A 122299-nucleotide genomic window follows, 5' to 3' on the forward strand; every position below is an offset into this window, starting at 1 on the left:
CATTTTGAAATCCCCGATTTGGTTTTCCGACGCCACCGATAGAAACAAGATGTTTACTTAAATCTGGAATAGGTCGTTTTACGACTTTAACTATATATAATTTATCTTCATATGAATGACTTGAAAAATTCTGCTGATTGACTAAAAAATTTACGAGATCACAAGTATTACGAATATTTACATTTACCTGGGAAAGTTGTGACGAAGTGCTCGGTGCTAAATCCATTTTTCACTAAAACCGAAAATCCTGCAGACAAAAACAAACAACAAACCCACCAAAATTATTAAAAAAACTTAATTAGAATTGAACTTATTATATAACATGTAATCTTACTGTTTTTTTAATGAAAAACAACACGAGATCGAGATACGTCAAACGTGATCCTGCCGCACAAAGAGGTCAACAGGAAGTAATTTAACTACTACTTACTCTTACTACAACAATTTTGCAGAAATGTTCCAAAATGTACCAATGTTGCCAATCTGGTAAATGCATAGAAAAAAAATATTTTTTGTTAAATCGGAAAACAATAGAACAATATGTATAGTACCATCTACTAAAGGAAAATACTCTACTACAACATAACAATGTTGTTACAATTTTCAAATAAAAATCTATGTTTTATTTAAAATGTACTTTTATACCCCGAGGGAAAAAATGTAGCGAATTGGGTACCTTTGTACCCAAACGGCAACGCTGCTAAGAACTACACCAAACCAGAGCGGCATGCGGCATGCCTCTCTTGTTCGGTGAAATCGTGGGCAGAAAATAAATAAATCATGTTGAATTTCGCTAGATAATGTGATGTCTAATATGTCAGACAGAGCAATGCCGTGAGGCTTGCCTCGGCGGCTATAATTTTTAAAGAGAGAATGAGATGCACAGATGATATATTAGAAGCTGGCGCGGAAAATTGAGCCGTTGTTTATTTAATATTTTGTGGTTTAAGCTTGTCCCTTGTCCGGCCCGTAGATTATGAAGAAATATACAAAGATAAGACATCAGGGGTGTACATATTTTAATTTTTTATCATAATGAAAATAAAGTTATTTAGAAAATTCCAAAAAGTTAAATTGTAGTTAAAGAACGTAAATAGTCGATTGATACTGGTGAGGCACTGCCTCACCTGCCTCATAGGACCAGCCGCCCCTGACCATCATAGGCCGATTTAAAATCTACGAAAAGATGGTATGTGTCGATATTGAATTCACTGGTTTTTTCCAGTATTTGCCTTAGCACAAAGATCTGGTCTGTTGTTGATCGGCCAGACCTAAAACCACTTTGATATTCGCCAAGAAGCTCCTCTGAATATTCACTCAGGTGACCATATAAAATACTCGAAAATATTTTGTATGCTGTATTAAGGAGAGTTATTCCCCTATAGTTTCTACATTCTAATTCATCGCCCTTTTTGTGTAGCGGGCAAACGATCCCAATACACCACTCTTCTGGGATTTGTTCCTCATTCCAGGCTCTCAGTATGATTTTATATATATGATTAGTCAGAGTAGCACCTCCACATTTAATAAGTTCCGCGGGTATACCATCACTTCCTGGAGATTTATTATTTTTTAGGTGTTTTATTGCAACCCGTACTTCCTGAATTGATGGAGGCTCCAATGGTGTATTGTTGTTTGCTCCTGGGGGTGGTTGATTTGGATCTTCTACTTCGATAGTAAGCAGTTCTTTATAGTGTTCCACCCACCTTTTCAATACTTCTTCTTTTGTATTGAGTATATGCCCCTCCTTATCCTTACATAGTCCGATCCTTGGTTTAAATTCATTTCTTGCTTTATTTAGATTTTTATAGAATTTTCTTGTTTGATTTCCCTTTTTTAATGCCTCAAGTTCTTTCAATATTCTATTTTCATAAGTTCGCTTTTTTCTCCGATGGATGTACTTCTCTTCTCTTCTGAGATCTTTATATTTTTGTTCCTTTTCTTGGGTTCTTCTTTGCTGCATTAGTTTATATGCATTGTTCTTTCTTCTTGTAATGTCCTCGCACTCAGCATCGAACCACTCATTGCGTGGTGGTGGTCTTTGCGGCCCTAGAGTGTTATTTGCTGCGTCTTTAATGTAATTTTTACACGTTTCCCATTGTTCACTAATTGTTAGATTCTCTTTAGTTATGTATTTAGTTTCGATATAGTTTTGAAACCTTTCTACCGTTTGCGGGTTTTTGAGGAGTTCAATATTAAGGCGCCTTGTTTTGGTACTTCTCTCCTTCTTCGCATTTGAGATTCTAGCCCGAATTCTTGTGCCAACTAGAAAATAATCTGAATCAATATTGGCGCCTCGATATTTACGAACATCCATAAGGTTGGAGAAGTGTCTAGCATCTATGATCACATGATCAATTTGGTTGTTCGTTAATCCATCAGGCGAGGTCCAAGTCCCCATATGTATTTTTTTGTGTAGAAAACATGTGCTTCCTACGATCATGTTCTTTGAGGCTGCGAAGGTGACTGCTCGGTGTCCATTCGAATTAGTACTATTATGGAGACTATATTTACCAATGTGCGGTAGATATATTTCTTCCCTTCCGATTTTTGCGTTCAGATCACCGATTACTATTTTAATCTTATTTCTGGGACAATTGTCATATGTTCTTTCTAATTCATCATAGAAATTGTCTTTTTCTTCGTCTTGCTTGTCCTCTGTTGGGGCATGTACATTAATAAGGCTAATACTAAAAAACTTGCCCCTGATCCTTAAGCAGCTCATTCGCGGATTTATCGGCTTAAAATCTATAACCAAGTGCTTGACGTTATTATTGACTATAAAGGCTGTCCCAAATTCATGTCTGGTTGTATGGCAACTATAGTATATACTGTAGTTTGCTTTTTGGATTATGCCATGGCCTGTCCATCGTACTTCTTGTATTGCAGTAATATCAGCATTATATTGTGCTAATATGTCACACAGTTTGCGAATGTTTCCAGGTTCGTTAAGTGTGCGAACGTTCCAGGTAAATACATTAAGATCATTATTTCCATTATTCAGGTCCTTATTTCGTTGCATAGGTCGTCGTCGAGATTTCCGTCCGGCATTTTTGACTTTCGATTTCGTAACTATAGGGTTTTACCGGGTTGGGTAGTTAACCCAACGCCAAACCCCCTTTTCAGAGGGCCATTTCACCCACTCTCGTCAGTTCCCGACCCAACTTTCCACCCGGGTTGGATACCAGATCTCCAGCTGGGTTCCTCGGTTAACAGGGGACACCAGCGTGAAGGTGAGAGTCGGATTTGAGTAGAAGAGGCTAGTTGGAGTAAACGTGAATCAACTCCATGTATTCGCATTCTACCCCTTTATCCCCCCTCTATCCCATAAGAAATGTATACCACCTTGTCAAACGCCTCAAAAAATATGGGTCTGCAAGTAAATGAAAATAAAACTAAGATAATGGCATCAACACCCAACAATAGAGCCAGAAACATCGGCCACCAATTCACGGTTGATAATTCTACCTTTGAAGTGGTGGACAAAATTACATACTTAGGCTCCCTGATCACCAAGGAGAACGTCATGACAGAAGAAATCAAGCGAAGAATAATCCTAGCAAACAAATGCTATTTTGGACTGAGTAGACATATGAAAAACAGAAACTTAAGCCAAAAAAACAAAAATAACCATATACAAAACACTCATACAACCAGTGTTGACATATGGGTCGGAGACATGGACCATTTCCAAGGCAGATGAAAATCTCCTGCTTATATTTGAACGAAGGATCCTGAGAAGAATATTTGGTGGCATCTGTGAAAATGGTGTTTGGAGAAGGAGGTACAACTACGAGATATATCACAGATATAAACATTTATTTGGTGGTAAAGACGTAGTATCCTTTATAAAAATAGGAAGACTAAGATGGGCAGGACATCTGGCAAGATCACAGCAGAACAGCCCTCCTAGAAGAATCCTTATGTCACATTCTGTGGGAAGTAGAAATAGGGGTAGACCAAAACTCAGATGGAGGGATGGTGTAGATAAGGATGGTAGACAAATAGGCGCAGCAAACTGGCAACAGTTGGCAATCGATAGAACTGACTGGCGTAATAGACTTGGGAAGGCCGAGGCTCTTTTATAGGGCTGTAGCACCAATGATGATGATTATGATTATATTTATTGACAAAACTCAATATCCCAAAAAGCCCAATGTTCAAGTTTTGAAAATTAGGCTCTAAAAATAAAAATTCCACAGCGTCCGATCCATGGAAGTGACACATTTTATTGATCTCTTAATAATCGAAAAAAATGGCAAGAATCGTGTAACGTTTATTTATTTAACAGCTTTATTGAAGACTCTAATCAATACAGGTCGTCAAATTTACGTCTATATTTTTTGATTTTAGTTAAAATATTGATTTCTCGCGCGAAACTGACATTTAAAATCACCGATCGCTTCAAACGTTGTTTCTGTTTTCTTCTGAAGAATCTTTCATTCTATATTTTTTGTTTAAAGTTTTTACATTAAAAATTAAGACACACAAGGTGATTGAATCAAACGAAAAAGTATAAAAAGTAGCTTTGAAGTAAACAGGAAATAAATAATAGGTAATTTTCGAATTCTACTTGTAAATTGCAGGTCTAGTCAAGGGAAAGTGGTAAACTGGCTGTAAGAAAAGTGACCAGAATTTTATTTATAAAAAAACTATTTTATTTTTAATACATTATTAAAATAATAAATAAATTAAGCTTAAATTACACAACAAATCATTTAAGACGAGATATGCGATATTAGTTGTTCTAGATACGGAAATATCAAAATTGGTAAGTACTTATCATGAAATTTTGATTAACATCAATTTCTCCGTGAGACATTTTTTAGGACGTCGAATTAACTTTGCACGTGCGCTACTCGAAAAATGGCAAACATCCGTAATAATTTTTACCTTATCCTTTTATTCTTAAATATATTAATTACTTTTTCAGTATTTACTAGGAAATTAATAGAGTATAATAAACCAGCATTTCTGTATCTAACTGAGTTAAAGAAAGCATTTTAAAGAGTAAGAATCAAAAGATATCAAAAAGTTTTACCAAAACAACAAAATTTAAATCAGAATGGACGGACAACTTACAGGACATACAGAAATAGGTAGTGGAATAAGATGGACTAATTAAGCACTATGCTCTTTAATTTAATCTTAAACTTGAACTTGAATGAGTTGATGTGTCCGCGTACTTTACTTTTAATTTCGTCGTCAAGTCTGTGGTGGTTTCCATGTTTCCCCTTTTATCACTTGGGGCGATCCCTGTTTTCTTCAGACTACTGACTAAATATTCAATTTTCTTCTTAGTTGTATCATGAATCGACATAAAAGCTTTCTTACATACGGTAACCTCTGTCGCCTGAGACTCTATCATAGCGAGCACCCTATACTCGTAGACAGCGTCATAATGGCGTGCATCTTCATTCTTCGACGGTCTTTGAACTGGCAAAACTGAGATCAAAACACTCAAATAGCTATTTTTTACATCATGAGATTTAAGAATATTGAAGTTTTGCTGTATAGTTTGTCGAGCTTGTTCTGGTATTTGCTCGAAACACTTCCTTTTACACTCACATGATATTCTTCGTTCATGACTCGCGAGTTTTATTTTTTAAAACGTCTGCCATCCGTCTGTGTGACTTTCTTTTCTTAGTTTTTGGCTCTACACACACTCCCATACTATCAATACTAGTTTCGTTACTCATTTTAATTCTTACGAACACTATTTTAGCTAAACAACACAGACATCAAAAACGTATAATCTCTCTTCAGAGAACGCATAAGAGTAAAGTATGACGCAACAATGAACAGTTGTTACTAAAAGTATGGCGAATTTCTCAAAAGGTCAGGTAATGGGCACGTTCTTTGGCTGAACAGACATAAACAGCCTCTTCTATCGCTTTTTAGCCTGCAATGTGCCCCTTATTTACTAGTTTCTATCGCAGTCAGCCCCTTTTATTCCTGTACGGGATTATAATTTCATGAAATATAAGCGAAATGATCCCCGCTTATCAACTTTTAAAAGCACTGGATGATTCGCCATAGAATTTGAAACAACTTAGCATAATAAGGTGTAAAACTCAAAGAATGTCGATGAGCCTCTTTTATTCCTGTACCGTTCATATGCCTCAGAAAAAAGACCCGATACAACCACAACGCAAAGGCTACTGGAAACGGCAGAGATGAGAGTACTGAGAAGAATTACAGGAAATACGCGGAGAGATCGAAAGAGAAGTGAAGACATTAGAAGAAAATGTATCGTACAGTTTATAAACGAATGGACACTAAATAGAAAAATAGAATGGAATAGAACGTCGAAATAGCAAGAGATAAAAGCTGGAGTGACCTTCCATAGAGGTAATAATCGGCTAATAAACAAGCAGAATTGCTTAGAAAGAGGAAGAAGAAGAAGAAGAAGAAGAGGAAGAAGAAGAAGAAGAAGACGAAGAAGAGGTAAGCGCATATACTCCCTGAATTGTAGCGTGATTATTTACAAACTGACAATAAGCTATATCCTACAGACTAACTTACTCAAATACTGTTATTTTCATCCGTGGTATTATAAAAACCGTAGCCCTTTACTCTTAAATAAAATTGATATTTTTTGACAAACCTCGTATATGGCTTAAAGAATTGATGTTAAATTAATATATTGATATATAATTATTAATATTATTATATCCCAGGTATGATTTAGTTTCTGTTTAATAATAAAAAGTAGCCAAATAATTTTTATTTGTGAATACTCTATCTCCATAGTGTTAGTTTTCTCGCGTCAAAAATTATCCGTATAGGACGTATAGCAGTTCAAGGTGATACGCATTGCACAATTTGACAAAATAATATACAATATAGTGCTGGCTTCGGATCGTTAGATAGAATATTATTATCTCGTATTTAATCAAAATAATATTAGTATATATGAGAGCGGATACTTTGAGTTTAATAGTAAGATTTTGTTACCGGTAAAAAATGATACCAAAAAGTATACGTGATTTGTTAGAAGAGTGTTTGCACGAAAAAATAGAAAATTTTGAAATACACGAACATGAAGGCAACGAAAAAGGTGAGGGTCATTTAGGTGAAATCGCATTCTTGTCCTTTAAAAACAAAAATACTAGCAAAGATCATCACTTAGTGGTTAAACAATGTCTAACAGGCGGTAAAGAAACTACTAAATTTATGTCCATGTGTTTCAACAACGAAATATATTTTTATACAAAAGTGATGCCAGCTTTACAAGAGTTTCAGAAGTCTTATCCTAAAGTCGAAATCTTTAACGATATTCCAAAATGTCTGGCAACCTGCTTAAAAAAAGGAGAAGAAAAATTGGTAATGGAAAATTTAAAGATTAAAGGCTACAAAGTCCATCCTAAGAAAATACCCCTAAACAGTAAGATGTACGAAACAATTTTCAAAAAGTATGGAAAGTTTCATGGAATTTCCTACGCTTTTAAACATTACCATCCTCAAAAGTTTAGCGAATTGGGCGCAGAGTATCATCAGAATATGAAAAGGCTTGTTGATCAAGGTATGTAATTTTTTTATTTACTGATTTGTCATTGTTCACTTCTCAAACAATTATTAAATCACTCGACACTAACTTCACTTGCGGTTAATGGTCTTAAAAATTTCGTGAACTTAACTCATTCATTTGGTGACGTCCGATATTACTGACAACAGTTAACATTTAAGTGTACTTGCATCTCGAGAACTTGAGTTTGCGTTGACACCCCTCACAATTTAGATTTACATCATTTGCTTTTGCGCATGTGCGGTTTTAAATTGAGTTATGAGTCAAGTAAAGTTGACAAACAGAATAAATTTGCAATTTTTTCTGTTTAAAAATGCGATTAATAATTTTTAAATACTTACCTGTCTACATATAAATTGTCCGACCAGTAACTAGCAGATAAATTTAAGTGACCACAAAAATTGAACTTGGAGAACAAACACTCTCCATTGGTTTTGGAATATTTATGAATATTTTAAAAATGATCGATCATTTTTGTGTCATGATGGTGAATGTTTAAGCGTTCAAGCATCTCTAATTATATATTTATATATATATATATATATATATATATATATATATATATATATATATATATATATATATATATATATATATATATATATATATATATATATATATATATATATATATATATGTTCGGATAAGTTTCCGCGGTCAGATAAATGAAAATTGCTGAGTTCTCGGGAAGAACCGCGTTGAGAATTTAAAACTCGACGTTTCGGCACCCATTTTGGAGCCATTATCAAGAGGGATACGGTTCGGTTCGAGTTCGGGGTCTCAATCTGCCTACTCCCCTCACTCGAGACTTACCAGTATCGTGTTCTATATTGCAAGAACTGTCTCTCGGCACTGAGGTCTCAGTAGAGGAGTAGGCAGATTGAGACCTCAGTGCCGAGAGACAGTTCTTGCAATATAGAACACGATACTGGTACGTCTCGAGTGAGGGGAGTAGGCAGATTGAGACCCCGAACTCGAACCGAACCGTATCCCTCTTGATAATGGCTCCAAAATGGGTGCCGAAACGTCGAGTTTTAAATTCTCAACGCGGTTCTTCCCGAGAACTCAGCAATTTTCATATATATATATATATATATATATATATATATATATATATATATATATATATATATATATATATTTTTCACTGCTTGGTTTTTTAACGACAAGTTGTCAACCAAATTTATGACATTCTTTGAATATACCGCCTTAATACATAGAGGTTGGTAGCTTGCCTTGCTGTTTATGTCATTGTGACTTCAAGGCCACTTCTACTCACGTTGTTGTGCGTGGGTGTCAAACCTTTAAATTCATTTACCAACGAGCCTCAGTAAGCTAAAGACTGGTAACTTCATTTTTTTCTTTATTACTATTAATCTTTAATAACTTATAATGTTACCTAAAGTTAAAATTAAAATATAATTTTTAAATAAATTTGTTGGAAGTGCAATCTAATGATCTTTCTAGTTCTTTACACTTTAAAATAAACCTTAATGTTTTTTACTAAGTTTTTATAAAATTTTTTTTATATATACATGTATTTTTATCACATGTTCTTTTGCTGTGCTAAATTTGTCAAATTGCAAACTTTACCTAGTTTCAATTTTATTGTTATATACAACGTTAACTCTGAATGTCCAGCTGTGTAAGCTTTTTCATATTTTTAACATCACTGACTGCTACATGTCTTTGTAAGGTAACACACTTTGGTTATAACTTCTCTATGGATGTTTGGTTTCATATTGTTCTTTTTAGATGAACTAATGATGCTTTCTGAGCAGAAAGCGAAACGTCTTCAATAAATAGATGAAGTAGCCATCGTCTTTGTCTTTTATTTCTCCACTTTGACCGAAAAACCCACCACTCTTCGAGTGTACCTTAGTTTATATATATATATATATATATATATATATATATATATATATATATATATATATATATATATATATATATATATATATATCGGTTTCAAAACGTCTTGCGTCGTTGTCCGATGCCTAATTTCCACGAATTTCTATCATTCCATTGTTCTTCGGTCAAGTCTCGGGAGCTCATTGCCTTTGTTATTCCCTCCTTCCATGTTCTTTTTGGTCTTCCTCGTTTCTTACGATTTGGTGGTATCCATTTCATGGCGATTTTTGGTAGTCTTGTTTCTGGCATTCTTTGAACATGGCCATACCATATAAGTTGTTTCCTTTCTATGTCTGTTGCCAGTGATCCATCTACCCCATCCGATTTCTTATTTCATCGTTTCTAATTCTGTCTGCTCTAGATATTCGAAGTGATCGTCTAAATACATCCATTTCTGTTGCTTCGAGTTTTCTTTTATTGCTTTCTGTTAGTCTCCATGTCTCTGTACCATAGGTTAAGCTGGTTTTTATGAGAGATTCATATATATTGTATTTTCGTCTTTTACCAATTTCTGAGCTCCAAAGAACTCCGTTAAGGCATCCAATTGTTCTACGGGCCTGGGTTATTCGTTTTCTAATTTCCCTATTGTCTGTGCCTGTGGTGTCGAAATCAATTCCTAGGTAGGTATATTCAGTGCAGAATGCAATTTCGGTTGTGTCCATCTGAATGTTGGATAGTTCTGCGCCTATTGGGAGATATTTTGTTTTTTGTGTATTGAGTTCTAAACCCCACTTCTTGTATTCTTCCTGTAGTTTTCTGGCCATATATGTCAGGTCTTCTTTATCGTTGGCTATAAGGACTTGATCGTCTGCAAACTGTAGGGTATATAGGCAAGTTTCTCCCAGGTCAATACCCATTCCTCTGCACTTTCTTTTCCACTGATACAGTGCTTTCGCCACGTAGATTTTAAACAATGTGGGGGATATGCAACACCCCTGCCGGAGTCCTTTGTTTACAGGAAATTTTTTTGAAAGTCTATTTCCAATTTTTATTCCCGACGTTGATCCTTCATACAGCTGTTTAAGGGCGTTAATTACTGTGTGGTTAATGTTTGTTTCCTGCAAAACTTTCCATAGCTTTTTAGCGGGTACAATATCATAGGCCTTCTGAAGGTCTATAAACATAAGGTGGGTTTCTTGATTGGTACTTGATCTTTTTTTTATTATTTGTTTCAAAACAAACACATTATCGGTGCAGCTCCTTCCCGCTCTAAAGCCAGATTGTTCCTCTTCTTCTTGTTCCTTATATTCTTGTTCGATAATGTCTCGAAGTATCCTTCCATATAGGCGACTTAAGGTACTGGTTACTGATATACCTCGATAGTTTGAGCAGTCCAGTTTACTTCCTTTCTTATGTATAGATGATATGAAGGATACTTTCCACTCATGCGGGACTGGTGCACCGTTTAGATATTGGTTTATACACCAGGTTAATCGTTCAAACAGTTTGTTAGTACCGCATTTGATTAGTTCTGCTGAAATTCCCTCCGGACCTGCAGCTCAACCATTTTTTAGTAGTTGTATCGTTTTTATGACAGTCCTCTCATCGATGTTTATCATTTCTCCCTGTATGTGTATTTCAGTTGGAGACATTTCTCTATATTCCTCTCTGTTTTCTGTTAATAGATTTTCGTAATGTCGGATCCAGTTCTCTGTTGTTATTAATTGTATGTTTGTTTCTCTTTTTTCATTTGATTTAACTTTTGTCAGGAATTTCCACGTCTCTGAGCATTTTCTACCTCCCATATATGTGTCTATCTCTTTGCATTTTTTGTCCCACATTTCTCGTTTAGCTGTGTTTACTAGTTGTCGTGTTCTTTTTTTAATATCTTTGTATTCTTCTCTATCCAACTCCTGTTTTGTATTTAGCCATTTGTGGTATGCTTTTTTCTTTCGAAGTACTAGTTCTTCAATTTCTTGATTCCACCAAAGTTTTTTACTAGCGGAATTAGTTTTTAGTCCAATGGCCTCCTCTGCTGCTTCTTTGATGCTACTCGTTATGTTTTCGTAAATTTGTTCTACTGACTAGTCTTCTATATTATGTAGCAACTTTTCGTCTAATCTGTGCTGGTATAGGTTTCTTGTGCTTTCGTTGATAAGGCTGTTTAAGTTATATCGTTTGTTCGTTATCACTTCTGTTTGTTGAGGTTCCTCATTAACGTTATTGTCCTTGTTAGATTTAAAAGGAAATACCATTTTTGTCCTAACTATATAGTGGTCGGAACCACACGTCGGTCCTCTAAGTACTCTTACTAATTTTATCTCTAATTTTATCTCTAATTTTATCCAAAATAATATTAAATGGTATTTTTTGGTTAGATCTGTGTCCCACAAATATGACCAAACTTGGCAATACAACTCTGTACAAAAATTAATTAATATTATAAACCTAAAAAACAAAAAAATATTTACCACTTATTTTTATTACTAAATTTATAGATGAAGGGCAAAATGCATTAATATTCTTACTGCCTTGGCCTTGAAGCTTTAAGTGCTTCTAAGCTTTTTTTTGACCACCTGGTTTATACATCCCAGGTCGACTACATTTATATATTTTATAACAACATGATGCTTGGTGGACTTTGTTTCTCCATTTTTGAAATTTTCCTACTGATGCAAGAGTGTATTCTTCTGTGTCTAACGGAGATGTAATGATCAAACTTCTAACGAAAATAAAATTTCAGATCCTTCTTTCAAAGGTGGGACTAATGAAGATGCGAAAAATCTTTTTAATAGGGAAAAGTTTTGAAATTTAGTGTTAATAAGGTTTTTTTCATTGTATTAAATTTATGTCATAGTTACATTAGTGTCACATAGTAATTTTAATAAAATCGTCACTATTTAAAGTTTACATTTGCCTATTATATCTTTAATAAATCCATAATTCACAAAAATTTACATCCATTACTTTATCACTACGTTTCGTAAAAAGAAATTTAACATAGATAATCCGTAAGATTCCAGTCTTCATGTTATCGGTTATTTCAAATTGGCTCTATTAACTAGTCACCTAATGACGTCATGCTCAGAACCGAACGAATTTGAAACACTTAGGTTTCATATGTTTAAGTTATACTATCATGCCCGAGACGCAAGTTTTAATCCATCCCACTCTTTGTGGTTTTATGAAGCAAATAACGCTTGGTTGGTTATAAAATTCCTCTAGCTACCTGTTTGTTCGTCGTAGTCGTCGCACCCAACCTTCCACCGTGGTTTTTCTTTCATATATAGCTCTGACCATTTTCCATTTCCATCTTTCCAATTTCTCCGTATTTGCTTTTTCCATTATCCAGACTTTATACTATATCATTGTATGTATAAATATATATGTCATTGTGGGCTTATTACTGTTTTATATATCCTTAAATTTGTTTTTGTCGATCTGGCATTCAACCTTCTATTCTGACGTTTCTCTTCTAAAATAACCCCCAGATAAGTAAAATAGACTAATTTCTCGAAATTATATTTCCTTGATTCATTAGACATGAAAGTAAATTGTCCCTCTCTTTTTGTGCTGTATTTCCGAGTATCATGTACTTTGACTTTTCCTGGTTTATTTCTAGGTCAAAATATTTTGCCCATTTTTTTAATGTTTGTATAACATTTTGTAATTATTTTCTTGGTTTTGTTAGAATAATAAGATCATCAGCGAAAGTCAGACATTGATGTTCATTGTTGTAGATGGTTCCAGTCGTTTTAACTCAGCTATTTCTGATTATTATTGTTTTTAATACCAAATGTCGATCGGATAGCCAAGCGGGCTGGGCGGCTGGCTTCTCCTTCGCTTCACTGCGAGAGATGTCAGTTCAATCCCCAGCTCGGTGTACAGAAAACAAAAAGGCTAACGCAGCAGTTTAAAATTCTAAAATGAATCTGCGGCTTAGTCTAGAATATGCTAGTATCTGATCGGCCTATGGTGGAGCAGTACGGCAAGAGATAAGGGCTTGCGGCTTGGTGATACTCCTCCATAGATCCCTACCGGAAGGGCGTGTGCCGCCTAAATACCGGGTATATATATATATATAATACCAAATTAAAAAGCACCGTGTCTTAGACCTTGTCTCCTAATGTCCTTGTCTAAGACCTCTATTCACTTCAAACTCATCCAATGATAATCCTCTCCATACTGCCTGGTTTCGTGTGCTATTTAGAGTCATTATTACTAACCTAACCAGTTTTGCAGGTATCCACAAGGAGCTCAGTGCTTTATACATTTAATTTCTTCTCATGCTATTATACGCTTATTTAAAATCTATGAAGAATGCCTGAATGCTACCTTATATTCGTAGCAGATAGTCTGGATATCTTTTAGTATAAAAATCTGATCTGTGAGTGATCTATTAACTCGAAAATCAGCCTGTTACTCACCCCCTTTATTACTATATTTACAAATGGTAATGGTACAAAAACTAATATGTACATAGAAATCTTTTTATTTGTATACAGGGTGTTTCAAAAAGGTACGTCATTAATTAAATCACGCATTTCCGGGACAAAAATAAATTGATTGAATTTAACTTACCTTAGTACAAAAGTTTGCACAAAAAAAGTTACAGCCCTTTGAAGTTACAAAATAAAAATTTTTTTTTTGCATTATCTCCTAAACTACTTGACATTTTGTAATAAAAATGGACACGTTACTTTTTTGTTCTGAAAACATTTTTCATATAAAAGAAACAACAAAATCTAAGCGCACAGAAAAATTTTAAGGTTGGTGTGAACCCCTTAATCCCTCCAAACTTTTGAGTACGTTTAAATCAAATGAATTTTGTGGCATCATTAGTTTAACACATTATTTTTAAAACTTTTTTGCCACTTATCACTTTTTCGAAAAACTATTTGTTTCCTAGTTGGCCATAAAATTACAATTAGTTTCGACGAATATAATAACTACAAACAGTTTCATCAATAATAGTAAATAATTTGAAGCTATTATTTATTGTGTGAATAAGATTAATATTAAAAATTTTGATGTTATAATGGCCTACATATTTCACGAAATGGCAGATATGCATTTAACTTTGAGTAAGTTGAATCAGATTAAATTATGATTTTAATAAACTATCGGGAATGTCGTAGATGAATGTCAAGGAAATAGTGCAGCAGCCGCAAGGCGTTATGCAGTAAAATACCCCAATCGAAATACACCCGATAGACGATTATTTCTGACCATGGATCGTCGTTTACGGGAAACGGGTACATTCCAACCGCAAGTTGCTGGCCATAGTGGTCGTCCAGTAATGGATGCAACTGATGAAGACATTTTAGAAATCATTGAAGAAGTCCCTAGAACAAGTATAAGGGTAATAGCTGCTCAGCTAAATGTTCCGCAAGTAAGGGTTTGGAGGCGTTTAAAGGATCAGCTGCTTAAACCCTATCACTTAACAACGGTTCAAGAGTTATTGGTTGAAGATTATCCTAAAAGGATTGGATTTTGCGATTGGTTGTTAATGGAAAACACTCGAAATGTTAATTTTATTAGAAATATTTTGTTTACCGACGAGGCTACCTTCAGTAGAAATGGATTAACAAACCATCACCTAAGGACTTTCAAAGTTAATGTTTGGGCAGGAATTGTGGATAACAATCTAATAGGCCCAGTATTTCTTCCCAACAATTCAAATGGTGATAATTATTTGCAGTTCTTGCCAAACGATTTACAAGAGTATTTGGAAGAAGTGAATATTGCAATAAGGAAAAATATGTGGTTTCTACAAGATGCCGCTCTACCGCATTATAGTAATGAAGTCCGGGAATACCTTTGCAGGCAGTATCCTCATCGGTGGATTGGAAGGGGTCGTGACGCACCTATTTCTTGGCCACCCAGAAGTCCAGGTCTTAACCCCATGGACTTCTGCTTTTGGGGGTTTATGAAAGAGAAAGTGTATTCTGTAACAATAGAGGACGAACAACAATTGAAGGTTAGAATAATAATTGAAGCAGCAAATCAATTTCGTCAGAAAAATATGATTTTTAAGCGCATTCGGTTTTCCTTATTAAAACGATACCGAATATGTATTGGAGAAAATGGGGGTCATTTTAAACATTTATTGTAATATCATCTTTATAGAGGTTACAGACATTTTTTGTACTTGAAAATTCATTTAAACCATTTATTTAGATGCACGTAATTTTTTAAAGGTTAATGAAAAGGGTCGTAACTCAATAAAAACTGTTTTTTGAAAAAAGTGATGAGGCAAAAATTTTTTAAAAATAATGTGTTAAACTAACGATACCACAAAATTCATTTGTTTTAAACGTACTCGCAAATTTGGGGGTATTTAGGGCTGCACACCCCCTTAACATGTTTCTGTGCTCTTAGATTTTGTTGTTTCTTCTGTATGAAAAATGCTTTGAGAAAAAGAAAGTAACGTGTCCATTTTTATTACAAAGTATCAAGTAGTTTAGGAGGTAATTTAAAAAAACTATTTTTATTTTTTAAATTCAAAGGGCTGTCACTATTTTTGTGTACACTTTTGTACCAAGGTAAGTTGAATTCAATCAATTTATTTTTGTCCCCGGAATGCGTGATTTATGACATACCTTTTTGAAAAACACTGTATAGACACATATAAACGATTTTACAATTTTTAAATTATAAATAATAAACCTTTGATTTAATGTTTTAATTTACGCAGTTTTATTTTGTGAATAAACTGCACGTGAATAGATGTTTGGTTACGAATAATATTACTATTTTTGTAGGTTTGATGAAATCAGTAATTAGCGGTTGTTGCAATAAGGTAAAAGAATTTTTAGAAGAGGAAAATGAAATTAAAATTATCGAGAGTTTTAAAAAATATTGTGATAACGGTGTTCAAATGTATCTTGATGCACTTGCATACAAAAGTCCGTATTCAGTTTTTATCCACGGTGACTGTTGGAGTAATAATATGATGTTCAAATACAATGTAAGTATATTATTTAGTAGACAGAATGATCAGCTTTTGCGACAAAGTCCGTTAAATAAGTTACAAAAAACAGAGATAGCAATAAGATTCATGTTTTAAAATTAATTACAAGTATATAAGATCTTACTATTAACTTATTAACCCTTATTCGGGCAACACATTTTACTTACGTAACCGGGCAACTTGGGTCCGTTGGGCCCACCACTCTTCTTGAATGCACTATTACTTCATATTTACCATATATTTCTAATATTCCTTTTTGATTTTTTATTAAAGCTAAATTTAAATTGTCTAGATTAAAAAAAAATGGTGCTACTATAGTACCTATGCGGTCTATCTCGAGGGTGAAATCTACCCGAAGGATTTGCACAAAATAATGAAATGCGAGAACTTTTGTAGAAAAAATATTTATTCACTAGTAATAAACATTTGGAGCCAAATAAGGACTTAATTAATAAATAAATAAAAACTTTTGTGAATCTACCAGGCCATTTTATTTGAAAAAAGGGGTCGATGTTTGCGCATACCCTGGAAAAAGATTACGGTGTTGTTGCCTTTCATTATTGTATGAAAACCCTTCTGAGAAAAGATTATGGTAATTAGCAGCGCATGTATAAAGTACCGATAAAAACAATCTTTACAAAATGAATAAAATGCATAAGTCGGAAGAATGTTATTATTTTACGTCTACAAATTAATATTTTGTCATATCAATTTACTATTTTAGTTGGGACCAAGCCACAAGATTAGCTTATTGTTAAATAGAATAGCAAATCAATATGACAAATTAAATTATTATTAACCCAGATATTACTGAAACTTTTATTGTTAACATTTTGAATTAATTTCGAATTTTCATGGAAATTATAGCATATGGAACCAAAAAACACAATCATATATTTTTTTATGTCGATACCTGTCAAGTTTTGACATGTTCTTTTAAAAGGACGGTAGTAATATACGGTACCAGATATCATATATATTTTATTAGTATCAATTTACAAAGAATGAAAGGATTTAAAACAAAATTTTGGATGTAAAGGTATTTTGCACTTTTCACACAAAAACTGGACTTTTTTGTGACAATATCCACATCGCGATTGCTTTTCTTGATAAAGAACCAAGTGGATAATACCGTCATATCTTGAATTGGCTACCGAATTCGAATTCCGCTTAGAAGGTCCGCGTTTTGTTTCTTTTTTAAAAGTTTCCAAAATATTAGTTGCAATAGATCTTCTAAATTCAAGTTGATCCAGTTTACCGTCTTGAGTTTTGTGAATCTGCCACGCATTTTGAATAGCCATATCAACGCAATGAGCAAAAAGTGGAAAATACCATTTCTTTCCTCTTATGGACACTCGATATAAACTGATGTTCTGGTCACTGCAATCAACGCCACCCATGAAGTTATTGTATATTCTAACAATATTTGGTTGAGGAACTTGAATATGTTTTTTCTCTGCTTGTGAAAATCTCTTTACAGAGAAGCAAGTCATTACTGGTACAAAATTGGAAGCAATAGAAACGATATTATTACCATGCCAGCGGCAAACCACTATTCCTGTATTTTTATCAAGACGATACTCGTATTTACCACGTTCAGTTTTTTTCATAATAGATGAACAGGGTAAAGGGTATTTCATGGTGCGATTTTCCCTTACAGTGCCTGTACCAAATATGCCTCTTTGTTTTAGCTCATGCAGTAAATGAATAGAAGTAAAATAATTATCAAAAATAAGATGGAATCGCCTTTGAGGCCATACTTCATTCAATCTCTCTGCATAGGATAGAACTACTGATGCACCCAATCCAAGGACTTTATATTGTTCAGGTATTGTAGTGGAATTACCTTGGTAAGGAGAAAACCAAACTATGTATCCCAGACGAAGGGCACATTTTGTACCCCCAACGGATTGGTTTTCCCCTGATGAATTGTTTTGTTTGATGGCGACCAAAATACGGAACCATTGCCTCATCTATGCTGTGATGTTGTTCTAAAGGGGAAAATTGTATAATTTTTTTGTTTATTACGTCTAACAGGGGTCGCATCTTGGCAAATCTATCAAATTTATCTAATGACAAGTTATTGCAAACATGCAAAACTTTCATTATGTGGGAAAATCTATCCCTAGATATAGCAGCTACCACCATTGCGTTGTGCGAATCGTCACGATTTTCCCAGTACATGTACCTTTTCGGCACAACCACATAACCACCCAATACAAGAACGCCTATAAAACATCGAATCTCATTTTGAGTAATGTCGTTCAAAAGATTTCTTTGTCCTGCGTAGATGTTAGTGTATTCGGTAACCAAATTGATGACTTCATCATCAAAAAACAAATTGAAAATTTCCATCGGCGACTGAGTCATTTTCGGTCCAAATTGAGTTTTCCAGTAAGTACAATCAGGGTGTTGATACAAGTCTCCTTGAATCCAGTGTGCAGATATTCTCTTCTCTAATTGATGGGGCAGCTTTTCCTTGGAAAGAAACAAAGCCAATGGTATATTGTCATCATCCGAATCTTCTTCTGGTAGGCTGGAATTCACAGAATCTTGTGGTAATTCAGTCGCGTTGTCAAAAACAAGTTCTACATCGTTTCTCAACTCACTACCCGGTAAATTATTTATTGTAGTTAGTTCTTCATCGCCGGAGTCGCAATCGGTGACATCATCATTGGCATTTTCTGGGGGAAATATGATCAAACCATCTGGAGGGACTGGGATTTCATCAGAATCAAGCTCTTCTAATAGCTCATGCAATTTGAGAGGCCTCCTGAAACAATACGCACGTTGGTAGTACTAATTACTACCGTCCTTTTAAAAGAACAAAATGAAATCCCAAGCGGCGAGCCTTTGAAACAACGTGACAACTATTCGAGCCAAGAATATACGTACATAAGTCCCTATTATACAATAATCCACATGCCAATGTCGTGAAATAACAGTTTTTTAATTCTAGACTTACCTCCAATTATAAGCATCCATTTTGTAGTCCAAAACCTGGCAATTTACACAGATAACCTCAAAATTACAGCATGTGCGCGCACTAAAATCGTTAAAACTTGTCGAATGCTGGCTCTTGAAAACATTCCATCTAGAGCCATCTATCAGTTGGTAGCTGTACTAACCTAAATTACGCATAATTTACACTGCCTTTTAAAAGGACGGTAGTAATATCTGGGTTAAGTATTAGGTTAAAAAAACAATAAAAATAAAAAAAACCGTAGATTAGTGATTTATTTTCTTTCATTGCCATACTTAACACACTTTTTTAATTATAAAGTAATCATTACACAAATTTCTATTTATTTCAAAAATTTGTCTTTGTTTTCAGTCCTTTTTTGTTGGGCAAATGTGACACCTTTTCCTTGTTAACTGGAGGTTTTTCTAGTTTTTGCTTTTTATTGTGTGGTTCAACTTCCTGTAAGCATTTTTCAATACACATTTTTGTTTCCCATTGTAGTGACCTTGATTTTCTTCTCAAAATTTGAGACAACACTAGTTGTTCTGCTGATGTTGTAAGAAACAGTCTTCGCTTTTCATTTTTATTTTATTTCAATTTTGGATGTAAATTTGTTTAAGTAATAAATGTTGCTTTTTGAGGCTTTTGCACATATATTTATAAACCATTTGGTCTAGCGTATCGACACCACATTTTGTACTACTATAATAGAGTATCATATCTGTTATTTTGTCAACATCATCTGCACAGTAAGCATTGTGAAGCATGGTAGACAGAACTAGGACACTTCTTTGTTTTTTCGGAACGTTAGTAACAAGAGATGCTTTTGGAGTGAATTTGAAAATTAAAGATTTCTCTAAACGGTTCTTGTTTGGTAGAAATTCCCGAGGAACAAATTTCTTATTTTTTTTTCACTGTGTCCACAAGAGTTAGTGAATTTGCCAATAATTCATGTACAGGAGCAAGATCAGTGAACTAGTTATCAAAAATCGCATTCCTCTTGGAATTATAATAGGACTCAACGAGTTGCTTTACAACTTAAGATGCAAGACCTTTGGCTACTGAAGTTTCCGTCTTTTGCTGTATACGGTATTCCAAAAATACCCCTAAAGGGTAATATGTTTCCGAGTCACAGACCCACCATATTTTTATGCCATACTTATTCCATAGCAGCATATACTGCTTGAAAGGACACCTACTTCTATACAGAACAAGTTGCTCAACTATCGTTATGTTTTTTCCTGGTAAATAGTATTTCTGAAAGTTTTGGTTGACTTGATTCCACACATCGCGTATTGCTGCTAATTTGTCGTTCCTTCTTCGCTCAGACCTTGGGTCTTTATAATCAAATTGGTAGCTTGTATCGTCAAATACCGTGGTAGCTTTTAATATAGTAGGTCCGTAAAACTTACTTCAAAGTATGTCTACATTATGGATGTTGGCACTCAGGTGCCCTGTAGTTAATAGTAGCACAATAAAGGCACATAGCTCTGTAGAGTCGCAATATTTCCAGTTCTCTATCCGCAGGACTTTTTCGGCTTTTTTATTTGTACACTTCACTATTTCGTTTACAATTTTTTCGTCTGCGAGGAAAAAAAATGAACCAACAGGATCATCTACACTTTGACCAGGGACTAACATTACTTTATGCACTTTTTTCTCTGTACTTGGTGATATATTCAGTGACAAAGATATTGGTAGTAAATTTCTTAATGTACAGTAGTAAACGCATATTCTTGGCTGATATGCGGTAACCTTTGGTAGTCCAGGGTTTGTGCTGTTTTGACTTAATTCTAATTAAAGGAAATGCCTTATTGAAAATACAGACAATCTTATCTAAAAAATCACAGAAATTATTGTCACATTGTCAGGCTCGTTAACATCAAGCCAGTGCTCGGTAACCGCAACTATCGGGGGAAATCCTAATTCTTGTAGAAACAAAAATAATTTATCTATTTTATCTTATAGAACGAATTTTAATCAGAACCATAACGAAGAAATTATGGCTATCAGAAAAATGTGCAGAAATAGAAAGATTACAAAAACAACATAATAACATAATTATTTTTATTTATAATTTATTTTCTACTATTCTATTTTACATTATCTGTTTATCTGATCAGTTAGTAGTGGTGCATTACATAACAGACCTATTAGTTAATAAGCTTATTCTAACATTTAAAACAAACTAATACAGATTTATTTTTTTAGAAATCGGGAGATATAGAAGATCTTAAATTATTTGACTTCCAACTGACTGCGGTAGGTTCACCTGTTTTGGATCTATCATATTGTTTCTACTCAGGAGCTGACGAAGACAGCATATCTAATTTAGATAATTTCCTTGACATATATTATAGAAGCCTTAGTGAGACATTAAAGGAGTATGGATGTAATGCAGAAACAGTTCTGCCATTTACAGAATTAAAAAAAGAATGGAAGCAACAAATCGCATATGGTATGTTTATGGGGTTAATGATATGGAGTAGTAAATTCTTGGATCCAAGTGAAGTAAGTTCTTTTGCAGGTTTTTATATTATGAAAATTGCTATAATGTTCTTCTCAATCTTTAAGCAGTCGCATAGATTTTTATGACCTGCATAGTTGCACCGGTCCAAGTGACCGCTATCTACTGAACATTGTTTTTGGAAAAAATATGATACCTTTTCATTAGTGGACAATAACTTGAGCTTTTAGGATTAATAATACACACATATAGTGCAATAAACATATAGTAATTTTAATTTAAATCAGGTAAACTAAAACTGGTATTATTCCTAATTAATTAATTACTTAATTAATCTCATATTTCTCTAATCCCTCTCAAATTCCTGGTAATTTGTTTTGTAGAGAGAAAAATGTTTATAATATTATGTGTTCTGTTTTTATAATCTTAGAGACTGATGAGCGCTTTATCCGGTGTGTTACCTCATTCTTTTTAATGCAGGATAATCTATTTGCCTTTTAGATTATCGTCTTCATTGGTATCAAAAATGTCTTATCCAAATTTACTTCCTTCCAGATCTACATCCTCACGGTCCGATTCTTTGGCATCGGACTGGTCATAGGCAGCTTCGTCACTATCTGTATCTCGAAGCTACTAGACTTTATAAAAAAGGTCAGGCTAGGGAATGTTATCTATAGATAGACCACTAGAGGACCACAATAGATCTGAAAAAGTCGCAGTGGAATAGGCCGAAAGGCCACCTCTCTTAATCCAATCTGATATCACCTCTTTCATAAATCTTTTTAACCTCTGCTGTTTTTCTTGATAAATTATAAATGAATATCTATATTAATAAAAATGAATCGCCAAAAAATGTTTGTACCGGAATGACTTCAGAATTAAATTACAGTGGTGTTAAAAAGTCCTGCATCACCTTACCAAATACATGAAAATAGAAGATAGAAGTTTAAACACAGCAAAAATTTTGATTAATAAAAAAAAATGTAGTTTGGAAATTTTTTTATTCAATATTACAAAAATTAGGCTGTTTACATCAAGACGATATTGTACATCACATTGAAGTAATTTAAACTAATTTTAATACTTAATTGGCCAGCCCTTGTTTTTAATAACTAGTTCACATCTTTTGGGCATGAAATTTATTAATTTTTGCAGTTCTTCCTTGGAAATACAGTGATGCCAAGCGTGGATTAGAGATTCGATTAATTTCGTTTTATTTGTGGGTTTGCTTTTGGAAATGATGTTTAATATCGTTTGTCACAAATTCTCGATGGGATTGAGGTCCAGGGATTGCGCTGGCCAGTCCATCCTACCAATTTTATTACTCTTAATCCAACCTTTAACCGATTTTGCTCTATGGCAAGGAGCATTATCATCCTGAAAAATAAATTTTTCTTCGCCAAACAGGTCTTTTTCACTACGCAGCATCTTATTCTGTAGTACCTCGATGAATTTGGTAGCATTCATCATTCCAGAGACAACGTGTAGGCGACCAACTCCTTGAGCGGACATGCAACCCCATATCATAACAGAGGTTGGATGTTTAATTGTGGGAATAACACATTTTGGAGAAGTGGATTCATTACTAAACAGCACACTCTGCCACTGCTCTGCTGTCCAGATTGATGTTCCTTGGCCCATTTCAAACGGTGCTTTTCTGAAGTGGTTCTTCCGTGCCTTACATCCTTTAAACCTAAGCAGTCATTTTCTTACAGTGGAAGTGCACACACAACACATGTGTAGATTCAGGCCACAGCTTCGTCAATTGGATGGAATTAAGGCTTCTGTCTGCCAGACTTGTTCTCCTTAACGCAGCGTCATCCCGAACAGAAGTTTTCTTTAGTCGGCCACTACGCGGTCTGACGTCGATATTTAATTGTCCAGCATACTTCTTAATGACTCTAATTACTGTAGATTGATTACAGTTTACTGCGGATGCGACTAGATTTGTCGTTTTTATGGTGAAAAACAATTTCAAAACGCTTATCGTCCGATAATTTAGTTTGTTTGGTCTGGGATGACATTTTGACATTTTTATCAAAAATCAAAGAGCGAATAAATGTGTTAGGGTAACTACAGTGTTTATATAGTCAAAATATGTGGGAAATTTGTCACTAAGATTCAATTTAAGAATACTGTAACGACTTAATAATCACCTCATAATTTTCTCGGATTATGGGAAATTCCTTCAATCAGATTACTTTAATCTTTTCTGTAAAATTTTGAGCTAGTAATTAAAAAAACATTGGTAAGTATACCGAAAATGCCAATTACAAGCATAAACTTAAAATGAATTAGCGAAAATATACAAAAAACTTGTGTTAAACCTCAAAAACTATAAGGCGCTTAGGTGATGCAGGACTTTTTAACACCACCGTAGATCATTCTTTTTGTTGCTGTGTTTGTTATTATCAGAAGAATGTTAGTGTAAAAGATATTTTTCAAAAAATTGTAAGAAAGACTTTAGAAACAATTTTTCCCTCATTTTAAATCGCAATATTTCTAATAGATGGTGCCATACTATGACTAACAAGGGAAGATAAAATTAACAAAATCAATGTCAGTATTGATAAACACTGACATTTCTCTTATACACGCCGCAGCCCGAGCGCCGTCCTGTCATAAGCGCTTCATTGACGACTAAAAAAATGTTTTAAAATGAAATAGACCAAAAATACGTGTTGGAAAATGATTGAACAAGGTTTGAAATTGAGTTTACGTTCTGCGTGAATTCAAAAATAATGTTTTCTACTTGTGTTTTTGAGCCTTAAAGATCGTAATTTTTCGTTTTTCTCAGATTTAAATTATTTGTAATTCTACAACGATTAAGTTTACCAAAAACTGCAATAAACTTATGTTGTTCAAGAAAAATTTGATTGTTACAATTTGTTTAAAAAAAATTCAAACAACTTTTCGCCTGGGCGACCCTTTGAACCTTGTTTTGGGTATCTCATGAAAGTGATTATGCAACAAACTCTCATGGGAATGTTTTTTCGAATAAACCCAAGCTATTTGCCTTGCCTAATATATTCTTGCGGTCAAAAAGATTATTAAAAAATTAGTGTCGAATTAATTACCAGCCAATTAATATATTTTTCATTTAAAGCAATTTTTTGTCCCACATGAATTTTTGGTATTAAAGAAATATTTACTTTAATGTGATGTAACGTACTTTAAAAGGTACTTAAAATCAATCACCGGTTAAGTGTACTCATAAATTATTTAGTAGACATTTTACCACAATAAAATAAAATTATCAATCATTCAATATTTAACTTAACTTTTAAAATATACGTTTTATACTTATAATATTTATCTAGATATCAAAAATTACAACGATTATAACTAATTGAAAAATACTTATATGTTTTTGTACACACTGTACACACTTCATTTTGTCAAATGAATGAATGGAAAATAATAGTATTTTTGAAGTGTGTAAAATATTTAATTCCTAGCTTTTGGCATAAAAAGCATTCTTCCACTAGTGAAAAATACAATATTTTTTCCTTAAACATTCAAAAACTTCTGGTGTGCGGCTTTAACTTCATCCAGATTGTCGGTTGCTTATAATACTGATACATACCCGTATCATGAACAAATTGTTTAATGCAAATGTTTGATAAATTTTTCATGAATATTTTTTTAATTTTTAAAGAATTTTATTGTATTTTTCACCCGTTGGATCCGTCTCTGGCTTTGTAGCTGAAAGCGCTCAGCTTGGAATTAAATATTTTAGTCACTTCAAAAATACTTTTTGCCTCCATTCATTCATTTAATAAATTATAAATAAAACTGTTTGAGTGTTTAAGCCTTGGTTTGATAAAAAACGATATGTACCGAATTTAAAAATTAGTAAATTAAAGTATCTTATGTCGTATAATGGCATGGAAAAAATAAATACCGATTTTTGAAATTAAAATACTATATTAAATAAATTAAAAAAGAATGAATAGCACAGACTATTACAAAAATATGTCAAAATATATTCTTCTAATTTTATGACCGTTGTCGATCCTTGGCTATCATGTGGGTCAACTAATGATAAAGTCATCTATCGTGACTGTATTGACAGCAGCTCTAAGTAATGATGTAGTCGATTTTCCGTTACCATTGTCTTAGATTTTTCAGTCATAATGTTTTTCTTGTATCACGACCACGTTTACCTTGGATCTTTCTGTGAATGATCAGATGTAAAAGTATATTTTTCAGGGTGTCTAATAATGTGACCTAATTATTGCAGCTTGAGTATCTTTATTAAATTAAGCAGTTGTGTTGTTTGGTCCAGTCGTCTAAGGCCTTCCTCATTTTTAGGACCGAAACCAGCTTATTCTTAGTAGTCTTCTAGATCTGTGTTAAAAACGAGTTTATATTTGCCAAAGTATAAAACATACAAGTTCAAAATAATGTTATTTAGAGTTATTAATTTCCAAATATTACATTATCGTCCACAGAGCTCTCTTGGTCCCACGATTAAAGACTAGTCTTTCGTTTATACTACGACTTGACTAAAAAATAAAAATTTTAAAATAGCTTGATAAAACCGGGTATCCGATTCTAAAACGTGCACAACTACCCGGTTTTCTATGATACCAAATAAGGTAGCAAGATGTACTGCCAAAATTTAAGGTTATGACACTGACTTAATGGTTGATATGGTGGAAAATGGCGTCCATATACTCGGTATAAGGACGCAAGTGCTGAAAATGAATCTCCCGTAGCTAAATATATTAAATTTACTAGCAGCTTAAATTTTTGTGAGATGGCTTGTCACATTACAATATCTTGTTTTTTTTTGAATAATTTGGAATATTCAACATTCTTTAATCATTTTTATATCCTAAACCTTTAGCGAGGTTAGTGATGCTCCCTAGAAGGTGAAACTTCTTGTTCATATTTACACGACTTGCCGAGCCTTGTAAATATTGCTGTATTAGCAAATCTAGTATTTATACACATTCACTCACAACGACATTCGACGTCATTTTATAACTTAAATGTTCGATCAATTTCTATTAAAATGTTTGAAATAAAACGTTTCCTTAAGGCGCGTTCTCATGAGTCAAGTATAGTTGATCAACAAAAGTTGAATGAAAAATCTAGTGAGAACTTAGTTGATCAAGAAAAGTTTGACCCAGTCAAGCTTTTATCGTTTAAGAGATGAATGACCATGAACTGTTTTCAAGTTGGAGCATGTCTTGAAGTGTGTGAACTGGACAATTAACGTTTTTCTTCACACTACAGACAAAAATGTAGATAGAATTCACAAGTAGCGCTCTAGCGAGTCTCATAGACAGAATAGACTCTTATATAACTAACTTTGGCTAAAAAAATTTAAACTTTAATAATTAATATTTATTGTTTCCATAAAATTTGAAACGGTATTTTTGGCGATTCGGTATGCGGAGCAAGCATTGCAAATTATTAAACAGTAGTTAAATATCTTGTAACTTGCAGCTTTAATTTTGGCGATGTTGCTGGTCGCAACACTGTATCTTCTTTTATGGCATCCTGCACTTTTGACAGCAGCTCGTTGAAGTTTTCTCCCAATCTATTAATTTTTAGAATCCAATCTTTCACCCAAAAACAACTTTTGACTTTTGACTTTGTTTATAATATTAACAATTCTAGTTAGGTAACCGTTTTTTTTTAACAAAACTTTAACAATTTTTACACATTCACGTATAGTGACGTTTGACGCCATAATAATTTATTCAGGTTGTTTTTAACTTTTCTTCATTAACTAAAATTGGTTAACTAAACATAACTCGTGAGAATGCGCCTTTCTTCCACTTTTGTCGATCAACTAAAACGGTTCAACTAAACTTAACTTATGAAAACGTGTCTTTAGGACGCCTTCTACGAAAACTCTAATGACAACCTATCTTTTAAGAGAATTGATCAACTTTTTAGTTGACCCAGTCAAACTTTTGTCGTTTAAGTGACGAATCATCACAAATTGTTTTACAGTTAAGGATTGTCCTTAAACTTGCAAATTAGGAAATCAATATTTGTTGACTCTGAAAGTTGTTGTGCTATACGTGCGTGTTTTGATTGTTATAAAAATCCAGCAGAAACCGGAACAGAAAATGTATTTCCTACACCATCGTCTACATCTGTAAGTACTGGAAATGATAAAACTGAGAAAGAACCGATAGATTTAGGAAATACAAAACTGCAAATCCGCCTAGTACAAAGCAATCCGAAACAAAAAATATCTTTCATGCTCGTCAGAATCGCAAACTAAAAACGGCAGAAAATGATTATATTTCAAATATAACCGCAGCAATTTGTAAATTTAATGAGAGCTTACTGTCTCAGTGAAAAATGACCTTTCGTGCGACTTTAGTTCATATTATTATCAACACTTCTTTAAAAAAAAACTGCAACAATGTGTCCACATTTACGCACAACGGCGTTAGACGCCATTTTTAGATTGACTCATTTATTCAATTTTAATTGAAATATGTGAACATTAATTATTAATTCAAGTTCTTTTCGACTTTTGTTGATCCACTAAAATTTGTCCAACTAAATTTAACTCGTTAGAACGCGTCTTAAAAAGATTTGAATGTGTTGATTACCACGATTCATTGTTTTACGAAAAATACTTTTTTATTTGTTAGAAAGGTTTTGGTTTTTATTTTGTGCTGATTGATTCGAAAATCAAATAAATTTTTTTCAGTATTTATTTTAAGAATTATATAAAGGGATAATATTCACCACACTTAAGAGGAAATAAAATACAGATATTGTTAAAAATACCTATGTACGTGACCAATGTTATAATATTATTATATTATAAATTATTATATTTATAAAAAACTGCATTTTTTTAGAATTTGATAACTCTTGTTAATCATGATACTTAGACAAAAAACATTAGTCATAATTGTATTGTTGGTTGCCTAATAGTGTTCGACTCGACTACGTAATTTTATACATATTATTTATTATTTGCCAACACTTGATATGTCAAATAGAACAAGTTTTCAGTAGAGCGAAATTAAAAATTTATAACATAATGGCAATTTATTTTTATTTTTTACTCGCTAAAATTTTCTTAGATTTGTTAAAATTTTCTTATATTTCTATATAAATAAACAAAATGCTGCTTAAACTGATAGTGTACATTATATTTGGAAACTCTATTGTGAAAACGGATTTTACTAACATAATATCATGTTTTGGCAAATATCTTAGATGCCATATATAGACATACCTTGTCAAAGTGAAGTAGGTATATAAAATACGTGAATATCATAATTACAAAATAAAAAATAAAGAAATTTATACTGAAATCAAAACTTTGATATTTAATAACGATGGTTAGTTTTAATCAATTTATAAATAATTTAAAATTCACCAATTTATGGAATTATTAAATTTAAACTGCAGTATAAAATCTCTTTGAAATGAGTAATAACAATTAGAAACATTATTTTTATTCACTGTTAACAATCTACATAAAAAAGTAGTGTTTATCATTTAAAAATAAAACTTTAAATTCCATCATTTATATTCTCACTACTCTTAAGTTCGTGGTAAAATGGATGGTACACTGGATCAAGGTATTTTAACAGGAAAAGCAAGTCTTTCTTTTTTTGATGTTTTATGGTTTTAGGTCCATTATAAACAGGTTCTAATGCAGGATCCATCTGCTGTCCTCAGCATTTAATATTAAGCTTATAACGTCAAGGTCCTTATGTGAATATTTAATGTCTATAACACCCAAGTTTTACTAAAACGTAGAACTTGTATATCATGCCTTTTCATATTTTTATTATCCACAACTTTAACACGCTTATATTTAAAGACAGAAAGCTACTTGATCTGATCCACGGTCTGAGAACCCCTCATGCTACATGAAACATGAAGTGGTATTTTCAGTGCAATTTCTAATGGTGAGGTTATATGTCCAGAGACATTTTTTATAGTAGACATTTGTGCTTAAATTGGGTGTTGGTAGGTTCTGTTACAAGTCAAATACTAAAACAACTAATTTACCGATACTATTTCTAGAGAACTCTATTTTTGCTTTTCTTTTCATTATAGGCAATCTTTGCCAGCTGAAGGTGTTTTTATTTTTCCCTTTATTCACGGCTGCACGTATGTCTTCACTATTAGAGGATTTTTTCTTGTTTTGTAGATAATTACAAGTCCTACATGATTCAATACTAGGATTTTTAAATTTATATCCCTTATAAAACTTATAAATATATTATATTTATAAATTTTTTAATCTCAGCATAAAACCTTCCAATTTTTGTAGTTGGATGGATCCCAATAGAATTTATTGCATTCGCTTTTTAAGAGCGTTAGGAAATGTATGGAACTAAAGTGATAATGCCGAAATAAAAATGCCATTATTGAGCATGGTAAATGCACTTTCCAAAGTACATTTAGACGTGATTAAAAATAATAAATTCGTAATTCGGAAATAAATAAGTTCAATATTACTACATACGATTTTGTGGGGTCGCTAAATACAAATATTTTGTCGGTTATGGTTTCCGAGGCACCTGGTACTCAGGACGGACCTCGTCTTCTAGATTTTTGTGCAAATTGGATACAAAATCAGTGCAAACTCGTTACTCAGGGGGTTTTTGGTGTCACTAAATTTAAAATTAATAACTGTGTAGATTTGTTTAGAATAGTATTTGTGAAACCAAATTCAAATATGATAATATTTTTAGACTCCAGGAATGCCTGAACTATTAGACGGAGACGATCAAAGCGGAAATATCAGCGAAGTAATGGAGAATACGGATTATACAGGATTTAAAAAAGCTAGTTTATTGGTAATGAGACATTTGTATAACAATAATTTCTTGTAACTAATGCATAATGTATCTTTAAGAAATTGTCTATTCTACTTTAATAAATTAATTTTGTCAATTTTATTTTATTATTAAAAAACTTGTCAGTAACCTATAAGTGCCTAGATTTTTCAATTAAAGATAGTTTCATTGAGATGTAATTAAAAAACCTAGAAGTATACGATATCTATAGTTGAGTGCAATATAATCTACTCAAAATTATTTTGCGAGAGTATGCCTCCGGTTTCAATCTAAAACGTATAAATTTAAAAATATTTAGTGTGCAATCATTAACCTCATTATTAATCAAAATAGTTGTGTTTTGGTTGAATCGTATGACGTATTAAAAATAAAGATTGCAACGCGAAGAGAGTGGGTCAGAATTTGACTCATTGAAATCGGCACACACCGACTTGTTTCAGTTAACATCGTACTCATCAATTTCCATAGCAACCCACTAATACATCAGTCCTTTTTACGAATTTCGCGAGTGGATTATAAATCCACATCCGTCAAAGTAGATCAAGCATTAGCATGACTAAAAGAAGGCCTGAGTCAGACGGCCGTGGCCAATCGACTAGAATTAAAGCCAATGTATTCCAAGTGTATGGTCAGTACCAAGATCCTGGTGATTATGTCAGCCGACAAGGAGGAGACCATAAATGAATAACAACGGAGATAAATTTCTTGTATCGAAATCCCTGAGAAATCGACATTTGACTGGTGCTTATCTCAAAGAAGAGCGTACAGGAGTCCGAGGTATGGTAACGAGCATTTGGACAGTCAGAACGAGACTAAAGACAGTCAACCTGACACCAAAAAGGCAGTTACTGGTCCTAAAATAACTGCAGCCCAGAAAAAAAGGCAACTAGAATTTGCTCACTAACATCTGGATTGGGACGAGTATCAATGGAGTCAGATATTATTATTCAAAAAAGATAGGATCTCTAATAGGATAAAAGGCGCCGAGTCAATAGAAGGAAAGAAGAGCGATTTGCTGATTTGCTTAATACTGTGTACGAGAAACTGTGTCATATGGAGGCGGTTCTTGTATGTTTTGGCAGGCATTTCCATAGATGGAAAAACTGAGTTAATTTTCATGCTTGGTGGAGGATGCGTAGGAGGTTTAACAGCGGATCTTTACATCTGAGGCATTTTAGAAAGAAGTGTGGTTCCATACGCGGGATTTATTGGTGATGCCTTTATTTTAATGCACAATAATGCACTATCTATGCCATACCGCACGAGTTACCACCTATCTGATTGAGATCGGCATATCTACAATAAATTGGCATGCCTTGAGATCAAACTTAAATTTAATAGAGCATGTTTACACCAGGGAGCATTATGAAATAGAGAGCTGCACTTAATGATGAATGAGAAGCAATGCCTCAAGAATTTGTTAGAAAAGTTATCTGATTCATGCGAAACCGATTGGAAAGTGTTATTAGGAGTAGGGGTGAAAATATTAAATACTAAAAAATTAAGGATTTCCTTTTTGTAATTGATGATCTCTCTGTTCAAACCGTCTTTTGTGCGTTCGTTCCAATAATGAATTTTTTGGAAACTTTGTTCGTATTGAATATGGTTTTTATAATGCGTCCTCTAAATAATGCAACAGCAGTTTTTGTAACTTCAATAATAAAGTTATTGTTTTCATGGTACATATTTTTATTTTCATACTTCCTAAATTGAACTTCTTCTTCTTCTTAGCCTTTTGTCGTCCATGTTTGGACATAGGCCTCTCCCAACTCTTTCCATCGGTCTCTATCCTGAGCAATATATTTCCAATTTGTTCCGGCTATTCTTTTAATATCATCAACCCATCTCATCTGTGGTCTTCCTCTTCGTCGTTTGTCTTTTTGTCTAGCAGTGTGGCCCGCGAAGCTCCATTTAAGTTTGGCAATTTCTGTTGTGTGTAATTATTAGTATGGGTGAGTTTTCGATAAACAGAGTGATGAAAACTTTGGGATTGGTTTTTCTTTATTATAACGTCGAGAATCGGTATGGATGAATCAGTTTTTACCTTCATCTTGAACTGGATACTAGGATGTATACCATTCAAATGGGTCTAAAAAGACGCCAAAGAATCCCTGCTGTGGGACCAAATGACGAATATATCGTCAACATATCGTTTCACTTTTTTAAAATATTGCTATAGATAAAAGTTTAAACATAAACTAAATACAATATTCAGCAAGACCACTTATTTCACATTAAACATTGTATGTCACACTTATTTTATCTTCCAAAATCAATAAATGATGCCCCCATGGGCTCCCCACTATTTTTAGTAATTACTCAAATATTGACTATATTATATAGTTATATGGAGCCTTCGATTTGGTTACAAAAGAAGTTTTTATGGTCAAAGTATATTTAAAAAAAAAAACAAGGAAACCATTACAAAGAGCTTATTGTGGACATTTAGAACGTACAGATTTAGTCATACGGCTCACACTCCCTCTAAGGGGAAAATTCACTCATCCCAGATACCTACGGTATCAAAAGGACTAAGCTCTGGTGGGACTCTTACTGTGTTATCGAACCCTAGGTGACTTGGTATGCTGGAGTATCTCCCAAAAATTTTCATACACATCTGGACGTCGCGAGGAGTAGGTACAGCTTTCTGCATATCCTTATAAAGATATTCATTTAACCCAGCTGTTTTATGTTCTCTATGAGGTTTTTGGGAATAACACCAGTAGTAGATAATTACTGTCTGGCTACTGTCCATTCTCCACTGTCTCCTGATCTGTATATCCAGATCTCTGTACTTGGCGATTTTTTCATTGTATTTAACATTGTATTTATTGATGTTAGGTGTTGCCACATCAATAAGTGTTGTTTGCCTAGTAAGTTTATTATTTGGTATGAGATCCGGTCTGTTATATGCCACTGGTAGGTCTATGAGTACAGTGCGGTCCCAGTATAACTTGTAGTTGTCATTTTCAAGCATTTTGTCAGGGAGGTATTTATGACAAGAGAAATGGTCGGTTGAAAGAAGTCCCAGTTTGTCAGTCCAAGTTCTGGCTGGATAATCTTTTCTATTGAGTTATGGCGTTCTTTATAATCAGTACAGACAGGCAGCCCCTGGTAAGATGTTAAAAGGTTTCTTGAGCTTGGCATCCATATCGGCATTCGCCATTTTGGACTGGGCTAGGATTTTTAAAAATATATTTCAGGTAATTTTTAGTTCGAATAACCTGATCCGGAATGGCAAGTAGGACATCCTTAGTCACGGGAAACATCTTTCCTGATGTCAGCCAATAGTTCGATGCTGTGTTGTCGACATATTCTTGACTGATCTTATTGATATTGTTCTGAAGCTATTTTCTTGTGGCATTTTAAATTAATTACTATTTAAATGGGAATAAGCCACAATTAAAGGTTAAAATACGTGTATTGACGTTTCAATATTCGGATTTCCGAAGTGGAAATTGAAACGTCAATACACGTATTTTAACCTTTAATTGTGGCTTATTCCCATTTAAATAGTAATTGATCTTATTGAGATGTCGCTCATGCAGCGGTTAACTAATCCAGTGAGCATTTTGTCTAGCTTAGTCTATTTGAAAGTATATTATTACATAATATTATCGTTTTAAGGAAATTTAAGGAAATCATTTTTTGGATCAAATCAGATAAGTATTAAGATTGCATTTTTTTGCATTTATAAAGCATTTCTTTATGTTGTGTGAATCTTTGTTTCGTGTAGATTGCATATCTTTGTTTTTTATGCGTTAATAAATTGTTTTTTATGATTTGGTTTTATTTCCAATTGGCTTCTATGAATCTTAATGCAATACAGAATTAAGAAAGGAAGCAAGAATAACCTTGATAGAATAATGTATAAAATTTATTAATTGTTGGTTTTAACTTTTCTGTGATAAATAAAATAAATGAAAATTTCAGTATAGTAAATTTTGGTTATCATAAATATATATTTTTGTTCTAAATCGCATTCACTTCTTTCCTATTAACAGTACATCATCAGCACATATTTCTTAATTCTCTTTACTATCCCATTTGAATAACGTATGGTCCTAAAGTTTTGGGAAAAATTTCACCTGGTCTGATTGAGAAGCAAAATGCATTTAACAAAGAAGGCCATGGAATTAAAATGTCATCAGTTATTGACATTTAATAAACAAAGCAGAATATTTTGGTTTGTGCTCTGCAAAATGTCTTATAAAATTGATATTCGTCGAGGTGTTTATAATATGGTTGGGCGAATATCGAAACGAGATATTGTTAATATTTATCGAGATCAAAACATAAGCAAATCGACAATTTATTGCACAATCAGAGAATGTGAAGAAGAGATACCATGTGTTAACTTGCGTAAAAGTGGCCGACCGCGGATTTTGAACCATATAAGAGAGGCAAGACTGATTGAAGCAGCTAAGAACAAAATTGAGGTCTCACAGCGAAAACTGGCCAGAAGATTTCATGTTGGAAAGACTACAGTATACAGGACGCTATCGAGTAACAATTATAATCTACCGAAAAAGAAGGAAAGCTCCAAAATACACAGAGGATCAATTAGAGAGAATTCCGAGATGTTGCCGCGCGTTAAGGCGAGTGCATTTCGTCAACAAGTTGATCGTGATGAACGATGAAAAATATTTTACTTTGTCCAACTCTGAGATGAAGGGTAACGATGGGTTTTACACGAACGATTACGAAAATGTACCTGATGAAATAAAATTCAAAAGTAAGAAAAAATTTGAGGACAAAATTTTGGTATGGTGTGCAATTTCTGAGGCTGGCTTTATCTCACAGCCGTACATTGGTGTTGTTCGAGGCGAAGCCTTAAACGCAAATATTTATATTCAAAGATGTCTCTCTAAATTGCTTTAGTTTGTGAACACACATCATGCAAATGATCAAATAGTCTTTTGACCAGATCTTGCTTCATGTCATTACGCGAGGATCACAAGGGACTGGTACGAAACTAACAACATTACCTTTGTACCGAAAGCATACAATCCCCCCAACCTATCTCAGGCTCGTCCAATTGAAGAGTTCTGGGCAATATTAAGTCGGAAAGTCTATAATAACGGATGGGAAGCACAAAATCAGGAACAGTTAAGACGCCGCATATATACAAAAATTAGAGAAATTGACGCCGAGGTCGTCCAAAGGATGATGCAACGTGTCAGGGGAATTATTAGGCAAATCGAAAATAATTCGATTTACCAAATAATAAATTCTCACGTAGACGGAGGAAAACGGAAGAAAAATCGATTTACCAAAAATCTGTACACCATAGAAACAAATGTTTTGAATTAAAAATGTAGATAAGATAATTGTAAACAAAAAAGTTTATTAGGATGTTTGGTGTAAAATGAATGTTCCCTTAGAAACAGCTATTGAAGCGATCGGTGATTTAAAATGTTAGTTACGCGCGCGAAATCAATGCTCAATAAAATTTGTATCAGCTCGACGGTAAAAATTCAATATCTTTTGATCAGAGTGTCCTATCGACAAAAATCAAGATGCGTTTTAAAGGTAAAGAGTGTAGCTTTTGTATGTAATTTTTATGTTTTGCTGCAAATGAACTAAGTTTTTATAGAGGTGTTAAATAAATAAACGTGGTGCGATTTTTGCCACTTTTATGATTCACATGAGATCAATACAATCCCTTTCATTGACCGACCACTATGGAATTTTTATAACTAGAACCTCATCTTTAAAACCTATACTGGACAAATAATATAACGTAAGGATAATAATGAAACAGTTGGTGAAATGAAACTCACATATATACATGATTTTTGTCGATTTCGAGCATGCCTTTGCAGCCATTACATGCTTCTTTATCGAAAATTCCGAAGCTAAAACAAGTCCTGCAAAAATAATATATATTATAGAGTCATCAAATACAGAGGCAACATGACACAAAATGAGATTAATAGTAAACGATTTAAAATTCGTATTGGAATGAGTCAAGGATGTGTACTGTTTTGTTTTTTTTTACAATATAGTTATGTACTACATTCTCGCCAAACTAAAATCTGACACAAAAGCCATAGATTGGACGTTAATCACACGTCTAAACGATCTAAAGTATGCTGATAATGCATGATTATTATAGAAAAGGTTGCAAGTTGTGGCTGACCAATTTGCAAAACTTTTCTCTGACGCGAATAAAGTAGGTTTGAAAATCAATCATACTATGAGAATTAACGTAAGTTAGAACCGAATTAAAATACGAGTATTCCAGTAGAATATAAAGTTTGTTCTGTTCTTCTTCTTCTTCTTCTTCTTCTTCTTATAGTGCCGTGCACCTATAGTTCGTTGGCGAATTATCTTAAGGCCAGACGTCTGTCTTTTGCGGCATGCAAAAGATCGCAAGTGTTATTTATGCCTCTCCACTGTCCAGTTCTTTATGTTCCGTAGCCATGACATTTGTTTGTGACCTACTTCTCTCTTGTCTTCAATCTTTCCCTGGATCAGAGTTCAGAGTTTCTAAGATCCTCTTAGAATATGGTCGAGGTATCCAATTTTTCGTACCTTAATCAAATTGAGTAGTTCTATCTCAGTATTTCTCAGTATAAAAAAGTGCGTTTTTTCTTATTGCCATGCATTTAGTTTTTCCAGCATTTATCTTCAAGCCATATATATTTCCTACCATGTTTATTATATTAAACATCAACTGCATATCACGTTCGTTGTCTGTTATTATCGCGGTGTCATCGGCGTAACAAATGTTACTTATCGGGAACCCGACAAATAACATAACATAATAAGGTTTATCCTTATTCCATACTCAGAGCCTTACAGTGCCTCTGCAAAAATGTTCTCCACACAGAGATTGATTCCAATAGAGATTCTGGATAACTCATATCTTTCTCGTCAATGTTAGCGTTGTGTAGCATTTTTATCATTGCGTCATGTTTTACGGTGTCAAACGCTTTTTCATAATCAAGGAGTGTTACGACTATATCCTTTCGTTGATCAATGCAATTTTATACAAACGTATTCAAGCAGAAAGCTGCTTTACGTGTACCCAGTCCGCTCTTGAAACCAAATTCTGTCTCACCGCTTAGATCTTCCAGCTTTCTGAACATTCTTGTGTGAAGTATGCGAAGAAACACCTTAAGCAAATGGCTCATTAAAATTATCAGTCTGTGGTCTTTGCATTTCGTCGCTCTTTGTGATTTAAGAATCATTATAAAAGGTTGAACAAAGCCAATCCGTCGGAATGTGGCGGGTGTTATATATGGCATTAAAAATTGGTACCAGCATGTCGATGTTATCATCTTCCAACAGTTTTATGGCTTCCGTAGTAATTTCATCCGGTCCAGGGGCCTTGCCTAATTTTGCTACTTTTATAGCGTACTCCACCTCAGCGCGAAGTTAGTAGCTGGCCGATTCGGTCTATTATCCGCAAAAAGGGACGAATCATTGTTTGCCCATATTTTAGCTAGTTCTTCCTGGGTGTGAACGTAGTTTCCTTGATCATTCATCAGGCGAGTCTCATGGTGTTTTTTGTATATACTCAAAATTTCTTTGACCTTTTTGTGTAGTCCAAAGCTGTCTCATTTTTCTTGTAGTGATTCCAATTCTTCACAACGTTCTTTCATTCAGCTTTCCTTTGCGTTTTTAATTCTTGCCCCTATCGTAGGTTGGATTTCCTTGTATTCCTGTTGATTCTGATGTATTTTGTACTGTCTGCGTTGCTACATTAGATCAAGTATATCTTCCGTCATCCACTCGTTTTTGTGATTTCTTTTTAGTTTACTTGCGACTACTTCGTCAGCCTCGACTATAGCTTTTGTTTTCTCATAGGTTTCCTCTATGCAATTTCCTTGTATGTTTCTCAAGTTCTCGTTGATGTGCTTACTGTATGTAGATCTAAGTTCTTTATCTCTCATTAATTCTCTAGTTTTTATGTATTTTTTATTAGATGGCTTTTTAACCTTTGCCAGTCGAAGCCTAACATTCGCGATTAGGGGGTTGTGGTCAGAGGAAATGTCCGCATCAGGGTGAGCGGCCACTCTTTTTATATAGTTGCGGAATCTTTTGTTTATCAAGATGTAATCAATTTGATTTCAAATCATATGACTTGGACGATCTCCTGGTGCTCGCCATGTATACAATCTTCTTGGTAGGAGTTGATACCACGTATTGGATATGACGATATAGTGGTCATTACAAAATTCGATTAGTAACTTTCCTCGCTCATTTTTGTTACCCAGACCGAAATTACAGACCGCATTACCACATCTACCCCTACCGACTTTGGCACTAAAATCGCCCATCATGATGTTGATATCGTTTTTCTTTGTGACTTTTAATGCTTCCTTTATGTCTTTATAGAAATCTAAAACTTTAGTTTCTGGTTTATCATATGTGGGGCGTAAACTTGGATTAAATTTATATTAATAGGTTGACCGGCTAACTTCACTATCATTGTGTTCTGTTCTATTACTGTGTAAACTGAAAATAGAAAAAATACTTATACAAACTGTAGATCTTTGTAAATAAAATAATCATCTGTAATGTTTGACCTTTTATTATAAAAAACGAAGATCTGCTACACTTCAGTGAACAAAAGGAGAAAGAGAATGAAATAAGGAGCAACAGAATGAAATGAAGAAAAAGAGAATAAAATAAATTCCAAAAAGGGGAGTTGGATTAGAAATACTAATAAATTGAAAAGACTGCACAAAGAGTGGAATATCTAAGAAAAAAAAGAGGTGGACTAACTTAAACATGGAGAAAGATCTATTATGGAAAATATGGAAGGTCAAGAAATGTGTGAAATGTGAAGAATTAGTGTTAGTTTAATAGCAAAAGCAACGAAGAAGAAAAATAAATTTTATAAAGTCCTACAAAAAAAAATACTCGTTTGTATAGGAATCTAGGACGTATCCTGCACAACTTATACCTCATTGAAACATGAGCGGAAACATGTAGTATTTAAACATGGTTGACCTAACTAAAAATATGAAGTTTCTACGAATTAGTGTTAAATTGTTGGTGTTTTTAAAAAATAAGATTTCAAACTTTCATTAAAGGTGATTACAAATGATTTTAATGAAGCAATTTGCTCTAAGTATCATTTATTTTACTAATTTGTCAAAAACACATGAAGGAGTAGGAATTAAGTTTAATGATGTTAACACCAGACTTTTAATGGAACTCTGAATTCTGGAGAGCTTCTTATAAAAGATAGGGTATTAAAAAAAAATAAACCAAGCATACTTAATTTACTTCTGCTGCATAGCTAGAACAACGGGTACCATGGAAGTATCGATACTAGAAGGCCGAAGACCAAGAGAAAGATCTCAAACACGATGGACAGACCAAATAAAGTCTCTGGTGGGAAAATCTCTACATGAAGACGTCTATATAGCACAGGATCGAGGCCAATGGAGACAAAAAGCTAATAATATTTAGATCGTCACCACGCTCTTACAAGGGGCCAAGGAATAAGGAAAGAGATTACCTTTTTAAACAACATAAAGACGCTAGACTCCAATTTGTGGGTCCCTACTTAGGCATATTTGTTACGGCAAACCATAAAAAATAGCTGTTATGGATACCAATACATAGCATGTCGTTAGCCTTGATAAATAAGGACTTATATTATTTTTTACTGACTAGATACATTCATTCTGGTATATCCTAGAACGGGGCTTATGAAATATAACCAAAAGAAGCGAAAATTAAGTTCAGACTACTGGAAAAATATTCGAAGAACGTCAAGTAGAAAGGTTATTTCCTTCTTCTCGCTACGCAAACATATCTCAAAGCAGCAGAAAAGTAAACACAAACTAATCATAAGTGGAAACTTCTTACTAAATATTACTTCCATAAGCAATGTGGAGAATTGTCTGCAACTGCAAAGATTCTACAAGCTCACGCCAAAGATAATTGGAACAAATATTTTTATATTGTTTTGCAACAGATAATAAAAAAAATTGTCGCAGATTAAATTTTTTTTATTTTTAATTCATATTTGTGTGACTATACTCTTTCTGCGTGCTTTCCGGTGTTTAGCTGATTAAGTGTGAAGTAATTGATAAATTACATACATTCCAACAGGTGTGAAATTTATTTTAAATTACTGTGTGTTACTAGATAATAAATACAATGGCAAAATAATGTATTTTAATTATAGTGATTAAAATGTAGTTATTATTTGTGAAGATCCAATTAACATAAACATAAATATTTATTAAAATAAACTTATTTGTGGTATAGTTCATAATCATTAGGAGCTCAGTACTGTTATTATATATTATTTAGAAACAAAATTATTTCTTACGAAAATTCTAATGTTAAAGAAGAATAGACGACTTTGTTTTCTACTTACCTGTTTGAGCTTATAATGAGGGATTGGAAAATCTGCACTAAAAATGTCTAAACTATGTATTAAATATGCATTTTAAAACAGGCTAAATGTACACAAATATGAACAAATGCCATACAGTTCTTGGATTGTTTAAAAAAATATGAATTCAGACATATTATTATGCCTTAGGAAACCGGAGAAAAAAGTTAAAACCACCAAAATTAACACCAAAAACCTAAAAGACGACAACTGCCAACAGCAACTAAACGCAGAAATAAATAAATTAACTGAAGGAAGCGTTGAATGGGCAGATATGAAAAAAGCCATACTAAAAGCGGGAAAGGAGGTCCTAGGCGAAGAAGAGAAAATAACTAAAAAAGACTGGATGACACCGGAAATAGTTGAGCTAATAACTGAAAAAATGAAATACAAAAATAAAGATGAAAATAAATATAAAGCCATCAAGAATAAAATCAAATATGAAATCAGAAAGGCTACGGAGAAATGGATGAACAAAGAATGCCAGGAATTGGAAGAACTCAGCAACAAACATGACACCTCAAACTTACATAAAAAAATGAAAGAACTTCCAGGCAATACCAGACAAAGAAGAACACTCATAACAAGAGATAATAATGGAGAAATACTTACTAAAGAGAGCAAAATAAAGGAAGTATGGGAACAATATATAATCCATCTTTTCCATGACGAGAGAGAAATGAGAGAAATGAAAAAGAAAAGCAATACCTACAAATTTTACCCTCAGAAGTAAAGAATGCCCTACAAAATGCAAAACAAGGAAAAGCACCGGGTCCTGATCAAATTCCAGTTGAACTGTTAAAAGCCTTAGATGACGGTAATATAAAGAGACTCACCCGAATTCTCAACCACATATATGTAGAGGGCAACATCCCGGAAGAATGGCTTAAATCGATATTTTTACCTCTACCAAAAAACAACAATCCCAAATCATGTAATGACTATAGATTGATAAGCCTAATATGCCTGCCACCCTTTAAAGATTCTCTTGAAAATTGTCCAAAACCGAATTTATAAGAAATGTGAGGAGCAGATAGATGAAACTCAGTTTGGCTTCAGAGGAGGCATGGGTACAAGAGAGGCATTATTTGCGTTAACGGTACTCTTGCAGAAATGTCGGGAATATAACAAGAGTGCATATGTATGCTTCATAGACTTTAGGAAGGCCTTTGACCGAGTGCAGCATATGAAGTTAATAGATGAATTAAAAAACATCACTTTAGACAAAAAAGATATTGAGTTTATTAAGGCTATATACTGGAACCAGAAAGCAGTAGTAAAGGTGAACGATATAGAAACAAATAATATACCGATTGCGAGAGGGGTTAGACAAGGATGCGTCTTGTCTCCGACGCTTTTCAACGTGTACTCATAGGTCATATTCAGAAAAGCCTTATGGGAAAGAAAAGAGGGAATAAGAATTGGTGGAGAAATCATAAACACCATGAGATTTGCAGATGACACGGTAATTATGGCTGAGAGTATAGAAGATCTACAAACTTTACTAGATGCAATAAATAGTGAATGCATTCAAATGGGACTTGACATCAACACAGATAAGACCAAATTTATGATAGTATCAAGGAGTCCAATAAATAATGAACAAATAACTTTTGGTGGGCAGCAAATAGAGAGAGTGACAAAATATAAATATCTGGGAGCTTACATCAACACAGAATTAGATCCAGACCAAGAGATCCGGGTACGAATAGAAATGGCAAGGGCAGCGTTCTTAAAATTGTTCTGTGACAAAAATCTGAATATTGCGTTGAGACTGAGGTTTGTTGAATGTTAAGTCTGGTCGCAACTATTGTACGGGGTAGAAACATGGACACTAAAAGCGCAAATAGTTAAAAAGATTGAAGCCTTTGAACTTTGGATATACCGGAGAATGTTGAGAATCCCATGGACTGCCAGGGTCACCAATGAGGAAGTGCTGAGAAGAATGGGTCGAGACAAAAAATTGTTGAGAACGATAAAAGTACGTAAGACTGCATACCTTGGACACATACTAAGAAATAATAAATATAGTCTTCTGCAGGTTATCATGCAGGGTAGAGTCGACGGCAAAAAGGGAATAGGTAGAAAGAGGAAGTCATGGCTGCGAAATATTCGAGACTGGACAAACATGACTGTAGACGAATTATTCCACGTTGCAAAAGACAGAGAAGCTGTCTTTTGCAACGTGGAAAGAATTAAAAATGTGGTCGCCAACCTCCGTTAATGGGGACGGCATAGGAAGAAGAAGATTATGCCTCACGTTGGCACATTGAGTAGTTTATTGCAGTTTTCAAAGCATTACAGGCGTACGTATGTGAAGAATAAGTGGCTCCTTTGTCATTCATTTCTTTATCATCACTGTCCACCAACTCATCAGCTTTCATTTGAATTATTTCGTTATCATTTGGTTATCAAATCATTAGAACCATCCTTTTTAAACCACTACTGTGCACTAAGTTCATCACATTGTTTCAATCCAGGCAATGTTTGGAATAGAGCTACGGCTTCATTTTTAGTAACAGTGTTATATTTCTTTGTATTTTTTTCTTGTCCTTCATTTAAAGCTAAGAGAGTTGGCCACAATTATTTCCTCACATTTTTCAAATTACTTTCATCAGGAGACTCCATAAATTATATACATTATCTAGCATGTAAATTAAGTCCTTCAGATTGAGGTTTTTACACATTGCACTACACTTTCTTCATATACATTAGCTAACAAGAGCTGTTGTGGTATCTGTTTTCTGTATATTTTTGGTCATGAATTCTATAACCCTATTATATCGATTGCAGTATAGAAGACACTTTGATTGAATAACATCACTGGATTCTTATTATCAATTTTGTTTAAAACTGTAATACTCCGGATAAGTTAAAGAACTATCAATAATAAGAAGAACATTTCCTTCTTCCTTGTGTTATTTTGTGTATTTTTTGTATTTTTTACACTTTAAACTAAAATTTCCTTGTATCATTCGGTAAAAAAATTTGTATTCGTCGACTGGTTTTTTTTACTCTTGTAAATTACTGGTAGTGGTTTAATATTTTTTAAATATCATAGTGTTTTACTTTTCCCAATGACTAAAAGATTTAATGCATGGAAACCACTTTCATATGCAAAGACCATCATTGCAAATCCTTCTTTAGAAATCTGGAACCAGGTGCATCATTTTTTTACGAGAAGCTAGTGAATTCCGGGTGAGAAATTTCCAGTATTATCAGAAGTATAAATATCGCTTCTTTTGTAGTCCCATTTGATCAAAAAAATGGTCTACGTAATCTAAAAGAACTAATACTACTTTTCAATACATGCTGGACTAAAGGAAAATCAGAACATAGTTTAATTTTCAAGTTGGGAGCGGACAAGAGAAAACTATAAAGTTTTTAGAGATGAAATCCTACATAGAGATGAATACGTACTAAGGATGAATTTGGAAAAAACTATGATCCTGACTAAATCCGCTGATGCAAGCATCCAATTAATTGTTAAGGATACTGTAATTGAGAGTGTGGATACCTACAAATACAAAGGAAAATGGATAACATCAAATGTAGAGTAAACCCAAAAAATTAAGACATGTATTGAAATAGTTCTTACAAGGCTTAAAATTGAGCCTGCGTAGCGCAAGCGGTAGGATGCTTGACTCGCAAGCCGGTGGTCCGGGGTTCGAATCCCACCGCCGGCAAGAACATCTAGACATTTTAAAAATGTCTATAGGCCCCAGGTCGACTCAGCCTGAATAAAAATGAGTACCTTGGGTAAAACCAGGGGTAATAATAGACGGTTGAAGCGTAGCACTGGCCATGTTACCTTCCTTGTATACCGTAGGCCCTAGATATAGCAGACTACCCTGCTATACTCCCAAAGCCGCGACAGCGGTATAAAACGGAAGACTATTATTATATTGAAATAGTACGTGCATCATTCGGTAAACTTTGAAAGTTTCTTTGTTGTCGGGATATAAGGTTAGGACTGCGCTTAAGAATGCTTCGGTGTTACGTATTCACTACTCTTCTTTATGGCTTGGAAGCATGTAAATTAAAACAATTGCATCTAAATAAGTTGGCCAAATAAGAATCCTATTAATATCATGGACTCAAAGAATGTCAAATCCAGAAGTTACTAGAAGAATATGAAATAAAGCTAAAATAATATTGACTATCAAAAGAAGAAAACTTGAGTACTTAGGCCATGTTATGAGAGGGCAAAAATACTCATTATTGCAACTTATTATGCAGGGGGCGAAATGTGGGAAGACGAAGAATATCGTGGCTTAAGAACTTGAGAAAATGGTTTGAATGCAGTATTACAGAACTATTTAGAGCCGCAGTAAATACGGTACGCATAGATATAATCATTTCCAACTTGAGTAGAAAATGGAACTTTAAGAAGAAGAAGGAGAATATTCAGAATTCCATTGATAGCATAAAGTACAAATGAGTCTATACTTTAATGACAAAATATGAATACAGACCTATTACAAAAATAAACAAAAATGTTCTCAGATACTTTGGTCAAATTACTAGAAAGAAAGAGGACATGGAAAAACAGATTTTCAAAGGTTAAACTCGAAGGCAGAAGATTAAGAGACAGATCTCCTTCACAGTGGTCTAATCAAATCACAGGCTTTTACCTCTCTAAAGAATCTTACAAGGCTCAAAATTGAAGAGAATATTACATAACTAGGTACATATTTAAATATGGCATTTAAATTAAAAGAAATTGCATTTGTGAAAAGCAGATTTCGTCCTATACTTTCGATGCTATACCAGTGGCGGCTGGTGTGGTAAAATTTTGGGTAGGCCAAGCCAGCAAATTACATAAAGCTAAGTGTAATCAGAGAGGGAGGGGTCACGGGGTAATGACCCCCCACCTTAAAAATATTTGGAAACCCATTTATCCTATTGGTGGTAAGACTAAAAGTGACCTTGCATCAGAGAAAAGTAATCACTTTCAAGATCCATGACCTCCCCAACAAAAATTCTGTAGCCGCCAGTGTGTGTAATACATTTTTTCTTGTGTGAGAGTGGGAATCTTTTTTTTTTCGAATTTTACGATTTTTTTTTAAATTTATTTGGCCAACCGTGCACTTGTTTGCAATTGTGTTGTTTGTTTAAAAATATGTTTTAATTATAGATTATGTTACATATTTTTTTATCATAATTTAAAAGATAATTTATATTACAATTCGATAATTACGTTACAAGTGACAACGATGGTCGACGTAGGCCCGATCGTCTGATGCCTAAACAGCAAGCATAAACACGACAATATAAATCGTTGTCCGGCAATCTGCTTAACTTCAAACGCTTATTGTACGGGGATCTTATGTGAGCTGGGTCGGCCAGTTCCGATCGGGCCTATTAATGATATTTAAAATGCGTAATTTAGTACATTTAAAAGGTATTATATATGCATTAATATAATTTTTGAATATGTTTATTCAATTTATTAATATTAATATGTTTTTCAATTTTAAAGCTCTTAAAATTATTGGGTAGGCCCGGCCTATCCTGCCTACCCCCAAAAGCCGCCACTTTGCTATACCACTACAGAAATATAATAATTACTGTTTCAAAATTCAAATACATAACGGGTGTACAATTATATAATAAAACATTTATTATTACATCATTTTGTTTAATTTTTAAAACGATCCCTATTTATAACAGAAATGACTTGCAAGTTTAAAAAAATATATTTTACCATATGGTTAACAGTTCGATAAACGAACTAGATAATTCCTTTATAATTATTTATAATGCGTAACTTCAAAAGAAATATGTTTATGAATATTAGTAATAATTAGGAATACAATCAACAATCTAGCGAACATCACATATAGTACAGTTAATTTCAAACATTTAACAATTTGTTAATTATTAGATACACCTAATTTTAAATTAAATGGAAAATGGAAAAAGACTAAAATGTATATTTTGCAGACCATATTAAATTAAACAAATAAAAGATTTATTTAATGAAAACATTATTTGTATGTAAAGGGTGGTTTTTTAGAGATACAGAACTTGAATAAGAACCCTGAAATGGAATAAAACAAGGATGACTTTTTTAAATTGACATGAAATTGCCTTTATTGGAAATATAATTTAAATATAATTTCTGTCATGACTGCAACGGCTGGCTCTGAAGTAGTCTAATCTGAAAGTCTAATTTTGGATGATTTTTTCAACATTTATGGCCGTATATTGGCAATAACGCGGTGAATGTTGTCCTTCAAGTGGTCAATCGTTTCAGACTTTACATTTCCGTACATAAAATGATTAAGCAGTGTTAAATCGTACGTTCTTAGAGGCCACTTCACGGGCTCGAAACGTAAAACTATGAGATTACTAAATGTTCCCTTTAATAAATCAAATGTGGCACGAGCTGTATAAAATGTTACGCCATCTTGTTGAAACTACAGCTCCGGCACATCATGGTAGTGTAATTGAGGAATGAAAAAGTCAGTAATCATGGCTTTATAGTGGTCATCATTGACTGTAACGTTATGGCCAGTATCGTTTTTGAAGAAGTACGGAACAATGATTCTAAGAGCCCGTGAAGCACACCAAACAGTCAGTTTTTCTAGATGTAATGGTTTCTCAATATACACTTAAAGATTATCGTCATTTCAAATAGGGCAGTTTTGTTTGTTAATTCTTCCACTATTCAACGTCAGCTATTTAACCAAAAGTGAGCTTCGTCGCTAAACAAAATTCGCTTATGAAAATCGGGATCAAAGGCCATCTAGTTTTGGGCTCATTTACCACATTTACGGATTGCTAGATGATCGTGTAGGTTTAATTCCTACATGAGTTGGAATTTTGTAAGTACGCAAACCAAGATCTTTTCGCGAAATCTTCCATAAAGTGGATGGACACATATCCACACCAATTTGGGTCCTGCTATATGCTATGCTCTATAGCAGTAACATCTTCTTTTGTAGGCGACGTCTGTATGACGTCTCTGTGGATGCGTATTATTATTTAGAGTAGATATGGTCAGAGAAGAAGAGGAAGACTCAAAACAAGGTTCCTTAATATCATCGATGAAGACATGAGAAATATGGAAAGACGTGCTTGGCGGAAAAAGGCGATGGATAGGGAATACTGGAGAGAAATTCTTGAGGAGGCCATGACCCACGCAGGGTGTAAAGCCAGAATGATGATGATAAAACGTCGTGCGACCGCGTTCTGTGGTTAATCGAATTAATTGCTCTGGTGGACTTCTATGTTGACCATAAAATGGACGTAGTGTGCGATACGTATTTCGAACAGAACTATCATTTTCAAAATAAATTTGCCCAATTTAGAAGCGTTGTTCGGACGTCAAGTCTATTGCTGAAATGCCAAATCAAACTTAACATAAATTACTTGATAGCTGTCAGAGTGGCCAATAGTTAAAACAGTGTTGTCAACTTACATTTCTATACCTCTAAAAAAACACCCGTTACTATTTAAGATCATTATTTTATATAAAATCGCATTCTTTAACCTTTTAAGATTTTATAGGTTTTTTATTGCAGATGTTTAACCTTTTTTATGTTCATTTTACATATTTTTTATTTCTACTGATTAACTGCTAGACCTCTGTGTTCTTTACTTATTTATGTTATAAATTTTCGTTTTCACAATGTATAATTCAGTAATAGCCTTGAGAAAAAGTGAGTCGAACTTTCAGCTTTTATACGCAGCTTTAAATGTTCTTTTTTAATTCCCATTTTCCATCAAAGTTTGGAAACCATCCTTACCATGTTGATCTTGCTTATCGCCGCTCTAGATAACTATGGGCTGCTACATTTGTTCGCATCATTTCCTTAGATTAATGTATTAGGATATATTTCGTCCTACAACATTTGGCCGTCCTGGATTTTTGCCCTTCACAGTGAGTTTGAATAATATATATTGTATCTCATACCCCAAGTACTTAAAATTTCTACCTATAATAGTCAATATTATCTTTGGTTTATTTACCACGCTTTAAACCTTCAATAGTCGCGTACGGTCTCACAGACCGATAGGCACTGTAAATATCCATCAAACCCTAAATATGCTTTTAAAAGTACGCCGTTTTAGGACTTTCTCTACTTCATTTGACGTTTCATCTAGACCAGCTGCACCGTTAGTTAATGTGATATTGTCAGATCAGCAGTTATCGGTCTCAGGTACTAAGACCAATGGTGAACGCAACCTTGGAAATATTTCTTTTCAGAAGAAATAATTATGACTGTTGTTTTACATATCAACGAAATGATTGACCTATTTTTCCTTTGTTTGTAAAATGATGTCGTAAAGGATATCATAATGCGGCATTTGTCGCAATAATTGATGAAATGCTTTTGGGATTTCCTGGGAATTTAATTTCCGTCAGTATATTCCGTCGAAACCAAGCAAATACGGTATAAAAAATTTAGCAAAGTGTGACGCTAGAATGTACTATTGGGGTAATTTGGAAGTGTATGTTAGTCTTCAACCAGACGGATCTTATAGACTATCAGCAGCGCTCAAGATGTTGTCATGAGACTCTATCAGATAATTGGTTCAGTAGCGGTAGGGTATAAGCAGTAGCTTCAAATTTTAGAGAACAAGAATAAAAGCGTAACGTAAATTTTAGAAGTTTTAATGCATCAAACAACATTTTTGAATTTCCTAATTATGGAAAATATTTCATAATGTAATGAAAGCTATTGATTAAATAAAATAATAACAAATTAGAAAAAATCATAGAATATGTAATATTAACAAAAAAAAATGTGAAAATTTACCACTGAGTTACATCCCCTTTATTTTTAATGACATCCACAATTCTTCGAGGCATAGTTTTTACCAAGTTCTGACAAAATTCTAATTTCAATAAATTTCATATTTCTCGCAATTTTTCCTTCAATTCGTTGACGGACCTGGTCTAATGTTTTCTCACAGCTTTTTTCATTTCGCACCACAAAATCACTGTGGGAGACAAGTCGGGACTGTTAGAAACCCATTCCAGAAGGATATGCCATGATCTTCAATACATTTTATACTCTTTTTGAGGTATGACAACCTGCGCCGTTGTGTTGGAAGACAAAATCTTGCGCTGATGTTAAACGGTGTTCCATAATCAGTAAAAGAGATTCTTTTAAAATATTCAAATATTTGTCCGTATTTATATTTCCATCAATAAAATGTAACTTTCCCTTTAGACGACATGATGCCCTAGATTATGACAGCTGCAGGAACTTTTCTCTTCAGACAGTCGGGATGGAAAGCTTCATTTTTCCTGCGTAAAATCTGGACTCATCACTCCATTGTATTGAATCCCATTGCGACCTATCTTTATGTTTTTTTTTGACCAGCTTCATATATTTTTTTATAATATTACAAGTGGCTCTTTCTTAGTCTAAAATAAAATGAAATTTATTAAAAAACAATTCGTACTAATACTACTTCATATAAATTCCACACTTTACTCCATATAAATTTCTCGTCGATTTTTCACTATGATGCGTCTTAATGCCCTTCAATCTGCTTGGGTTATTTTACTTTTTCGTACATTTCTAGGTTTTGTGACTACAGAATCTGTAGTTTTGTATCCTCTGACTATATTTCTTACACTATAGCGTGACAATTGCAACATATTCGCGATTTCCAAATTGGATTTTACAGTACGGCAAGAGATAAGGGCTTGCAGCTCGGTGATACTCCTCCATAGATCCCTACTGGAAGGGCGTGGTGCCTAAATACCCGTTTAATATATATTTATATATATATATATATATATATATATATATATATACAATAATATATATGTATATGTATATATATATATATAATATAATAATAATAATCATCCCGAAGAACCTCCTAGAAAACATAAAAAAGCTGGGTCTAAATGAACATCTATATAAGATCATGCAGAAAGCTGTGCTACTTTCGACATCCGGATGCGTGCGAAAATTTTTGGGAGATACACCGACGTACCAAGTCACCTAGGACTTGATAACATGGAAAGAGTCCCACCAGCGCTCAATCCTTTTGATACCGTAGGTATCTGGGATGAGCGAATGTTCCCCTTATAGGGAGTGTGAGCCGTATGGCTAAATCTGGATAATAATAAAGGTTCAGCCCGCAGGTTTTGATATGCAAGATGGCCAAAACATCGAGGGAATGGGTGTAAATGATATGTATAAATGTCTCGGAGTAAAACAAGCGCGGAAAATTGACCATAAACAAATGAAAACTGAACTAACTTCGGAGTTCGTGCGAAGAGTAAGACAACTAAATCGGTCATATCTTAATAGTAAAAATTTGTTTAAGGCATTAAATACGTACGCCTGTTCCGCGCTTAGCTACTCATTTGGTATTATAAAATGGTCAAAAACGGATATATAGGGTCTTCAGCGGAAAGTAAGAACACTTCTCACAAAAGCGCAAAAACATCATCGACGCAGCGCAGTAGAGAGAACAACATTACCGCGGTATCAAGGGGGAAGAGGACTTATGGATATAGGTGAACAATTGGATAAACAAATTGCTAATTTAAGAACTTATTTTCAGGTACAGTCTGAGACATCTACTTTACATCGAGTAATTTACGCAGTAGATGATACAACGCCGCTTAAACTGAGGGAACAAGAAATGCGCATAAACCACCTGACTCAGCAAGAAAAAATGCGCACCTAGATGAGTAAACCTCTGCATGGGCGACATCTCAATGAGATCAGTCAAGAATATGTCGACAATATAGCGTCAAACTATTGGTTGACATCAAGAAAGATGTTTCCTGAGACTGAGGGTTTCCTACTTGCCATTCAGGATCAGGTTATACCAACTAAAAATTACCTGAAATATATTGTGAAAGATCCTCAAGTCCAAAATGACAAATACCGATATGGATGCCAAGCTCAAGAAACCATCCAACATCTTACCGGTGACTGCCAGGCATTTGTCGGTACTGATTATAAAGAACGCCATGACTTAGTAGGAAAGAATATCCACCAAGAACTAGCTGACAAACTGGGACTTCTCCAAACCGACCATCTTCCTTATTATCTATACGTCCCTGACAGAATGCTTAAAAATGACAACTGCAAGCTATACTGGGACCGCACTGTGCTTACAGACCAACCAGTGGCGCATAATAGACCGGATCTCATACTAGTTAATAAAATTACTAGGCAAACAACACTTATTGATGTGGCGGTACCCAACACCAATAATTTAAGTGTTAAATACAACGAAAAGATCGCCAAGTACAGAGGTCTAGAAATACAAATCAGGAGACAATGGAAAATGGAAAGTGCCCAGAATTGAAGAATTCTTGTTATGCCACCATTTGTCGACTAGATTAGAAACAGAAATATAAGATATTTTTTGTAGTAGCTCAGTTTGATTGTAGGACTGGCATTTGAGAATAGATTTTTCAGCTAAAAATAGTCGTCTTAAATGTAAGGGAGGTTCCATCGATTCGGCTAGAAGATTGTCTGTCTGTCTGTCTTCTTCTACCTTTTCCTCTTTATAAGCAATTCTGCTTGTTCAAGGCGGGTTAATTGGAAGGTCGTCACTCCTTTTTTGTGCGGTCGTCCGATACTTATTCTGCCAATTGGTGACTTATCTCTTACTATTAAGGTTCTCTGTAGGTGTAGATTTGAGCGCACCTAGAACTAATCGCAGAGCCTTTCCCAAGTTTACATGCTCATTTTATTACTTGACTGCACCGTACTGAAGACGACCAATAGTCAGAAATACCTATATGCCGTTGCCTTCCACCTTATACACATTTTTTTTTCCTTTGTTGTGAGTTATGTCGATACCTACTAACTTTATTTTGCTATTAACTCGCCTTAACATTTTCTTGTTGTTTAAAACGTTTGACATTCCTTTTCTCAGGCAGCTTAGCTTCCTCCGTAGATGTGTTAGTTATTGCTTTGAATCTTCAGAGTCTTCTAACATTATTGCTCTTCGCATAGCTCTGTAGTGATCCTTTCGCAAGTTAACATGCCCGTTTTCTACTTGGCTGCACCGTACTGGAGACGATTAATAGTCAGAAATAAGTATGTACGGTTGCCTTCCATCTTATACACATATTTTATTATTTTTTTCCATTTGTTGCGAGCTGTGCCAATACTTAAATATACAGGGTGGTCCTTAAGTAATTGTACAAAAAGAAACAGTGGATTCCACACTTTAAAATATTACGATTTGAGCCAAATTGCTTTAATAAAATGTTGATATTAAGAAAGATACAAATATACGAGCAATATAGCGAACCAACTCTAGCACAACATACTAAACTGCAGAGATTACGATGGGCAGGGCACGTGGTCCGCATGCATGAGAATAGAATCCCCAGAAAATTATTAAATGCAAGAATGCAGGGAAAAAGACCTGTTGGAAGACCTAAAAAGAGATGGGAAGATGAAGTCGATGAGGATGCCAGGAACTGCCTGGGAACGCGTTCATGGAAAAGAACAGCGGTAAATAGAGATGGTTGGAGAAGCCTGTTGAAGGAGGCCAAGGCCCGATTTGGGCTGTAGCGCCATTGGATGGATGGATGGAAGAAAGATACAGGGTGTTAAAGTGCAAAATTAAAATTTTATTTTTCGCTATAACTTTCATGTTTATAAACATTTATGTATAAAAATTTACAACTGGGTACTTTTAAATATGAGAAATTATAATTTGATGCACACTTTGATGTAACTGATAAAGGGCGCCACTTATGCCACATATGTGGTATAAATTTGCACTTAACTTTTTTGCTCTTTAAGCTACCTGTATTTGGGATAAAAAATATTAAAGATACATTATTTTAACAAAAAAAAGGTATACTAGTTAATAAGTTCAAAACTCAACAGTTCTCGAGATAATCGCATTTTAAAAATCAGCTGCATAATTCTGATCTAAGACAATTACTCCATGCAAGAAAATATAGACAAAAACATTAATACTTCTGAATTTTGGTATAAAATACCTTTAATTTAAGTTAATAGTTAACGAAATAAATAAAATAAATATATCAGCAGGATAATTAATAATAGAATTTGACAAAATAACAGAATAATAGGATTTTACATCAAACATTTTACGTTTTAAGTTAAATTAACGTCATAATCAAATTATTTTGTTTACAAACCAAACTAAGAAACAGTTAAACTAAATAACATAACTTTTTGTCAAAAAAAGTGTTTGATATGTCCACCATTTTCTTTAATTCATTTGTCAATATATTCCATAAAAGATCGTCTCATATTAAATAGCATCATTAGTTCTAAAGAAATTGCTGCAGTGTTTATTTCTTTCCATAGTTGATTGCGAATGTTTATGGGAGTCTTATAGACACGTTGTTTTAATGCGCCCCATACACCAAAATCAAGCGGATTAAATTCTGGACTACGTGGTGGCTAGAATGTATAATGGATAAATATATTTTTTTGGATGCATATCCAAATCTTATGGTATATTATGGAACTACATCTTATTTGTCGCAGAGGTTAAATCATGTAATAAACTGTGATGTATCTCGTTCATTGGTTACTTATATACACACGGAATAATCTATCGATGACATTACTTATTTATATGATTACGTTACAGCTTACGAGTAACTATAATTACATCTCGAACAAATGGAATATTATGATTTACTAGCGAACTAATGTTATGCTGAACTAAATTGCCTGTGTGTTTACTATATTTATAACAATATCGGTTATTAGGACAACGATGATGTTTTTGTAAAAATGCTGAGTCTTTCAGGTTAGATTTGTAGCAAAAGTATTATGAAATAGGACACATATGTGGTATTTAATACCTGTGCTCTAATTTCTATTTGTCCTAATACAAATGGGTAAACAATTTTCGTAATGAACAATAAGTATTCTTTTCGAATTTTTTATGAATTAGATAATTATATCAATATTTCACCACATTGCCAAGGAATATGACTACCACGACCAATCCAACATTCAGAAAAGTTGTATTTAAGTATGTTCAAACTGCCTTCTCTCTAGAATGTGGTGGTGTACCATCTTGCATAAACCACATATTTTGGGTTTTTAGCATTTTACAATAGAGAAAAAGTAATACAACGCCATTATAGAAACTTAAGAAGCCATAGCAAAGGAAACTTGTAACATGATGACGGCCAACGTCTGAATACAAACACGGGACCTAAAGAAGAAGCACCCATAACAAAGCATTTTGTGATGTTGCATTATTATCTTTGAGTTGTTTTAATAAGAATAAACTATAAATTATGCTTATCTACAGGTATTCAGTGTTTTAATGCACAAATATCAAACTAAGAATTATTGTGCAGCTGACTTATAAAATGCATTTATCTCGAAAGCGGTTGAATATAAACAACTAACCTTAATAATTCAAAGAAATATTATTCTTCTAACTTTTCTTTTATTGATATTTTTATTTTTACATTTGAAATAATTTTAATTTTTTATCGTATAGCTGTAACGAACGTGCTTAAGACAATTTAATCTTGACATTCAATATTTCAAATACTTCAATGTCATTTTTTATTTGCGAAATCTTTTAAATTCTGTAAGTGTTTTAAAATGTATTTGTACGCCATTTTTTGTAATGTTCAAATTGTTTTAGTTTACTCCTAAAGAAGCTGTTAAATAAATGGCGAAATATTGAGTAATTAAGAAAAAAGAAAGATTTTTATTACAGACCACTTTACCCGATAATTTGAACGTATTTATATATATATATATATATATATATATATATATATATATATATATATATATATATATATATATATATATATATATATATGTATTTATATGTATTAATATTTGCATAAAGCCTGAGAATAACATAACAAATTTAAAAATAAATTTGCCTGTATTAACGCTAAAGCGGTTTTCTTCAATTATCAAGTAATTAATAATATGAAATATTGGAGCATATATAAACAGGTGATAAAGTATTAACCGCCAGTAGTGCGTGTGACCCGTTTAAGTAGACCGCATATTCAACATGGACCTCAACGTAATCAGTGGCTTATTAGAAAAAGCTCTAGGAGAAAAATTGGAAAATTATGAAGTTACCAAGAACGCAGAAAACGACAAGGGTCAGGGTCATTTAGGAAAAGTAGTTTTTATATCGGTGAGAAACAAAAATACCGGAGAAGACCGGCATCTTGCTGTTAAGCAGGTCCTTAAATGTGCATCCGAAGCTATCACCAAAGTCATGTCAGCACCATACATCAACGAAATATATTTCTATAATAAAGTTGTTCCAGTTATAAAGGAATATCTTAAAGCTTATCCAGAAGTTACCGTGATGGAAAATATACCAGTCTGTTACGCTACTTCATTGGAACCAGGACTAGAAAAACTTGTATTCGAAAACTTAAAGATTCAAGGCTACGAAATTCATTCTTTTGCGATACCTTTTAAGTGGAATATATACGAGGCAATTGCTAATATATATGGACAATATCATGGAGTATTTTATGGTTTTAAAAACAAGGAATCAGAAAAATATTCTCAACTCTCCCATGGTTTTCTAGACAATTTCAGGGGAATGATAGATCAAGGTAAAAACAATTTGTTTAAAATTTTATTATTATTTAGTATGGCTTAGTATTAGGATTTAAAGTACCACCATATTTCTAAAATATTTATTAATAGAATTTAAAGTACTACCATATTTAGCTCAGAGGAGTGCTCTTGCTCGTGGTATCAAATTCCATAAACCTATTTTATGAAATGATCCGTTATTTATATAATTTCACAGTCCAGAGACGATCCCCAGCTGCCTTGCGGTAGACACTTATCGATAATAAATATTAATGACTCTGTTAGACCTCTAGTAGGCCTCTAGTAGACCTCTTTTATTAACTATCTTATTAAAAATCAACCAGATATAAAATTACTTTCATCATCATTGGGAGTTGACTTCTCTAATTAAATTTCTCTATAGGTTTCTATCATGAGCCCTATCTATATCGATCCACTTTAGCGACATGTCCTGCATAAGCTCCTTCTCCCAGTTTTACTTTGGTCTTTCTCTCCTTCAACGAACCTAGCAATCAGCAATTCTTCGTATTGGATGATTAACTTCTCGACATTGAACATGATCAAACCATCTCGACCATTAGCATCAATTGGTGGTTTCCCTTAATATACTCATTCCTAATTTTATTTTTTTTTTTTTTGGTAATCGACTCATCCATCTAAGCAATCTCATTTTTGCCACATGCATTCGTTTTTGTCTTTCTTTTTACCTGCACGACACATAGCTGATCTTATGGCTATTTCGTAGAATTTTTGCTTCAACTTCATCGGAAGTTTTCTATCACATAGCACATCACTTACTTTCTTCCGCTTGCATGCATCTAACCCTAATTCTACTACATGCATCTCCATCTATTTCCCCATTTCGTTATAATACCGATCCTAGGAACTCAAACCTATTACTTTTCACAATTATTTTATCATCAAAAGATATCTATTTTATTTGTAGTAACTCCATATGTACATTACTATTTTTTATGGGAATAAGCCACAATTTAAGATTAAAATAGGATTATTTTTGACGTTTCAATTTCTACTTCGGAAATTGTATTTATGGACTATGGACTATGGACTCATATTGGCAACCTTTTCATCATTAGTCGATTTTCCTATTTTTTCGGTTTCCATCTTAATCTCCGTCTTCATTGGCTTCTTCGTTAGATTGAGATAACTTTTTGATTATCTTATGTGCTATTCTTCTTGTGACTATTCCAAGCATTGTGACTTAATTACTTTATTAAGTAAATATTAACACTTTATTTTCGGTTAATAAAACTTTTTCTATGCCTTTCTTTCTTTTTGATATTGTTTTTAAGTATGTGGTGGTGTGAGGTTTTAGGATTCTTTGTATCAGTGTTTTGTATACTTTCATTCATGCCTTTTAATAATAATTCTGTTAAAACATCTTTCCGTTAATCCCTTTTGTTGCATTTTTTTTTCATGGTCAACTACCGGTAGAATAAATTAATTCATATACGTGACTTGATTTCATGTGTATAATCATTGATTTTGGTTACGATTGTTTCCATGTGTAAATATTTGTCCACCTTTTGAACGAATTTGTTTCTAATCCATAACGTCTCTTGTTATTATGTTTTGTCAATGGTCATATATTTCATCGTTTTGATATTTAAAGTAAGTTTGTTCTCTTTGCTACTATCTACAATCTCATTTATCAGAACCTACATTTATTTAAACGACTCTGCGAATACTAATGTATCATCGGATCATCATAGGTTCTCTGTTGACTTTAATTACACTTGATGTTGTCCTTTAATGCGTTCTAAATTATCTCTTCTGAATATAGGATAAACAGAAGCGAAGAAAGTATGCATCCCTGCCTTTACCCATCGTTGTTCTTCTGTTTCTTCTGATAGTTTGTTGTCAACTCTAACGTATTCTAATATCTTTCATATCCAGATTTTTATCATAAACTAGCTGTAGGAGGAAATTATGTAAGACTTTGTCAAATGCCTTGTTGTAATCAAAAAAACAGATATAAAGAGGTTGGTTAACATTTCTAGAACTTTAGGCTAATACTTTAAGGGCAAACAAGGCTTTTTTGCCCCTATTGCGTTTCTGAAGACTAAAGTTTTCTGAACATCCTAAACATCCTTTTACGTATAATTTTCAAGAATATCTTAAGAGTGTGGCTCATTAGGCTGATGGTTCGGTGCTTGCCGTATTCTTTGGCGTTAGCTTTTTCCGGTCAAGTTACGAACGTCGGCTTAGCCGTTCTTTTGAAATGACGTCTGTATAATATATGGTATTGTACAAGTATTGTAGTATATCTATTTTGATAGGCTGCCATTAATTTAATAATTTCTGCTGGAAACTCTTCAAGTTTCCAGTTTCTCTACTGTTACATGATTTCATGTTTTCTGTTTACTTTTCATCTTTAAAGAATTTCTTTATGTATTGTTTCCATCTTTCTATTTTTTTGTTGTTGTCAAGGATAATTTTATCTTTTTCATCTAATAGGATATTACTCTGGTTTGTTTTTTGGATTCCGTCCAGTTATTTTACCTTTCTAATTAATAAAAATTAAATTATTAAACATAAAACTTAGTAAGCTAACCTTTAGTAACCCGAAAACTTTCCCTCCTGGTACCAGATGCCTTTTAGTCCATTACAGATAATATATTCGTATTCAGCGGTCCCAAAAATCCCTAGTAATGACTTTGCACTGATTTTGTACTGCATTCTGACAATACTTTAGGAAACTAGGTTCATCCTGGGCATCAGGTGCGTCGGAGATCATCGATGACATGATATTCGTGTTCAGCAGCCCCCAAAACCCCCCTAGTAATGATGTTGCATTGATTTTGTCTTGAATTTTCACAAAACCATTCTCAGCACCAGCTGCCTCAGAGACCATCGCCGTCATGATATTAATAATCACCGACCCCAAAATCTCCCTGATTAATAACCTTATTTTGTATCGAATTTCCATAAAACCTCACAAGAGGCCCATTTTGGGAACAAGGTACCTCGAAGACTATCGCCGTCATGATATTCGCAAATTAGAAATTTATTATATTTCATAACCTCGAAATACACTTTACAAAATGAATTTCCCGTGTTCAGTAATGCGCAATTTTCAGTTCCAAACCATATATCTTTAGTTCAAAAAATTTTCTGACGCTCTTACGAATTAATTGCAATAAATTTTCATTTTAAAATCCATCCAACTGCAAAAAATTGGTAGTTTTTCGGCTTTATAGTGGCTTGTCGAGGGCTTTTGACTGCATATCACACTACAATATTCTCCACAAATTAAATTACTATGGAATCAGAAGTATCCCCATTAAGCTTATAACTTCTTATCTATGTGGCAGACACCAGGCGGTAGTGTTTAAAGGTCATCTCTCCGATTTTCTATCCGTAAAACATGGATTCCCACTAGGTTCGTTCTTAGGACCTCTTTTGTTTATTATTTATATCAACGGTTTGCCTAAATTCACATTTCCGTGCAAATTCATACAATTTGCAGATGATACGACATACGTTATATAAGGAAAAAAATGTCTTATGAGGAAGTTTCTCAATCAATCACATGGTTTGCTGCAAACAAACTAAAACTTAACTCCGATAAAACGCAAAAATTGCTTATATCTGCAAGTAATTTACATATTGATCCAGATAACAAAAAGACTGTTAAACTATTGGGAATAACCATAGATAATCGACTGAACTCGTCGGCTCATATCTCACAACTAAAGAAAAAGCTATCAAATTCATTATTTGTTATTCATCAACTAGCAAGGGTTGTCAACTTTGAAACATTAAAAATGACATATTTTTCTTTATTCCACTCTTACCTAAACTATGGATTAATCATATAGACCATAATAAATGGTTCATTAATTGAACCATTAGACATGGATTAATCATATCAACCAATGCACTTTAAATTTGTTTCTTTCAAATTCAAAATTATGCCGCTACCTACTCTGTTGATATTGAGTTAAGTTCTGACTGGGAGTTCGCATCGAGACAGCAAAGTGAATAGACGTATTTAATACGAGTTCCAAAGCTATCGAGTTTAAAAAAGTAAAACACATTAAGTATTTAGTTAATTAGTTTTCATTAAACAAAAACAGTGTTATAATCAAATCCATCTAAAATCAACGGTTGAATCTGCAAAAACCAGTAAGTAAACAAAGTTTGTTTACATATATTTAAGCATTTATTGTCAATCGAAAAACACCCATCATTTTTCGAAATTTTGTTGAAATATCAAAACAAGTTCTTCAGGTGAACAGGACCGTACTCAGCCACAATTTAAATTATTAATGTGGCGTTTAAATAATGGATAACAAAAATCCAGGGGACCATGTCCCTAACCCTCCTCTGAACCTTCCCATATCTAGTACTTCAACTTAATAAAATTCCCAATCATACGCAACAATTACAACAAAAAATCAAACATCATCCAAATTTCCCGATAAACAGCAAGCCATCTTATTCACTTCCATTGACGACGTAAAAATTGAAGATTATCTAATAGCCTTGGGCAGTACTGTAAATCCTAAAGATATTATTTTCGCCTCACGGATTTCTCAAAATAGAATATGCATTTACTTATCCTCAAAAGAACTAGTAGATAACTTCTTAAAAAATTATGGTTCAATTAAAGTCAACAATCAAATTCTCACTGCCCGCAAATTAATCACTCCAAGTCAAAGAATTGTTTTATCCAATGTATGCCCCAGCATACTACATTCTATTTTAGAAGCAGAGCTAATAAAGCTAGGTCTAAATCTATTATCGCCTATCAACTTTCTTAAAATAAACGCGTCTCGCCCAGAATTTAGTCATATTCTCAGCTTTCGCCGACAAACGTATATTACTCCTTTAGAAAACAATGCAATATTGCCAGCTTCTTTCATAATAAATTTCGACAATACATCATACAGAATTTTCTTAGCAACCGACAACCTTGAATGTTTTTCTTGTACACAAGCAGGTCACTTAGCTGTAGTATGCCCACTTCTACAACATAACGAGCAAACTTCATTAGAGAATTTCGCCCAATGCACAGAAGCCGCCAACACTTTAGCGTCTAATGATGAATCTTGTCAAAACATAAGCACATCTTCAGTTAATCAAAACGTCAATGTAAGTACCAAAGAACGAAATAAACAGAATACGGAACCAATGAAAACATCTGAAACGGTAGCCCAAGAAACTTCAACGATTTCCATTAAACGACAAATGTCAGAGTCTACACCACCGCTTGAAGACCTCCACAAACAACCTACATTTCAAAAACCCAAACCCAAGAAAATTAAACCGGAAAAATCCATTCACGATGAAATGCAACCATTACAACAAATGTTTGAAGACGATAAAAACAATTTTACACTGAACTATAACCAAACTTTAAATTTCTTTGAATCAGCCCCACACAACGCAGACATATTGGATCTTCTTAAAACCTATACAGACAATGTACCAGGTTTCCTTAAGGATCTGGACACTATGTACACTCAAAGCTCAAAAAAGCTGAAAACAAAAATCACAAACATTAAAAGAAAATTACAGCATCAACTCTCCAGAACATCTGCATCAATGGACAGCGAACTCTCATCCTCTCAAGAAAACTTAAGTACTTAACATTCAGATGTATCATACAATGGAATCTCAACGGGTACAACACCCGTTGCGAAATGTTACAAAAGTTAATTGCTCAACAAACACCATCAGTTATTTGCCTTCAAGAAACTCATTTCAAAGATTCTTACCATGCAAGGTTAAAGGGTTTTAAATGCTTTTATAAAAACAGGACCAATAGAGATAAAGCAAGTGATGGAGTAGCAATCTATATCAACCAAATGTACGAAGCAGAACTAATACCTTTAAATACACCCTTAGAAGCTGTTGCAATCACAATTAATAGTGATATAAAGATCTCAATATGCAACATTTATATTCCACCGAGTGAAAATTTTTCAACTGCCGTAATTGAGGAACTACTTCAACAGATCCCATCTCCCCGTATACTCTTAGGAGATTTTAATAGTCATAGTCCCTACTGGGGATCCAAATTTCGATCATTAAAAGGAAAAGTACTAGAACAATTACTTGACAGTAACAATATAAACATCTTGAATACAGGGGAACCCACAAGATTTAATATACAAACAGGAGAATCCTCAGTTATCGACCTAAGCATGTGCGATCCGGTCCTACAAACATCTTTAAATTGGGAAGTCCATCCCTACTTATACGGGAGTGATCACTTTCCTATTCTTATAACCCGTCCTTTTAAAACCGCCTTAACTACTCCTCTCTCAAAATGGAAATTAGACCAGGCAAATTGGACACTTTTCTCAGACCAAATAGACCAAAAACTCCCATATCTCCCTGACCCTAGTACCTCAAATATATCTTCAACTTATCTAAAATTCTCTGAGTTAATATTAGAAGCAGGCCACAAAGCAGTCGGAAAAACCAAAACTCTAAAAACTCACACGCCAGTACCGTGGTGGAATACTAAATGTGACGAAGCCATCAAAAAATACAAGCGAGCTTTTAACAAATTCAGACGATGTCCTACTACACAAAATCAAATAAAATATAAAAAACTGAGAGCTGAATCTCGATATCAAATTAAGCAAACTAAAAAACAAAACTGGAAATCTTTCGTGGCATCCATCAACAACTCTACTCCCCTGTCTGCATTATGGAGGAAAATTCGTCAACTATCTGGAAAACAGCAAACGCCCAAATTAGTTTCTTAAAACATAATGATCAATTCATTACCTCAACACAAGAAATCACAGAAGTTTTTGCAGACCTTTACGAACAAAATTCCAGCACTAACAACTACCCTCCAAATTTTCTTCAATTTAAATTTAGAAATGAAAAAAAGGAGATATTGATCACGGAGAACACGGAAGACTACATGAACTCGCCAATTTTACTTGAAGAAATGGACGATGCATTGTTTGGCATAAAAAAACTCTTCTCCGGGTCCAGATGATATACCAATAATTTTTCTCCAAAAACTAAGCACAAATGCTAGAATATACCTCCTTAATGTTTTGAACCAAATGTGGATTCAGCACTACTTTCCAAAGTCTTGGTCAGAATCATATATTATCCCAATCCCTAAACCCCAAAAACCGAAAACAGATCCCCAGTCCTATAGACCAATATCCCTAACCTCGTCAACCTGTAAGCTATTTGAAAAGATTATAAACCGTCGTCTTACATGGTTTCTGGAAGATAAAAAATTGCTTATCCCGGAGCAAAACGGCTTTCGTCAAAATAGATCAACGACGGATAACCTAGTTGATCTTGAATCCGAAGTTCACGAAGCACTCATTAACAAACAACACTGTCTAGCTATTTTCTGCGATATAACAAAAGCCTACGATTGCACATGGAGATATGGTATAGTAGAAAAGCTTCACTCCTGGGGTATTAATGGACAATTCCTAAAATTTATTCAAAATTTTCTTCAACTTAGAACATTTAAAGTACGATCAAATGGAACACTATCATCAAGTCGAATCCAGGAAAATGGAATCCCTCAGGGATCGGTATTAAGTGTAACTTTATTCCTTGTTGCAATTAACGATATCTTGGAACAATGTCAACATCCAGTAAAAGCAAGACTATACGCAGACGATCTGGTTATCCTACTAAGAGGAACAAATTTAGAATCCATCCAAAGAATCCTACAAAGCGCATTAAATAATCTCCAGAAATGGTCTGACAAAACAGGACTCAGTTTCTCTAACGAAAAAACAAAATTCTCAAAAAAGCGAAAAGAGGATAATCCAATTTTAACATTGAATGGTAAAAATCTGGTCTTTGTAAAAGAAATAAAGTTCCTCGGTCTTACATTTGACAAAACATTGAATTGGAAAAGTCACATTAAAAATCTAAAAGGTACTTGCCAGCAAAGCATTAATATTTTAAAGACACTGTCGAACATCAACTGGGGCAGCGATACGGCAACTCTTCTACGAATCTTTTCATTATTAGTTTGATCAAAAATTGACTACGGCTCAGTGATATATAACTCAGCCAAAAAATCTGTTCTTAAAGAACTAGATGTAATCCAAAATACGGGACTGCGAGTCGCTTTGGGTGCCTTTCGAACAAGCCCCATACTAAGTATATGTAGTGAATCAGGGCAAACCCCTTTAGAATTTAGAAGAGATTTTTTAAGTTTGTCGTTTGCTTGTAAAGTTCTATCCTCTCTAGATAACCCAGTCTACCATAACGTTCACAGCAATCGTTTCAGCCACTACTTCTCATCTCATCCTCAATGTAATCCGCCTTTCTATGAACGAATTAACCGATTACTTCATAAATATAGCATACAATTCCCGTCAATATACCATCCTTCCGAAAACCCTCCTCCTCCATGGACTGTAAATAAACCACCAGTAATTACTGATCTATCAAAATTTAATAAACATGAATCCCCACCAGCCATATTAATAAACAACTTCAAAGATATTATGGATAGATTTAGCGACTACCGACAGATCTACACAGATGCATCAAAAACAACGGACGGAGTCGGCGCAGCCATTTTCTGTAATATTCATAATGCTAAATTTAAGTTGCATAACAACTGGACTATCTCGAACGCAGAACTATACGCAATCCTTGAAGCTCTAAAGTTCATTAACACAACGGACCAGAGAAATTATACAATCATTACTAACTCAATGAATGCTCTTTGTGACATCAAAAACATATACTCCAGCAATCCTATTCATAGAGACATTTACAAAGAACTTCAAAATGCTGCAAAGGAAAACAAACATGTGGTATTAATCTGGGTTCCATCTCATATTGGAATACATGGTAACGAGGTTGTGGACCGTCTAGCTCACGAAGCAGCGACAAGTGATGGTCAAGTGCAATTAAATAAAATAGTGTCAAGTGATCTTAAATTGTGCTTAAAAAACATAGTTAGTTGTGCGTGGCAAATTAAAGACAATGTTTTACAAAAACAAGCCTTTGTGTTACCGAGGAAAAAACAAGTCATCTTTTCTCGACTTCGAATTGGTCACACCCGTCATACACATCTTTACCGAATTACAAGAGACAATCCTCCATACTGCAACCAGTGTCAAACCAACAATACAGTTAAACATATTTTAACCGAATGTCAAATTTTCCAGGAAACCAGAAGTCAACCTTCCCAGCGACATAGGCGACCTTCTTAGAGACACTAATCATCTACACAATATTATAAAGTTTTTAACGGTTGTAGGCATAAAAGATATTTAAATTAATATCTACACTGTACTTATATTACATATATCAATATTCTTTATTGTTCTTTAATGTTAGTACGTAATTAATATTAACCTTTCTTTGTTACTATATGTATTTTCCATTGTTGTCGTCTATAACTCCAGTGGTTCGGACGACATTAAATAAATTAATAAAAAAAAAAAAAAAAAGTTCTGACTGAAATTCAGTCAAAACTTATAAAAAATTTAATAAAGTAGTCTGATGTTCACGTTCACAATACGCGTTACTTTCACTACGCGTCACGAACAAATAGCTGTAGATTGCGTCTTTGAGATAAAAATTGCCTTAATTATAACTACCACAATATTTTACCAAAAAGTATTAAGCAGCTTAGCTGTAATAGTTTCGAGAAAGTTATAAAAAATATCTTCTGAAACATTGCTTTTACTGCTCACATTAATATGACTCATTGCAGAACATCCACTGAACTGCTTACCGAGACTTTGACGTAAATCATTTTCTGTTTAATATGTGTTCTTGTTTGTGATATTTTTAAGTTATATTTTTTATTCCTTTTTTAAATACTTTTTAAATACTATGTATTTTTGACTTGCTGCAAACAATATTTGTATTTGTTTAGTAGTTAAATAAATAAACTCTAAACTCTAAACTCTACTGCTTCATTGCCTTGTCTATATTCTTTATTTAAAACTTCATATAGGTATATTACTTAACAGTAGGCAACCAATCATACATGGCATAGATGAGACTATATTTTTTACAAATTAAAATTTTATATTCCCAAAGATATCTTTGAACATAACATAAATTTACGTTTACTAAATATCATTAATAAATTATAAATAATAATATACTTTTATAACACGTAGTAATTCAAATATATTATATATTTTGCGTAATACTAAATAAAACTAGAACAGTCAACATTATGTGAGAGGGGAGTTTCCCTATTTTGTATTTAATCGAAAAATCTTGATATCATAATTTTATCTTTCAATTTTTGCAGACGTTTGGGCCGACATTTTCAAATATTGCTGTATTCGAATTCAAAGCTTGTTAAAAGAAGAGAATGAATTAGAGCTTGCGCAAGCTTTTCAGAAATATGTGGACCATACTAAAAAGTACTTTGTAGATGCAATTTCCTATAGAAGTCCATATTCCGTTATTCTTCATGGTGACTGCTGGAAGAATAATTTCCTATTTAAATACGATGTAAGTAAATGTGCAACATATTTTATGTCTATGATATTGCGCCTACTCGTATATAATATTCCAAATATTTTATCAAATGTGGGAAAGATTTTTTTAAGCAATAATTATAAAAATGTGGAGTAGTTTACGCAGTTTATGTTTGCAAATAACTATAATATGCATATAAATATACTTGAGATTAGTATATAGGGTTTATCATTTGTGTAAATATTATCTAGTAAAGGATAAAACACTGCTTTGGGGTAAACTCTGCCTGAAGGTTCAATTGGTATACCATTAAATATTCGTTTATTGCATTGATATGTAATATTTTCTATTCCTACATATTGTTCTGTTCTGCAGCATATCCTTGATTATGCCCGTAAGATGAAAGTCTTGGTGTACTTCTGCAATCTGGGTCAAGTGTTTCAAGAATGAAGTAATCATTCATTCGGTATCTCTACTTTTTCATGTTTCAATATTCTGATCTACTGGTACGTTGCTCAGGTTTTCTCGCAGTCTATATCTCATTCTCGTCTTCACCCTTATAACTATGTGTAAAGAATGGAGGTCCAGTAGAGCCTCTATAGCTGCCCTTGGTGTACCCCTTATAGCTCCTGTATTTCTGAGGCAAGCAAGCCTTTGCACCTTCCTTAGATTGCGAATAAAACTTTCATGCTGAATTTTTATCCAATATACCACTGATGCAAAGAATCAATTCTTTATTTCGCCTTGTTTTCTTTCGTGTATTGTATAGCTATTTAAATGTTGTCAAGACAGCCGCGGAATGCATTTTATCCTCATAAAGAATACTTATTAGAGCCTGTAGTCTTCTCGTTCCTTCATTCTTATTTTTTCGTAATGGCTGGCCTAGCTATTTGTTCTCTAGTTAATTTTGAGAGTTCTGGAGGTAGTAGACTAGGGTAGGTACTCACATTTTTAAATCAGATTTACTGCCGGCCTTCTAAACTTTTTAACGTAAGGGGTTTAATAGTTAGCTCCATTTTCTTGCGCCCTCAGTCTAGGACGTGGATGCTGTCATCAGAGAAAGGGTCTACCTTGTGCTTAGCCTAGTACTCCTTAAGTAGGCATAAAGTTACTAAAAGAGTATCAGCTAAAGTACGAAGTAGAGCTATTCTTTAATCTCAATACATTTACAGCAAAGATTTACTTAAAAATTTTTGTATTACTTAGCTAACATACCATTTAATAAGTCCGGGCATAACAGTGGATTATTAAACTTATTCCAAATTTCGCACAATAATCAAAATTGATCAATAATTAAAGTTTTATGAGAAATCAGTGTAGTTAGATATAACAGAATTCAAAGATCAGATTTTGCACGAGGGTATATCACTAAAAAGCCTATGCTCAAAGAGGGTGTCGCAATATTTAACAAAAACAATCTTCCAACGATTCCTATCGATTGTTGTATCTCTTTCAATGCAGTAATTAAATAAACAGTAGTTTCTGCATTAATATGACTTCTTATTCACTCTTCTTTGGAAGAGGCAAATCTTTGATAGATAGTTTCCAAACAATCATATCAGCATATTTTATGTCACTCAATACTTTTTTGCTCAATTAAATTTATTTTACACTGTTTTTTACTACTTTATATTTTTTGATATCATATAAAATGTTGCCTATTATTTTTTCTTAGTATTTTTGTCCCTTTTATTTTCGTTATTGGTTTCCTGCTAATTTTGTGAGATTTTGTTTTTGCAGTATGTAGCCTTGAGTGAGGCATATAGAATAGTAACCGAATGTATGAAGCCTGCTCCACTCCATCTCTTGTATAAGAGGACAGGATCAAAATGGAAATACTATGATAACAACTGACGAAAAGCTGAAACTATGGAAATAATATATGGAAGAGATCTTCGACGACGAAAGAGGAAACCTACAAGACATATCTTTCGAGGATAGGGAAACAAGTAGGGAAATTACAAAGGAGGGAATATTGTCTGCACTAAAGAACACCAGAAACGGAAAAAGCCCGGGACCAGATCAACTGCCTATTGATATCCTTAAAATAATAGAAAATGAGTACATGTATGTCCTCTTAAAGCTCTTTAATGAAATTTATTAGTCGGTTGACATACCTAGTGAATGGTTGACCTAAACATTTATTTACCTCCAAAAAAGAAAAATTCTAGAGAATGAACTGACCACCTCACCATAAGCCTGATGTCTCACACACTTAAAATGTTTTTAAAGATCATTTATAAACGGATTTACCAAATACTTGATATGGATATTGAAGAAACCCAATTTGGATTTCGTAGAGACGTAGGTATCCGTGAAGCTCTTTGCATTCAACGTATTAATCCAGAGATGCATGGATGTAAACCAAGATATGTACGTCTGTTTTATAGATTACAACAAGGCTTTCAATAAAGTACAACACAAAGAGGAAATGTACGTCCTCAAAGCCCAACAATTACAATACAATAACCCTCGAATTAAGTATATCAAATTTACCCGTCGTCCAGAATTTTCCGTTCATTCTCTTGGTATTGCTGCAAATCTGGGTATTCTTTAGATCTAGGTGTCACTGACTAGTATCTTTTTGCAGATTCAAAAAAACCGTATAGGAAAAGATATTTGAAACTAATGGTAAAATCAGTACAACAAATAACTCTTATTTTGATTTCTAAGAAAAACCATTTTACAAACCGACCTCGAATAGTAATATACACGTTGGATCGATGTAAAGCTGACAAATAACGTCAAATTTTGTCTAAATGTTGTTATTGTATTCTTTTTCCTACTACTATGTCCGGTTCAGAAATCGTGCCAACTTGAATTTTCAATCATATTTTTCTGCCTTTTTTCAACTCTGAAGCAAAGGTTTAATAGAGTCCCATTTCTACTGTAATATTATCCACATATTTTGTTGGTGTTCTTTACCAAGTTCTAGCTCCTTGCACCGTTTCTTAAAATGTCGGGTACTAATATACATTTCCTTCACATATTTCCACAGCTTGTCCCATCTGACACAGTCAAATGTTTTGTATACGTACTATAAAATTAATTTTGGCTTTCTTAACTTATTTTATCGATTATTGTTTCTTTAGATTTATTTAGTTTTATCTAGTTTTTTACACATTTATCTCAGTTTATGTTTACAAGAAAAATTTAAAATAGTGGCGAATATAAATAAATCTTTTCTATTATTAATTGTGAGGAATTTTTATTACTATGTGTCAACATTTAAGTTAAACTCTTTTTAGAATAATGGAGATATGACTAGCCTTAAATTTGTCGATTTTCAAATGGCTGGAGAGGGTTCTCCTGCCTTGGACCTAAGTTATACATTTTACTCAGACGCTGATGACGAGATCTTGGAAAACCTCGACAAGTTTCTGCGAACTTATCACACCAGCCTTGGTAATACTTTAAAACAAATGGGACTTAACATAGAACAAATTTTACCCTATGCAGCACTTAAGGAAGAATGGAAACAAGTGTGTGCCTTTGGATTTTTACTTGGACTAAAAGTATTTGTTACCAAGTGCTTAAAACCTGAAAATGTAAGTTTTTTTTGTTAAATTTTATAAACTTTAAATTCTAAGCATACGTATTTATGTAGGTCAAGACTTAGCATTGCTGAATCTTAAGCTCTTCAATGCTTTCACTTTATCCTTTTCTAGATCTATAGACGGTGATTTACGTAGATCGTCTATTAGATGTATCTCATAAAATAATCGCATTTGGAATCTGAAATTTGTACTTTGCATAACGTGAATGATATGCACGTGTAAAATATTTGAGACTCACTATCCGGTTATAAAAAATCTTTTAGGTCATAGTATGTTGCACTTTGCAAGGTCAAAGGACCCTGTTGTAATCTACAATTTTGGAGCTTACAAGTTTAAATTAAGTATGAATATATTAAAATTAGTTTTCTTCTTTTATGTAGGATATTTTAAAATCCGATTTATCACAGTAATATCCTATTGTTTCTTTTGCAGCTTTTTGGTTTGGGCTTTCAACCTGAGTTTGCATTTAGCGCAATTTTTGGGCTTTGCTTCCCTTCCATCCACATGTGGGTATAATATTCACATCGCTTTTTTGTTCCTTATTTTATTAGATCATGCAGTCTACAATGCGCACGTATAGTTTTGGTTTCTTACGTGGTCTGTTCCAGTTGCTTCTGCTATAATTCTTAATGTGTTAATTTCTGCTACTCGTAACATACTTTTGGTATATGCCTGGAGTATAGTAAAACTAAGTGAAGAGGGATCTTCTAAATATTTAGACGCGTTATGGAGTATTCATGGAAAAATCTGTTAAAACCTGTGTTTTTTGTATTAAAGGTTTAAAAACGAACATAAATATGATCTGCATTAATACAAATTTATATTTCAAGATTTTGATCTCTTTAGTTATTTTTTTTTTAAAAAATATACCAATATATTTGTTGGTTTCTAGGTACGCCACATAGTGGAGATAATGGACGGTTCAGCACCAAGAGATATTCTAAACAATGCAATATTAGATACAGATTCCGCCGACTTTAAGAAACCGGTTCTATCACTGCTAAATCATTTGTACAAAAACGGATTTTTGTAATCTTCTTATATTTGTATTAATTGTAATTATGTTGAATAATAATAAAAAATAAATAAAATATTTCTGTTTTTCTTTTTTACTACTTTATAATATTATTATCAACATCATTACTGAAACTTCAGTGGTTTATGAGCCAAAATATTTTTTAGAACATTCCCCCATTTTGTTCTATTTCTAGTAACTCTTCTACATCCTTTATGGAGTTTAAACCGTTTCCCATCCAACTACTTAATATTCGTTCTACCTCTAGAACGTCGTCCCACTGATCATCTCCTACCAAATACTTTTCGCACTGTTACAAATTTTTACCCTCTGATTACATGCATCCATCTGCGATGGAATCCATCACCTTAATAAATGCATCCATCACCTTAATCAATTTTACAACGTCACCTTCACAGAAACTCCTACATAACTCAAAGTTGTAGCGTCCACGCTAGAAAATCTGCCTTTTTAGTCTTCCGTATATTATTTTTTAAAATCTTTGGCCCGAAATGCTAAAGCAACTCTTGGTTATTCTGCGTAAGGGACCACGGTTCAGCACCGTATGATAAAACTGGTCAGTAAACTCAGTGGTCAAAAAACTTGTAAGTTCCTATATAAATTTAATTTTTCTTGGAAGTTTTGAAGTCATTTGTCTTACAAGGCCATAGTGACACTTATTGAAAAAGATTATTTTTCTTTTGATTTCTTCGTTGTCCTTATTCCGTAACGAACCTAGGTATATAAAAATGTATCTACATATTTAACTCCATGTCAATTATTAGTCTAAGTGACCAAGCTTAGATTAGAGTAGTAAAGACGGCAAAAAACGGTTCCCCAATAGAAAAACCATCAGTAGGAAGACCACGAAAACAATGGAACGAAAACTTACTGGAGGCACACTGAAAAACAGACAGAATCATTTCTACATAAAAAGAAGAAGATTACCAAACTTTAAGATGCATTTCATTTTAAGTGCAGACACCCTTAACGACTGAAAAGATTCTGTCAGAGACTCATAGATCTGCTTATGTTAATTTTGTTTTCTCATTCAACCAATTGTACAGATTTGATAAATATTGTACATAGTTCTGGATTCTGACTAGACTATTTATGCGTTTCGTTAGTTTAACGATTCTTAAGTTTGAATAGTACCTGGAATTTTACCATAACATGGAAAATAATAACGTTAGGCTAGGTTAATCACGTAATGAATTTCTCATACAAATGCAGACATGCAAGTAAAAACTTATGGTAAATGATTTCCGATACAAATAGATGGCTCTCAGGCTCATAAAACTTATAGTGACGATTAAACAATTTACATTTTCGAGATTTATGTATAAACATGACATTTATAATACACATACTTAACAAGAATAATCTAGTAAACAATAAAAATAATAAAAACCGATATGAAACTTTTATCAAGTCAGCAACCCGGTCAAATAGTCCGCACGTATAAAGAATTACTAATATTTTGGCTAAAATTTACATTTGGCAATCATGGCCTTCACCAATTTTAGTACTAAATCAGAGAAGCCGGACGTGTGTTGATTTGGAGTTACAGCGCAAAGGTTATGAATTCTGCGCGCGTCTGGTCATCTAAAAAGTTTTTATATGTATAATCGCTAGTTTTTTTAAATATACTATTAAATTTTTGTCCTATTCTTTATTAATCGTTTGAGTATCTTTTTTTTTCTTTTACTGCGGTAAGCGCATGTGACTAGTCATCAAATTTAAAATTACTTTGCTTACTTTGCAGCAAACTATTACAATATTTCATAATTCCCTTTTTTTATTGACTATTAAAGATTTATTTTTTAAAAATAAAGGTACAGCAAACTTTTACATTTAACTTGTTCCACTTTATTTTTAAAATGGACAATGAGAAGGAACAAAGAAGACTTCAAGCTCTCCTGAAAAAAGAAAATGATGATATAGAAATTGACGACAATGATGACGAGAATGAAGTAAATCCGGAAGTTATTAATGAGGGAATTAAAGATTTGGAAATCGAACAAGAACAGGATTTAGAAAAAATAGGAGAAGTTTTAATGAACAACATACAAGAAGAAAGTGTTTTCAAGGGAAAATATGGTCCAGTGTGGAGGATGCATCAAAAAGAATCAAGAGTACGTATAAGCAAGACTAATATAATAAAACATTGGCCTAGGCCTAATAGAATTATAAAACACTTGAAATACATGTATGAAATATGAGGTTAGGTTATTGATGAGGACATGAGTCACATAATTGTGAAAAATACGAATAAATGTATGGAAACTATAGCAAACAATTTCTCAAAAAATGCAAAGCTTAAAAACCCATCTAAAATTCGCCTCTTATAGGCCTTTTATATTTGGCACGGTCATATAAAACTCATCACCCTAATACAGAAGATATATGGCAAACTAATGGCGAAGGTATCGAAATATCTAGACGTTATGTCCATATCACGATTTCGGTTTCTTAAGATGCATTAGATTTGATGATAAGATCGATCTTGAAGAACGTAGGCTGGATAAGATGGCCGCTATTCGAGTATTTTTTGACAAATTCGTAGAAAATTGTAAATTGGGATATAACCCTAAGCTTAGAACGTTTAGAAAAAATTTTTTTAAACGTTTAGCATTTTCTCTTATATATGAACATCTTCGAGGCCAAGCAATGGTAGAAAACTTAAACAGAGATCTGAAATTAGGTATTAAGGTTACATGTAATACTCCTAACACAGATGACAATTCAACGAATGGAAGAGTATTTGGTAAATTCTTCTTTTGCTACCTTACAAAGAACCAAAAAGTGACTGTTGCCTACTGTAGATGTAAAAACATTTTGAGTGTGCAGAGAGCATAAACGTGCAATATGCCAAGAGTACCAAACTGAACTTATATCGGATTAACTAAAAGTTTTCTTTTTTTGTCGGAGTAGAGAATAGTTTTTTTAGTGTTCATAATATATAATAAGTTTGCTTTTTATATTGTTGTGTAACATTTTATTATGTGTATTAAATCTTAATAAAATAGTATTTTACTTAAACTGGTTCGAAATACTTTTAAAATAAGCTAAGACGTAAAAGATGAAGCGGTCAGATGAAAGGGTTAAAAAATGTATTACTTATTGTCATATTGTTTAAAGTGCAAAATTCTACTTATCTCCTTCCATTGTTATTGCCGGTAATTTCTCCATATGATGCTACATATCTACTGTATATTTTATCTTTTATTCCTACCCTACTGTTTAAATCTCCTGGAACGTATATTTCTCGTCTTGAGGCTAATGTTGCAAACGTTAACTCTTCCCATAATTTATCTTTTATTGTGCGTTATCATCTTTAATTGGTCCATATACTTCTATAATAGTTTTATTGCGGCAAAACTCGTTATCATCCATTTCTATTAGTAATATTTGCTGTGACCATGCTTTCCAGGAAAATATCTGTTTTTCCAATTTTTTATATTTATACGACCTACACCTGCAGCTGCTCTTTATCATCTGATACTCCGTTTTATATTAAAGTCTGATTATTTTCCATTTTTACCACTCCTTCTTCTTTTTTCTTGGTCTAGTATACTTAATCTGATATTGCTAGGATAGTAATTCTGCAACCTCAAATTTCTTAGCTGATTCTATCTCTTTATCATTTATGCTCTTTATATTACGCTCCAATTTTGCAAATGGTCTGCTCATTTTTTTTTTTGCTTGATGAATATATGTATTTTATGTTTTTTTTCCATTGTGATAGCCGGGGTTTTGTCAGTTTTGCCCTTATCATATTCCTTGTATTTTGCCACTAATTTTCTCCGTTTTTTCGATTCTGTTCCTTCTCCGCTATTCTCCGTTTTTTACATCTCAATATTTTCAAAAACGATTTTCTTTTCCCATCTATATTCCTCTTCGTCTACTATGATCTTTTTAAAACCTTCTTTTACCATTTTACCATTTTCCCTTATTTCTCTACATTTTTTGGTTGACTTTTTTTATTTCTCTTTCTTTGGTTTTTAGATCATCATTTATAAATACCTTTTCACCCTTTAGCTTTTTCAGCTGACTCATTTTTACATAATTCTATTTTTCTACGTGTTCGTTTGTTTGTAACAAAAAAAGTTTTCTTGTCCAGTTTTATTGCTCTTTCTGTATTTACTTCTTTCTTTAGGTATTTTTACGAAATTTGTCATATATTCTTTTGTTTTCACTTCATCCGTATCAATTTTTAATTATGACACAGTATAATTGGATAGAATTTCTAAACTAAATTAATGCCAAACACTCATCGCTCCAATAAACAACCCACATGATCAAGAGCCATACATAAAATACTACAGATTGTTTCAAGTGTCAATCAACTCAAAAACACCAATTTATTTACACTCACCAATAAATTGTAATTATCATCCGTTGTACAATAAATAAATCCAGTAATTTTTAACACGACTATTATTTATAAATCAATTTTTTCTTAGTTATAAGTAAAGCTCGGATTATAGGCAAAATGCCTTTTTTGCCTGTTTTGCCTACTATAATTGTTTTTTGCACTTTTTGCCTTTTTTCGTAAATTCCGCCTATTTGTGCCTTTTTTAAAATTGCATGGTACTACCCATGATATTATTCTATTACTAAACCATTGTATAATAAAATTTTGGGTCAATAATAAAATATCAATGGTTTGTTTATATAACAGATTTCTGGGAAAATGTACCTGATCGAGACTTGAGGGTTAACTATTTGGAAATCCCTAAGCTTTATTAGTTTATTATCAGTTGTACAGTCGGTTACTGTATTAGAGTTTAGTCACAAATTGCTATAAGCAAAGAACACGTTTTAAAACGTTTTAGACATTTGTGTGAAAAGATGACATCTAAAATAAGGCTATGGATCGCACCTTAGTCCGAACTTTCTCTAGAAGGAGATTTTGTAAACCATGCGGCAAATCGGTAAGTTTTATTTTTTCTTTTTTTCTCGTCCCACAACATAACTAAATTCTTAAGCGGTTTTAGAATTCTAATTATTTTTTTTTAATTCTCAGATTTCAAGTAGAAAAAAGTACTTTATTGACCAACATTGTGGAACCCCACTTCATAAGCGTAATTTGGAAAAATTAAATTCCTCTAACTTAGCCCAAATATCTCTGCGGGATAGTTTAGGCAGTTCAAAAAAAAAGGAGGAAGACGCATTTAAATTTGATTTATGCCAGATGATGATTGCATCCAACATTCCTTTATATAAAGTTAATAACCCTAGTTTTAAATGCTTTTTCGAAAAATATCTTAATAAATCCTTACCGGACGAGAGTGCATTGAGAAAACATACTGTGGAAAAATGTTATGTGGAATGTATTTTAAAAATTAAGCGGGAGTTAGAGGGCAATTTTTTGTATATTATCGTGGATGAAACGACAGATGTATGCAACAGGTATATAGCTAATTTAATGACTAATTGGAATTTTGAACGAAAACTTTACGAGAAAACCTTATTTACGAGAAAACCTTATTTAGTTGCCGTTAAAGAATTGGAAAAAACAAACAATTTAACAATAAGTCGATTTATACAAAATAGTTTAACAAACCTCTTTTTACCCAACGCTATACCAGTGAATAAAATAGTTTTAATGCTTTCAGATGCTGCGGCATATATGTTAAAAGCTGCTGTTAATTTAAAGATTTTTTATCCTAATTTAATTCATTGCACTTGTGTAGCCCACGGGGTAAATAGAATTGCTGAAGAAATAAGAAATCTGTTTCCGTTGATAAATAATTTTATAAATTTTATGAAAAAAGTTTTTGTAAAGGCTCCGTTGAGGGTGCAAATATATAAAGAAAGACTTCCCGGTGTCCCTTTGCCACCTAAACCAGTAATTACAAGGTGGGGAACCTGGCTCGAAGCAGTTTTTTTTCACTTTGAACACTGCAATGAAATAGAATTAGTTATGTCAGAATTTGATGATGATATTTCCGAAGCCATTCGAGAAGCAAAAAAAAATATTAAAAAATCCCAAATTGAAACAGGAACTCGCTTGTATCAATGACAATTATAAATTAATAGTTACCACAATTACCTTATTAGAAAAACAAGAGATAAATTTATGTGAGTCAGTAAAATTAATAAATAATTTAAAGACGAAAATTAAATTGGCACCTGGAAGTAACGGTCAATTAATTAAAAAAAAATGAAATATGTTTTCGACAAGAATGAAGGTTTTTCGTTTTTATCTAATGTTGCTAAAGTTTTGAAAGGGACATTTTCCGAGAAATTTCAAATTATGCCAGATTTATTATACGCTCTGAAATATGCTCCAATTACATCTGTTGATGTCGAACGTTCGTTTTCAATGTACAAATTAATTTTAAGTGATCGAAGACATAGTTTTAAGACCGAAAATATTGAAAAACATTTAGTTGTTTCTATTAATGATACAATTTTAAGTGGTTACAATGTTTAATTATTAATTTACTTAGTTACTAGTTTATTTATACTAATGTTATGATTATGATGTGTAAATATACCTGCCTTAAGTTAATATTACGTTAATTCAATTTGTACAGTAAATAATAAGTTATATTCATTTATTGCCTAAATGTTAATATTCCTGCCTTTTTTAATAAAAATCTTTGCCTATATAGGCGCCTTTTTCTTCAATTTTTGTTGCCTATAAATCCGAGCTTTAGTTATAAGTTTCTGCTTTTATATCTGTTTAACTTGTTGCATATTGAATTAAAAATTTGCAGCTATTTTTAAAACTATTAATTTTTTTCATTTGCTTCAGTTCGTATTAATTAAAATTGGAGAACTATTCACTGTATGTTAAATGGCATGGAAAGTTTTGACCTGAATAATCCATGGAAAAATAGAACGATATCTACTCTTAATTGGATTGCAACGAAGCGCATACCAGTGAAATATGTGAAATACATCAAATAAATTCAACTACAATACTCTCAATTTGACTCAGGTGACTCTTGGCGATATATTAATAGTAGATTTGTTAAGTTGTTTTTAAAATACTTTTCATAATTAATTATTGTCTTACAGTATTATATCATCAACGTATATCGTCCTACAGACACTCTAGTAGAGGTAATACTTTTTTTTAATTAAAAATTTCTTTAAATTTTCACCTTTTATTACGTTTATTACTTTAGTTTACAGAGAGAATTTGTGTCTGTCATCTCAAATATTAACAATTGTAAATAAGTTGGTAAGGTTAATAAAGCTGATCTTAAGTAGAAAAAATGAAGTTATGGGACCATTTTGGGAGGTATTAATCGCGAGGAAGAATTAAGTAAAAAAAAACCAAACACAACGTTTACGAGACGAACAAGAAGCCTAAAGGTATCACATATGTAGAGGTGCAAAGAATAAGGTGGCTAGAGCAAACCCGAAGAGTGATAGGGAGAAGAATGTCAAGAAGAAGAAGAGGAAGACTGAAGGCAAGTAATATATAAAAAAGTGATGAACTTGAGAAAAGAAGTAAAAGACAGAAGATGATGGAGAAGTATCATCAAGAAATTTGCTAAACTAATAGAGTCCAGTGATTCAAATTTAACTTTAGACTGTAGGTCAATGTAGTATCTATGACATATTATTTATATTTTTCTTATATTTTTGATTTTGCAGCTTAATTCATTACATCAAATCTGTATTTACTCTGACGAGACGAAAGATTTTCAGATGTATTTTGACGTATATAGTTTCTTTCAATGTTGGTTTCTTAACTAGTTGTTCTATTGTGAGATGAATTATTTCTTTTATATTTTGTTATTTTTCTGGGTTTAAGAGCTCTTGAAAATGCTCCTTTCACCTTTTCATTAGTTTTTATTTCTCGTTGATAATTGCTTCGTTTTGGTTTTTGCACACTGTTGTTCTTGTTATGTATCCTTGAGTGTATGGCTTGGTTTTCTTGTAAAATTTCTTAGTATTTTTTCTGTAATTATAGTCTGTAATTTGTTGTATTTTTTATTTAACAATTCTTCCATTTTTTCTTCTACATACTCCCCTTGCGTCCCTTCTTAGTTCTTTATACTTTTTTATTTAAACGGGAAATTGCTTTAACGTTTCTACTTTGCTGTATTTTTGCTATTTATTAGTTTTTGGCAATTTTGATCAAACCATTTGTCGTTCCTTTTCCTTAAGGTTTCGTCTGTTTCCTTTGCTGTAGTGGTACTTGTCGTTTGGATAATATTTCAGTCGTTTTCCATACTACCTTCTTCTTCCCTTTTATTTAATATTAGCTTTATTTTCTGCTGATACTGATTCTTCTTATTATTACTTCTAAATACCATACATACCATACATAACATACATGCCGTACATCCCATTTATAATATACATACCATACATACCATGCAAATATAATACATGTCTTCTATTTTTTTTTGTTTGGTGCCATTCTCTTTTTTACAGTTTATAGTCTTTGTTTTGTCTTCGATACGACCAATAATTTATCATATGTTACGGAAGTTGTCCAATGGACAGGGCTAAATTTTGAACAGCTAATAAGAACAGCTGAAGATAGAAAAGATTTTAAAATTGTAGTAGCCAACCTTCATTGAGGAGAGGGCACTTTAAGAAGAAGAACGGAAGTTGTCCATCGCTTAGATGTTAATATATAATCAATTTGATTAAATTTATTATTACCAGGGTATTATCCAGGTTCCTTTATAAATATTTTTGTAAGGAAAACACGTACTAACTATTCTGAGTTTATTTGCCATTGCCAAATGTGCCACTCTTATGCCGTTATTGCAGGAAACATGTAATCTATGTTTACCAAAGAATTCTGCATATATTCGCTCTTGTCCCAACTTGGCGTTCATATCACCCAGGACTATAACTGCATCTTACTTTTGCACATTTTCACATTCAACTTACAGTTGGTCGTATAATTGATCGATTACTAGTTCATCTGCTGTTTGTGTTAGGGCATAAATATCAATACTTAAAGACCACAGGAAAAGAACTTGATAAGTCCAATTTTTGACATATCTCGTTTTTAATACCACTTTGGAGCTTTAATTACATATTTTCTAAGAGCAACAGATTACAGAGTAATAACTCGATAAGTCAAAATATATAAGTGTTAAAAAAAACCTGTACAGGAAAAGAACTTGATATGTCCATTCAAAATAGGGGAAAACGTTGATAAGTCCAGGTAATCCTAGTAGTTGGCAACAATGGCATGCGACATTGGGTAATATGATTTCTACAGTTTAGATAATCAAAATTATCATGACAATACGGGCGAGTGGTTGAGTGATCAATTACCTTTGCTTGTGGGAAAAACTCTAAGAAAAGAAAAAGCTTTGGGAGATGCAGGATGTTTCAAAGAAACTAAAGTTACGGTCTCATGCAACTGGCGAAGCTTGTAAATGTGCTAAGAAATGTTTTGCTTTAATCTCTGAACATAAAAGACGATCTATTATAAAAAATATGAATTTTTAAAAAAATATTGACGAAATAAACTTATATTTAGCGGCCTTGGTTACTTTGGTTCCTGCACAACGAAAAAGGGTAAGAAAACCAGAGAATGAGGCTGGTTTTCAAGACTGCACTGTCTGTTATCATGTGAAGATAAAACGGGAAGCCACTGAGAAAGATATCCAGGTTTGCAAGAATGCTTTTGTGTTATTTTATGGTATAACATAAGGTAAAGTTGATGTTCTTGTAAATAAATTTAAAAAATCAAACGAAGCTCCTAGGTATTTACGGGGTTTACATATAAATCGCCCTTACCAAATGGATGAAGATTTGAAAAAAACAGTTCATGAAGACATAAGTTATTCCTCTAGCAGAAATAGTCATTGGAGCCTCAGAAAATCTTTAAGAACCTATTTAGATGACTCACTAAACATTAAAAAAATGTTTGTAATGCTTAAAGAGAAATATTTCAATTTAATGCAAAAATCCCCTAACTTTTTCTAGGCAAGCTATAGGTTTATTTTTAATCTAGATTTCAACATTGGATTTGGATATTCGAGATCGGATACTTATAGCATGTGTAATAGGTATACTGGGTAAAAGAAAACATTAAGTTAAGTGGCCAAAACAAAAACAGTACTCTTTTCAAGTTTTGTCACTTTTTGGTCAGTAATCTGAAAAGACTAAAGCTGATAAAAATACCATACCCTATTTGTGGACAATCATACCTTGAGTATAACAAAAATACAGCTTTGATCAGGAAAAAAGTCTAGGTGTAAGATTTTGGGTGATGGTTGCTATAAAGCTGAGTGTTCCAAAGTTAAGCCTACACCTTTTGTAGTCGTAAGAATAGAATATGTGCCCACGGTTATTAAGTCTTGGACAGCATTCTTAGACTTCGCCTATGAAAAGAAACTGTTCTTCCCAACCAGACCTATCCAATAAATTTTGTTTGAACACTCACATACAGTTTTAATAAGGCTCAGAACATCTTTTAGCGGCGCATGGGCCTTGGAAAAAGAATAAAAAGAAGAAAGAACACCAGTTATTATTTTCATTGAAATAAAAACAGTTCCATCAAGCCAAAAATGAAGAAAAGGGAAAACTGGCTATAGAACAAATCAAAAACTTAAGAGAAGGCAAGATGCTACTCAACTAAAAAATAATTTTCTATAAAATTAAAAAAAAAATGTACTCAGTGTAAATGTTTTGAAAAATCTGACTGTTTAACAGTTTCTACACCGTTTCTATTTTTTTACAGAGTTGCTGCCGATTTATATGGAGAAGTACAAGGACCTCCTGTCTCTTAAAGATTTTTGTAGCATTAAAGCTAAGGCCTATTATGACAACCTTACAGTCAAAAACAAGAAATAAACCATTACAAAGTATTGAAGTAACTGGAAAACTGGAATTATATTGTAAAATATTTTTTTATGAAAATGTTTCATTTGATACTTTTTGCAGTAAAAATATATTTAGTCTATTTCTATTTCATTTTTGACAAAAAATTGACAGCCAATGATTTTATAGAAAAAGAACTTGGTAAGTCCTTCTTTACAGGGGAAAAACTTCCCTCCCATAAGTGTCCAAACCCTCCATAATTTATTAAATTGTTACAATAAACATGCCGTATAAATACAAGCAACTAACCGAAAGATGATTTCCCGAAGAAGCAATGCGAAGTTCAATAGCTGATGTGTTATCTGAAAAGTTTTCTATCAGAAAAAGCGCTCAATAGCATGAAGTTAAAAAATCATCACTAGCTTTATATGTAAAGAAAGCTGGAGAAGTAGGAATTGACAATACGACATTCTCTCCCCATTTTGTCACATGCCAATTGTTTTCTAATTAAACGGAAGCCTTCCTTGCGTTGTACCTTAAGAGATGTTCTAATATGTACCATGATTTAACTCCAAAAACTACTCGTATATCAGCATACAAATTTGTCAAAAAAGTCATATTTCGAGATCCTTGAAAAGTAACATATCAGCTGGTCAGGACTGGTTTACAGGATTTTTAAGTCGACAATCTGAACTATCCTTACAAACCCCGGAGAATACAAAGTTAGCGAGAATTTCCAGTTTTAATAAATCTATAGTCGGTAAATTTCAAGGTACGTAGAGGTGATTCTAAAAAGGCATAGTTTTACTGGATCAAACAAAAAACTTAAACATTAGTTTCTCCTAAAGGTCAGCATCAAGTTGGTGCAGTGTCGCGTGAGAGAGGAGAACTGATTACTTAAGTGAGTATTATTGGAGCGAATGGAACAGCACTTCCACGAGTGTGTGTGTTTCCAAGGAAAAAATTTGACAAACATAGAATGCTAAATGGTATTCCAGAAGAGTATGGTGCAACCGGTTTAGTGCATTCATCTGGATAGATGACCAGTGATAATTTTTTAAAAGTTTTAGAGCATTTTGCAACTCATGTTCGGTGTTCTAAAGAACAGCGAACCAAGACTGCTTTTGGACCATTTAAAAGGTGTCTCAATCAGGGAGCAGATGACTAGATGTTCTTTCATCCAGGGAAGGCACTATCAATTTATGATCTTGCACCAATATGTATGAAAGCTTGGGATCGATCTGCAACTCCTCCCAACATAAAATCTGCATTTCGTTGCCCTGGAATTTGGCCATTGGATAAAAATATTTTTGGCGAAGAAGACTTTGTATGCTCGTTTGTAATAGACAGAATGGTTCCCTTCAACATCAAAAGACCCCAACGTTTCTTCATCAAGTGAATTTTCAAATCAAAATGTGGAGGTGTCATTAAAATTCAGCCTCTCTGCATTGTCACAGCCCGACAATTTAGTTCAAAGCAAGCGCAAAAACGATTACTTATCTCCATCCCAAATAAAACCATACCGAAAGTTCCAGAAAGAAAATTAACTAGAAAAGGTCCAGTAAAATAAACAACCATATTAGCAACCGATACTCTGCAACACAATGAAATTGCAGAAAAGAAATTAAAAAAGAGACACCACAAATTAATAAAAAAAAATAGAGATGGTAAAGATGAAAGTAATAACCGAGTTTTCTTCCGATGAGGACGAAGTGATTTACAAACATTCATCCTCAGATTTAGATTTGGAAAATGATGAAGATCAGGTTGAGGACCTTACTGGACTTCGAATTGATAGTTTCGTGGTTTGTAAGGTGTTTGGAAAAAAATCGGTTCCACATCATGCCGCCAAAATTAAAGAAGTTGTTGTAGATGGCTACAACGTAAAATGTTTGAAAAAACAAGTTGCTTCTAACCGATTTATAGTTAGTGAAGAGCCCCCAGCATTTTGTAACATATGAAGAAGTGATTGTAAGGTTACTAAATACTTTGACAGATCAAAGTGCCAGATATAAAGACATGATATATTTTAGCATTGGTCTTTCCCAGTACAGTTTATTTTAATAATGAATATTTTGTCTGTTTCATTGATATCTAAAGCTTTTTTTGGCAAATAAAAACCTTAAGTAATATTTTTGTATTAATTCGTTTATTGTCCACACTCTCCCGGTATGTCGGGGGTTGGATATATTACCTCGAGTATGTGTATGCGAATATTTCATTCACATTGTTATATTTGTACACAAACTATGCAAATATACATTGAGGAGACATACATTAATCAGTATGATTTCAAAATTTTAGATATTTGTTATCCACGTCACCCAGAGAATGGACAAATGCAGTAATTATACCTATATACAAGAAAGGAGACACAAGAGACTGTAGGAACTATAGAGGTATATCACTACTATGTGTAGCAGCAAAAGTATACGAAACCATAATAGAAAGGAAAATTAGAAAAGAAATAGAACATAAATTAGAGGATGTACAAAGTGGATTCAGGAAAGGACACAACACACAAGACCATATATTCACCATGGAAAAAATATAGACATGGAAAAAGCATTCGACTCAATCAAAAGAAAAGATATATGGGAAAGCCTAAAGAAGAAACAAGTAAGTGAAGAACTAATAGAAGCAACAAAGAGTATATACATGAAAACAACAAATACAGTAAGAATGTTAAATATACAGTCAGAACTATTTGAAACAACCCAAGGAGTTAGACAAGGGGGAAGTCTCAGCCCAGTACTATTCATAAATGTAATAGATGAGATAGTGAAAGAAAGTAAGAAAACATTCAAGAAATACTGCATCGGTTGGAAGAAAATGCAAATGATAAATGCTGAGATGTGTATATTTGCAGACGACATAGTATTAATTGCGGAAACTGCAGAAAAACTGAAATACAACTTAGAGAAATGGAACCTAGAAGCAAGCAAATACAACTTAAACGTAAACAAAAAGAAGACTCAAATAATGAAAATATCAAGGAAACAAGGGACGGAAGATCAAATAGAAGTAATGATAGACCAACAAAAAATAATACAGACAAATTCATACAAATACTTAGGAACAGTAATCAACAACAAAGGAGACATCGACGATGATCTTAACAACAGAATGGAAAACACAGGAAAACTATTCCAAGCACTAAATAGAGGATTCCTTAATAACAAAGAAATATCAACAAAGACCAAGATGACAATATACAAAACAATATATAGACCTACAGTGACACATGGAGCAGAAAATTGGATATTAAACAAAAGACATCAGAGCAGAATTCAAGCAGCAGAGATGAAATACCTCAGAAGAACGATCGGAGTAACAAGAACTGATAGAATCAGAAATGAAGAAATAAGAAAAAGACTCAAAATCAAACCGATACTCGACTCAATCAAGGAGAAAAAATTGGCATGGTTCGGACATCTAACCCGGATGGACAATAATAGACAAGTAAAAAGAGTGTGGGACGCTAAACCAATAGGGAAGAACAGAAGAGGAAGACCCATTAAAGAATGGAACAGTGACATCTCGCAGATACTGCAGAGTAAGGGTAAGTTGGCAGGAAGCAACACAGATGGCATCCAATAGGAAGGAATGGAGAAAGTTCGTTAAGAGCTAGGACACCTCAGAAGACTGTCAAATATTGTAATTTAATGAATGGTATTGTAAACGGCCCAACACCGAAAGGTACAAATGGGTTCTACTGATTAAGTAAAGTAAAGTAAAGTTATCCATGTCAACGCCATAATTGTTTATTAAAAAATTGTCCAAATCCTCTTGGCGCGCGCCTAAGCAGACATTAAAATATATAATCTGGCGCTAAAATGCATAAAAACTTATGCGAAGAAGAAATTTGTTAAATTAAATGACTGTTTATAACTTTAGTGGGAAGTAAGAGCACTAAATTAATTATTGTACATACCTCTTGGCGATCATAAACTGAGAAACATAATAATCTTCGTAACTTAGAATAAACTTACCGAACTATAATATATATCGACCAACTCTACTCACTTGAGTAGTGTTTTATTTTTAAACAGTTAAAGTCAGTTCGCGAAGGGAACAACTTATTCTACTCAAGCGTCTGTGATCATTTTAGTAAATTTCATTTAACGATGGCCAACACTCTACCTCAACATATTCAGGTGATTTTACAGAAAATCTTTAACGACAACATAGAAAATTTAGCTATAGACGAGCAGGAGGGAAACAAATCGGGGGATGGTTACTTGGGCGATCTGATCTTCCTTACAGTTACGAACAAAAAAGATAACGTACCTCATAATTTAGTTATTAAGCAATGTGTTGCGGGTGTTTATCCTGAAGCGTTCGTTACTGCTACGTATTTAAACGAAATAAATTTTTATACGAAAATATGGCCGGCTATGACCGAGTTCCAGAAGAAACATCTGGGCGAAGAAGGTAAGATTTGAATTTAATTCTAAAATTAGTTTTAAGTAAATGTGTACTTCTTCTATTTTTAGTTTTGGTTTCTTATTTACTAATACGTGCATTGAACTTACTATTATGTGAAGATATCAGAAATTATCGTATACTTAAGTTAAAATTATGAAAATAATATAGGTAACAACTAGATCTTTCTTTCATCTTTTAGTATTTACACATATTCTCTGTTATTTTTCAGAGCTCTTTTTTATTTACAAAATTGTTTCGCTTACTAAGAATTAATAATATCGACATGATAAGACCTTTAAGTATCTTAAACATTAAGTCTTTTTAATAAGTCTAGAACAAGTTCTCAATCTTACTATCACGTATAAGTGAGCGGTTTACTCCCATAACCAGAGCCAATTTTTGTTGCACCAAATCTTTCTTATTCGATTCTATATATTTTTTAAAGCTCAAATAAGGTAAGTGAGCTAAATATTGCCATGCTTAGACTTATTATTTTTTATTAAATACAAATTTATTTAAAATAACCTGTAAATTTATTAAACAAGTAACAAACATGTTTATAGTCTAATTTCTAAACAATTATAAAAATGAAACAATCAAAAAAATGTATATTCTTTTTTTTAACAATTGCCAACTGGCAATATTTGGAACCTATACCCTTAATATTGCCACAGTACTGGCAATAAAAGGAACAGGTATTTTGTCAATAAAAATAAGTAATAATGTTGAACCTTAACATTATTTAAAAAACTAATGTGAGACACTTACTATTTTTGAGAACAATTGGGACATATGAATTTATCCTTATCATGTTTAGTAAGACCCACACACTCTTCATTTACGTATTGGCAACATGCAAGACACAATCTCATGTCAGCCTGGCGGTCTTCATTTCATACATGACAGAACCATGATTCACTACTTTTAAATTCTTGTTTATTTTCCTTTCTTTATTTTCTTTGTTCAGATTGTCTTGTTCTTTTTGATGTTTGTTTATTTTCTTTTCTTCCTGTTCTTTGTTTTTGTCTTTTGATTTTTCTTGTTGTTTGGAAGGTTCTTTGTTACTTTTATCTTTGGGTGGTTTTTCTATCGCTGTGGAAAATAAATCCTTCATAACTTCTTGAGCTTTCCTATTAATTGCTGGTTTTCGCTTTGTAGTAGTTATCTTGATTAGGGGCGAAATTAGTAAGCCCATACTTTTAAAAGAAGTGTCGGGTTCTGGAACTTTTTCAGGAGTGAATGGTACCATATTTTCATCTTCGCTGTTTATATCATCAGATGTACTATCATGAACACAGAAATCTGATTCAGAATGAGACGACTCGCTATATAAACGAAGAAGTTTTGTTGATTTTTTTTATTACTTATTTCACTTGTGCAGGGATCTTTTTCATCAACTGTAGTAGTTGATAGCTTATTTACGTTGTTATCGTCGACGTCTAGTGGTTCTAACACATTTTCTTCAATATGCGTTATAAAACTGGGTGCAAATTCTAATTCAGGATGATGTCTAAGTTAAAAGGAAATATTCCAGTTGCTTTGAACCTAGAGATGATGTTAGCTGGTGGTGTCATCGCTTTCTACCAAACTTGACTAAATATTTCATAAAATTGCATTTTGGTTAAATTTTTTCCAGGTTGAGTTATTAAAAAATTTAAAACCTCCTGATCCCAAAAAGACTCCCAAAAAAACACAAAATGCGATTTTGCACCATCGAATACCAAGAGTGTGAGTCTTGTATTCTTATACTTTGCAAAATGTTCTAGCCATAAAATAAATGCCTTATTTGTCATGTTCCCTTTCTGTGTCATGATTACAGTTAATCCTGGTGGTAGATGATCATTCCATTCAGGCTTTAATTTTTTTCTTTGAAAAGAATGAACGGTTGGATGGCTTGCCCCAGGGCATTTTCACAATACTAATATTTTCACCGTGTTCAGGCGCTGTCAAGTGGATACGTTTAGCACATTTCTTGGCCAATACGGTTTGCTCTTTATGGATCGTTAGACGGCAACCTTTCTCGTCCATATTGTACACGTTTCCAGGTTTATCAAACAATTCCAATTTAATGAATACTTTCTCCAATTTCTTAAAATAATCCTTTACAATAAATGGATTCATTTTCTGTGCTCTTGCTGCATTCATTTGCTAAGCTTTCCTTCTAGCCACATCGGGATGTCTTGCAAAGAATAATTTCAGTCATTTCCTTCCTGCTAATGATGTATCAGAAAAAATATAGGAATGTTCATTATTATCGCTTACGAAAATACACTTCTTCTTACTATTTTACTAGTTATTGGCATGCCCACCTCTGCTAGTTTATGAATTCTACAAACTAGGTCTCTTTCTTGTTCAAAACTTAAAACACTTTTCCTTCCAAGTCGTTTAACCGAATTTTGGCTTCGATAATGTAGTCCAAGTGTTGTTTGAGGTATTTCATATCGTAATGAAGCTTGGCTTATACTGCTTCCAGCTCTTATTGCTTCTAACGCTGCAACGAGATTTGCCTGAGACAACAGGGCTCTCTTTTTATTCGGAAATTTTCATGTTAGGTTCCAAATATTGCCATGGCAATATTAGGAACTATCTCATGTGGCAATATTAGGATCATTACTACTGCGGAACAAAAATGGCGATTTATGTTTTATTCTTTTATATTAATTACACACAATATGGATTAATAAAGTACTTGAATGTACCTACCTGATAACGTTCTCACCCTTCTATAGTCGGTATTAGCTAGCTTATAACAATCATTACAGTTTTCCCACGTTTTTATAAACAAGTCGCATGAAATTCACGTTGGTTTGCCGTGCCGTGAACACCAATACTAACTGGTTTTACCTATAACGTTTTTAGAGTGGTTGTTTTAATTCCTTATTTGAGCCATCTGTGATTCAAGGGACAAATTAATAAATTTATGGGGAGTGGCAATATTAGGAGCATGGCAATAATTGGCGCACTTACCTTATATATTTTTTTAATTATTCCAAATGGGCCGGTAATTGCTAGTAGCAAATCACTTATATAAAAAACAATTTCGTCGAATTGCTTCGGAATAAAATATTTTAGGCATATCTCGTCAAAATAAACATTTGTTCTCTTGGTAATTTTTTAACCAATATTTTCTTTTAGAGTTATTTGCAATTTTTTGTTAAAAAAATTACTTTTTTTCAATCAGTAAAAAAAAATCAGGGATGTTTTGAATTTTCTTTTCTAAGAAACTACTAAATAAATTGCAATTCTGTAAAAAGCGTTTTAATCTTCAAACATTCAAGTATAAGTAAGAATACGTTGACAAGGATAGATGGTTTTTATCTTGCTGAAAACAGGAAACTAAATATTTCGAACGTACCTTTCCAGTATTTTAAGTAGGTGCTTTGCGTGTGCTTTCCGCTATACTCGCTAAGCGTTATAATTGTTTTAACTTGTTATTAATGCGTGTTATATATAACAATATCGTGCCGCCCTTATAGGCTATTGATTAAGTACTTTAGAAAGGAACTACACCGTTAAAGGAGTTTTATTACTTTATATATAGTCAATGGACCCCCAAATATAAAAAAACCGAAATGTCACTTTTTAAAGTTAAAAATAATTTTTTATTCAAAAACGAAGCAAAAAAAAAGAAACACACGCAATTTTTCTTTTATGCTCCATAAATTTTTTCACAAGGATATAGGTAAAGACATTGCTTTACATTAAAAAAACTTTAACCCTTCCTCTTTAAAAAGACATTTAGTAGAAGTAGTTAGGATTCACAGTATTCGAAATACTATTTTTTAATTGTTTGCCACTTACATTTTGGGACATTTTTCCTATTTTTTGCAAAAATTGTTCTATAACTCTATTCTTTGCAGTTTTAAGTATGTGGAATGGTACATTAAATAGAAAGAAAAAATAAATACCTTTAAAATGATTTGCTGCAGAGACTGAAGGACTGATTTTAATCAAGACATGGTTTTTCAAATTTTTCTACTTTAATTTTTGTCGATAGGACACTTTGATCAAAAGTTATCGAATTTTTACCGTCGAGTTTATATTAATTTTAGATAAAAAATTGATTTCGTACGTGTAACGCATTTGAAATCGCCGGTCGCTTTAAGCGTTGTTTCTGAGCGAACGGTTCGATCTACAGAAAAAGTTTTAATAAACATTTTTATTCAAATTCAAAATTTTTATTTTTGGTAAATCGACGTTTTCCGTTTCCCCACTACTCTACGAGGGGCGGTTTTAATGGGAAGCCCGGGAGTATGAGTGGAAAACTTTTTTTCATCTTTCTTGGTGTTTCAAAATTGACATTCTCGGAAAAATTTAGCTTGTTCGTATGGTTTTTAGAGGTTCAGTTACATTTTCATCTCTGACAACAGCGACTGGAGTATTCTATCCTTGTACATTTAGGGATATACAAATCGTTGCATTACAACCATCATAATTTGAAGAACCATATCTTGGTTGACGTTAGTCCTAGAATATTTTACAATAGACTACTTTAAAGTGCAGAGAATAAGCTTTCGCTTTTATTTACACTGGGGTGCAAAATTAATCGGACCCTCAGATTTTTTTGTTTTTTGTTGGTGTTTAAATCAAAACTTGTTTAATTTGTTTGAATTCTATTTTATGTCTTATTACCGATAACGTTTTTTTCTTGTTTAGACCTGTTTAGATGTTTTGTGCGAACAACAACCCTTTTATAGATACGTTTTGTTATTAATGTGAAATATTGGCTTAACACTTTGGCTACTGGCTATAAATTTGAAGTTTTTTGTCAGAAACTGAAACTATATTTTGATGAAATTTATAATATTTAATACTAAAAACATGTAAACACAAACATTTAGGTATTTTTTTGAAAAAAAAATCATGTGTAAAGGCCGTGTCAAAAAATGGTACATACAGTTTGTGACAGAAATAAACGCGTAATTATCTTCTTAGAAACTGTGTGAACCATTTTTGGACACAATGCTCATTTTTTTGCGTGACAGTAATGAGTGTCAAAAAAGCAATTGGTATACAAGAACTTCTCACAGCAAGCTAGGCAAGATGTTTTAACACGTTTTGTTTCTTTTATAGCAAAGTTACGTCCATTTCTATCACTATTAATTGTATAACATCTTGTACAACGACCTCTCTGTTCCACTTCGCAAAGTTTGTGATTTCTTTCTTGGTTAACACAACGATCATACTTTCTACATTCATACATCATTTCTTCTCTAAATTTAGTGACACTTATTTTTGTGTTTGTTATAGCCTCGTATGCAGTATGTGCATTTATAATAGATGTATTAACCAAAAGTTCTATTGAGACTTTCCAATACCATTTAATACCCGTACGCATTGCTGATGAATATAATGCTTTTTGATCATAGACGTCTATAAATAATTTCACATTATTATACCGCACGATGGTGGAAGGCTTTCTCACCACACCCCTTTTTGTTGGCACATCCACTATTACAGGCACAGACTCCGTAGTGAGAAACATGACATCTCTTTTGACTTTCCATTTTCCAAGTATGACTTTACTGTTGCTTCTACTGTCCCATGACTAATTCACCCCTTTTTTAATTTAGCATCACTTACTATTTTCGGATTATGCTTTCTGTTTTTTTCTCAGTGTGCTGATTAAATGTGTATCTTTGTTCAGAAGTTCATGTGCTAAATTCACGCTAGCGTAATAATTATCTGTGCACAGGACGCGACCTGAATGTAAAAGTGCTTCCATAAGCTGTAGCACCACTTTTGCACCAATTGGCTTTTCATTAGGTGTTTGCTCTTTTCCTGTATAAATTTTAAAATTGTATGTGTAACCTTTCACTCCACATAATAGTTTTACGCCGTATTTGTGGCGCTTCCCCGGTATATATTGACGAAAGCTGTCATCCTCGAAAAGGAATCATCGTCTCATCTATACACACATTCTTGTCAGGAACATATTCTGATCATCGAAAAGGAATCATCGTCTCATCTATACACACATTCTTGTCAGGAACTTCTTGATTAGCAAATTTTACAAGGGAAGGCATTTTTTGAGTCTATCATCTGAGACAATTTCGTTGTTTGAGAAGTGCAAATTGGACGAAAGGAGCTCAAACCTTATCCTGGACATGTAAACAAATTTTCCAATTTCATTTTTGTACAGCATATTGGTGCTAAAATAATCTTTCAAAGTAGGTTTACGATTCAACCCCATCCAAATTAGAAGACCTAAGAAAACAAAAATCGGTCATAGTACGGCTATCTGTTGAATAAGTCTCAAACTGCTTCGCCAGAGTTTAGCCGTAAACTGTAGGAGCCTAGATGCGCATATAAAAGCATCAAAACTGTGTTCACCAAACGTACACACAGCTTGAAACATTACCACTTCATGTGATCAAATTTGGTACACGCAGTTTCTGGTAAACATCAACTGTGTACCGGAAATGGTACACACAGTAGCCAAAGTGTTAATATTAATTTAAGTTTATTGTGGTACTATATTTGATTATAGATTCGGCTGTAGGTTTTTGTATTGTCTTCTGTTTAAAACTTGCAATCAAAAAAATTATAACATCAGAAGTAGCACAAGCTGTTGCTTTACAGAATAATGGGCGGAGGATTCGTTACATCGCAAACGCTTTAGAAATTTCTCGAATTACAGTGTTTGATGCAATACAAAGATATCGGGAAACAGGACAATATACTAGGAGGCCGGATCAAGGTAGACGAAGAACCACAATTTAAGTTGACGATCGCTTTCTTAGGTTACAAGCGTTAGGGTATCGTCACGTATTATCAGCACCAGTACTTGTTCAGCGTTAAATATGTCCAAAAAATAAATATGGATTATGGTCCAGAATATCTGTCATGGGACCTCTATTAACAGCAGATCATCGCAGGCAACGTTAACACTTCGCTCGCGAACATCTTAATTAGAGTATTGACGATTGGAGTGCTGTGCTTTTCACGTATGAATTAAGATACTGATTAGATGGGCGGCCTAGGATATGAAAAAGAGCTGGTTAATGTTATCAGCAATGTTGTTTTACTACGAGAGTTTAATTTTAGCAATGTTTAGAAGATCATGTAGTGCCATTTGGTTAATTTTGCACCCCAGTATGGTAATGCGTACACCTAAATATACTAGAAAAGAATTATAATGATAAATTTCAAAAATAGTCGTAAAAATCGTTAAAAGTAGAAAACATTGAAGAGGCCTAACTTGCTTAGAGTTAGTTGTAGAACTTTCTAATATAGACCATTTACGGTAATTAATTTTTCTTTCAATTAAATGTACATATACTTAATGCAAGTACAAAAAGTTATAAAACAATATTTGCGAAAAAGTAAGGGAAATAAACAAAAAATAATGGTCTAAGTGGCAAACTTTGAAAAATCGTATCTGGAACACTGTAAATCCTATATAATTTCACTAAACGTCATTTTAAAGAGAAAGAATAATTTTTTTTTTCTGTTTATAATGTGTTAATATCTATACATATACCCTCGTGGAAAAAAATTATGCAACAAAAAAGAAAAATTGTCTGTGATCCTGTTTTTTGTCTGCTTTTTTGTATATAATTTTGCCAAAAAAAAATTATTTTTGACAAAAAGATGACATTTTGATAGAAAGTTTAATTTTGAATAACTTTTCTATATATGTATATGTACGAAAACTGCATGGAATTTATCCAAATGTACCCTAGTTCATAGCGACAAATTTACCCTGTTCTCAAACACGCACCCCTGTAAATGGTAGCACTTTTCAGTGTTTTTATTATTAGGGGTCCATTGACTATATGAAATAATAGAACTCCTTTAATGCTGTAAATCCGTTTAGGCCTATTTTTTAAATTCATTCAATAGCCGTAAAGTTTTTTCTGAGATGAATGATTTTCGTTGATTTCGCAAATTAAAAAAGATTCTTATGTAAAATTTTCATCTTAAAAATGAATTTTATGTTGTGCAGTATTAAATTTCATGTATGAATTGAAACAAAATTATGTCGAAGAAAAGGAAATCAGCCTGTGAACAAGTCAATATTTAAGAAAATAAAAAAATCCTAATCTTAGTGTCGGCTATAAGATAATAAGTATTCCTACCACTATTTAATATAGTCTTACCAAGAGTCTTGATATGAGAATTTCTGGTTGCAGAACTTAAAGGAAGTAATATTTCGAAAATTATGGTAAAATGTTAGATTTTTTCTAGCGTTGCGAGTGATGGAAGGTTAATGTTGATGGCAGTATGAGTGTCAAGAAATGTGTCTACTAGTTTCTTGTTTGATAAGTAGATCCACAGGCGATTACTGGCTACTTTTGGTGTAAAAATTACGTTTTTTTGGCGGAAATAGGGAGAGCTACAATATAATCCTGGATTTTAGCCTTATTAACTATTAAGAGTACAATGGCTTGTGTTTTAGAAGGATATTTGTAAGTGTTTAAAATATTTGTGAAGGTTGTTTGCACTGTATTTTGTGGGGATGGCATGTTTTCGTTTACATTTTGTCACATTCATTTTTTTCATGTTTTAGAAGCGTTTCTCGAGCCGCCCCTGTCTCTGTGAAGGGACCTTGTCGAAGTTTTTAAAGTAGTTTCACTAGTTGTGCTTATGTACCGTCTTTGTGTATTTGTGTATACAAATTACGGTACTAACAGGAAATACTTAAAGTTCTGGTATAGTACTAGTTACCACTTACACAATGTAATAATATATAATTTAGTTCTTTATCTATATAGACCTGTAATTTTTCTATAAAAACTTGAATTTTTCGAAACCCATCTAATCGTTGTTTATTTACCATTAGTCAGAACCGGATTCCTCAAATAAAGTATGGTTAACTGTCAATTACGCACTAACAGATAATAACGGTTTTTATAGTCAAAATCTACTCATGTTATCGTCGTAAGTTCAGTTCCATGCGTAACATAGTAGACAAGGCAAAGAGCTCGGGTTCATTCAGAAAAATATTCCCATGAGATTATTTTACACAATCACTTTCATGAGATACCCCAAAATAAGGTTCAAAAGGTCTCCCAGGCAAAAAGTTGTTTAATTTTTTTTAAACAAATTGTAAATATCAATTTTTTGCTCAGACAATTTTTTTTAATTTTTTGGATCATAACAAAGAAAATAAGTTTTTTGTAGTTTTTCCGTAGCCTTAATTGTTTTCGAATTATAAATAATTTAAAACTGAGAAAAACGCAAAATTTGAATATTCAAGGTACACTCCAAAATACAAGTAAAAAACATTATTTTTTAATTCACCAAGGACGTATATTCAAGCTTAAACCTTGAACTATCATATCCTGATAAGTAACTTGGGCCTATTTCATTTTAAAACATTGTTTTTAATTGCTAATGAAGCGTCTATAAGAGGACGGGCGCTCGAGCTGTGGCGTGTATAAGAGAGAGAAACAAGATCTAAGGAACAAATATTTGCTGGTTTAAATTCTCATTGTGCAAATGAGCGCCCGTCCTGCTACACGCGCTTTATTATCTATTAAAACAATGATTTAATAGTTATTTATGCATAACGATTAAAAAACAATGTTTTAAAATGAAATAGGCCCAAAATACTTATTGGGAAATTATATAACAAAGTTTGAACTTAAATTTATGTTCTTGGTGAATTTTAAAATAGTCTTTTTAATTGTGTTTTTGAGCCTTGAGAATTGTAATTTTGTGTTTTCCTCTTAACTTTTTTCTTTAGACTTACCACGTACAGATATAGAAAATATATTGTACATAAAAACTCTTATGTAGGTACTCATCGTGTAATATACTATTTAATTAAAAATATTTTTTCCCCCGTGCGAATAAAGTCGCAGCGCTAACTTGTTTTTTTTTTAAGTTTTATTTTCTTAGTATTTACTTAAAGTTTCACACCGACTAACATTCTAATTGCTTTGTTTAATCCATTTTAATCACTTTAAATTACTATTAAGTTTAATCCCAGAATTTTAATTGAAGCCTTGGCATTGATGCTGTGTTTAACAAGGCAATGTATTTTTAGTTCAATACGGGATATGTTTGCTCTACTTTTTTCGTACCTGCATTTAAATTTTTGTTCCATTGCCCATACCTATATACCTAACTATAGCTTATGATCGGTCTTGATTAATTTTTTAATAACCATAACTTTATAATAAAATTAGAACGCATCCCCTATTCGTCTCCATTTATTCCTGTATAGCGTTTTCTTTTCCGTATTAGATATGCATTTTTTGCTTATCGGTCTGTCTTATCTACAGTCGACTTCTTAATATATTTTTAATATATGGTTTTCAACCACAACACTGAGCTTGAAAATGAGTTTATTTTATGTAATATATATATATATATATATATATATATATATATATATATATATATATATATATATATATATTTATATATATATACAGGGTGGTCCTTAAGTAATTGCACAAAAAGAAGCCGTAGATTCTACACTTTAAACTATTACGATTTAAACTTTGATCAAATAAAAGGCATGTATCGAGCACAGTTTAATTTACTCTTGCCCAAGTACTTTTGATCCCTAGATCATCTTCAGGGGCATTTCGTCAATTGCGGCCTATCCGACAAGAACAAAATGTCATAAACATATAATTGTACATCACACTACACTACAAAAGGACAAACAAACACTTTAAAATTATTGAAGAATAGCTACATTGCGTGCAGAAGCCGGAGATAGAATTCGGACAGAATTGTGTTCATTGAAGTGCGTTTTAGTATGCTAAGTGTGTGTAAGAGAGTTTTTTGCATGTTCAAATGTTTTTTACTATTTATGTTATTGTGTGTATACGTTTTTGTTTATTTTTTATGGGAAAAACTATTTCCTGGACTTCTAAATAAAACTCTTACGTGACTTGGCTACTTGACAATATTACTCGATTTTGTCATATATACAAAGTTCAAACTATTTTTGTCAGGCAACATATGGTTTCCACTATGTTCCTTCTAAAATTAGTTATCTATGAAAACTATACAACAACATATACGCTTCATTTTAAAGCTTATGAAAACAACAATAAATGAAGTTGAAAAGAATGAAGCGATGAGTTTGTATTTAGCTTTAGTATCATGTACTCAAAGGTATATGTGAGTAAAAAATCCCACCCGACGTTTCGGAGTAGCAGTAAAATAGATAGCATTTCGAAGGAGTTAATTTACATATTTATGTCAATAACTGAAATTCGGCTAAATCTGATAATGCGAGGAGACAGAAAATATTAACCATTTTGTAAAACTAATGAATTAAATTTAAAAATTTCTTTAAAATTTAATAAAAATTATAATAAGTCTTTATATAAATACATTTATATTTATTATAATTATATTTATAAATTTGATTTTTCTAATTAGATCCCAACTTCGTGAAACACATGGCAAAATGTTACTACACCGACACGACAAAGGGAGCAGAAAAAATCGTTCTAGACAATCTCAAGTTCAAAGGTTTCGAACTTCATCCCAAATCGATACCATTAAATTTCCGTCAATACGCAAGTATTTTTAAATTATACGCAAAATATCACGCAATATCATTTGCTATGAGAAAGTTAGAACCAGAGAAATTCGAGGAAATTACTAAGGATGTTTCAAATAATTGGGTGAGTACAATATACATACATTAATTAATTTTTTTTATATAATCATTTGTTTTTTATCTTTGATCAAACAAATACTTATCGATCTTATGTGAAAGTCAGTTACAATAGTGATTTTGAAAATAAATATACAGCAGTTGACTATTATTTTAACTGGATAAATATTTCTAAATTTATGTAAAGCGAGCATAACTGTCATCAATCACGACACAGATTGTTACTTTGGTCGGCCAATCACAACGCCCGTTATAAACTGCTTTGTCATTAGCCTCCCGGCGGAAGATTGCTGCAAATTCTCAAACACAAAGTGTATAAAAGAGCAGCACATTTTCCGATCGGGATCTAGTCGTCATACACTACTAGCCCCGCTAGACCTTATTGCCTTGGTGCCACTACCTCTACTACTTTGTGTTTTATTATTAATCAAGTAACCTATTTTCGTCGAAGACGTCGAACTAAAGAAGACTTCATAAACTGAAGATAATTTATAGAAGCACAAGAACCAGCGTGTTGACTAAGAACGTTCCCTGTAAGCAAGACACGGCTTTTGAAATAGAAAAGGCAGTGGTCTTTAGAACTATTTTAAATCGTGTCCAACTGACAAACCGTTCTTTAGGACCAGTGATGGTAAAGAGCGAATAAAAGCCCAAAATGAGCTTATGATTGCTTTTAGAATCAGTGGTCGAGCTGCGATAACGCTTCTTTGCCAGAAACCTTATGCAAATAGTAACCGTCCTTACAGGATCGAAAATACCGGTTACGATGGCTAGTGACACGAAGCGAAGGGCAGTAGCAGAGTAAACACTGTCGGCATTCTTGTGTCTCTGGAGGAGAGTGAACGTGGCCACAAAACGAGGTAAGAAGGCTGGCATCTCTGTGGAATTTGAGGTGTACACTGTGCCCAGAATACTAACCATATATATTTAAAGTCATTGTAAGAGAAGTCATTGTAAAAAAGTCGAACTGTTAAAGTATTCTGGTTGCCGGTGTCCCCTTGTCGACCACAGAGGCCCGGCAAAACTTCTGGCAACGTAGAAGCTCGATTCACGTTAAACTCCACGAACACGAGGATAGATTCAAAAAATTTAGGATCCTCCTCCAGAGCGGCAGCCGGAGAGCGTCAAGAAACTTCAAACAACATGAAGGACGCGACGCTACGGCCGTACGACACAACAGATATATATTTTTTCAGCAGCCATCCCCAAAACTAAATTTTTGGAAATAATTTATTAAATCAAAAGTTCTACTTTACACAAATCGTACCAACAGTAACTATTTTTGGCGCGATTTTTTTCACATTTGGAACGATTTTGAGTATTGACGTAGGCGGACTTAACCTTATATATGTATGGGGTGTGAGAAAAGAAGCGCAACGGTCGAATATTTCGCGAAGCATCGGATTTTTTGAATCTCTATGGCTTCTCAGATAACTACTTGTTTATAGATTTAGATGGGGCTATAGTTCTGGAGTTTTAAAAATCAATTTTGTGACCAGTATAAAGATGATATTGACCTAGATCTGAAATTAAATCGGAATTGCGAACAGAAATGGAATGTTCATAAATCTTATTTTGGATTTGTTTGGTCTATATATAATCGGAGGCAGTTTTCACAAGGAATTGCATAAACCTCTGATTACGGCTGTACCTCCCGATACTATGCTAATAATGTAGTTTTACTCTGAAATACTAAAAAAGAAAGAAAAGACTATAGATACTTGGTATATAAATAAAGATACTAGACCAAAATATCAAAGAGAATTATCATAAATTAAATGGTAGATGTTAAAAGTAAAGAAAGAACTTTTATTCAGGAGAAAAACAGTAGAAAAAATGTATTGGAACATAAAGATATTCCTAATACATTTTCGAGAAAGATGGTCAGGATTAAGAGAGATGCAAGATAAAAACTTCAAAAAAGAAGTTTGAGAATAAAGAGACGTACTGGCGGTCAAACGAAGTTTAAGAAAGAATAAAGAGAGAGAGAGAGAGAAAATTGTTTAAATAGTGGCAAGAAAATAGGTGTGACACAGATCTTTAAAACTATACGGTGACCAAAAAGGTAGAGAAAGTAGCAGCAGCAAAAGCTAAAGCAGAGGCGTGAAAAAATCTAAACGATCAACTTGATAACAGTAAAGGATACACAAAGATATATAAAATAGCCAAACATAGAGGAAATGACAAAAAAAATACAATGGATCAACACTAGTTAAAGAGAAACTGCCAGGTGTGTTTCAGAAGAGTATGAGTATTGTATGTACACCTTGTGTACACATCTTAATGTAGACATCCCAACTCTATGACCTGGCCAACAAGTTTAGATGTGACACCAATTAATACAAAAATCGGAAAAGATTAGGGAAATAAGTTAAAAAAGATATGGTGTGGCAATGTGTAGGGTACTTGTATAAGGGATTAATATTGATATAACTCAAGATAAAAACCCATGAAGGAATACAATTGGAAATACGCAGATCGCATAGGGATGAAGACAAAAGGATAATATGACAAAATAAGGACAAAAGTGATATCTTTATAGGATAAATAAAAAAGCCAAATTATTCAAGAAATAATCTGTCAAATTAAATTATTTAACAAAATTGTTATTGTAACAGTTTATTAATTTGCGAAAATTGATTATCCAAATGCGCCAATAACTAATAAATATTTACATTCCACGGCGAACCTAATATGGAGACGATTAGAAGCGATATATTTTATTATAATTAAGCTTCGAGAAGAGATTGAAATAGGACATCTAATAATAACTTGAAACGCTAACGACTTCTTTTTCTCAAGACAAATATTCTCGATCTACTGAATGCGATCGTACAATTTTAATCAAAATTCCATAGTATTTATGACTGATTAAAACTGTTGTCTGAAAACAGTTTCTTGAAACATAATTTTAAATAAATATTCATTTCCTTTAAAATTTTTATTCCATATTTCTCTGATTCTTTATATTTTTTGTTTGTTTTTCATATATTACGTTCTCTAAAATATCAAAAGTATCAAATAAAAACAAAATTGAAGTATTGGCAATATGGATTCATTGACGGATGCTGAAGATACCTTGAACAGCAAGAAACACTAATGAGGAGTACTAAGGAGGTTCAACAAATATAGAGAATTGCTTTTACTTTTAAGAGTGCCGTGTCCTTAAGGAGGTTGGCAATCATTAGGGTTATTTTCATTTTTGAACTTGCTGCTCTAAACAAATCAATCGATCTGCATTCATATCAGTAAGTAAGTAAATGTTGTTTCTCTAGGGATAGGATAGGAGCTTTATTATATTAGGATGAGATAGACATTTTTGTACCCGTTTAGGGTCGTAGGACTCTCTTCAGGGTAGTGTTGAATATTGTGTTAAGGCACACATAGCAAACAGACGCAAAAACCACCGGTGTGTTAGCTTTTGTTCATCTTCTTCTTCCTTCTGGGGGTTGTGTAGTCACTATCGAGCCAGAGAGAGTCAGGGGCGAAGTTTGACTGGATTAGGTGTTCTTTCCAGATTGGCTGTGTTTGTGTTTGTTTTATGTTTTTAGAGCTAGATACGACAAGGCCGGGTCTCTAGTGACCATTGGTCCTGTGCAGTCTCGAGCTTAACTAGGCCCCAAAACCAGTGTATTGCACTGTAATTTTGTGACCGAGTGTGCTCGTGAGTGGAGGCGCCTCGACTTTCGAGAGTCGACCTGTCACATTTCGCTCAGTGTGGGTGTGTGTGTAAACTCAGCAGTGACGGACGCTACCATTTCGTTGTTACAGAATCCGTCGAATCACTTAGATTTTCCTCGGCCGTCCACAGTTCCCGTGTAAAGTAAAGGGGCCTGCAGGCGGTCGAGGGTACCGGTGATGAGGATGTTTCGGTAGCAGAAAGAGGACCCCTTTTACTGCTGAATTTTGTGTGTGTGAGTTGTGATAAGTGTTAGAGTCCGCATTGACATTCGCCGAAACCGTGTTCTCTAGTAAACATTGTTCCTGCAGCCGTTTTTGCGTTTGCAATCGACTCCAGAACTAGTGTATTGCACTATAATTCTGTCGTCGATTGTCCACGCTAACGGCCAGGCCTCGTCGGAGTTCGATAGACGGTTCAGGCGGCTGTCGATTCGGTTGAGAAAATAGTTGCGGCTACTTTCTCAGGGACGGACAGGTATCGTTGGGTAGTGAGATTGGGAAACCGCAAAAACCAATCTCCCTCTGTCCGAGGTAAGGAATGGATTTGATAGGGCTAGGTATGGGAGCAATAGGCTAGTGGAGTGGCCTCAAGGATATCAGCATATTCCTCCGGAAGTTCGTCAATGCAAGCCTGCATTAGAATTGACGGTAGGTGAAGATGTTTGTTTTTTGGCTTCCGGGTGGATATGTGACCGTGAAAAGAGCAGGAACTTTTTAGGGTGTTTTGCGTGATTGATGTGGGTCCGTTGATGGTTTTGAGGGTAAAATTCCTGTTGGAAGTTTTTATTCTCTCGATTATGAGGGTGGTAGTAGCTGTTTGATGAATTTCACGGGAAGGGAAATACCAACGCTTTCTGCACGTTCTACGTAAAATTCTGTGCTCCGCAGCGGACAGTCTTCTCTTTTGATAATCCTTAAGAAGGCAATATAAGCTAGACTTATACTCAATAACGGGTCGAATGAATGTTTTGTAAGTATGTGTGAGAGTTTTGCTGTTTGTTTCGCCAAACGTCCCTGATAATGGAACAAGGAGTCGGGCTAGGTTCCTGACCCTATCTAAAGTTACCTTTAGATCAGGTTCCCAGTTAATTGTTTTAGTGAATAAAACACTCAAATAGGAAGCTGTCGGGCTAGAAACGAGTCTTTCTCCCATCAAATACAGGGGCGTTTCGTCGGCACGATTGCGTATGATGCCAGATGATGCTTTTGGGTTGCGAAACACAATAGTTTGTGTTTTCGCAGCGTTTAAACTCTACACTTATTACACCATTCTTCGACACCGTTTAAAAGAGTTTGTGCTCTTCTAAAGGTTCTCTCGGGGAAGTAACCGTCCGCTGTTTTTAGGAGGGCAGTGTCATCCGCATAGAGGTACATTTGCGTTCATATCAGTCACGTAGATTCTTTATATAGAATTCTGCCTTCGGCCAACACATCTTTTTCCTTGAACTTTCCCTGTATTACGATATCAAATTTTTATATTTTGATCCAGTTATCACGTGGCCTAGGTGTTCCAGTTTTCTTGTTTTTATAGTGGTGATTAGTCCTGTTTCTTTACCAACCCTCTCCAGTACTTCTTTATTTGTAATTTTGCCAGTTCATGATATTTTTATTACTCTTTTGTATAACCAGAGTTCGAAAGCATTGGTTCTTTTTAAATTTTTTAAATTGCATTTTTGAATATCTAAGAGAATTGCTAAAGACACCAAAAAATGGCTTATCTGGGACATACAGTGATGAGACATTGATATAGAATACTACAGCTGATCTTTAAAGGCAAAATAAAACGTCATAGAGGTGTGGGAAGAAAACAGCTTTCTTGGTTAAAAAACATGCGTGAATGGACTCAGATATCAAATGAAGGACAATTCGTGTTGTAGAGGATCGAGATGCCTACGCAATGGTGATCGCTAATGTCAGAATAATTCTTATATGGCACGTAAAGCAGAAGAAAGCGATGAGTGTTGCAACATAATATTTTGCCTACCACATATTTTGGGGGTTGAAAATATGACACAAAAATTATTGAGACAGAGATAGAGCAAGCAAAATAAACGATACTTGTGCGAACGGCACTCAGGGTCTATTTGGAGAGCTGGGGTCGTGGATAAGTGAATGAAACAGGGGGATTGGATTGGACAACTACAAAAAATGAAACAAGGACCCCTAGCTATTTAAAATAAGGACGCAGCTTCAAAGAATCCTTTTTTTGCTGGATAAAGGAAGAAGGCTCTTCCTTCCTAAAAAAGAAATACAAAAGGGTTTAGGAGACTTTTCTAAAGTGGGAAATAAACAAAATGGTTTAGAGAAATAAATTAAACAGTTGTGTTACAATTATTAAATTATTAAACGTGTCTTAACACAAACAGTTACAAAATATAGATTTCACAAAAGTACTTACTATATAAATAGTTACAAAGATTTATACCAAAAATAACAAAGAAAAAAAGCTTACTAGATATGTCCCATCCGTTTACATACAAGTGAGAATTGCTACAAAACATACAAAAATACTGGGCTATAAACTGTGACAGAAAAAAAATATTACAAATAAAGAAATAACTTTATAATGAAACTGTTCATAGAGAGGTTAACCTTTTTTAAAAAACCAAAACAAATTAATATCAAAAATAATAAAACGGGCTGTCATAAATATGTCAACATTAAATTTAAAACAGAACAATTAAAAATGACAGCTAACAACGCCCTAAGACATATATTTTTAATTATTACAAATTCTTTAAATATTAATGAAAGCAATTATTATTATTAAAAAAAGTCTATTTTTACTTTGAAATTTAAACACAAAAAAAGTTACCTTGATTATACTAAATTGCACTTTAAAAGATTTCTGGGGTTACCTTCTCTGCCACACGGTCAAATCCATTTCCAAACTGTGAAATATGCTCTAAGATAGCTTCTTAGGACAAATACAAACTTGAGGTTGAAAGTTTGGAACACAAACTTTGGACTGGGCCTCATTCAATTAGACTGCAACTACACATTGAACTTTACAATTAATTTTACACTGCTACACATTTTCCATAACGAAGAAACAAATAAAAAACATTGACGAATCTGAAGAAAATTCGGACTAAACGCTGGAAGCAATTATCTCTGACAACGTCTCAGCGGGAGTGACGCAATTATCTTTTTGGCAAAGCCTTCTCAGCGAGCTGAATTAATGTTTGTTTAAAACGCAGTATTAAGCGGCTTAAACCAAAGAAAAATATCAAAGAATATGCGTCCGTGATATAAACAAACCTAAAATGTTCTTATATCAACTTGCAACGCAAAAAGGAATTGAAAATACGTTGGTGTTTTAATATGTTTATTATATAAACATATTAAATGTTTGAATATGAATATAAAAAATATTCTTCGGTGCTTTAGCAAATACGAGGGGATTTCAATATATATCAAGGAATTTACAAATGCTACAATGTTTCTATCCTTATTTTGTCATTCCATGAAAAAATCATATTTTAATAAATAATTTCCTGTAAATTTCTCTGGAACACATTTCAAGTGACAAGATAATTATTAAATTCAACTGAATTATCACTAATTACGTCTAAATTATTAAAGTTCATATTTTTCTAACGTTTATTCGGTATTCTGTTTTAAATACGGCTAAAGATAAGTAAATTAAAAGTTTAAAATAAAATTAATTTTACCATGTGTATCACAAGAATATACAGTGCGTCCATAAAATGCTGCATAAATTCATTATTAGCTAAATAAACAAAATTATTAGAAATTTACGAAACAGGTCGATTTTTGATATAAATTTACTATTTTCTCACATTCTAATTTAATATACAGGGTCAAGCACCTTCGTATGATGACGTCATCACCATTTTTTTTAAAGGAACCCCCTTTTTTCAATTTATATTATTTCCTTTGCTGAGCTAACTCCAAAAATGTATAAAACGTTGCTTCAAATTGGTACAGTCTGGAAAAATGAAAAAATTCCAAGTTACCTACAAAATAATAATTTAAGGATAAACGTAATAAACACATTCTATTAAATTACATACTGTTATACTATTTAAATGGGAATAAGCCACAATTAAAGGCTAAAGTAAGTTTATTGACGTTTCAATTTCCACTTCGGAAATCGTTCTTAAAATACAAACATCACTAATATTTGATTTCCGAAGAGGAAATCAAATATTAGTGATTCAAATATAGTCAATTTGAATATCAGAAAAAAGCTGAATTACATCAAGAATTATTGTATTTTGTAGTAAATCCAGATATAACGCTCCTGTTAAATTTTCATCAAAAAAATATGGACCAATAATTATATTTCTCACAATACCAGCCAATACGTTCGTTTTCTGTGGTCTTTGCGTATGGGACACTTGTATGGAGTGTGGATTTTCATCAGACCAATAACGGGTGTTTTATCGATTAACATGATTGTTCAAATGAAACGTTGCCTCGTCCGAAAATAAAACGTTATCAATGAAATTGTTAGGTTGGTTCATAATATACTCGCAGAATTTAGTTCTTCGGTCAAAGTCGTCTTCAGCCAATTCATGCATAAGACGTACTTTATACATATGGTATTTTATCTTTTTAAAAAAATTTAATACTGAAGACTTTTCAACACCAAAATCTCTAGATAATTCTCGCACTGTACAGTGTGGATTTTCTATTGACGTCAAAATGATGTCTTGTTGAATATTTTCATTAATTTTTGGTCTACCATGCTTTGATGCATCCCTTATAATTATGGCCTAATTATTTGTATTTGCGCTCTATTCTGCTTACCGTAGGTTGTAAAATAGGTTCACGATCTGGGTGCCTTTCATAAAAAAATCGACATAATTCTTGTTGAGTCCGCATCTTATCGCCAATAGCAATCATCATTAATATTTTAGTCCTATCACTTTCGGTAAAATGCATTTTGTAAAAAAAATGCAACTGATAAATTGCTTGAGTAGTTTTTACGTAAACGTAACTTCTGTAAAGCGTAAACAATACAGATTTGTACTCTAATATTTCTGGTAGTTTTTAACGTCAAATGAAAAAAAAAATACTGTAAAACATAAAATATTTTTATAGTTCAGCGGCTTGGATTACTAATAAGAGCTGCTAGAATATATTTTTAACAATCAGGGTGTTTTGTATAAAACTTAATGAGGTCGCTGGTTAAATGATATTCGATAAATAATAATAACGAAAAAAATGAAATAATTTGTTTGTAAATCAATTAGCGAAAAATAGCAAATATAACTGTAAATAAATTAGGAAAATAACTGGTCTTACTCATTATTGATGTTTGTACAAAGAAAGACTTACCCTTTGAAATATTTGATGGATTCTTAGCCAAGGAGATCTCCTGGAGGACGCCCGCCGACGCGGCTCTCTGGCACGAGAGCCAACAAACTTGGTGTGTTTCGTTCGATGTCTTGTTAGGAAGTGTCTGAGATTGCAGGTCAGAAAAGAACCTCTGGCCGTTGGGTGGAAGAGGGTACATTAATAAATCACCCTATTGTATTGTGATTTAGAATGCGATAATTTAAGTTAATTGAGACCGTAATACGAAACCGTACACTTGTGTGCATATTTGTGACACAGAATACAAAGGAGTCAAAGTCTCCGTACTTCAAACATAATACATGAGACAACCAGTTTTTACAGGAAGCAATATATTTGACCAAAGTCGTTAGAATAGTATTGAATTAGATAATATTACAGTACCGTAACAGAAAAATATTAAATGTAAAAATAAGAAAGAAATAGTACATACTTTCCCAAACATAGGGTCTTGGATCACTAATAAAATTTGTTAGAGACAATGTAACAAATAATGCAAGGTGTTTTTGCAATAGTTAAATTAAAGTAGTTGTATACCAATATAAAATTTCATTTAATGTCTTTAATACGTTTATTCTTTATTTATTAATTTGTAACTTGGCATTTTTGCTACCCTGTACCAATTTGAAACAACGTGTTATATATTTTTGGAATAAACTAAGCAAGGGAAATCTATAAATTGAAAAAAATGGGGGTTCCATTAAAAAAAATGGTGATGACATCATCATACTAAGGTGGTTCACCTGCATATTAAATTATAATTTGAAAAAATGGTAAATTAAAATCAAAAATCGACCTGTTTCGGGAATTTTTATTACTGTTGTTTACTTAGCTAATAATGAGTTTATGCGTTACTTTGTGAACGCACTGTATAATATCTATTTATTTCTAGGAGCGATTTTTTATCACTAACCCTGGACCAGTTGGCATGACTACAGCGAAAATTAAAATGACTTTCAACCCAACCACAGATCAAAAGCTAGCTGAAGCTTTTGGGACATATCACGATAATGGAAACGACATACTAATTGCAGGTATGCAATATGATGGACCTTACAAAGTTTTTCTTCATGCTGACTGTTGGAGTAATAATATTATGTTTAAATATAACGTAAGTAATATTACACATATAATTTAAGAACATAACTAAATCCGTTAAGTTCCGTATTTATATTGATCAGAAGTAAAAGTAAAAGTAATTGATTAAAAGTTTTTATTTCCATATAATTTCATCTATGTTGGATTTATACTTTTTCTGTTGGTGCCTATCATCTGTGTATATTGGTAATGGCGCTGGTTCAGATTACTTGGTTTCTTCTCTGAATAAATGTGGTAAAATAACTAACAAAAGTAGATTTGTTAGTTATTAGTATTAAAAATATTCTTGTTCAAAATACTTAACGAAAACAACGTTGCTCAAATCAGAGAGCATCATAGAGGCTAAATAAGGATATAGATATTAGATAAATGTAGATCAAAACAGATAGGTCAACAATAGGTAATAATTAGGTTACGAAATATATGTGTATATACGTTTGACAAAGTATATGTTTGACAAAGAAAAATAAGAAACACGGAATACAGCAGAACTGTAAAACAAAAAGAAACTCCAGATTGTTTTTCTAATGTTTTTGAGAAAAATGTTTGTTAATTATATTAAATAATTTAATTATATTTAAATTAACAAAAATTTCTCTCAAAAACATCAGAAAAACACACGTCAGAAAACATATCAGCAAATTATCAACAAATATCATGAAAATTGATGTGGTTAACCATAAGCTGTAAGAAAAGATATACCATATAGATATATACGTAGAGACATACGTATAGACATATTCAATAAAATAAAAATAAATTTATACCGTCTTAACCAAAAATAATATAATACGTTATAATAAAGAAAATATGTAAAATAAATAAGCAACATTGTTTACTAATGCTTAAAATTTTTATTAATATATATTTACATATTAATAAAAAACAAGTCATAACACATATTGTCATCAATAATATTATACTTTAAACAGATTGAGATCTTTTATATTATTTAAATAATAAACTCAAACAATTTATATACAAATGAATATGTGACTGCAATCTGAACGAATTTCATTGGTCATTGTTTGGTTTTATTCTAAAATTAATTTTACAAAAAAAACAGCAATTTACATCATTCCTATACTTCATTCTTTAATCATAAAAATAATTTATAAAAATTTACATTTTTCAAGAAAAAGTTCGATAAAATAAAATAGATAAACCACACACAATAACAACAAAAAAATATCCCTGGCACTGAAGTCACTGGCATCTGAAGGGAACATGTGTTCTTCTCTAAAAATAGGTAGCCCTCTAGATGAAGTAAAACAATATTTACCTCTTGAGCTATTAAGATATTTTAAGATATGAAGTTTTGGATAAAAATAGTTTTTATGATGTTATTCCTACTCAGAGAGGAAAGTTTCTTATATAGAGCGTTGGTGGTATTATCTGGCGTTAAAAGTTAGCAGGTTATGAGATAAATTAAGACCAAATAGAATAAAAATACTTTCCTTTAGATTCGACTAGGCCATATAGGCTCGTTTTTAGATATTAATTAACTTGTGTGTATACTCTTTACCCTGTTTAGGGTTAATTTTAGACCAGGTATATATTACAGTGTCCTACTGAACACTATTGCAACGTACTACATTTTTAATTGTTCGTATTTTCGTTCTTTTAGTGTACATAGTGGCAGTTTCGCTTTGGATATCCGAAGAGTAAACTGAAGTTGTATATTTTTTATTTGGATAAGGTGTCAATATCTACTTCCTGCATTTATCATTATCCTTGTGCTCTACAATATATAGTCGGTCTTGGCTTATTCTCTGATCAGCCACCATTTCTTCCTCTCCTCTGCCTTGGTTTACTCTACTCTTAACGCTCGTAAGTTATCTTTCACCTGTTCCTTAAATCGTGATCTGAACCTGCCTCTTCTCCTCATTCTATCCGGTCTTTGGTTATAAATGTGTTTCGATGGCTCCATCTCGTTCATTATATCTAAGTTACCTAGCCACCGTAGCCTGTTTACTTTGATGGACCCACCAATACTAGGTTCATTCTACTAGGCCATAATCTAACGTTAAAAACAGCCCAAGTGTTTTTTATCGTCTTGCTTTTCTAACACGTAAGTGAGGAGGTGCTTAATAAGAGTTCGGTCTATCAATATTTTCGTTTTTTGTGACCAAATTTGATGTTAAAAGTTTCTTGAATCCATAGTATGCCCTATTTGTTAGATATATACGTCTGTTAATTTCGGCAATTACTGCATTACGTTGATTGATTTGTGAGCCTAGATATATGAACTCATTAACTTCTACAAAAGTATATGTTTCAACCTTTAGGTGTTCGGGTTTTGCTACTTGTTTATTATTTGTAACCTTTATATACTCCTATGGTTCCTTTTGTTATTATTAAAGAATCTCCAATAGCTTTTTCTAGGTAATGTTGAATAGAAGTCACGATATACTATCCTCCTGAAGTCCTATTCGTGTCTTAAAAATTCTTAATACTCTGTTTGCTTTAACCAATTTCACTAAGTGAATATTGGATATCGCTGAGATATGAATTCTACCACGGCTTTGTATAATGAATTTTTATCTATGCTGCAAAAGGTACATCTAAAATCCACAAACAAATCGTAAGTATCAATTTCAAACTCAATGTTTTTTTCAAGCTTGTGAAGAAATATTTAATGGATAGTTTTTTACCAAACCCCCCACTGGTATTTGCCTTTATGTTTTCACAATACCCAAATAGTCGATCGTAAAGAAAGTAGACCAATATTTTGTAGATCATGTTTAGCTGGGTAATCCCTCTGTATTGTTAATTCCTCTGTATATCCAAATTGTTTGATCTGATTACTTGTAAATAGGTATAACTATACCTAAGTTTCAGTCTTCTGATAGTTTTTTCTGCTTCCAAATCAGTTCTACTACCCTACTTATACAACAGGTCAGATTTTTAAGCTATGTGTTAAAAGCTCAGAAGGAATGTCATCGGCTCCATGAGGTTTGTTTTTTGTATTACTTTGAATACGTGTTCCTCTTTTGCGATGTTAAATTTTTCTCTTTTGTCTTCCATGCCTTCGAGCTATATTTTTACCTTCTTCCAACCTCATCTCACTTCTTATATTTAGTATTATCTTAACATTGACCTGATCACCAAATTACCTCCGGCACCTAACTTCTGCATTATTGTTTATGGTTAACCATATTAACCATACCGTACCCACCTCTGAGCGACAAAGAAAATAGGTAGGCCGCCATTTAACCCTTAGTCTCCCACGACGTTTAATTTTTTTTACAGTTACTTCCCAACGGTACTTGTAAGTCCGCCTTATTTTATTGGTCATCAATTTTTACGATAGCGTTGTTTATTGCAGACGATTCTTTCGAGTAACTATAAATCATATTGTGTATTTAAAGAAAATCGTTTGAATAACATTTGAAGTTTTAAACTTCAGCTGAAAACTACGCTAGTTAGTGCAAGTTTATGTGGTAGCTATTATTAAATTTTATGACTGGGATATAAGGGTAGCAGACTCCGATGGTACTTAAAAGTACCGTCGGGACACTAAGGGTTAATAGTTTTTTCCAGCATGTCAGACTTACCCAGGAACTTCTCAGCCTCGGAAGTTGGAAATTATATTTTTTTCTGGAAAAAATTCTACTAAAACAAGGTAAATTCTGCTAAAACCATTACTTTAAAATATTCGAAGACTTTAGCCAAAACGTTGGAAAGAGATATCAGTCTGTATGAGTTCGAGTTTTTACCCGTTATGGGGGCATAAGATAAGATAACATGAGTACGCCGAAACTCTTATTTAGGGTTACAGCCCTAGTGATTAGATCAGAGACAATTGTAAATATTTATTTTTTTGCTCTATTTATATATGTGTAAATAAAATTTTTTTAATCTGCTTACTATTTTACTGCTTGATTATTATCTCTCCTTGATACATGAATTGATACTTGTATCTGTCTACCTATTGTTCCGAGCATCTATAATTATTACATTATTGTTATCATAGAGAAATGTGTGCATGTATTTTAAAAATAATTCGCTAATAATATACTACTTTTGAAGAAATAATTACAGCACATACAACAAACATATTTTAATACAACGATTACATAATAGCTTTAATAATTTGATAAGCAAGTTGAAACAGAGCTGTTATGTAAAGTAAATATGTATTATGCAACGATAATAATATGAGAATTTTTTACTTTTCCTAATGCTTTTTTAAAACCAGTAACAAGGTAGATTTAGTATGATAATCTAATATTATACCTAATATCAGTTTTTATTATACGATATTGGTATACATCAATCAAACGCTGTCATTTCTGTTCCGATGGAGATTAAAATGCTAAAAATAATTATATTCAAATAAATTAACATTTTCTTTATAAACACTATATTAAAATATTAAAATATTATTAATATATATATATATATATATATATATATATATATATATATATATATATATATATATATATATATATATATCGAGAAAAGGAGTACGACCGTCAATCCAAAATAAACTAAGGTACACTCGAAGAGTGGTGGGTTTTTCGGTCAAAGTGGAAAATAAAAGACAAAGAAGGTGGCTACTTCATCTATTTATTGAAGACGTTTCGCTTTCTGCTCAGAAAGCATCATCAGTTCATCTAAAAAGAACAATATGAAACCAAACATCCATAGAGAAGTTACAACAAAAGTGTGTTACCTTACAAAGACATGTGGCAGTCAATGATGTTAAAAATATGAAAAAGCTTACGAAACTGGACATTCAGAGTTAACGTTGTATAAAACAATTAATTGAAACTAGGTATAGTTTGCAATTTAACAAAATTAGCACAGCAAAAGAACATGTGATAAACATACATGTATAAAAAAGTTATTATAAAAACTTAAGTAAAAAACATTCAGGTTTATTTTAAAGTGTAAAGAACTAGAAAGATCATAAGAATGCACTTCCAACAAATGTATTTAATAAATTAGATTTTAATTTTAACTTTAGGTAACATTATAAGTTATTTAAGATTAATAGTAATAAGATAAAATGAAGTTACCAGTCTTTAGCTTACTGAGTCTCGCCGGTAAATGAATTTACAGGTTTAACACCCACGCAAACAACGTGAATAGAAGTGGCCTTGAGGTCAAAATGACATAAACAGCAAGGCAACCTACCAACCTCTATATAATAGGGCGGTATATTCAAAAAATGTGATAAATTTGGTTGACAGCTTGTCGTTGAAAAACCAAACAATGAAAGGAAAAGGTGGTTAAGATCACCACTTACCCTACAGTGATTGATCCCTCAACAAAGAACAAAGCATGCAAATTCAATCCAAAATATTATATATTATAATATTATGACGTCACTAGTTAGCCAGCTAACAGGTGAAGATTAATACAACTTCCACAGTCCAAAGGTTCAAACATTTAGGACCGTAATGAAACAGATTCTATGAATCAATTTCAGTTTGATTTTATCAAACAAGTTCATCAAAAAGAACAATTACCTAATTATGTAAAAGTGATATTGACAAATAATTAATAAAATGTAAGTTGATAAGTCTTAGTTAAGGAAAGAATAATTTATTTTATTTTATTTTTATTTAAATTTATTATATGAAAATGTAATAAAGAAACCCCAATGTGGGACAAAATTTAAGTAAACAACATATCAAGCCTAATTCTGATTTATTAATGCATGATAAATTTGACTCAAATTACTAATGTCGGTTCTCTTATTAAGGTTATTAGGATGTTTTAATATTGAACACATTTCTAAAACTGTCTTTTAACGAGATTGCGTTCAGTGCCAAGAATTTTAACTTCATTAAAGTTTACTTCGTACTTAGTGTTGATAGCATGTTGGGCAAGAGCACAAGTATGCTTAGATAAATTAATATCACTGCGGTGTGTCGTAAGACGCCCTCTCAGTGATCTCCCTGTCTGACGGATGTAACATGAGTCACACTCAGCACAAGGTATATGATATATTACATTAACTTGTTCCAGAAGGGACAGAGGTGTTTTAGTTTTAGAAAACAAATTCCTGACAGTCTTAGCATTCTTAATAGCAATTTTAACCGGTACGTTGTTATGTTTGTACAGTTTAACGAGTTTCTCAGTAACTTGAGGAACATAAGGTAAAGATGAGTAATGGGTAGTTGGATTCCCAAGTACAGTATTAGGCAGAACAGTGTTATTAATTGAATTATTTGATATTATTCTGAGTTGGTCACCATTGGGTATGTCATTTAAAGAAGAACCATAGCTTTGAACGTAAAGGTATTTATTAATAAGGGAGGATGGATAGGAATTCTCAATCAGAATATTTTTAAGTAATTGAAAGGATTCCCTTCGATTAATCGGATGTATCAGTCTATTTAGCCTGCAGCTTAAAGCTTTAATAAGGTTTAATTTATATTTAAAGGGATGACAAGAGTGGTAGTTGAGAAACCTATTAGAGGCCATTGGTTTCCTGTACCAACTTGTAGTAAGGGTGTTATCTCCCATTCTAATGACACGCATGTCTAAGAAGGGAATACTATTTGTGTTAGAGTCCTCTAGTTCAACAGTGAACTGTAAATGAGGATCAAACTCATTGAATAAAGACAAGGTGGCCTGAATCTTGTCTGGAGGTAAGGCTAGTAATAAGTCATCAACATACCGTTTAATAAAAGGGATATATATATATATATATATATATATATATATATATGGGCTTAATTAATTTTGCAAGACTTTAAGCGAAAAATGGACAATGGGAAAATAAATAAAAATTCAATCATCATCATTCATTCATTCATCAAACAATTTTTAAAAATTACTTTTAATTTATTAAATTAAATAAAGTTATAATTAAACCAAAAATATAATCTATGCTATAAGACGTATAAGTAAATTTCAACATTCTCTAATGTTCATACACAAATTATTAATACTTATTATGACTTGTACTCAAAAAGAAGATCTCTTTAGAAGAAATTTTATATTTATTATGAAAGCGAATAGCTGAACAAAATGTTGAAAGAATCAAATTGGTTATGATATCGTTACAAGTGTGGTTGAAAGTTTTTTTTTTATTGTATATCAGACTAATCTCTTATTTACACAATTTTTCTATTGGCTCCTTTTTTCTTACGACTGTGCTCTGACCATCTACTGCTTGTGTTCTTGGATGCTTCACACACCCCTGTTTTCCTCAGCTGGTGATAGTCTCTGACACACACTAACGCTGCTATAAATTCTCCAATACACCTCCTGGATAAACACCACAATAACACACTTTATTACTAATCGAAAGGATTTTCACTTCACCGATGTAAATCCCGCTTTAAACTGCTACCACTCCTTTGAGTGGTATGTTAATGTATGATACATTAAGGCAACTCATATAAGTTGGGCAGGACATATACTAGAAGCTAATAATGAAATACTAATAAATACAACCTTCTGGGAAAGTCCCAATGGCAGAAGGTCAGTTGGTCGCCCAAGAGATCTATGTAAGGTCGGGGTTCAACAATAAGAGATTGCTACACAAGATCGGCAAGAGTGGAGGAAAATAGCAAACGTGTCCAAGACTCACCTAGAGTTGTAAAACCAAGAAAAAAGAAGATTGAAAGGAGTTCACACTTTTCACACAACAAAAAAATTCGTATCATTTGTACTACTTTTACTGACAGCTAAAGAAGATAAAATAAATCGAAACTTAAACTCGTATTTTTTTTACTCACTTGATTGCGTATCTTCGCTGGTGATTTAAGGAAAAAATTAATTATAAAAATTTTGATAATTTTATTAAACTCTAAAATTAAGTAAAAAAACCTGCTTAAATTATAGTACAGCTAGAGTTTTACGGTAAATATTAACTCTTGGAAAGTTAGAAATAAAACTACCGTAACTAAATAAGCATTACAAGTGTTTATAAGCAAACATAATCTGTAATCAAAATCTAAATTTAGACTTAATAATGCGTTCGTTTTATTTATTTTTTTTTATATTTCAGGATTACTTAGAAATTGATGATCTCAGAATAATAGATTTCCAAATGTGTTTTGTGGGCACTCCCGTGTATGACTTAACTTACAGTTTATTTTCTGGTGCAGGCAGAGAGGCATTAGACAGAACCGATGAGCTATTAGACATTTATTACCAAAGTCTAAGCGAAGCTCTTAAAAATTATGGCTTAGACCCCGAAAAAACATATCCTTTGACGGCTCTTAAAGATGAGTGGAAGAAGTGGAACAAGTTCGGGTTCTTTATTAGTATTTTAGTTCTAAGTGCTAAAGAGAATGCCAAAGCAAGGATGAAGGATTTAGTACAATATATGTTCGACAAACAACTTTTGTAATGTTTTGTATATTTATTTAATATAAATAATAATATAAAATATAAATATAAAATAAATTAAAAAACCTGGTATTTTATCTTGATTCATGAACATGTTAGTGTTATTTATATTGTGTTGTTTTGATAATAATATTAAAATATTTATTACACTAAGCTATTAAACTACCTATTTATTGATTGCAATAATTTAAAATTTCACTTAAAAAAACATTTTTCTAGCTAATTCCAGTTAGAGGTTCACTTTACTATATAACTATTTCACCCACTAAAAAAGACATTTCTGGGTGACATTTTCTTAGACAGCTTAGAACAGAAGTTTGTTAACAACAACAACAAAATAGTTTTTTGGTCAAGGTATGTTCATGATTGTATAGCTCTCATACAGGGAACCCAAGATGATGCTTTACAGATTCTGGATGATCTTAATAACCTCCATCCCAACATCTCTTTTACTCTGGAACCAGAATCTGATAAAAAGTTGAACTTCTTGGATATGACTATTTCCCGTAATAAAGATTCTTTAGAGTACAATGTTTACAGAAAACCTACCCAAACAGATCATGTTATACATGATACATCTAATCATCCAACCCAACATAAAATGGCTGCTTTCAACAGTTACATTCATAGGTTACTCAAATTTCCACTTTCTAATGATAATTTTAATTCAGAACTTAATACTCTTAAACAAATTGCTTTCAATAATGGTTATGATCCTAACATTATCTATAAGCTTCTAAATAGAGCTAAACTAAAAATTGCAGAAAAGCTTGCATATTCATCACAATGTTTTCTTCAACCTACTGCTTCAAATAACACCCGATATTTCTTCTTCACCTACATTAGCAGCATTTCCAATAAAATATCTAAACTTTTTACTTCTACAATCGATAACATCAAAATTTCCTTCAAGTCACACAACACCTTAGGTTCCTTCTTAATCAACACCAAAGATAGGATGAACACACTTGACAAAAGTGATATTTACAAATTAAAATGTGATGATTGTGATGCCTCTTATGTAGGTAGAACCATTAGAAAGTTATCCACTAGAGTTTCAGAACATTTGAAAAGACCAAACTCTTCAAGTTTTGGTCAACACTTATTATCCAGTAAACACAATTTTAACATCAACACTGGTTCATCTATCTTACATGACATTAGTAGAAAGAAAAACTATATGGAGTTGGATTTATTGGAAGATCTGGAAATTACAAGGGAAACAAATGAAAACTCTCACTGTCTTAATACTCAAATTAATTTAAATTGTACTAAATTTAAACCTATTTTTAAAAACTTTATTACAGCTTCACCTCGTGGGGGACCCAGCTCGACTGTTTAGACGTCCTGCACTGAGCACATCCATAGTAATTTTATAGTTATACCATTGACTGTGGGTTCAACTGAACTACTTGGATTACACCCCATTTATAAACTTTGCTTTCCATTTTGATTTTCAATTATTAGTATTTTAATTACATAGTCAGATCTCTTCCTTTCTACATTATAGATAGTGCATGGTAGACCATTTTATTGTAGTCAACCACCCACTGTTTAACATATTGTTTAGTCCGCTTCTTGCATTCTTACTTTTCGTCTATTTCAGTTGCTCTCAAACTAACACCTTAATTATTACAGACATGTTTGAGTGTGAGATCTGGATTATTCAATCTACTTAAAAAATATTCTATATAATTTTATATTTCATCAGTGACCTCCTATAGTAGTGTCAGTTGGACTTTTGGTCAATACTTAGTTTCATAGAATTGTAAAAGGTGCAGATCACATATCTATGATTGTGACTGCTCATCCAAGTTGTCATTTGTCACATGTCACCCCAACATTTCCGTTAGATCAGGAGCCATTCTGTCTCCGGCTTCTTCAAGTAATGTAGCCTTCCTTAAATTATTTTAAAGTGTTTGTTTGTCCATTTGTAGTGTAGTGTAATGTACATTTATATGTTTATGACATCCTGTTCTTGCCGGATAGGCCACAATTGACGAAGTAAGTCTATAAACGTTAATCATATAAAAACCTTTTTTCAACCATAAAACTTCGAGTTTTTATCGAAGTTAATCAATTTCTTTGGTTATAAAAAAACGTTTCTTGGCTTATTTCAGATGCCCCTGAAGATGATCTAGGGATCGAAAGTACTTGGGCAAGATTTAATTAAACTGTGCTCGATATATGCCTTTTATCTGATCAAAGTTCACTAAAAAAGACACTTAACCCTCCGTTAGTCGCGTGGATTTTGCTGACAAGTTTAGTCGCATGGTCTACAATCGTAGACCAATATTTTTTTATTGTATTTATATAATTTTGACAAATTTAACAAATAATGGTTAAAACATGTTTATTTATGTCTATAACTTGATATAAGATATGCTTTGTTCCTTCCCCAATAGCACACGTACGTCCAATAGACGTCCATAGGACGTCCCTCATGGACTTTAATTACGTCCCTCGAACGTTTGCATTGGTCCCAAGTACGTCCATTTAACGTCCTATATTGGTCTGAATGTCGCTGCGCCGACGTCCTATGGACGTCTATTTTACGAGCGGACGTAAAATGGACGTACCGGGACGTTAATTGGACCTTAATCAAACGTCCATAATACGTCCGGAGGACTTACTGGATGGACTTTTGTAAAGTTTTCGGACGTCTATTTTAGCGCTGAGGATGTAAATTGTATAAAGTACTAAAAGTGGCGTCATCCTGTACATATTAGGAATGTATTTTGGGAAATAAAACGTAATTGTTTAATGGAACTTACATTTATTATTACATTTATTTATATTTATTTATTATTAACAAACGGGACAAATCTACTGTCAAAATTATACAAAAATTCAACATTACAGGAATATATAATCATTTTGAGTAATAAAAAATACATGTTTAAAGGACCTTACATATTATCACATATATTTATATTTATTTATTAATAACAAATGGAATGAAATGGAACAAATTCACTGTCAAAATTATACAAAAATGCAACATTATAGAAATATACACAAAATTACAGATAAAAATAAACTAAATAAGTACACATTTATAAAAATTATCATGTTGCACTTTAGTGCTTCAAATAGTACCTAAAGCTATTGATACAAAAGATTCAGACCATACCTATACTTGAACCATAATTAGTTCTGCGCTAAGAAACATGGAAATGTGAATTCTGACTCAGTGAATGAGGAGGAATATGAAAACAAACTAGATGAAGCAATTCAGGAGATTAGTTATTTTATAAAAAAAAACTTAAAAATAAAGATTGAAAGGTAACTCTTCTGATAAGAGAATCCAGAGTCAAGAAACTGATCATACCAGAATAAGAATATGGTGTACACAATTTACAAAAACAGTAGATGCTTGTAGACAAGTCGTATAAATCTAATCGACATAAAAAAAATGGTTTTATTGCAATTATATCATAATCATGTAAATTAGTAGAAGTTAAACGACTAAACAATAAACCATGCTGACCAGTATAAAGCTGATTCGTCAGATTTACTGTCAAAAAATCAATCAGTAAAGCCTCGAAAATTTTAGGAATAGCAGAAACAATTATAATGGAACGATAATTAGGAATCAATGAGTTAAGGATAAAATCAATAAATAAGTTGTAATGAAAAGTGACCCTCAGTCAGAGATATATTAAAAATAAATAAATAAAGCCTACATAAAAAGAATGCACAATTCCTTAAAAAAATGTTAAGATTATTTCGTCTGGACCAAGACCTTTATTGGTATTAAGACACTGTAAGCATGCTAGAATGTCACAAATTTTAATAGTTAACGAGTGAATATGGCTGTGACTGATATGGGATTGTGAATACTGCTAAAGACATTGTCAAAATCGTTTAAACTATGGCTCACTAAAAACAAAACCATTCAATTTCCTTTATTTCTTCCTATTCTGATTTCCCTTACAATTGTGTATCAATTGTAAGATTTAAGATGTAAGATTAATATCAATACTTAATATGGAACTTTGTCTGTTTTATTTCAGCAGTAGATAAATTTTTAGGTACCTGTTTTTAATAAATAAAAATGTCTTAAAAATTGATTGCCCCTTCCTGTTCACCAACCACACAATTTAACCATTACAAAAATATCATATTTGCTAATGCAACATGCAAATTAAACTTTATCTGCCCTCTCTTTAGATCTCATCAGATATTTCATTATCAAGTTTCAATTTCCTTCCCCATGGCAACGCTGGTTTTAAAGTTTTTCCAAGCAGCATCTGAAAAGAAAATTAATGTACATTCATAAATTGAACAAACTAATTTCAGATGTAGCTTATTATATTTTGCTTATTGTGAATAAATCATCATTCAAAGGCGTAAAATTAAACGCATGAATTTCAAGTGTTGTGGTTTTAATGAATCTCACCTGAACTAGAAGAGTACCAACCCAACCATTGGTATTTATTTTTAATCACCAAATGAGCAGTAAAAACAAAAATAACAGTGTATAAATAAAATATACGGCCAACAACAAACCTTCATCTCATATAACTAGCTGTAGTTCTTAAAGTAATCTCATAGCCAGACCTGAAAATTTGTGAGTTGATGCACAGTTTGGCCGGAAAATGGAAAAAACTATAATTTTTTGTATTATTTGTTCATCATTTAAACTTCCTTTAATCGGATATATTGGCGTCAATTTCGGTCCTAGAGTCAAACCGGTGCACTTTTCTTACATAAAATTTGCTACTTGGTCTTCTCAAGTGCTTAGATTTTTTATACCTCTTACGGTTCGTGAGAAAAAATTCCAGTTGTAGGTCTACATGTCTTGCAAATTTCGTGAAAAAAAACTTCGTATTTCGTTTCAAATTTTTTCGATTAAGCCTGACGTACTACTTCAAAAAAGATTAACATACCCTTATGAGAAAATGCACCGTTTGGCCGGAAAATGGAAAAAACTGAAAATTTTTAATTCGATTTTTCCATTTTTTTTGCCAAACTGTGGGTAGGGGATAGAAAAAAAACACGTATTGGGAATAAGTTAGACATAGTGTATATATTAACATTAAAAGAAACAATTTCTTAAAATTGGAATTTGCCCAAAAATGTTTAAAGGGGGTACCCTTGGATTTTTTTCAAAATTCAATAATCGGGCAAATTGGCGTCAATTTCGGTCCTAGAGTCAAACCGGTGCACTTTTCCCAAATAAAATTTGCTACTTGTTCTACTCAAATGCTCAGATTTCTTCTACGTCTTACGGTTCGTGAGAGAAAATTCCAATTGGAGGTCTACATGTCTTGCAAATTTCGTGAAAATAAAAACTTTGTAGTTCGTTCCAAATTTAATTTATTTCGATTAAGCCTGACGTACTGATTCAAAAAAGATTAACATACCCTTATGAGAAAATGCACTGTTTGGCCGGAAAATGGAAAAAAATGAAAATTTTTAATTCGATTTTTCCAGTTTTTTTGCCAAACTGTGGGTAGGGGATAGAAAAAAAACACGTATTGGGAATAAGTTAGACATAGTGTATATATTAACATTAAAAGAAACAATTTCTTAAAATTGGAATTTGCCCAAAAATGTTTAAAGGGGGTACCCTTGGATTTTTTTCAAAATTCAATAATCGGGCAAATTGGCGTCAATTTC

The 122299-nt window shown here is 32.9% G+C and overlaps 3 protein-coding genes across 3 annotated transcripts; all 3 read left to right on the forward strand.

Annotated features, from left to right (window-relative positions):
• The first annotated feature begins 6818 nt into the window (after positions 1–6818).
• Positions 6819–30680, forward strand: LOC140438417 (uncharacterized). Its single transcript, XM_072528099.1, has 4 exons — positions 6819–7525; positions 16144–16349; positions 21526–21825; positions 30478–30680. The coding sequence occupies exons 1-4, from the start codon at positions 6967–6969 to the stop codon at positions 30616–30618; spliced, it is 1206 nt and encodes a 401-aa protein (XP_072384200.1). The 5' UTR covers positions 6819–6966; the 3' UTR covers positions 30619–30680.
• A 25210-nt stretch (positions 30681–55890) lies between these two features.
• Positions 55891–71544, forward strand: LOC140440072 (uncharacterized). The gene is made up of 4 exons (XM_072530341.1): positions 55891–56495; positions 66731–66936; positions 70152–70451; positions 71353–71544. The coding sequence occupies exons 1-4, from the start codon at positions 55934–55936 to the stop codon at positions 71491–71493; spliced, it is 1209 nt and encodes a 402-aa protein (XP_072386442.1). The 5' UTR covers positions 55891–55933; the 3' UTR covers positions 71494–71544.
• Positions 71545–86273: 14729 nt separating this feature from the next.
• LOC140440074 (uncharacterized) lies at positions 86274–116790 on the forward strand. The gene is made up of 4 exons (XM_072530342.1): positions 86274–86667; positions 98011–98258; positions 108150–108368; positions 116331–116790. Exons 1-4 carry the CDS (start codon positions 86361–86363, stop codon positions 116673–116675), a joined length of 1119 nt encoding a protein of 372 aa, XP_072386443.1. The 5' UTR covers positions 86274–86360; the 3' UTR covers positions 116676–116790.
• The last annotated feature ends 5509 nt before the right edge of the window (positions 116791–122299 follow it).

This window comes from Diabrotica undecimpunctata, chromosome 4 (genome assembly GCF_040954645.1).
Source record: "Diabrotica undecimpunctata isolate CICGRU chromosome 4, icDiaUnde3, whole genome shotgun sequence".
NCBI classification, from domain to species: domain Eukaryota; kingdom Metazoa; phylum Arthropoda; class Insecta; order Coleoptera; family Chrysomelidae; genus Diabrotica; species Diabrotica undecimpunctata.

What these genes read in the sequence shown, in the direction of transcription:
- LOC140438417 (XM_072528099.1), top strand. Translation starts at nt 6,967, where the DNA reads ATGATACCAAAAAGTATACGTGATTTGTTAGAAGAGTGTTTGCACGAA. An exon ending in GAAAAGGCTTGTTGATCAAG is followed by an intron (nt 7,526 to 16,143) that starts GTATGTAATTTT and finishes CTATTTTTGTAG; the next exon opens with GTTTGATGAAATCAGTAATT. An exon ending in AATTCTTGGATCCAAGTGAA is followed by an intron (nt 21,826 to 30,477) that starts GTAAGTTCTTTT and finishes TAATATTTTTAG; the next exon opens with ACTCCAGGAATGCCTGAACT.
- LOC140440072 (XM_072530341.1), top strand. Translation starts at nt 55,934, where the DNA reads ATGGACCTCAACGTAATCAGTGGCTTATTAGAAAAAGCTCTAGGAGAA. An exon ending in CAGGGGAATGATAGATCAAG is followed by an intron (nt 56,496 to 66,730) that starts GTAAAAACAATT and finishes CAATTTTTGCAG; the next exon opens with ACGTTTGGGCCGACATTTTC. An exon ending in AGTGCTTAAAACCTGAAAAT is followed by an intron (nt 70,452 to 71,352) that starts GTAAGTTTTTTT and finishes GTTGGTTTCTAG; the next exon opens with GTACGCCACATAGTGGAGAT.
- LOC140440074 (XM_072530342.1), top strand. Translation starts at nt 86,361, where the DNA reads ATGGCCAACACTCTACCTCAACATATTCAGGTGATTTTACAGAAAATC. An exon ending in AGGATGTTTCAAATAATTGG is followed by an intron (nt 98,259 to 108,149) that starts GTGAGTACAATA and finishes ATTTATTTCTAG; the next exon opens with GAGCGATTTTTTATCACTAA. An exon ending in ATATTATGTTTAAATATAAC is followed by an intron (nt 108,369 to 116,330) that starts GTAAGTAATATT and finishes TTTATATTTCAG; the next exon opens with GATTACTTAGAAATTGATGA.